The sequence below is a fragment of the Puma concolor genome, chromosome D2 (genome assembly GCF_028749965.1).
Source record: "Puma concolor isolate L17-30 chromosome D2, mPumCon1.1.hap2, whole genome shotgun sequence".
In the NCBI taxonomy this organism is placed as follows: domain Eukaryota; kingdom Metazoa; phylum Chordata; class Mammalia; order Carnivora; family Felidae; genus Puma; species Puma concolor.
This window is the reverse complement of record NC_141677.1, coordinates 53,813,724-53,957,902: the sequence shown is the minus strand read 5'-3', so window position 1 is coordinate 53,957,902 and position 144,179 is coordinate 53,813,724. Positions and strand designations below refer to the sequence as shown.

Below are 144,179 nucleotides of genomic sequence, written 5' to 3'. Positions count from 1 at the left end.
AAAATAGAGCTGACAGTTACATTTGGAAATCCAAGAGACAGAGGCTCCCCTCGCCCTCCACCATTTTATAAAACTTTGTATTTGAGGATAATTTTAGATTTAAGAAAAATTACGAAGTCAGAGTTCCCACCCCAAGAAATGAAATGACCAGAGGAACTGCTTTTGTAACCTTATTGAAACTTCCAAAAGTATAAACATACAATTCCACTTTCTATTTAGTCCATTAGCAAAAAAAAAAAAAGGGGGGGGGGGTGAAGGCTGGGTTTAAAGTGCAGAATCTTGTGCTAAATTTATTCAAAATTTGTTTTGGGGCGCCTGGGTGGCGCAGTCGGTTAAGCGTCCGAATTCAGCCAGGTCACGATCTCGCGGTCCGTGAGTTCGAGCCCCGCGTCGGGCTCTGGGCTGATGGCTCAGAGCCTGGAGCCTGTTTCCGATTCTGTGTCTCCCTCTCTCTCTCTGCCCCTCCCCTGTTCATGCTCTGTCTCTCTCTGTCCCAAAAATAAATAAACGTTGAAAAAAAAAAAATTTGTTTTGAAATAGTCACCAAGTGGTTACTTCCCCATACTTATCTCCATATAGTATCTTATATTGAAAATAAAGCCAAAGGAAGGAAAAGACTATTAGTAATTATGACAAGGGCAGTTCGTTCATTACCTTCATTCATTTGACAAGATTTCCACAGCTTTTGATATGCCTCAAGCATATTAAGGTAGAGGGCATAGAGTGATGTGTAAGATAAGCACCATCCTTACTCTAACGGAGCTTCTAGTTTAATGAAGACAGGCCAAAGATACAAAGGTCTAGGGTACACATGAAAGGAACACAAATTTGTGACATAGAATGACTGGGTAGGACCTGAGACAAACCAAAAAAATGTACTAAATAAAGTTCTTCAAGTTTAATTTTAAGAAAAGCAAAAAATATCTATGTGGGCCATGGAATACATCTGTAGGTACATTAGGCTCACACACCATTTGAAACATTAAATGAATTGCAAAAATAATTATGTAAGTGGAAGTAAAGACTATCTTTTTGGTCTATGATGCCGTGAGGAAGTGCAGTAATGGCCTTCCTGAAGGCCTGAAGGTCTCCTGAAGGAGACCTGACCAATTCCTGAAGAAATTACCTTTTCTCAGAGATGTAAAAGATTAGTAGAAGTTAGGCAGTAAGGATTGGGGAAAGAAGATTTAAGATAAATGTAACAGTAGAGGGGATAGGATATTTGAAGTTTTGATATGATTGAAGGCCAGAGAATAAGGGGAAAAAGTCAAGAGATGAGCTGAAGAAGTTTCAGGGACCAGATAATGACAGATTGCATAGGCTGTATTGAGAATTTCCAACTTTACTCTAAAACTAATGAATATTCATTAAAGGATTATAAACAAGGGAGTGATGTGTTCTTGCATGTATAGTTACAAGACTACTCTGGTTGGAATGTCTGCTTGGAATTGATTGGAGAGAGAGGTCAAGATTGGATGTGGTTGGAACAGTCAGGATGCTAATGCAGCAGTTCAGGCGAGATGTGTTGGACTTGAACCAAGGGGTTAATGGTCAAAATGGAGAGATTTTTTTTTTTTAATGTTTATCTATTTCTGAGACAGAGAGAGACAGAGCATGAGTGGGAGAGGGGCAGAGAGAGAGGGAGACACAGAATCCAAAGCAGACTCCAGGCTCTGAGCTGTCAGCACAGAGCCCGATGTGGGGCTCGAACCCACAAATTGTGAGATCATGACCTGAGCTGAAGTCGGTCACTCAACTGACTGAGCCACCCAGGCGCCCCGGAGAGATTTTTTTTTTTAAATGTTTATTTATTTATTTTTGAGAGACAGAGAGACATACAGCCAGCAGAGGAGGGGCAGAGAGAGAGGGAGACAGAATCCCAAGCAGGCACCCCACCATCAGTGCAGAGCCCCACATGGGGCTCAAACTCACAAACTGTGAGACCATGACCTGAGCCGAAAGCCAGAGTTGGATGCTCAACCAACTGAGTCACCCAGGCACCCCAAAAAGGAGAGACATTTTATCATTTGGGATTAGGAATAGCTGGGACAGAAAACTCCAAATTACAATGGCTTGGACAGACAGATGTTTATGTCCGTCCGTCTGATATAACTGAAGTCTACACATAGTCAACCTAGAATTAGATTGGTGGCTCCACAATTTCCAAAGGACCAGATTCCCTCTATCTTGTTTCTCAACATGTGACTTCCACTGCCTAGTCCAAGATGGCTGCTCTGACTCCAATCATACTGTTTGCATTCCAGCCTACATGAATGAGAAAGGGAAAAAAAAAGGTATGTCCCCTCCCCTTAAGAGCATTTTTAGAAATGAAGCATGACACTTTTAGTTACAATTCATTGGAAAGAACTCACATGGGCCCCATCTGGTTGCAAGGAGTGTTGGGAAATAAAATGGTTACTCTAGAGACTACAGATCCAGCTGAAAATCAAGAGTTCTATGACCCAGGATGAAAGGAACAACAAACATTTGGGAATAGACAACATCTTCTGAAATAGAAGTAGACGAAGTTGAGATATGTTTGAGAGATAAAATTAACAGGATTTAATGATCAATTTAACCCGGGGGGGTGGGTGAGAAAAAGAGAAGAAACAAACCTGATTTCCATTATTCTGTCATAATCAACTGGATAAGTGGTATTGCTTTTCTGGAAATGGAGAAATGAAAAAAGTAACAGATTTGAGACAAGGAATAAGAATTAACTGCTGGGAACATGTCCATCTAGCTGGCAAAATTATAAGGGAAACAACTTATCAGTGTTCTTGTATACCCTTTCAGGGATGTTGCATGCCCATAGATGTTCTATGCCATACAGGCATGTGTGTGTACATCTGTGACCTGGGTGTGTACACACACATGTGCACAACACACACACTTTTTTTTTTTTTTTTACAAAAATGATAGTTTTCAATTATACCATTACACACCTTGAATTTTTCACTATGTGTGCCAGCAACATAGATTTATCATATTTTGGGCATTCGTCTTTCAAATCATGCAAGAAATTAAAAGTAGAGTTACAAATTAAAATGCAATAATATTGGCTTTTTATTTACTTGTGTAATTACATTTACCCAAGATTTTTATTTCTTTGTATGGCCGAAAGTTGGACCTGAGAACTCCCTTTAACATTTCTTGTAGGGCAGGTCTATTCCTTTTTTTTTTTTTTTATGTTTATTTATTTTTGAGACAATGAGAGAGACAGAGTGCAAGCAGCGGAGGGGCAGACAGAGGGAGACACAGAATCTGAAGCGGACTCCAGGCTCTGAGCTGTCAGCACAGAGCCCGTCGCCGGCTCAACTCACAAACCACAAGATCATGACCTGAGCCGAAGTTGGATGCTCAACCGACTGAGCCACTCAGGTGCCCCAGGGCAGGTCTATTCTTAACAAACTCCCTCTGCTTTTATTTATCTGGTAATGTCTTAATTTCTCCTTCATTCTTGAAGGATAGTTTAGCCAGATATAGACTCTTGATTTTCCCCAGCACTTTAAATATTGCCTACTGCCTAAGAAATTGGCTGTTAGTGTTATTAAGAATCCCTTGAACATAATGAGTTTCTTTTACTGTTTTCCAAGATTCTGTCTTTGTTTCAACAGTTTAATTATAATGTGTCTCAGTATGAATTTCTTTGAGTTTACCATACTTGGAGTTTGTTGAGCTTCCTGGACATATAGAGTCATCAAACTGGAAAGTGTTTGGTCACTATTTAAGTAATCTCTCTGCCCCTTTCTCTGTCTCCTCCTTCTAGGACTCCCAAAACATATATGTTGGTTGGCTTGATTGTACCACAGGTACCTTGGGTTCTGTTCACTTTTCTTTTTTTTTTGTTCTTTCTGCTTCTCAGTATGTATAATTTCAATTATCCTATCATTAAGTTCGTTTGTTTCTTCTCTCTGCTCAATCTGCTACTGAATACCTCCAGTGAATTTTTTATTTCAGTTACTATACTTTTCAGCTCCAGAATTTCTATTTGGCTCCTCTTTATAGCTTGTATTTCTTTATTGGTATTTTCATTGTATTCATGCATTATTTTTCTGATTTCCTTTAGCTGTTTGAGCATATTTAAGACTGTTAATTTTGGGATGCCTGGGTGGCTCAGTCAGTTAAGCATCCAACTTCAGTTCAGGTCATGGTCTCATGGTTCATGAGTTTGAGCCCCACATCAGGCTCTCCATTGACAGCTCAGAGCCTGGAGACTGCTTCAGATTCTGTGTCTCCCTCTTTCTCTGTCCCTCCCCTACTCATGCTATCTCTCTCTCTTTCTCAAAAATAAATAAACATTAAATTTTTTAAAAACCCTTTGTCTAATAACTCTAATATCTGGTCTTCTGTCAATTTATTTTTATCTCTTAAGTAGACCATACTTTGCTGTATCTTTGTATAATTTTGTGATTTTTTTCATAGAACATTGTACATTTGAATATTATAATATGGTAATTCCAGAAATCAGCTTTTCCTCCTTCTCCAGTGTTTACTGTTCTAGATTGTTGAGGACCACTGCTGTCCATTTGTCTGTGATTTTTCCAAACTATTTTTGTAGAGACTGTATTCTTTATTGTATATGGTCACTGAAGTCTCTGTTCCTTACCTGCATTCAGCTAGTCCTTCAAAATAGATTTCCTTGGAGTGCCTGGGTAATTCAGTCAGTTAAGCCTCCAACTTAGGTTCAGGTCCTGATCTCATGATTTGTGGGTTCAAGTCCCACACTGACAGCTCAGAGCCTGGAGCCTGCTTCAGATTCTGTGCCTCCCTCTCTCTCTGCTCCTCCCTCCCAAATAAACATTAAAATTTTTTTTAAAAAAGAAAGGAAGAAAGAAAGATTTCCTTGATGCCAAGAGTTTAAAAACCAAACAAACAAAAAAATAAATATCTCTCGCATTCTTTGCAGATTGGCTATGTTGGGGCATTCTTTAATGCTTAGGCAGGCTACTTACAACACTGCCTTAGCCTTCACCTGCTACTTGCAACAAGCCTAAAGATCATCTAGAGTTGAAAGCTAGGGTCTTCCTGGGTCCTTTCTGAGGATGTGTCTTGTCTCGGGTATGCGCGTGGCTTTCTAAATTCCCCAGTATGTACACAGGCTTTTCTGAATAACCTAAGTTTCAAAAAAAAATCTCTCCCAGCTTACCTCCCAAGCCTTAGGTGGTCTATTGTATGTCTCAACTTTAATCTTTTTGCCCCCAAGAAGCTGCAGGGTGGTTGTTGTTGTTTTGATTTGTTTGTTTGTTTTTTATACCTTACAATGTCTGTGCTATGTCCACCATTTTTCTGTCCTGAGTAATCTCTGAGTTAGACAAAACACAGACATACCTTGTGTTAATTAGTCCTTCAGGTAGCCTTCAGAGTAGAGCAGACAAACACAATGACTAGCTAATAAGGTGTGCTCTGCTCTCTCTAGAACCAAGGCCAAGGTTCCACACTGGGAACTCAGGTTGCTATCTTCAAGACTGTCACTTTACTAGGGAGGTGTGAGGCAAGGGCAAGGGCAAGGGCAAGGGCAAGGAAAAATGCCACAGAGATTTCCTATCCCTTTTAGGTTCTTTTTCTTGATTCAACATTTGCTTCATTGCTCTAAGTTTTTTACTATTTTCCAGAGTTCTGACAAAGTTGGTTTTAACAGTTTCTGATTTTTTTTTTATGTTTCTGTGGAGGGATGGGCATTTGGAGTTGCCTACACCATGCCAATGATATCACCTTTTGGTAAGCTTTTTAATTCTGAGATAATTTCAGACTTAAATAAAAAAAGTTGCAAAAGTGGTAAAAAAAAAAGAATTCCTACACTGTTCCTATAGCTTTCCCAAATGTTAACATCTTTTATGACCAAAAAAAAAAAAAAAAAAAAATCAAAACCATGAAATTAGTATTGATACAATACTATTAGCAAGTAGGGGGTGCCTGGATGGCTCAGTAGGTTAAGGCTCTGACTCTTAATTTCTGCTCAGGTCATGATCTCACAGGTCATGGAACTGAGCCACACATCAGGCTCCAAGCTGATAGCATGGAGCCTGCTTAGGATTCTCTCTCTCCTTCTCTCTCTCTCTCTCTCTCTCTGTGCCCCTCCCCTGCTCATGCACATGGCGTGTGCTTGCTCTTTCTCTCAAAATAAATAAATAAACATTAATTTATTTAATAAATTATTCAAAAGTATTCAAATGCTTCCAATTATCTTACTAATGATCTTTTTTTGGGTCCAGGATGGAATCCAGATCATTCATTTCATGTAGTTTTCATGTCTCCTAAATTTCCCCAATTTGGAAGAATTCTTATCTTTCTTTGTCTTTCATGACCTTGACATTTTTTAAGGGCACCATCTAGTCATTTAAAGAATGTCTCTCAATCATATTTCCTAGTGGTTAAATTCAGGTGTATATTTTTAAAAAGAATACCACATAAGTAATACCGTACCCTTCTTGTTGCATCCTATCAGGAAGCATATGATGTTTATATTGCAGAGATAGTTTAGAGAGTTCTCAGCCTGTTTCCCCTAATGTCAACATCTTACATAAACATGGCATCTTCATTAAAACTACAAAATTAACATTGGTTATGAACAGTACTATTAACTATAGACATTACTTGGATCATCAGTTTTTCCACTGTCCTTTTTCCGTTACAGGACCCAATTCAGAACCTCACATTGCATTTAGAGGTAGCTCCTTTTTTATGTGATTACTCTCCCACTAACTCATAGCACAGAAGTCTCACCCCTTCCCTCTCTACATTAGAACCTCAATTCACTGATAATATGGTTACCAATGGCTACCAAGTTTCACTTCTCACATCTCCCCACCACAAGAGAGGAACTGCCCATATTGTCTGTGGTTCATATTAAAAAATCCTAAAGAAGGATTTTGATTGGATTGACTTGTGACAAATGGCTTCCACTAGAAAAATCAGATATGGCTGAGAAAGGAGTGCCTCATAATATAATATGGCTACTGAGGGCCTACGCTAAGGGAGTAAAGTTATTCCGGGAGAAGGGAAATCATTGTAAACTGGGCAGTGACCTCAGTTGATAGAAACCAATTAGCCCATTCACCTCATTTCACAGATGAAGAAACTGAAATCTGAAGAAATAAGTAACTTTCCAATGGCCCAGAGCTAGTCCTTAGCAAAATGAAGGCTAAACCTAGGCCTCCTAATTCCCAGTCCTAGACATTTGCCTCTATGTCCCTAGAACTACCATGATTGTGGAACTAATCCCAGGAATTAAAGAATCTGAAATTAGAAGCAACCTCAAAGTTTATCTAGCTTGTACTGATGTATGAATGTCCCAGTGTAACCAAGCTAACTTCAGAGTAATGGAAGCTATTCCTGTTTATTTTCCTCTAATATTGGGATTTCAAAAATAAATTCACATTCAGCAGTTAGGATGCAAACTGTTGGGTGAGGCAGGAGTGGGGAGGAGAAGGATACCCTCAGCAGGTTTGTTAAACAACCTAGACTAAAATCATATAACACAACACCACACAGAATGTAAAAGAGAATAAAGAGATCTGCATGTGTGTTGACACAGGGAGCTGTTTCACAAGTCCTAAGTGGAAAACCAAATCCAAGTAAAAGGTGTGACTAGTGTAAATGTATTTATGTAGGAGACACCACACTGTTAACAGTCTTTATCAATGGTAGGTGGGATTACAGAATATTTTTTATTTTCTTCATTATACTTTCCTATAATTTGAATTATTAAACAAGTATGAACTGAAGATATTATACTGAGTGAAAGAAGTCAGACACAAAAGATCACAGCTATATGAATCCATTTGTATGAAATGTCCAGAATAAGCAAGTCCATAGAGACAGAAAGCAGATCAGTGACTGTCAGGGGCTGGTGTGAGGGAGGAAGCGCAAATAAATTGCTTACCTTTGTTATGTCAGTTCATCTATAAAATAAAAAGAGTTGAAGCAGCTGGGTCTCTAAAATCTACTGAGGCTCTACCATTATGATTCTAGACACATTCAACTTTTATTCATTCTCTTGTAATTCAAGCTGACTGCATAAGCTATTTTTCTGACATCATATCACTGACTACTATTAAGAGGGAAGAAGAGGAGGGGCGCCTGGATGGCTCATCAGTTAAGTGTCCACCTCCTGATATCAGCTCACGTCCTGATCTTACAGTCATGAGATTGAGCCTCATGTCAGGCTCCCCACACTGAGCATGGAGTCTGCTTGGGAGTCTCTCTTCCTCTTTCTCTCTGCCCCTCCCCTGCTCACTCTCTCTCTCTCTCAAAATAAATAAATAAACATTAAAAAAAAAAAAGAGGAGGGGCGCCTGGGTGGCGCAGTCGGTTAAGCGTCCGGCTTCAGCCAGGTCACGATCTCGCGGTCCGTGAGTTCGAGCCCCGCGTCGGGCTCTGGGCGGATGGCTCAGAGCCTGGAGCCTGTTTCCGATTCTGTGTCTCCCTCTCTCTCTGCCCCTCCCCTGTTCATGCTCTGTCTCTCTCTGTCCCAAAAATAAATAAAAACGTTGAAAAAGAAAAAAAAAATTAAAAAAAAAAAAAAGAGGAAAGAAGAGGTAAACCACTACTTTCAAAGATCACAAATGTATAGATTCATCCAAGTCCAATAATGAATGTCAAATGATTACAGAAAGGAGCAAGAAAGTCAGAGGAGTAAAAGGTAATGGTCATAGGTAACATGTATTGAGTATCTTCCATGGGCCAGGCACTGTGCTAGATGCCTTATGAATTTTATTCATAGTTTCACAGGCAGTCCTTAGAAGAAAACTGAAACTCCAAAAGGGTAAGTAACTTTCCCAAGGATACACAACTAGTAACAGGCAAAGTGGTGTTGAAACTCAGGCCTATTAATACACCAAAGTCCGTGTTCCTTCCACTTACTCACGCTGTTTACCAAAAAGAAAAAGGACTCAAGGAAAATGAGCTGGTGCCAAAGGCAAGGAAATGCAAAAGCAAACGGGAAAGAAAATACAAAGAAAAATGAAAAGGGAATGATCAGTAAAAATCCAGGATTATCCCGATGCTTGAGAGTGGATCCTCTGTAGGCCAATATTCATGCTGATCCTCTGGGATACCTTCTGTATAATTATGATAAACTTTTCTTTTACCATAATCAGCTAAAAAAAAAAAAGCTTCAGTAAGTTTAAAGAATCTTGTAACATATTTCCATGAAGGAAAGTCTAAAAATCACTGGATTGAATATTATTGATTGGATATTATTTTGTCCTTTCCTTTTAACAAAGAAAGAGCTAAAGAGAAAAAGAAGTAGCTTCCAAAATAGATAAAGGAGGGGTAAATAAAAATAATCAGAATCAGTTGAAAGAATACGTAATATTTGGAGGAAAAATATTTAAAGTAAACAAATGTACAAATAACTAAGATAAAGAATCAAAGAGTTAGGTAAAATTACTATCAAGTAATTTTAAAGAAGTGAGGGAGAAGTAGAGACCAACTGTGGTTTTCCCAGCATGAGAAGCTGCTTGATAAAGGGCATTTAAAATCTGGGGAACAAGGGGCAAAGCGTGTCCCAGACTTTGATTTGCAAAGGACACCAGACCACTTGCTGGTAAAAGTCATTTAGCAAAAATCAGGGAACAGCCAGTGGACAAACTGGCTGATGAGTCTGCAGGGAATGATTATTTCATTATGGAACCAAAGAAGGAAATGGAAAAGAGAAGGTGGTCAACCCTCCAAGAATGGCAGATTTGACCACCAGCCAGAGGAAAAATACTTTAGAAATAAGGTACTTTCTCTGAGTGAACCAGTTTTCAAATTAAACTTATCAAGTAAGGAAGGAAGTCCTCAAATAAAGGAAAGAGAAAGAACAAATAGCATGCATAAAACCAAAGAGTCAGAAAAGACCACTACATGTGATTTCACTGCTTGAGGCAGCCCAATCAATGAACTACCAGATCTGAAATCTAAACCAAAGGACTGCTCATCAAGCTGGCTGCCTTTAGGACTACTCCTGGAGCCTTTCCATCCAGATTGGAAAGGAAGAAGTAAAATTATCTGTATCCACAAACAACATGATCACATATGTAGAAAAGACTGAGGAATCTACAAAAAAATCTAGTAAAACTAATAGCAAGGTCACAGGACACAAAGTCAACATACAAAAATCAATTATATTTCTAAACATTTTTTTGTTTTGTTTTTTAATTTGAGAAAGAGAGAGAGTGCAGGGGAGGGCAAAGAGAGAGGGAGAGAGAGAATCTTAAGCAGGTTTCACACTCAGCACAGAGCCCAACATGGGGCTTGATCCAGCAACCCTGGGATCACGACTTGAGCTGAAATCAAGAGTCGATGCTCAATCAACTAAGCCACCCAGGCACCCCCACTTATATTTTTATATACAAGCAACAAAAAACTGGAAATGAAATTTTTTTACATTCTATGTAAAAAAAGACTGTATGTATTGTACATACAGTCTATGTACAATAGCATGCAAAAACATAAAATGGGGATACATTTAAATAATAGCTGTGTAGGATTCTCTAAGGTTAAAAGTGAAAGTGAATACTTTTAGCCTAATAAGCACTCAGCTATCACAGTAACTATTGTGACACAGGGAACAGGATTAAAAGGGAAGAAGAGGGGACTGACTTTTGTTTGAATTTTCATTTTGGGGTTGTCAAGTTGAGAAATTAGAACAGATCAAGGCAGAAGGATAAAGATGAGCTAAGTGATTCTGGAACTCAGCCTTCCATGTCCATAACCTCAGTTTAATAAAAATCAAGAGTTTTGGTATCCAGAACATACCATTTGGTACCCATTGAGACTCTGGGAGTAGAAAAGGTGAACCAGAGGACGTATCTTAGTCCAATTAAAATATAATTTTCTTGGGGCACCTGAGTGGCTCAGTCAGTTGAGGTCCGACTTAGGCTCAGGTCATGATCTCCTGGTTCGTGAGTTTGAGCCCTGCATCAGGCTCGCTGCTGTCAGTGTAGAGCCCACTTCGGATCCTCTGTCACCCTGTCCCTTTGCCTCTCCCCTGCTCATGCGCACACGCACGCTCTCTCTCTCTCTCTCTCTCTCTCTAAAAACTGAATAAGCATTTTTTTAAGTTTGTTTATTTTGAGAGACAGGAGGAGAACACAAGCAGGGAAGGGGCAGAGAAAGGAGAGACAGAATCCCAAGCAGGTTCTGCTGTCAGCACACAGCCCAATGTGGGGCTCGAACCCACAAACTGTATGATCATGACCTGAACCAAAATCAAGAGTCAGATGCTTAACCAACTGAGCCACTCAGGTGCCCCAAAGATTTATTTTTAAAAGAAGGTAATTTTCATGTCACAAAGATGTAATTAAGATCAGATTTCTCTTTCCTCTGAGACCACTGACTTACAAGAAATAACCAAAGCAAAAATAAGCTATAACTACTACTTCCCATTGTCTCTCTGCCCAGTAGGGAGAAGAGGGAGGTCCCTACTCCAAAAGTAGTGAAGGAGGTTGTAGCTTCCCATCCCTTCAGTCAGAACTCAGCACCCATTTAAAAGGGTAGGTATTGTTATAGCCACCTGTGGGCCCCTCATCCCCTCTGGAGAGGTCCAGAAATTCTGCCAGAAGATCCCAACTGGCCTAACAGTGGCTTCACAGACCAGGTGAAGTCCAACCACTTCTTGCTGCCCAGAGGAGAAAGCCATGCACTATTCTGCTTTGGGGGTTTAAGCAGGATATTATGACTTACTGAGAGTGGCCAGATATTATGGAGCTGGTCTGCCCATGCTCAAGTCATACACTGATCCTTTAAAGATTCACCATTCAAAGCCAAAGATAATCTTGTATTTCAGGTATTGAGCACTCAGGTATTTAGGTATTCAGAATTTGTGCCTACATTCAAATTGTTGCGCTATAATCAAATTGCATCTGCCTGATTCAACTAATTCAGGAGACGGCAAGGAGACTAATCTCATTAAAAATGGCAGATGTTGGGGCACCAGGGGGGCTCAGTCATTAAGCGTCTGACTTCCAGTCAGGTCATGATCTCACAGGTGGTGAATTCGAGCCCACTGGGCTCTGCCCTGCTGGTGCAGAACCTGCTTGGGATTCTCTCTCTGTTCCCCTCTCTGCCCTTCCTCCACTTGCATGCACACACTTTCTCTCTCTCTCAAAATAAATAAATATATTCTTTTTAATGACAGATGCATGGGTATCATAGCCTGAAAAGGGGCATGCGACTCAATCCCGGCCAGTGGGACCTGGGTAGGGGCAGATATCTGCAGGCAAGCTAGTTGGAAGTTTTCCTTAATGATCAAAAACGAAGCTTGAGAATTGGGGATAGGAGAGCCTTTTTTGGACCTGTGGAGGTAGCTGTCTATAATGTGATGACCAGAAGTATGGCAGCCATTTTGAAACCACAAAAGCACAAGCCGAGTAAAACATAGCAGCAAAAGTATCTGCACCCAAGACTGCTAAGCCACTGCCCAACTCGGGAATACCTTATCTTTTTTTTTTTTTATTTTTTTTTTCAACTTTTTTTTTATATATTTTTGGGACAGAGAGAGACAGAGCATGAATGGGGGAGGGGCAGAGAGAGAGGGAGACACAGAATATGAAACAGGCTCCAGGCTCTGAGCCATCAGCCCAGAGCCTGACGCGGGGCTCGAACCCACGGACCGCGAGATCGTGACCTGGCTGAAGTCGGACGCTTAACCGACTGCGCCACCCAGGCGCCCCAGGAATACCTTATCTTTAGATATCATATTCTAGAATAATAAACAATAAATACAAGTCATCTTTTAGTAAGCATTCTGAAAACATCCTAACTGCTGCACAGATCAATAAGAAAAAGACAACTCATTGGGTCACCTGGGTGGCTCAGTCGGTTGAACATCTGACTTCCGCTCAGGTCATGATCTCACGGTTCGTGGGTTCGAGCCCCACCATCGGGCTCTGTGCTGACAGCTCAGAACCTGGAGCCTGTTTCAGATTCTGTGTCTCCCTCTCTCTCTGCCCCTCCCCCACTCGTGCTCTGTCTCCGTCTCAAAAATAAACAAACATTAAAAAAAGAAAAAGACAACTCAACAGAAAATTGGATAAAGGATACAAACAGAAAACTCTCATAAGAGGAAATATGGATAGTCAAAAAAACATTCTAAAAGATGTCCAACATTGCTAATAATAAAAGCAACACCAATGAACAAGTTTTTTGCCCAGTAGACTTACAAAATTTAGTAATACTAGAGTTGGTAAGTATTTGAGGAAACAGGGCTTCTCGGATTTCTTAGCAGATCGCAAACTGGTACACCGATACACAATTTAACATAGTTAATTAAAATTTGAAATGTGCATCCCCTTCAACCCAACAATTCTACAGAAATACTCACACATGCACTCAAAGATGTTTGTACAAGGATGTTCAGTATTGCACTGCTTGTTAAGCCAAAGAAAAAAATCTTAAATAGTGCAAGGTCCATGAGTAAGGAATCGAGTAAATAATTTATAGTCCATTCTACTGTGGAATAGCCACAGTCATACAAAATAATGGAGTAAATTTGTGTATGCTGGTATTTCAATCTATTCAAGATATACTGTTAAGGAAAACACACAAATTACAGAAGAGTAGGTATGCATCCCATTCTCATTTTTTTGTGTGTGAAGTAAAGAATGCTTTTATATGCACTGAAATAAATCTGAGACAGTATATAACAAAGAATTATCACTAGGAGGTTAATATGAAGCCCTTCAATTTTAAATTTTACATATTTCTGTGTTTAGGAGCTTGTGTGTGTGTGTGTGTGTGTGTGTGTGTGTGTGTGTGTGTGTGCACGCATGTGTGTATGCATGTATTGCTTTTGCAATTAGAAAAAAATGTATTTTAATCAAATCAATCAAAAGAAAGACCTGGTTTTCCACTAGCATTCACTACTGTTCCAAGAGAGTTGTAGCCAAATGTCTCAAGTCTTCCCAGAGCCCAAGGTGCTAGATTCCAGCCTGGGAATCTGTCTCTTGTGCAGAGCTTGAGGGTGACATGAGACTGGCCCTCTGGTCACGAACGGGAGCTCCAAGAGACAGCATCCAAGGACAAGAGCTAAAGAGATAGCCAAAGAGCTCACCCCATGGGGCCAGGCAGAGAGGCAAAATCCAGTGGATGAGAACCTCTGACACCAAGCCAAAGCCAGCTGGCACTGAATGGAAGGTGTTTGTGGCTCTGAAGTGATCTGAACAGCTGAGGTGGAGTGTGGCTCACAGGGCATCTGCCACCTCAGAAGCCGGAAGGGAGGAAACCATCAAGGTAGGGAGCCATCAGTGAATAACCAGAGTATAAAAAAGTAATAAAGCATTATGCTTGTTTCAATTTCCTATTTAGAATGGTTTCAGACTTTCAAAAAGGAAAAGAAAAAACATTTACCTTCTTAAATTATAAAGTTTTTTAGGTGTAATTTAATTTCTTTCCAGTCATAGGTCTGTGAAAATTTGCATACTGCCATGATGCAAATAATTTTTTTTTTTTTTTCAGAGCACCTCATTATACTCCACTGGCTTGGAAGGATTTTATAAAATCAAGCCTATCCCTCTTCCTTTCACATATGATTTTGGTAAATGATCATCATATCAGACAGTTGCTGCAAGATGGTACCCCCAACTCCCAAAACATTCGTCTGGGAGGAAGAAGTTCCCTTCCCCATTTCTATCCCCCGAAAGCTGTTTGTCTGAGCCCTCTAGGGCAGGCAGCCATCGCCCAGCGCAGCAGAGCAGGGTGAGAAGTCCTTTTTAGGCAAGATATTAAAAGGAGTTGGCTGAGCAGATCTAAAACCCTTGGTCAACAGGGCGGGGCCAGCCCCGGGGCAGAAGTATTACTTCACAGTTGCATCGGCTTCCTGTGGCTGCCAATAGAGGCGGCATCTGGCAGCCAGCCCACCGCAGAGAAGAGGGAACTCCGCAGAGAAGAAACTAGCAACGAGGCCCCAAAGGTGGAAGTGCAGCCTGAGAAACTTGAGCCAGCCCGGGACTGTGCCGGCCTTGCCACTCACTCTGCAGGGTGTGGCGTGCAGGACCCCTCCGGCTTCACAAGACTGATATGCCTCCTGTGGTGAGCACATTCCATATGCACTTTTCACACACTATTTCATCCCTATCATTTATTCCATATCATAAGGCTATTAGGCAGGTGCTGTAATTTTTCCATTTTTCAGACAGAGAAACGGAAGCCCAAGGAGGTGAAATAACTTGCCCCGGGACGCACAAGCAGGAAACAGAGGAGCCAGGATTCAAACCCCCTGTGTGGCCATCCCTGGAGCCCAGACTCTGACCGCAGCAACTTCAGCTTTCAAGTGAAAATCAAGATGATGAGGTAAAGGTTAGTGCTCCCTCCAACTGACACTGGGGATTGGAGCAATCTTGTCTCCTCCCTTGTAGGTAATATTTTGGGTTTCCTTCCTTGCACACAACCAGGCAAATGACTGCAATTCTAAAACGAGATAAATATAAAAACAAGAAGTGAAACACTACAGACACCTGAAACCCGACCATTTCTGCAAGCTCGAGCTAGCAGAGTCGCCTCGCAACAGAAATAGTTCTGTCCTGTTTAGATAGGCTTTGTTTTGCTACATGGCTGCATATGCAGTGAAGTGATATCAAGTCCTGAGGGTCCACTCCTTTGATGAGTTAAACACACAAAGGCCTACATTTTGATGTAATCTGATAGCATGTAGTTAAGTCCTAGACAAAGTGCAACTGTGAGGAAGTGATAAACCCAACTTCCTGCACAAAGCCGCCTGAGATAACACTTTCCATGGACTGGAGAAAAAAAGAGAGAGAGAGAGAGAGAGAGAGAGATGATTGCTACAGAATTTTAAAAGAACTATTCCATTCTTAACAAATAAACCCTTCTCCATGGGGCTCCAGCAACAGCTAAATAAAACTGACTGCAGTCAGGTGACTATGTAGTATTTCCACATATGACTTAATTCTCACTTTTATTCATAGACAGTGTCAATCACTGGAGATTCACTTGATTTTTTTCTCTTAAGAGTACTTTAGTTCAAACTCGAAATCTCAGGTATCTTCTTGGCCAGAACATCCCTGCAGTTGACCAAGAACTCGAATTGAGGGAATTGAGTTTGCATTAACTGGCTTAATGGTGTTCCCACTGAGTCATTAAAGAGGTTGAATCAGTCTGAATAAACACACATTGGAAGAGTTGTCAGATTATGGAAGGACCAATAACTATTTCCACAATGCCAAAACAAGGTCAGTCATGGTTTCACTAAGGGTTCTCAAGAATCATGTCCTATCTAAACAACCAATAAGGGCTGACTGTGCTGGGAATTTTCTGTGAATACATTTACTCCTTTACTAATATCGCAAATACTGTAGAGATTTTTATCTCACAATAGTCCCCAAAGAGCACCTACTATGTGCTAGGAAATACAATAGCAAACACAGAAAGAAACAGCCCCTTCCCTCGAAGACTAGTTAGGAAGATGAATAAAGTAAACATAGAAATATGTGTAAATCACAAATTTTCTTGAGTGCTTTGACGAGAAAGGACAGGGTGGCCTGATTTCGGTTTTGGATGAGGTGATCACTTCCCTGATGATGTGATATTTAGGCCTGAATCATTCAAGCAGACCAAGAGGGAGGGAAGACAGTTTCGGCAGAGAAAACAGGCCATATCAAGGCCTTGAGTTGGCAAACAGCATGGTGCCTTCAGAAGCTAAAGGAAGGCCATATGTCCAGAATAAATTAAATAAGGAGAGAGAGAGTCTGATATAATCCTGGAAAGCACAGAGGAGCCAGATCAGGCAAGGGCCTTGCAGGCCATGTAAAGAAGTTTGGCTTTATCGTGAGCATACTGGGGATTATTCCAGAAAACACTGCTGAACCTCTAATAGTGTTTTGTTTGTACATTGTTTACTAGGCAAGGCTCTCAGAGAAATGAAGCAGCCCTAACATTCTTTGGGGAATATTGTGAGATAAAAATCTCTACAAGTAATCTGGAGCATTAAAGGTATTCCCCTCAGTTCAGCCAGTTCAGCCAAGCCACAAACTGGGAGGGGGGAAAAATCAGAATGATAAAAAAATTTAACGAACCACATGTCATTTTATTATTTTGATATGATTATAGAGTCACATGGTTGTACATATAGATACACTGGCCATATGGACAAATCCTCTTGTTTTACAAAAGAAACTAAGGCCCAGAAATAGACTTTGGAGATTCCTTTGCTGCAGTCATTGGGATGGGAAAGTGAATGTCCTGCTGCTGAGAATATCACAATGGATCTGAAAAACTGGGCTTCCAACATGTAAAACCAGTTTCAAGTTTTCTTTCATTAGGGCTTCTTAATGTGTTGGTTTTATTCCACAATCAAGTGATGCTTTAAATCTTTCAGGCACAGGTTAATAAAAGTCATTTTTTCCTCTTGTGTCTATTTCCAAGCCCTGACCCCAATGTTTCTGAGAACCTACTCTGCATAAACCCCACTGGCTACCTGGCCCTCAACTGATGGGTTTTGAAGCACTGAGTATGATTAGAGATTTGCTTTTGATTCTGAGGCTCGTGACAAGGGATCCTGGCCCTCCTTCAGGTGAAGCTAGGGAATTAGCTGGTTTGAGATTGAATCAAGTTCTTAAAAAAAAGGATTGACACTTCAGGGCCAACCAGACATTGCTTTTGCTATTCTGATGACTTTCCACTTGGGGCTGAGTGGATTCCTGCTAGTAGTAGCATTTTGACCTCAGTACAGTTTCATTTAGTTGACCTCAGAGAAAATCCTCTACCTCTCTGGGCCTCTACTTCTCTTCAAATGATGCCTAAGACACTTACATGTCCAACATTCTATATGTGGGCAAGACAAATAAAAAAAGTTTAGAATCTTGACAGAAAATGTCCTTAGCACCTCACTTCCTATAATAGAATGGAAGGAAGGAAGGAAGGAAGGAAGGAAGGAAGGAAGGAAGGAAGGAAGGAAGGAAGGAAGGAGGGAAGAAAGGAAGGAAGGAAGGACAGAAGAAGACTGGGGTTGGAGGAGAGAGAAGGAGGGAGGGAGAGAAGGTAAAAAGGAAGGAAAAGAAGGAAGAAGTCATTAGTGAACAAAACTAAGGAAGGAAAAAAGGCAAAAGCTGTGCTTTCCATACCACTCTGCAACCTTAATAGAAATAGATTGGGCTTGAGTTGTGAATAAGTTATTGTTTATTTAGCCATCAAAACACAGCCCAGTGGAGTATACCTAAGCATCCTTTGCAGATTAAGATTCTGGATACCTATGCGTCAGCAACTTCTGTTTAAGAAAACAAATGAAGTTTCAGGAAAAAAATTGTTAGAGAAGAGTTAAGCTTTTTTTTTTTTTTTTTTTTTTTTTTGAAATATTTCAGGGTTGCCTGGGTGGCTCAGCCTGTTAAGGACCGGACTTCAGTTCAGGTCATGATCTCACATGATCTCACTCATGATCTCATGAGTTCCAGCCCCGCATATGGCTCTCTGCTATCAGTGCGGAGCCCGCTTTGAATCCTCTGTCTCCCTCTCTCTCTGCTCCTCCCTTGCTCTCTCTCTCTCAAATAAACAAATATTTTTCTTAAAAAGAAAAATAACTAAATTTGAAATGCCTTATATTGCAAAGATTTTGTAAATCATTGACGTCTATGGAAATCACTTAGCCCAGAGGCTAGCACTTAGTAAGTACTCAGTAAATGTTATTTAATGCTATAATTCATACTACAGAGAACTAGAAAACTTGAAATCCAGACCTCTGAACGGATAGCTATGTGATTTAAGCAGGTGTCTCTGCCTCTCTAAGTCTGTTTTCCAAATCTGAAAGAAGAATGGATTGGATTCAATTGAATGAGGTGGCAGACAGAGCTTCTCCAGTTGCTATTCTCCAAGTCCATTTCAATTGTGTTAGGGCCCCCATGTTTGAATTGAACATTAATATTTTAATGAAAATAATTTCTTCCTCACACCATATTGTAAAGTACCTGCATAACTTTGCAGAGCATTTCTCTTTCCTTCCCTAAGCAGATTCTGGAGCACTAAAATTAAAGAGAAGTAAAGGGGATTAACATTTCCCTAAAAGGACCAATTGGAAGGGCAACTTCGGGGCACTAGTTAAAATGTCAGTCCCCTTAAGAAATGTCCAGTTAAGGAGTCTGGTCCTAGTACTGCATTGTAGTATTTGGAGGACTGTGAGAGTGGGGTCAAGCTCTGTTGGCTCTTAACTCCATCACAACATCTGCTCAAGACTCAGGACTTCCTAAAACTGGATTTTAAACACCCCTAAGAGACTGCCATTTCCCTGAGGGTTTCTCTTCAAGTAAAAATGTTTTTGCCTCCCAAATTGAGTCAACACATCTGTTCCTACCTATCTTAAAAGCTTCATCAATTCAATAATTGTCCAAAAGGAAGAGGGAAAAAAAAAAGCTATTGTGTGATGAAAACTTTTGGCAAATCTTATGAAAACACATTCTTAAAACATCTCTCATTTCTGAGAAACAAAGTAAAATGTATGAATTGTGTTTTGTTTCATGACGAACAAAATGATTCATTGCTACAATGAGGTATTTTGACCATATCTACATAAAACAAGTATGAACATTCAATTGAAAAAATAAAAATAACTCAATTAGAAAAATAAACTTTGAGTACCTCCTCTCTAAACGGCACTGAACTTGGCCTCAAAAAACTAGGCAGGTTGGGGGCGCCTGGGTGGCGCAGTCGGTTAAGCGTCCGACTTCAGCCAGGTCACGATCTCGCGGTCCGTGAGTTCGAGCCCCGCGTCGGGCTCTGGGCTGATGGCTCAGAGCCTGGAGCCTGTTTCCGATTCTGTGTCTCCCTCTCTCTCTGCCCCTCCCCCGTTCATGCTCTGTCTCTCTCTGTCCCAAAAATAAATAAAAAATTAAAAAAAAAAAAAAAAAAACTAGGCAGGTTGTCATGCTCAAGTTTAAGTTATTTAGGTGTTAGCTGTAGCTTCTATGCACTGAGAAGTTTCTTTACAGCTACTTCTCTGTGCTAACACAGTAGCCTCCAGCCACATGTGGCTACTGAGTGCTTGAAATGTGGCTGGTTAAATTGAGATGTTTTATAAGAGTAAAATACACACTAGATTTAGAAGATTTAGGGCAAAAAGAGAATGTAAAATGTCTCATTAATAATTTTACATCAATTATATATTAAAATGACACTATTTTGAATATGTTGGATTAAAAATATTTTATTCACTTAGGGGCCCCTGGGTAACTCAGTGGGTTAAGCATCTGACTTTGACTCAGGTTATGATCTCACAATTTGTGTGTTCAAGCCCCACGTCGGGCTCTGTGCTGGTGGTGCAGCGCCTGCTGGGATTCTCTCTCTCTCTCTCTCTCTCTCTCTCTCTCTCTCTCTCTCTCTGCCCTTTCCCACTTTCATTCTCTCTTCTTCTCAAAATAAATAAACTTAATAAAATATATGTACATACATACATATATGTATAATTGTGTGTGTATATGTATATATATGTATGTGTATATGTGTGTGTATATATATATATATACACACACATATACACATACATATATATACATATATATACATACATATATATACATACATATATATACATGTATATATATATATATATATACACACATATACACATACATATATATACATATACATACACACACACAATTCACTTAAATTCATCTGTTTCTTTTCACCTTTTTAACATACCTATTAGAAAAATCTAAAATCTCAGGCACCTGGGTGGCTCAGTCAGTTAAACATCCAACTCTTGATTTCAGCTGACATCATGATCTCTCGGTTCATGAGTTCAAATCCCACATCCCTCCGTGCTGACAGCACAGAGCCTGCTTGGGATTCTCTTTCTCTCCTTCTCTCTCTCTCTCTCTCTCTCTCTCTCTCTCTCTCTCTCTCTCTGCTGCTCCCCAGCTCACACGCACGTGGGCACTCCCTCTCAAAATAAATAAATGAACTTTAAAAACATGAAAACAATTCTTAAAGTATATAATGAAAAAATACCCTCACTTATAATTAAAGAAATATAATTAAGACAAAGTAAGGCAAGTATTTAAAAGTTTCATAATACCTACTGTTGATGTGGATAAAGGGAAACAGCATTTTCATATGCTATTTGTGAGAGTATAAATTGGTACAAGCTCTTTAAAGGGCAACTCAGCAATAGCTATCAAAATTTACAGTGTACATACCCTTTTTTCCATTTCAGGAATTTTACCCTCAGTCATACTGATACATTGATGCAAATCTTGTGATAGCGAAAGACTACAAATGATCTAAAGGTCCATAAATAGGAAACTGGCTAAATGTTTTGGTATATTCATATACTGGAATACTCTATTGCCAGTAAAAAATGATGATGGTCTCGATATTATTAGTAGTAGTATTAAGAATTATAATATTAAGAAATATTAAATGTAAAAGCACAGTGCAGGAATTCGTTATTTACTCAGAATTATTTGAGACTATATTTTCTGCCAACAAAATGGAAGTTTAAAATAATCATTAAATTGAATTATAGAAAAAAGTTATATTTTTTCTTCATCAGCTGAACTGGGGAGACTAAACATTTATAATTACTACATTTGTGTTTATAGAGGTCTTTCTGGAATCAGGACAGATTGAAGAGGACTAGGACCAGAAGATATCTTATGTAAGGGCAGGGCACATGGTAGACACTCAATAAATGCTTGTTGTCATTATTAGTCATAATAACTCAAGCTAAAAGAGATGCAAACTATACAAAGCTAGTGATGGCAGAAAAAAAAAAGAGGAGAGAACCATGTGATAGCTAGAGAAAAAGTAGAGCTGGTGACTGATAGTGGGTAGGAGCTAGTAAACTGGAGCAAGCCTTCAGGATAATATCCAAAGTGGCTGGAGGAGCCAGGTGGTTGATGGAGCCCATCTCTGAGTCAAGACATTTAGGAGAATGTGCAGCTTTGAGGAAAAGATAAATTCACTTTGGGACTTATAAATTTAGACAGCCTTGTGAATCTCCAAATATATCCGCTGGGTAATTGGATCCATCTCTCCAGGATTCAGTGGGAGAGGATTAAGTTAGAGTATCTATCTTCTATGATGAAAATGGAAATAAGAGATGAAGATGAAACAGAGATGAGAGATGGGTTGAAGATGAAAGATGGTGATGGAGAGGAGAGAGGAGAGATGAGAGCTAGGGATGAAGAAGAAGGATGGGGATGAAGATGAATGTGAAAGGAGAGATGAGAGATGGAGACCAAGATGAGAGGCGGAGATGGAGATGAGAGTTGGAGGTGGAGATGAGAAATGGAGATGAGAGATGAGAGATGGAGATGAGAGATGGAGGTGGAGATGAGAGATGGAGAAGTAGGAGGCTGGGGAAGGCAAAAGGGGAGATAGAGATATTGGAGATGGACATAGAAATGAGGAGACAGAGACACAGAAGGACAGAGAATCCCAGCAGCTCATACATTGTGTGAATGGCCAGGCAACTTCCCAAAATGGCCCAACCACTTGTTGGCGGGACACCGCAGACTACAGTTAACTTGAGTGAAGCCTCAAATGGCCATTCCATAGTGTGGGTGCTTGCCTTAGTGGCACTATTTCTCAGGGCTAGTAAATTCAAGTTTGGAAGAGAGAATAATCATTCTTTTCACAAATCTTTACTAAGCAACCCCCCCCCCCCCACCCAGACACACTGTACTAGGTGCTGAAGTTAATAGTGGTTGTAGTGATTTCAAATTATACCTACAAATTGTTTTACAATTATCTCCTCAAATGATAGAGCTATGAATGTGGGCCTCTTCCCTTGAATATGGGCCAAATTTAGTGACTTGATTTTAACAAACAAAATGTTACACTATGACTTCTGAGACTAGGTCATAAAAGGCAATGTGGCTTCCTCCTTGATCTCTCTTGGATCACTCATTCTTGGGAAAACCAGCCACCAAGTCATGAGGACACTGGAGCGGCCCTATGGAAAGGTCCATGTGGTGAGGAACTGAAGCCTTCCACCATCAGCCATGTAAGGGAACCAACCTGGAAGGGGATCCTCCAGTTTCAGTAAAGCCTTTAGATGACTGCAACCGCAGAAACATTTTGACTGCAACTTCATAAGAGATCCCAAGCCACAGCCACCTAGTCAAGCTGCTCCCAAATTCCTGATCACAGAATCTGTAAGATAATAAATACCTATTGTTGCTTTAAGCCAGGAAGTTTTGGGGTAATTTGTTACCTAGCAATAGAAAAAGTGGTAGACAAGACAAAACATGGTCCCTTCCCTCATTCTGGGAGCTGGTAATAACCTATTATTGCACAATGTAGAAACAACGTGAGTCAAATCATGCCAGCAAACCTGTACAAATGTTATAATGTTCCATCAACATGGAATGTGAAAAGGAGATTTGTTATATTGTTATATTAGTGTGACCAGGATATCAATTTGGAGTCTGCTTTGTCACCCAAAGGGACAGCATGTCTTCATGACATGATCATTGTAGAGATGGTGGCAAATGATGGTGGGCTCTGGGGCTGTTAGATCTAGTGGATTCAGGTCAGAGAAAGTGCAATGGCAAACCAACCCCCATGCAAACCATGGTAAATGGAGAGCAGAGGCCAAGAGCCTCACTGAGAAAACTGGTCTACATCACCCCAGCCTCCTACTAGGTCTTCCTGCCTCTAGTATCAATACTCTCCAGTGCACCTCACATGGGAAACCAGAAGATTCTTCTTCAATCACTGCTTCATTACGTAGCCTTCTCCTCTACACACACACAAATCTTAGCTAGGTTCCCACTCCTACAGGTAAAGTATCTCAGCCTGGCATTTACGGCTCTCCTCAGTCTGGCTCCAGCTCACCTTTTCATGATTCCCCTATTTATACCCCATCTTTAGATAAACTGAAAATCCTGAAGTTCTCCCAATGTGTCTTGATTTTCAGGCTTCAAACCTTTTGTCAAGTCATTCTCTCAACCTGGAAGCCCATTCCACCCCTCATCCACCTCACTGTATGCTAGCTATCCAACAAAGATGTTCTTAAATGCTTCTCCATGAAATAGTCTCTGATCCCTTTAGCTCGTAGAGTATTTCCCTCTTCTGGATGCATCATTAATGGCATTGGTAGGATATAAGTCCTTTTCTGTCTACACTATAATCACACACATATATATTACACACATATATGTATAGCTCTTCACCTCTACCAAGCTTCTTATAAGCTTCATCTTTGTATCAACTTGGTCCTAAGCTTCCTTTTTTCACCCTCTCCTCTCTCCTTAAATGATCCATGACATATAACTTCATCCATCATCTATATACTAGATATCTCCAGCCCTGACCTCTTGTCTGTGTTACAGACCTCTACTTATACCTGCTATGTAACATACTCTCATGGGTGTCTCAAGGCTCTTCACAGTCAACATGATCAGTGGAAACTCATAGTGCCCCCACCCAACTCAGGACTCCTCTATGTCTCCTTTCTCAGTAAATGCCATCCAACACCCAACCAGCCATCCAATTCTGCAAGCCAGAATCTAGGGGTCCTCTTTGAACTCTCCCAACTGTCAACCTCTGTGTCTAATCCATCACTAGGTCTCATTGATCTTACCTTCTAAATAGTATTCAAATCCCAAACTTTCCTCCATCTCCACTGCCACCCCCTGAATCCAAGCTATCATCAGTCCTCACCTTGTCCACCATCTACTATCTGGTATCCTAACCAGCCTCCCCACATCAACTGTAGCCTCACAACTCCAATCCATTCTAGGTCATATGAATAGAATGGCATTTGGGTTTTAAAACTCAAATCTGTCCAGGTCATTGCTAAAGGTTTAAAACCTTCAATGACTTTCCATTGTTCTTAAGACAAACATCCAAATCCTTAATATAAACTAACCACAGGGCCCTCCATCATCTGGCCCATTTACCTCTCCAGCCTAATTTTGTGTTCAGTATTTCTGTCACAGGGGACTACTTTCAGTTCCTCAAAAGTGCTCCGCTCTCTACAGCCTTTACACATGCTGTTTCTTCTCATTCCATCTACCACTTTTGCCTAATAAAACTCCTGTTCATCCTTCTTTTTTATTATTATTGTTTTTATTTTGGAAAGAGAAAGAGAGCACACAAACGGGGAGAGGGGCAGAGAAAAAGAGAGAGAGAATCTTTAAGCAGGCTCCACACTCAGCTCAGTGCAGAGCTGGACTCAGGGCTCAGCCACACAACCATGAGATCAAGACCTGAGACGAAATCGAGTCGGACGTTCAACCACCTGAGCCACCCAGGTGCCCCACCTGTTCATCCTTCTAATCTTAGCTCAGACCTCAGCTCCTCAGAGAAACCTCCCCAGCCAGATCTGGTCCCTCATTTACATGTTCTCATTGTTCCCTGTATTTCCTTTATTGTATTTATATTGTTTATAATTACATATTTTTTTTATTATTTGAGGGCAGAAATCATACTTGTTTTATTCTTTTACATTTTATCTCCAGTACATAAAGAGTATAGGAGCTACTCAACCAAATTTGCTTTAAAAACATTAAAGGAAGGGGTGCCTGGGTGGCTCAGTCAGTTAAGCGTCCGACTTCAGCTCAGGTCACGATCTCGCAGTCCGTGAGTTCGAGCCCCGCGTCCAGCTCTGGGCTGATGGCTCAGAGCCTGGAGCCTGCTTCCGATTCTGTGTCTCCCTCTCTCTCTGCCCTTCCCCCATTCATGCTCTGTCTCTCTCTGTCTCAAAAATAAATAAATGTTAAAAAAAAAATTTGTTTTAAATAAAAAATTTTAAAAAATACAAACATTAAAGGAAGAAATGAAGGAAGGAAGTAAAAAATTCAAGTAATCACTGACAAAATCTAGATAGACCAAAGTTCATCAAAATATATCTATGGACATATGTATTTCATTGTCAATATCTTGAATATACATTAAGTTTTCTTGAAACCTAAATTTTCATATTTTTCTCTATTTTATATTTGTATCAATTAGCATTTTACATGGCTGAAAATAACTGACCGCAGTTAAACAAACAGAGTTTTCATTTTTCTCTCCTAATAGAAGGTTTGAAGTAGGGCTAAAACAAATGGTAAAAGTCGTCAGCAAGGGCGCCTGAGTAGCTCAGTCAGTTAAGCATCCAACTTTGGCTAGGTCATGATCTCACGGTTGGTGGGTTTGAGCCCGACAGCTCAGAGCAGCCTGGAACCACCTTTGGATTCTGTGTCTCCCTCTCTGTCTGCCCATCTCCCGCTTGCTCTCTCTCTCTCTCTCTCTCTCAAAAATAAAAAATAAAAATAAAAAGAAGTCATCAGAATCACAGGCTCTTCTAACTTCTTTCTCTGCCACTCTTAGAGCCCAACTTTCTTCCTCAGCATTAAAAGCTAGGCTGTTGCCCCTCCAATATGCTATTCATACTCCAGGCAGAAAAAGGGGAAAGATAAAGGGCAAAATGTGTGTGTCAACTGGACTCATCTCCCTTTATCAAGAAAACAAAAAATGGCTTTCCTGGAAGCCCCACACAGGAAACTTTTACCTATATCTCAACCCCAGACTGGGGTTGTGGCCACTCTAGCTACAAATGAGTTGGGGAAGGTATATGTTCTTAAACAGACATACTGTCTGCCACACAACTGTAAGTATAATAATGAGGAATAAGGGGACACTGGAGATAGGAAGGCCACCCAAGAGTGTCTGTCACACTACTGCCACAAACAATCAGACTAACTGGATTCCAAGGCTTGGACTCAATCTCAGAAGCCTAGACGAAAGTGATCTTTTTCAAGTTGAAATTTTGAGAAAAGAAATTCAGGCTCTGCATATATGCTGCTAAGCTTGTATGGATGAAAAATGAAAAATTCTATCAAATACGTAGTTGTTTTATCTATGTAATACTGAATCTATCTGCTTAACCAAACACCTAGAATAATCTTTCCTCCTTAAAATGTTATTCTTACCACTGTATATTCTTTTTTTGAGAGAGACACAGCATGCACAAGTGGGAGAGGGAGAAAGAGAATTGCCCTTGTATTGTTCTTAATTAAAAAATTAACTTTGAAGAAGTTAAGTCACTATCAAAACTTAAGCCTGCAATTAAAGCCTGCTGCCATTATGCAGTTTCATTCACACCTTTCATGCGGATATTTAGGTTCTGAGGGAGCAAATGAGACTCTCCACACATCCATTAAATGAAAAATGTAGAATAAGCATGTAGCCAATTCAGCTGTAGTTAAAACCTAGGAAATCAGAAGGCTAAGTAAGAAGAATGAAGAATGCAAGGGATTTATAGGGGCACCTGGGTGGCTCAGTTGGCGAAGCATCCAACTCTTGATCTCGGCTCAGGTCATGGTCTCATGGTTCATGAGACTGAGCTCTGCATCAGGCTCTGCGCTGACAGTGTGGAGCCTGCTTGGGATTCTCTCTCTCCCTCTCTCTTTGCCCCTCCCCCACTTGCATGTGCACAGTCTCTCTCAAAATAAATAAATAAATTTTAAAAAGAAAGAATGCAAGGGATTTATAGAGTGATTGAGCCCATTCTAGACAGAGTTTAGAATGAGGAAAGCAGAGTGATCTGTGGGGAGAGGTTTCCTCAACAGGGAAATGATATGTTTGGTAACTCAGAGGCAAGGACAGATGAAGTATGGAACATAAGCAACAAGAATATGACAAACAGGATATGTTTACTATGTGAAGGAATCTCTTTTTCAGTTAGTATCACTGCCTTTAATTAGTTCAATTCAACAAACATTTATTAACCATCACCTACGTGCCAGAAATTCTGGGAAAGGCTGGTATTCTTCCCTGCCCTGCTGGGCAAGAAAAAAAATATTATTGCTAGATGGAATTTTGGAGGGCACATATTTCTAATTTCCCACTTTAAAGATAAGAATATTGGGACACCTGGGTGGCTCAGTCAGTCGAGCGTCAGACTCAACTGTGGCTCAGGTCATGATCTCACTGGTTAGGAGATCAAGCCCTGAGTCGGGCCCAAAAGTGACGGCATGGAGCCTGCTTGGGATTCTTTCTCCCTCTCTCTCCATCCCGCCCTTGCTTGCATATGTACATGCACATGCTCTCTCTCTCAAAATAAATAGATAAATAAGGTTTTTTTAAATAATCAAAATTAAATTAAATTAAATTAAATTAAATTAAATTAAATTAAATTAAATTACCAAATGGGGCTCCTGGATGGTTCAGTCAGTTGAGTGTCCAACTTTGGCTCAGGTCATGATCTCATGGTTCATGAGTTCAAGCCCCATATGGGGCTCGCTGCTGTCAGCACATAGCCTGCTTTGGATCCTCTGTCCCCCTCTCTCTCTGCCCTTCCCCTGCTCATGCTCTCTCTCAAAAATAAATAAACATTAAAAATATAAAATAAAATAAAATAAAATAAAATAAAATAAAATAAAATAAAATAAAATAAAATAAAATAAAATAAAATAAAATAAAATATAAAATAAAATAAAATAAAATAAAATAAAATAAAATAAAACAAATATAAGAATACTAAAGTCCAGGGGCAGCTGGGTGCCTCACCCTACTTCAGCTCATGCTGTCGAAGATCATTGGTTCAAGCCGTGCGTCGGGCTCTGTGCTTTCTGCGCAGAGCCCACTTCGGATCCTCTGTCTCCCTCTCTCTCTGCAACTCCCTCACTAGCTCTCTCTCTCAAAAATAAATAAACATTAAAAAAAAGAATATGAGGGTCCAGAAAAATTAAATGACTCCCCATCATCACCATTTAGTCAACAGAAAGCCACGGCTAAATCTAGGGTCTTCAGAGTCTCACCCAAACAAAATCCTTAAGACCTAGAGAGAGGCAATCTTCATGTCAGGGCAACTTCTCACTTTCAGAGACAATGCGGTTTTGTTGTTGCTACTGTTTTCTTTCTTTCTTACAAATAATTTACCACTTTCAAAGGCATGCCATTCAAAACTTCTCCCTCATTCTCAAAGTTGCCAGGCTATTTTTCTTCATCGTCATCAAGCATATTCAGCAAGCTTGGGTGAACCTACCCAATGCTGACCACACTTCTCTCCCCCCTTCCTTCTCTCCCACACCACTTCCTCTGTCTTCCCTCCCTACCCTTCAGCACCTCCATGCACACCCGTTAGGTTGATCTACACTTGTTAATTAGCGGTTTCAAGATGCTCTGATGTTATATCAGAGGCTATGTCTCCCAACTACTTTTGAGAGCTCCAGAAAAACAAACTCAAGGTTTGGAATGAGAAGAACCTGGATTACAACTGGAGCTCTGCCATTTACTGTGTAGCCTTTGGTAAACTGTTTAACATCATTAAGCCTCAGGCTCTTTGTGTGTTTAATGAGGAAAACCATACCTAATTCATAAGGATGATGCAAGTATTTCATGAGATAATGCCCCACAAGCACTGAATGGTATGAAGCTACACACTGGTATAAAATCAGGGCTCAATACATGTTAGCACTTTTTTATTTGTTCCCACCCTCCCCTCTCTCCAAGGCATGCCTAACCTGTGTCATTGGTCAGACTTAGGTTCAAATCTTAGCTCTCTCACTGACCAGCTATACAACAGTGAGTGATTCTCATGACCTCTCTGAGCCTCCTAGAACAAAGTCTGGCTTGGTGGGCCATATCCAATATTTTCTGACTGAATAAGCTACAGATTCCTTATAAATAACACAGAGATAATAAGCCTCACCTCACATGATTGTTGGATGAGCTAAATGAGATCATGTAAAGCAAAGTATCTGCCATGTTCCCTTCTTCAGCTTAATTGATGAACTGATTACCTTGGAAGGGGATGGATTCATTGGATGCTAGATCAAGAGTCTTTAATTCACACGATCTATTATTATTTACCTATATTTCTTTATTTGTTTCCCTCAATAGTTCTTGGGGGAGGGTATGGTAAGGACACATAATACCTCTCTTCATCTGAATTGTAGGTCAACTGAGAAATAAGACAAAGGACAATCAGATAAGGTTCAAAGTATCCCCTCTATGAAGCCGATATGGAAACTGGATTTATGTGAAGCAAGAGGCCCTCTCGCACTGAACCTGTTAGGCTGCCTTACCTACTCAGGAGCACTGGACCACCATGGGCCTCCCCACCCTCACCCCATAGTGGAGACCTGCTCCTGGAGGAGTAGATCAAAGTATATAGTCTCTACAGGCAGATTGCAACCCAAAGAAAGAATGAGAGAAAGAAGATATGCCCTCGCAGGCTCCTTTCCTCTCCCATTCAAGTAACTCACTCCATCTCCCCAGGGGAGGAGTGAAAGTGGGGCAGAGGCCAAGAGTATTTGGGGAAAACCTCTTGTCCTGGAAATAAAAAGTCAGCAAGAAGCATTCCAGGCATCTGCCACCTAACAAAGTCTATATGCAAAATGGGCTGCATAGGCCTCCTCAGTCCCTCTGCCCTACCGCAAGAATTCGAGGGTACCTGGAATAGAGGTGAAGAGCCCAGCCTGGAGGCAGGCTACCTAGTTTTGAATCCAGGCTCTGTCACTTACTAGTTCTGTTTCCTCTAGCAAGTTATGTACTCTTCCTGGGCCTCCATCTGGTCATGTATAAAGTGCAGGAATTGACAGGATGGCTGTGAGGATTAGATGAAAGGTCTATGAAGCGCCCCAAACACGAAGGGATAAGAGCAGAACAAGTGAAGTTATTATTACTGGTGAGTTTCTTATAAAAGCTGTAGGCTCCTTAGAGTAAAAGGTGAAATAAAATACCATGCCGCTCAAGAATTGCAAGCCAACTATCGAATAAATCTCCCACCAACCCAAAGCAAAAAATAATTATAGTCAACTCCCGATCATACTTGTGATCTTAGGACCATGAAAACCATCTCCCAGTGACATTACCTCCTGCCCCAACTTCCCTCTTCATTGTGTTAAACCAAATCTCTTTGATTTGGGTTTGATTTGGGATCTCTTTGATCCCTTCCAAATTGAATTAGACACAACTTTCTTGTCTTAGTCCTTCTAAATTACAGTCCTCCCTTATGGACATCTGTGAGGAGACTGTCAAAGAGAAAAATCCTATGAGATTTTGTATATTCTTAGGTCAGAGTTCTGGCTGAGGTTGGCAGAGATAAAAGGTGTTGGTTTGGGGTTTGTGACGTAAGTGTGAGTCGTAGTTGCACTAAAAAAGAGTGGTCAGTTAGCTGCACTAGCCAAGAAGGATTCCTGGGAATCAGTTATACATGATGAGGGCAGTGGGTATTCAAGGAAGGAAAGCTGAGAAAGATTCTAAATTGGAAGAGACTGGAAATATTTTACAGAAGTCTGAAATTTGTGTGCTGGGTGCTCTGGTCAGGATAAAGACCACAAAGCTGACTGAATAGACCTCTTCTCCTAAAACAGAAAAGCATACGATGGTGGTTATATGTGTAGTTTTGGAGTCAAACAGACCAGGGTTTAAGCCCCATTTTTACCCACTTCTTTGTTACATGACCTTGAATAACTAACTCAAATATCAGTGTCCCTATGTATAAAACTGAGATAATAGCACCCACCTTAGGAGACTATGAAGAGAATTAAATAAAAGCAACGTGTATAAAATTCTCAGTACAGGGCCCTGCACATATCTGTGTCCACTAAAGTTGTTAATACTATCATACACAATAGAAAAAAACAGATAAGGGGCTAATATCCAAAATATATAAAGAACTCCTACAACTCAATAACAAAGAGACAATCAATTTAAAAATAGGCAGGGGAACTAAATAAGCTTTTTTCCCAAAGAAGACATCCAAATGCCCAATAACTGCTTGAAAAATGCTCACCATCACTAATATTCAGGGAAATGTAAATCAAAACCAGCATGAGAGATCACGTCATGCCTGTTAGAAAGGTTATCATCAAGGAGACAAGAGATAACGAGTGTTGGCGAGGATGTGGAGAAAAGGAAGCCTTGTGCATGGTTTGTGGGAACGTAACTTGGTAACAGCCACTGTGGAAAACAGGATGGAGGGTCCTCAAAAAATTAAAAATAGAACTACTATGTGATCTAGCAATTCCACTTCTGGGTGTATAGCCAAAGGAAACAAAAATGGTATTGAAGAGTTACACGCAGTGCTATTCACAATAGCCAACGTATGGAAATAGCCCAAGTATCTGCCAGAAGATGAATGGATAAAGAAGATGTGGTGTCTATACACAATGGAATATTATTCAGCCATGAGAAAGAAGGAACTCCTGCCATTTGTGACAATATGGCTGCACCTTGAGGACACTGTGAGGTAAGTCAGAAATACTGTATGGTATCACACGTCTGTGGAATTTAAACGAGCGACGCTCATAAAAACAGAGTATGGAGTGGTTGTGACCAGGGCCTGAGGGATGGGGAAACAGTTAAGATGTTGTTTAAGGGTACAAACCTGCAGCTAGTAAATTAGTCCTGGAGATCTAATGTACAGTACGGTGATTATAGAGAACAGTAGTGTATTAGAAGTATCACACTTGCTAAGAGACTAGATCTTTTTTAAAAGTTTATTTTTTTGTTTATTTATTTTGAGAGAGAGAGAGAGAGAGAGAGTGTGTGTGTGTGTGTGTGTGCGTGTGTGTGTGTGTATGTGTATGCAAGTGAGCAAGGAAGGGGCAGAGAGAGAGACAGAATCCCAAGCAGGCTTCCCATTGTCAGCATGGAGCCCCACATGGCCTGATCCCAGGAACCGTGAGATCATGACCCGAGCTGAAATCAAGAGTCAGGTGCTTAACCGACTGAGTCACCCAGGTGCCCTCCTAAGAGACTGGATCTTAATTATTCTCACCACAAAAAAAAATAATAATTGTATGATATCATAGAGGTTTTAGCTAACACTACAATGGCAAATATATTGCAATATATAAATATATCAGATTAATGTGTATATCTTAAATTTATACAATGTTACATACATATCAATTAAATCTCAAGTTTTTAAATGGAAAACCTCTGGGTTAATTCATAGACAGTTTTGTAATTATTATTTTCTCCATCATTATGATGAGATTATCCACTTAACTTTATAAATTAAATATAAGAGGGGAGTCTGGGTGGCTCAGTCAGTTAAGCATCTGACTTCAGCTCAGGTCATGATCTCATGGTTTGTGGGTTCAAGCCCCACATCGGGCTCTGTGCTAACAGCCCAGAGCCTGGAGCCTGCTTCAGATTCTGTGTCTCCCTCTCTCTCTGCCCCACCCCCACTTGCACTCTGTCTCTCTCTGTCTCAAAAATGAATAAACATTTAAAAAATTAAAAAGAAAGGAAGGAAGGAAGGAAGGAAGGAAGGAAGGAAGGAAGGAAGGAAGGAAGGAAGTGTAAGAAATGAACCAAGGGGCTCCTGGGTGGCTCAGTCAGTTGAGTCTTGATTTCAGGCCAGGTCATGATGCCAGGGTGTGAGATCGAGCCCTGCATCCATCTCCATGCTGAGCATGAACCCTGCTTAAGATTCTCTCTCTCTCCTTCTGCCCCTCTCCTTTGCTCAAGCGCTCTGTCTCTTGCTCTAAAATTAAAAATTAAAAGAAAAAGAAATGAACCAATAATTGAAACTATTACCAATTCTTTCCATTATTTCCAGTTACATGCTGGCAGGAAGCTTCTTGTTTTCTTTTTTGCAAGTAATCTCTACCTCTGACATGGGGCTCAAACTCGGGACCCTGAGACCCAGAATCACATGCTCTACTGACTGAGCCAGCCAGGCATCCCTGGCAGGAAGTTTCTTAAATCACAACATATACCCTATAAATCTTATGCTTTTAACCACTATGCATTTTTCCTATATTAAACCAATACTTGCATTCTTACTGCCATCAAAACTTCAACGCCTTTGGGTGATAATCGTATGTCAATGGAGGTTCATCAATTCTAACAAATGGACCACTCGGGTGGGGGATGTTGATACTGAGGGAAACCATGCGTGTGTGGGGGCAGAAGGTATACATATGGGAAGTCTCTGTACCTTCAGTTCAATTTTGCTGTGAACCTAAAACTGCTCTAAGAAGTAATGTCTATTCAAAAACAAAAAAAAAGGGGGCACCTGGGTAGCTCAGTCGGTTAAGTGATGACTCTTGATTTCAGCTCAGGTCATGATCTCACAGTTGGTGGGTTCGAGCCCTGAGCCAGTCCGGCTCTGTTCTGATAGCATGGAGCCTGCCTGGGATTCTCTCCCTCTCTCTCTCTGCCCCTCCTTGGCTCACAAGTGTGTGCTTGCTCTCTCTCTCACTCTCTCTCTCTAAATAAGTATTTTTTAAAAATAAAAACAAGAACAAAAACCTGAAGTTGTTTCAAATTCCATCAAGTGAGTCAGTGGGAGACATGCCCAGGACAAATCTCCTGAAATCTCCTGAAACTTCGATCTGACACAACAGTTTTAACTCTCCCTTCCCATTCTTTTCTCAGCTCTACCCACAGGGCCACCTTGGGCTTATGTGATGCCTCTGTGGGTCAGCAGTGGGAAGGATGGGAGAAGAAGAAGGCACCCTTCTTTAGGGATGTATAGACTCAGGCCAGAGTCTCATCTTGGCAAGTGGGGCTCGGGCTGGATTCAGCTCCAACTGGCCTCCTCAACCAAGTGTCTTTGTGCAGGACACTAACTGCATAACAGTACACAGCAGCCCTATTTAGCCATTGGAATAATTTTGAATTCTGTATCTTATCCTTCCTCTGCCCAATCAGAAATGAAAGCAGTATTTCTTCGGGTAGTCATGAGCAGAGGGAAAGAAAAAAGTAAATGAGGGTCCGGCAGAAAAGACTGAACAGTGCCATTAACTCTTGCAAACCCTTAGCATCAAGATGCTTCATCTTAATGTTGGAGGACCTGGACTTGACTCTGCTCCACAAAAGCAAAGGAAGAACAGTAATTTTTTTTTCTCACTATTATTTTCCCAGCCCTCAAAACAGTGCTTGGTAAATAAAAAAGGATTCAATAAATATTTATTGGCTGAGTTGATGTTTTTATAGGGATACGATAAAGCCAACTGCTGTGTTCCTTTCACAGACATGAGAATAATTCCCTTACAGCTTAGGCACAATAAAAATGCTTCAAACATTTTAAAAGTCTGTAGGAATCAAGAAGGAAGGCAGGTGGGACAGACGTATACTTGATGAAGCCTGCAGCAAGCAGTTTACTAGTTGAGAATCTGGGCTTTGGAGTCAGAGACTGGATTCTAACCCCAGCTTTTCCATCCATTGAGTTGGGGACACTGCACAAAGTGATCTTAACTGCCTCAGTTTCCTCATCTCTAAAATGGGGATAATAATGCTCAGTTAGCAGGATTGTTAAGAGGATTAAATAATACTACACATTAGAAACATCTAATACAGTTACCAGCACATAGTAAACACTCAGTAAATGACAGGTATCATTAATGTGTCTACATCTTCAGAAGGCTACAAAAAAAGTAAAGTAAAAGAGGGTAAAACTGTGCAAACATGGCAAAACCTTGACAGCTGGTGAATCTAGGTGATGCGTAAAGGGGTTCGATGCATTGGTGCTACTTTTATGTACATTTGAGATTTTCTACAAATTTCTTAAAGTTAAAAAGCAGAAAATACACAAAGACACAACTGCTTCCCACTAACCAAATATTCAGTCAAGACAGCATTTATTCCCTCAGTAAATCAAACACCATGTGCAGGATATCCCATCCCATGTGTGTGGGATGCTGGAGTCCCTGCCCACAGAGAGCTTAGAGTCTAGTTGGAGACAGACATTAAGCACATAGTCACATAAATAAATACATAACCACAAGTTAAGAAAATGCTTCACAGGAAATGATGGGGCTGTGGAGAGGTTATAGACGGACGAAGTTGACAGAAGGAAGTCAGGAAGGCCCCTCTGAGGAAGTAATATGTAAACAAAGACCTGAGTTGCTTAGCTGGATAAAGGAAGGAGTTAGCACTCAGGTGGTGATGCCACCATGGGCATAGGTCCCAAGGAGGAAAGGCCAGTGTGGCTGGAGCACAATGCAAGGAAAAATGTGGTTCGAGGTGGGGACTAGACAACTGGACAGGGCTTTGGAGGCCCTGTTGGAGCTTTGGGTCTTGGTCCTCTGTGTATTAGGAAACCTCAAAAGGGACTGACAGAGAGCCGTCCAGTCACTCAGTAGCACTTGCTGCCTCTGGGGACGGGAACTGGGAGATTAGATAAGAGACACTGAAGAGAGGGGCGCCTGGGTGGCTCAGTCGGTCGAGCTTCCGACTTCGCCTCAGGTCACGATCTCATGGTCTGTGAGTTCGAGCCCCGCATTGGGCTCTGTGCGGACAGCTCGGAGCCTGGAGCCTGTTTCAGATTCTGTGTCTCCCTCTCTCTCTGACCCTCCCCTGTTCATGCTCTGTCTCTCTCTGCCTCAAAAATAAATAAACGTTAAAAAAAATTTTTTTTTAAAAAAAGACATTGAAGAGAAACAATGTCCACTATATATGCTCTTCTGTACTGTTGATGGTTTTCTATTAAAAACAAATCAAGCCATCAACTTAAGAGGAAAAATATCCCCCACCCTCAAAGGAGAAAGTATCTAAATCACACATGAACACACACAACATTAGGTTACACAGCAACAGAGGCGAAGACAGGCCACAGGCCGACAACAGATTTCAGCCCGCACAAAAGCTTTCCCAATGATTGTTTGATTTCAGGTTTCCGCGCATTTTCCAGTGGTGCAGCCCTTCAGAAGCCCCAGGCATGGTGGTTCCCAGACAGAACCCTGTAGTTTTGAGAGCCCTTTAAGGCTGTGGCTCACGGAGCACTACCCAGGAGAGAGTACCAGGAGAGCGTATTCAGGCAGGCACAGCATGGTTGACTGGCTCCTGGGTGGTTTTCAAAAGCCCTTGAGAGTCCTTGCTCCAGGCTCAGGGAGGGCGTTTAGAGCAAAGTAGAGATGATACTTATGGTCAGTGGTCAAAGAGGGGCCTCCTGGTGCCCTGTCTATAGGAACTGACATGCCGCTCTTTGCAAAACGTAGGAGCTTGTTAAAGCAGTCAGACAGCAGCTGATACACGGTTCATTTTGTGAACGCTGGCCTTCACCGTGGCCTCTCCTTTCCTCCCTCCTTCTCACCCTGTCCAACCAATCATCTGATTACAGTTCTCTTGAAGATAGTCTTTGTGACCTGCAAGAGTATGGTTCACAATTTACAAACAGTGGATTTTGCTACGCAGTGGCATTGCCAGTTATATTTTTCTTTCTTGTTTTTAATTTTTCTCCAATAAACATGCTTACTTTTATAGTACACAAGGGCATGTGGAAACCTCCTCTGATGTTTGCACCAAGTCACTGGAAACTACTGCTACCTCCTGGTGCTTTTGTATTAGAAATACAAAATGAACAAAAACAGGGTTTTTAGGACAGGTCCAGGGATAGGTCCTGCCAAGGCTCTGGGCTGATGTCCATACTTTTTTTTTTCCCTCCCACATTCCTCAAGGATCAAAGGTTCAACGTATTTCTCGATTCCCCAGCCCTACATTCCCCACACCCACCCTATTCTCCTAACACCTGCAAGCTGGGGCACCCTCTTGAACCATATTCTTCACTTCAGCTGCCTTTATAAATGAACTTTCTAAACTTAGGAAAGCAATACTCCACACCGCTAAGCAGAGGCAGTTTCACTAAGACAGATGGAAACAAAGAAATGGGACCACACTCACTTGAAGATTTGCATAGGCCCAGACACTGAAAGCTGGGGCCTCTAGAATTCAGCCAAGTTGTTCTTACGACTCCTGAAAAGTCACCTCTCCTCTTGGTCCACAGCCCCATTCAGTGATCCTCTACCCATTTAGGACGGAAGCTGAATGAATAAGGGCTAAGTGCCCACCCCAGGGTCAGATTGCCTGGGTTCAAATCCACATGCGACCAGTTCAGCTCTGGAGACCAGAACAAATCACTTCACTAAACTTCTATTTCCTCATCTGTAAAATGTGGGTGACATCTGAATTAAATAAGATAATGGGTGTGATGCCGAGCAAGCATTGAATAGATGTGAGCTTTTTTCTTTCACTATATTCGCTGTGTTGTACTTTTCATCTCCATGACTGATTTATTTTATAACTGGAAGGTTGTATCTCTTAACATCCTTTATCTATTTCACCCATGTCTCCAGTCACCTCCCCTCTGGCAACCACCAGTTAGTATTTAAGAGTCTATTTGGTTTTTTTGTCTGTTTATTCATTTGTTTTGTTTTTTAGATTTCACATATAAATGAAATCATATAGTATTTTTCTTTCTCGGGTTGATTTATTTCATTTATTCATTTATTATCCTCTAAGTCCATCCATGTTGTTACAAACGGCAAGATCTCATTTTTTACTACTAATATTCCATTGTATATGTATGCCACATCCTTTTTGCCCATTCATCCTTGGATGGATGCTTGGGTTGCTTCCATATCATGGCTATTATGAATTATGCTACATAAATATAGAGGTGCATATATCTTTTCAAATTAGTGTTTTCATTTTCTTTGAGTAAATACACAGTAGTGAAATGGATCACATGTTATTGCTATTTTTTTTTTTTTGAGGAAACTCCATACTATTCTCCACAGTGGTTGTACCAGTTTGCACTCCCACTGACAGTGCACAAGGGGCTCCCTTTTCTCCACATCCTCGCCAAAACTTATTATTTCTTGGGGCGTCTGGGGGACTCAGTCGGTTGAGCATTCGACTTTGGCTCAGGTCATGATTTGCGGTTTGTGAGTCTGAGCCCCACATCAGGCTTTGTGCTGACACCTCAGAGCCTGGAGCCTGCTTCGGATTCTGTGTCTCCTTCTCTGCCCCTTCCCTGCTCATGCTCTGTGTCTCTCTCTCTCAAAAAATAAAATAAAACGTTAATAAAATGAATTAAAAAAGTACTTATTTCTTATCTTTTTAGTACTAGCCATTCTGACAGGTGTGAGGTGATATCACCGTGTGGTTTTGATTTATATTTCCCTGATGATGAGTGATGTTGAGCATCTTTTCATGTGTCTCCTGGCCATCTGTATGTCTTCTCTGCATCTATTAGGGTCCTCTGTCCATGGACGTGAGCTCCTTTAAATTTCAGCAATTCTGCCACTTCTTCCTGCTGCCTCCCACCCCATTTAAATTGCTATTATTTAGACACTTTTTAAAAATATTTATTTATTTATTTATTTTGAGAGAGAAAGAGGGTGACTGGGGGAGGGGCAGAGAGAGAGGGAGAGAATCCCAAGCAGGCTCCAGACTCAGCACGGAGCCCAACACAGGGCTCTATCTCATGACCTCACAATCACGACCTGAGCCAATATCAAGAGTTGGATGCTTAACCAACTGAGCCACCCAGGCGCACCTAGACATTTATTTTAAATTAAAGAACATTCATTTGGGGTGCCTGGGTGGCTCAGTCAGTTAAGCATCCGACTTCCACTCAGGTCATGATCCCGTAGTTTGTGGGTTCAAGCCCTGCATCGGGCTCTGTGCTGACAGCTCGGAGCCTGGAGCCTGCTTCAGATTCTGTGTCTCCCTCTCTCTCTGCCCCTCCCCTGCTCATGCTCTGTCTCTCTCTGTCTCTCAAAAATAAATAAATGTAAAAAAAAATTTTTTAAGAACATTCATTTTTATTTCTGAATAATTTGAGGACTTTTGTCTAGACTGCCTCTGAGGTGTCACAAATCTAAGGGAGAAAGAATTCCCTTTAGCAAGCTGTTATCAATCAATTGTTCAGTACAGTGTTCTGTGTGTGGAAGAAGGAAGAGCAGGAGAAGAAGACAGTGTGGACTGAAGGTCTCTACATAGAAAGATCAGAGGAAGGAGCCATCCAGGTGAGAAAGGGCCCTTTGGAAGAACTAAAGGTTTTGCTTTGTCTTCAATAATATAGAGTGGAGTCGGGGAGCCCGGGTGGCTCAGTTGGTTAACCAACTGACTTCAGCTCAGGTCATGATCTCACAGTTTGTGAGTTTGAGTCCCACATCAGGCTCTGTGCTGACAGCCCAGAGCCTGGAGCCTGCTTCGGATTCTGTGTCTCCCCTCTCTCTACACCTCCCCTGCTCACGCTCTGTGTCTCTCTGTCTCTCAATAATAAATAAACATTAAAAAAAAAAACTATAGAAAAATAATAATATGGAGTGGTGTCAGCAGAGTCATAATAGGTTATTTGAGATTTCAGAACTATACATCTAGAATAGTAGTTCTCAAATGAGGGCAATTTTGCCCCCCAGGAAACACCGGGCAATGTCTGAAGATCTTGTTGGTTGCCGCAAAAGGGATCAGGGACGGCTACTGGCATCTACTAGGTAGAGGCTACACATCCTACAATACACGGGACAGCTCCCTGAAATAAACAATTATCTAATTCAAAACATCAGTAGTGCCAAGGTTGAGAAACCTGGATCTAAATCTCCACTTTTTTGAGAGAAAGGCATACTTACCTTTCTTTTCCTTTAAAAGATAAGTCCTCATTGAAGTCATTATCAGTGTTTTCAAATATTTTTATCCCTGACAATATGACAATGTCTTTGGTTCAGCTAATAACAGCACCTGCCTTTCCTCTCACTGCTTCCGGGGCTCATCCTCCTTTACTTTATGCCCTCACTCTATAAACACTTCCTTCATTTTAAGAAAGGAATCAAACTGCAGGAAAGCACTAGCCACATATGTTAATGATTACGTGATATCACAATAAAATTCCAGGCCTGGTAGCCTTCTCATCAATGCGTCTTTAGATTAAGTCAAGACACTTCAGCAGATTGGGCTGCTGTCCAAGCAGATTAAATTAGAAGAGCTTGTAACACACTACAAACACACACACACACAACTTATCAACATGATTAATCAGAAAGAGTTTTACCGGCTGTTTGTTAATGCGTTTCACCAAACAACTGAGGAATGTGACTGCTGGCTGTTGACCCTGGGAACCCAACACCACTATGCTGTGTTAAATTGATAAATTAGTTTAAAAGAATGTTTACCTCCCTTTACTGTATGACTCTCTGCTTGGCGTCCTTTTATGAGAGGATGAACCTGGCTTCTAGGAGTCTAGTGTCTTCGCCTTAATCTACTACGGCAAAGAAGGGCTCACACAAAGAAACTGAGCTTACTATGAATGTACTACCCAATACTCTGGAGGACCTGGCCACTCCAAAGCCCCTTCAGAGCTAAAGGCCGTATCCCTTCTCAGAAGCTCCCCCCCCTACACGTATCAACAAAGGGAGAAAAACAAAGGTCTCTTCAGGAAGCCATGAGCCTCTCCGGTGGGAACATTAGGACATGCCCTCCAATCACATTGTTTTTCCAAACTACTTGACTTTGGTAGCTAACTCAGATTTGAGATGTACCATGCAAACACAAATGGCATTCCAGACAATCAACCATCACTGACCAGGAATTTAAGTAAAACAATCACTTACTGGCATTGGCAAGAGCCAGTGAATGCAGGCAGCAAGGGCAAAGGGGGTGACTTAAGAGCGGAGTGTTTGAAAGGAGCTGGCACTGGGGTCAGACCTAATGTCTTAATGGCCAAGAACAATTGCTACTGCTTATTGAGGTCTTATTATGGCCATTGTGCAAGGCACTCTCTCTCCATTGGATCATTTAATCCTTGCCAGTGTTTTTATACTTCCTTGATTTGCAGATGAGGAAATGAAGTCTCTGAAAGACTGCACTGTCAGCCTTCCTTGAAAGTATTTGGAGGCAGGGCTTAGGAGAATTTGCTTCTGTGCAGACTTGAACGAGTGACGGGTTAGGTAAGGTACAGGGCCCAAATGACTTGTGCAAGAGCCCTGGAGAGAATGTAAGACACCCAAAAGTAACAAAGGAGGGGATACCTTGGGCATTCGAGGGAAAGCCAGGATAGAATCAGGTAGTCTGATTAGACCATCTGCAAGGGTCCAGAGCTCCAAAGTGTGGAATACAACTACTTGTGATATAAGGAATTGCAATAGGCATTAAATAACAATAAGTCACACAAAAAGAAGGATGTTAGCTTTTTCAGTTCAAGATTGGTTGTGTGGATTTAAATCAAAGGGGGAACAATCTGATTGTGTTACTAATATGTTTTTAAGTGGCTACTTCCTTTAAAAAAAAAAAAAAGAGGGGTACCTGGGTGGCTCAGTCGGTTAAGCATCTGACTTCAGCTCAGGTCATGATCTCGCATTTCATGAGTTCAAGCCCCACATCGGGCTCTGTGCTGATAGCTCAGAGCCTGGAGCCTGCTTCAGATTCTGTGTCTCCCCCCTCTCTGCCCCTCGCCTGCTTGCGCTCTCTCTCTGTCTCTCAAAAAATGAATAAATGTTAAAGAAAAAAATTTTTTAAAAAAAGACAAAAACAGGGGCTCCTGGATGGCTCAGTTGGTAGAGTGTACCACTCTTGATCTTGGGGTTGTGAATTCAAACTCCATGTTGGGTGTAGAGATTACTTAAAAAAATTAAATCTTAAAAGAGAGAGAGAGAGAACAGGTCTTAGACTGAGATTCTTTTTTTTTTTTTTTTTTTTTTGAGGAGGGGAACAGAGAAAGTAGGAGAGAGACAGAGAGACAGAGAGAGAGAGAGAGAGAGAGAGAGAGAGAGAGAGAATCCCAAGCAGGCTCCACTCTGTCAGCGCAGAGCCCAACATGTGGCTGGAACTCACAAACTGTGAGATCATGACCTGAGCCAAAATCAAGAGTCAGACACATAACCAACTGAGCCACCCAGGCATCCCTGTATTATATTTATTTTTATAGTTACTTTCCATTTAGGTCAAGTGGTACTGGTTTCCTACTTATGGTAATAAGTTAAAGTTCTCTCTGACAATGATTTTATTTTAGAAGTGACTTGATGTAAAGAAAAGAAAAAAGAAAAGAAAGAAACTGGTTAAATGATAGGAAGGGTGACACACAGGTGTGACAAAAAGGTAAGAGACTGGTCTGGGAATGACTGAGTTTTAGGTAACACTGCAGATACACAAGATATATTTCATGTTTGGTGTAGAATTAAGACCAAGGAAATCAAAGAAGTCATCTGGAGGACTGAAGGAAGAAGAGAGAGATTGAGCATCAGATTAGACATTCACAGGGGAGGAAAGAAACAAAAGAAAGTCCCACTTAGAATTTGTGTTTGTTTACATAATATTCTGAAAAGCAATTTAGCAAAAAGTTCGCTTTGTCTAAGGCTATACAATGACTAGTTAAAAAGGGGGAACTTGGGGCGCCTGGGTGGCTCAGTCAGTTAAGCCTGGGACTTCAGCTCAGGTCATGATCTCGTGGTTTGTGAGTTTCAGCCCCGCATTGGGCTCTATGCTGACAGCTCAGACCCTGGAGCCTGCTTTGGACTCTGTGTCTCCCTCTCTCTCTGCCCCTTGCCTGCTCTCCCTCTCTCAAAAAGAAATAAACATTAAAAAAAAAAAAAAAAAGGGAAAACTCTCCCAATAAACTGGTTATTTTGTTTACTTAAAGGCAACTAATTAACAGCAGCAGGCACACAGGCATGCACATATGCACGCATGCACGTATGCACGCATGCACCTAGGTGCCTGAGGTGAGTAGCTATTTGGGCATCAGTTTGAATTACTCTGTGCAGGAACAGAATACCATAACATGGAGACAAAATTGATCTTTTCCCTGCAGCCAGGGAGCAGCTTTGCACGTGGTGGAGTTTGAGAGGTAGCATGCAACCTGCATCCTCCAACAGAACGTCCGCAGCAGCCTCCCCATTCACAGGCTCAGATCTGATACACATGCTATTTGGTTTATAAGTAGAAGCAGGAATTGAAATTAATCACCATCAGCTGTTCACACCTCAGATCAAACCAGTCCATGATGAGACCAGGACCCCTGGAAAAATGAGTCAAGTCCTTGAAGAAGAGAGGCCTTGGATCACTGACGAACTTGAGAGGGAGTATAGATCTCAAAGGGGAGAAGAGGTGCTATCACACAGCGGGAGGGCCACTGAAGGCCATTTTGCCAGCTTCCCTATTTTGATCAGGGTCATGCCATCTGGGATTAACATGAACCAATCATATTGGCATTTGCAAATGACAGTTTAGTTTGTTATTGTTGTTAAATATTTCAAAAGTACAGGAAACTGAAGGAATATTCTGGCAGCCATTTCTTTATTCATCACCCAGATTGAATACATATGAACATTTTTTAGCCTAATTCCATGAGCCATCTTTGTAAAAAGTGTTCGAAGTGTGTTTCCTCAAGGGGCTCTGGGGTAAATCATGTAGTGGACAAGACCTCAGATATCGTCCTGGGCAATCCCATTCTACAAATGAGGCGGGGGGGGGGGGGGTGGGGAAGGCCAGGAGTGGTCCAGTGACTCACCCAAAGTCTGGTATCTGTACACAGCCAAGCCCTCCCCAGCACTCCCCACTCCATCAGCTGCCCACAGGTCTCCAGCGGTATACGTGCACCTCCCTCTGCCTCTTCAGAATCCCTAGACCCTTCCCAAAAGCTAGCTACTGTTTCTTTTTTCTTTTATTTCCTTTTTTTTTTAAGTCTGATGAAGATATACTGGCCTCCTCCTAGAAAGACTCTTTAGAATAGGACTAGCTCCTAATACACGGATAGAAGAGCCATCACACTTCTTTAGAAGTCATACCAATGACAATAATGACAATAACTAATATTTACTCAATGCTCACTCTGTGCTGAGCCTCTACCAAATGCTCTGTGGGCACTGTCTATTTAATCGTCACATGAATATGCTGGGGTCATCACCATGATTCCCACTTTCGAGATGAGATAACCAAGACTTTGAAATGTTAAGACTCATCCATAGACACTGCTGGAAAGATGTGGGACACCACATACTGCTGAGTCCACTGGGGCATGGCAGAGCTGATGTGCTTCACCAACTAGACCTCTCTAACATCCTCTGTCTCCCCATGACCTGAACCAACGGGATCCCCAAGCCTGGCTGTGCACAAGAAGTCCCTATGGAGTTTGTCAAAAATAAGATGCTCAGGGCCAGTGTTCACCTACTGAATCAGAGTGTTCTAGTCTACAGCCCACGAATCTGTCTTAAAACAACCTCCTTGGGGGGCGCCTGGGTGGCGCAGTCGGTTAAGCGTCCGACTTCAGCCAGGTCATGATCTCGCAGTCCGTGAGTTCAAGCCCCGCGTCGGGCTCTGGGCTGATGGCTCAGAGCCTGGAACCTGTTTCCGATTCTGTGTCTCCCTCTCTCTCTGCCCCTCGCCCGTTCATGCTCTGTCTCTCTCTGTCCCAAAAATAAATAAACGTTGAAAAAAAATTTAAAAAAAAAAAAAAAAAAAACAACCTCCTTGGGTGCTGTTCATGGATACTGGGCCTGGGAACCCCTGTTTAAGGCTGTTGACTTTTTCGGGTGGCTAGAGCCAAAGAGTCTAAGCTTTGAGACCTCTTGCCCTTCTCTTGCCTTCCAAGTGGGCTGCTTCTGTAGTTCTATGAGAGCAAGGGTGCTGTGTCGGGGCTAGAGTCTTAGAAGATGCCTGGTTGCTTAAGAAAATTCAGACTTCTGGGGCACCTGGGTGGCCCAGTCGGTTAAACATCTGACTCTTGATTTTGGCTCAGATCATGATCCCACAGGTTAGTGGAATCGAGCCCCGCATCAGGCTATGTGCTGACAGCGTGGAGCCTGCTTGGGATTCTTACCCTCTCTCTCTACTCCTCCCCCCCCCCTCAAAATAAATAAATAAATGTTAAAAAAATGAAAGAAAGAAAAGAAAAGAAAAGAAAAGAAAAGAAAAGAAAAGAAAAGAAAAGAAAAGAAAAGAAAAGAAAAGAAAAGAAAAGAAAAGAAGAAAATTCAGACTTCTTGGCCCTCCTGCCCAGAGGGAGAGTTGTTGTATACAAGTAGAGGCCAGGTGGTCAGGAGACAGGGGAAGACACAGCTATTGCCAGCTGCCCCAGCCTCTCCTTTCTGAGAAGTCACTCAGACCCCTGTCAGGCAGCTGTCCTCCTGCCAGGAGAGAGACATTCTTCCATGTGTGGCCATCAATGATTCTAGTCAGTTGGTGAGTCAAGTCCCCAACAGCTTGGTCAATATTATTGAACTGACTTCACAGCATCCCAGGGAAGGCAGAGCCAAGGAAGGTGAGCCAGAGGAGGGGCTGAGAGTCTGCCTGGTCATTTGATAGATGTGAAACTGAGGCCCAGAAGGGGAGAGAGAAGTATCTGTATTTTGACCCCTATTTATCTATAAGAAAATTCAGGCTCAAAGAGATGTTGAGAGGCTTACCCTGAATCAAATAGTGTTAAATAGGCAAGTAGGTTATTTAGTTAGAATGGCCTTCAGGTTTACCGAATGAGCTTTCTGTACTACGTGAACATCTCATTCTCTCTCTGTTTCTCTGGTACCTAATCAGTATGATTAGGTAGCTCTGGAAAATATGACACCTGTGTCAGTGGGTACAGAATTATTTGGGAAGTCATTCTCACCAAGCATTACACATATTGCCTACACTTCATCTTTACATATCCACGTCCAGAACTGGGACTGAAGAACACACTGCTGGGTCCAAGCACATGTTGAATCCGGGGCTTGCCAAAGCCTGGGTTTCTGAATCATTTCTCTTTCCATAATCATATCCAATTGATCATTATTAAATGGCTCTTCAGCTTTGTCAGTTCCACCATTACTCAATCCACCCCCTTTTTCAAAATATTTTTTTTTAATTTTTTTAAGAGAGAGAGAGCACGAGCAGGGGAGAGGGGCAGAGGGAGAGGGAAAGAAAGAGAGAGACAGACAGACAGACAGACAGACAGACAGACAGAGAATCTTAAGCAGGCTCCATGTTTAGCACGAAGCGCAAGACAGGGCTTGATCCCACGCCCCTGGGATCATGACCTAAGCCAAAATCAAGAGTCAGATGCTCAACTGACTGAGCCACCCAGGTGGCCCTTAAAATATATTTTAAAATTATAGACAAATCAAGTGCCACATAGTTTCTTGCCTATGTTGTAAAATCTCCAGTTTTCAGGAAAATAACAGCCAATATTCATCGAGCATTTCCTATATACCAGGCACTATTCCAAGCATTATACGTGCCTTCTATTACTGAACTTTTGCAACAACCTTTTGACGTAGGTACTATTATTATCCCTAGTTTATACAGCAAGGAATCTGAAACTCAGAGAAGGTCTGTAACTTACCTAGGGTCCTACAGCTGGGATTCAAATCTGGGCAGACTTCCTCTAGGACCTGCCCCTTTCACTGTAGTGTCTCTCATACTTCTGGAAATAAGATTTGAGATATTGAGAACCATCTACCTTATTAAAATGTCAATGAACATTTATTGAGTGCCTTTGGTAAGGAAAGTCCTATATAGTATTTACAAAGGTGATTTAAGAGATAGCCCTTCCCCTTACAGTGAGTCAAGCAGGTATTAAGTTAATATAATAAAAGGCAGACTGTCCTAAAGACTACACTGGAGGCAGAGATAAAGCATGATAAAAACACATGAAAAGGATAGTCAATAAGCAGGCAATCAACAAGGACTTCCTGGAGGAGGTGGCCTAAGTAATTTCCTTAAATGACAAATAAGGCACTACTAGTAGAGATGGGGGAGTACAGTCCCCATCTGCCAGGCAGTGTGGTATAATGAGTGGGCTCCAATCCAGATGTCATCACTTACTAGCTATGCAGCTTCATCTGTGAGCCCTGGGCTCCTCATTTGTAGTCACATGGACCCTTCAGAGCCATGCTGATTGTGGTGGGCATAATGCATATGAAAATCTAGAACATCATACGGGAGGGGCTCACTGATGTGCTGTTCCCTTTTAAGTTCACTGAGTCATTTCAGAACGCAGTGCTCTGGGGCCGCCGTCCAACAAAGCCTGGTCTGTGTTCCTCTGAGAAAGCACTCTCGTCAAAGCTGTGCTTCAGTCAAATATTCAAAAGCAGACCACTTCAACTCACAACAGGGTTTGTAAAGGAAATGAGCATGGAGGCTTAACTCCAGTGGTGTGGCTAGGAGCTACTGTAATAGAACAAATGGATTGTTTATCAGCTTTCTATCTGCCCCTAACAAAACCATGTGAAATGAGGCATTAAACTCCGGGTTTTTTAAAAAGATGACAAACACTGGCTAATTTACTGGAGTAGAACATAGGGAGTCAAATGTTTAGTTTTGCATTAAATCTATATCTAGCATTTTCATTAAAAGGGGCAAAATGTAGACTTTATTGATGCTTCAGTGCCCATTTCAGATTAATGCCTAACATTTAAAACTGTGCATGAAATTGCAAATGTATCAGCAAACACACAAGAAGGACCAGACTAAGTGCTGTGTGCTTATTCATAGCCAGCCATTTCTGTGGCGGCCCATGTGTTATTGCAGGAGTTATTTGCCCACACTTGCCTAGGCTGTGAATAGTTAATATCCCTGATTGCTTAGTTAAATATCTTTTTAGACTGAGAGAGAGGACAGGGAAGGAATAGGGATCATATAATTTTTGTGTAATGAACAATTAAGTCATGATACCCTTCTTGATTTATAGTTGATATTTCCAGGGTAATTAGAGTTGTATCCTTCTGGAAAAAAAAAGCTGTTAGCTTCCTTAATCGTCATTCATGGCCACACTTTAGCTGAAGTAGCTAAGGAATAAAAAGGACTAAAGACCTTAGATTAAAAATAATTATTTTTCAAACAGAATCTAATTTATGCCACCACCAAAACAATAAGATGAAATTCTCCCCCATTATGAGATGAGAACATTTTTTAATAATAAGTCTTGACTCAGATATGTCTTAAATGAGGTTATCCAAATGGCTGGGGAGAAACTCTGTAATAGAAGTTATCTTCTATATCTTCACTACATAGAGTAATAAGAGATAAATGCTATATAAATGAAAAGTGATACAGTTCAGAATTAGGAAACAGGCTGGTGTGATTTTTATGGAAGGAGGCTTTGGAGTCAGACTCCTTGGCTTCGAATCCCAGATCTGGTCCTTGCTAGCAATTACTAATCGGCAGACCCCACCTGAATATGCAGTGGAGGGGGGTTAAGTTCTTCAAAGGGAGGGAGGTGGTGTCCCAAGATGAGAAACAAAAAGGATACGAGGAGATGGAAACAACAGATGTCTAGGCTACTTCAAAGAATGATAATGTAACTGAGGGTTGGAGGGCAGGGACCAAAGGCCCACTCTCAAATCCACAGGACAGACAAGGGCTCAGAAGCTAAAGAATTTAAAGTAGAAGCTGAGGATTCACTTCAAACTTACATGAGGTGATGGTCCACAGAACAGGCTCACATCCAGCCTTACTATACAACAGCAGCACCTTCCTGGGGATGTTCCCCAAGCACCTCAGACAGTGACGACTAGCCATGAGAGCAAGCTATATATACACAGTGTCCAGGACGAGATTTACGATTGGTTTCAGACAAAGAGGTGGGATGGGCCAGAGCAGAGAACCCATGGAATGATCTACGGACTTCCAAACACTTTATTTTGACCTTGTGTTTAATCTTGTGTCTCATTCATTCAGGTATTCTCATAGCATACAAGATTAGACACTAACTACTGAGTGCCTCAGTACCACCCAGCACCCCCAACCAATCTGCAGGAGGATTTGCTTCTAGGAATACACACAGGGATTCTGATACTATCTCAAGGGATCTCTGCTTTCTGTTTGGGTTCCAGGTTCCCAGAGAATAAACCATCAATATCTAGGCCTCTATTTTCCAAACAGAATTCAAAGAATAGTAATTCTGGTGGAAATAATGGGTGCTACACAAGAGGGGTTCTATGATCAAACACATTTTTCAAGCGATTTCTACACCCAACATGAGGCTCAAACTCACAACGTCGAGATCAAGAGTCGGGTGCTCTACAGACTGAGCCAGCCAGTGCCCCTAAACAAATTTTAAAGACACCCTCTTAAAGTTACATTTATGTCTCTATTCTGCAAGACTTCTCAGAGCCTTTAAGAGGATAATGTTCCAGGGTGTCTGGGTGGCTCAGTCAGTTAAGCATTTGACTCTTGATTTCAGCTCAGGTGGTGGTCTCATGGTTCATGGGTTCAAGCCCCACATCAAACTCTGTGCTGACAGTGCACAGCCTGCTTGGGATTCTCTCTCTGCCCTACCCCCGCTTGTGCGCGCACCCTCGCTTGGGCACTCTCTCTCTCGCACTCAAAATAAGTAAATAAACTTAAGAAAGAAAGAAAAAAAGAAAGAAAGAAAGCAAGCAAGCCTCAAGGGAATGCTGCTCCCACACTAATAACAAGAAAAAATATGGATAATCTACAAAACTCTCACTTTGTTGAGCCCATCAGAGAACTGAGCTGTAAAGCAACCAGAGAATTGAATTCTAAATGATGATAAGCCCTTCTGAGCCGAGACACAAGACACACCAACTATTTCTCTTCTGGCAAAGAATAAGAAGAATAGGCAATCACCACAGAACTGGGTAAGAAGAAAAATTCTTAAAGGCTGAATATAAGCTAGCATAACAGCTTAAAAGCCCTAAGCACACCAGACACAAGACGGATCCCTAGCTGCTTGCCATCTCTTCTCCATTGGCCTCTCCTGGGTACCCATGAGAAAGACTGTAAGCAGGCAGTAGACGTGAGAGATCTTTTCTCTTGGGGATACAGTCCCGCAGCACCTGCCACGGTTTGAGTGTAGAGCCTCAACTGGAGAAGCCCTTTCGTACCCTGAGTCCTATATGAGGACAAGATGGGGAGGGGTGTCTGCCCCTGATACTGGGGCAAGAGACATACTTGTGCCTGGGATCCAGCTCTGACACAAAGCAGAGGTCTGCTGCTGCTGGGTGAGGGACAGAAAACTCTGGTGGGCCCAAGAGCCCCCACCAATTCAAAGCAAAGTTGAGTTTAGCTGGGGAAAGATAACAGGAAATCACAGTGGTTATTAGGGTGGGTAATGAAATCAGACAGACCTGGCTTGGGATTCAGGATCCACCACCTAATAGCTATGTGACCTGAAGTACATTATCCAAAGTCAGTCAGCCTTAGTTTTCTTATGTAAAATAAGCAGGAGAGTAACATATCTTCCCCAGAAAATTGCTAGGAAAACTGGAGTCATGTAAGACACAGCACAGTCCCTGGCACATAGGAAGCAATCGATAAAGGGTGGTTGTCGCTTTAGTCACAGCAGTTATTAGAAACTGATAAACAGCAGTTAAGAATTAGTCTGCTAAGACTGCCATAACAAAATATCATATAGCCTGGATGGCCTAAACAACAAAAATGTATTTTCTTTCAATTCTGGAGGCCAAAAGTCTGAGATGAGGGTGCCAGCATGGTTGGGTTCCAGTGAGAGCTATGTTCCTGATCTACAGATGACCGACCACCTTCTCACCGAGTCCTCACATGGCTGAGAGGGCAGACAGACAGAGACGTCTGACGGCCCTTCTTACCGGGTCAGTAATCCATCATGGGGGTCCTACTCTCAAGGCCTAATCTAAACCTAATTATCTCCCAAAGGTCCCCAGCTCAGAATACCATTAGTGGTAAGGGCTTCAAAATACAAATTTGAGGAAGGGACACAATTCTGTCCCTAGCAAGTTACAAAGAGCACTTTCCCAATTTAGTAAAAATTAGTTGTTTTTACCTGACAACTTTTTGGTTCCCCTTTTTTCCTGTTAATATTTGCCTAGTTTTCTTCTAGGAATTCACTTACCCACTTTCAATTCATGTGTGTTTCAGGTGGGGCTGACTCCTCCCATCCCTACCTTTAGGGGTGGGGACACGAGCAAGGCCTGGCCAACAATCATATTCCACATCTAGGCTAAAGTAATCAGTTCAGAGATAAACGCGTGTCAGCCAAGACAGTTCAATGAGAGAAAGTCCTGGAACTTTTTAATGTAACTACTGGGAAAGAGAAACTCTTCTAGCTCCTGAAGCTGCTAAGGCCGGAGTTGCTAACTGCGAAGAGAGACCCTGCCTGAGATGGAAACCTCTGCGTTCTGAGGAAGGAAGACCTGAGAGATGGTGATGGGGTCCTAAAGACATTGTCTGAGTGCTGGACCATCAAGTAATTTAACTGAACTAACATCTCTATAACATTAAGTGAACCTAAGATGCCTGGGTGGCTAGTCAGTTAAGCATCTAACTTTGGCTCAGATTCATGATCTCACTGTTCGTGAGTTTGAGCCCCACATCCAGCTCTCTGCTGTCAACATGGAGCTTGCATCAGATCCTCTGTCTCCCTCTCTCTGCATCCTCCCGTGCCTCTCAAAATAAGTAGACATTTTAATAAATAAATGAACCCAAGCATTTTTCTCTCAAACCAGCTTGCTGTTTGACCAAACTCAATGTTTATTGTTTCAAAATTACATCAAGAGAAAAATCTTTGTCACCTTGTAATAGGCAGAGTTCTTAGATACAACATCTAAAGCATGAGCCATTAAAGAAAAAAATTGATAAGTTGGACTTCATCAAAATTTTTAAGTTCTGTTCTATGAAAAACACTGTTAAGAGAATAAAAAGACAAGCTACAGACTCGGAGAAAATATTTGCAAATCACAGATCTGACAAAGGATTTATATCTAGACTATATAAAGAACTTCCAAAACTCAATAAAAAAAACTAAAAAAATGGAGGAAAGATTTGAACAGACACTTTACTAAAGAAGATATACAGATGGCCAACAAGTACATGAAAAGATTTTCAACGTTATTAGTCATTACAGAAATGCATATTCAAGCCACAATGAGACACCATCTCACACCTATTAGTATGGCTTTAAAAAAAAAACACACAAAACCTGACAATTGGGGCACCTGGGTGGCTCAGTCTGTTGAGCATCCGACTCTTGAATTCAGCTCAGATCATGATCACAGGGTTGTGGGATCAAGCACTGTGCTGGGCTTCATGTTAAACATGGAGCCTGCTTAAGATTCTCTCTCTCTATCCCTCTGCCCCTCTCCCCTGCTTGCATGTGTGCTCTCTCTCGCTCTCTCGCTCTAAAATACCTTTAAAAAACTGATAATAATAAGCGCTGATAAGAATCGGGAGCAACTGGGGAGGTGCCTGTGAAGCTCAGTTGGTTAAGCATCCAACTCTTGATTTCAACTCAGGTCATGATCTCACAGTTCTGAGATTGAACCCTGCTATAGGGCTCTGTGCTGACAGTATGAACCCCCTTGAGATCCTCTCTCCCTCTCTCTCTGCCCCTCCCCTGCTCACGTTCTCTATCTCTAAATAAATAAATAAACATTAAAAACAAACTGGAGCAACTGGAACTGTCATATACTGCAGGTGGGACTGTAATATGGTACAGCCACTGCAGTGGATTAAGTGAGTGTCCCCCCCCCCCCAATTCATGTCCACTCTGAACCTCATTATGTGACCTTATTTGGAACTAGGGTCTTTGCAGATATAATTAATTAAGATAAGGTCAGTTGGTTAGGGAGGGCCCTAAATCCAGTGACTGGTGTCCTCAAAAGAAGAGGAAGGACACAAAGAGACACATGAGAGATGATGTGAAGACTGAGACAGAGATTGAAGTAATGCAGCTGCAAGCCAAGGAATGCCAAGGCTGGCTAGGAGCCGTCAAGGTAAGAAGAGGCAAAGAAGGGTTCTCCCCTAGAGCCTTCAAAGAGACCATAATCCTTGGGGCACCTGGGTGCCTCAGTTGGCTAAGCGTCCAACTTCAGCTCAAGTCATGATCTTGTAGTTCATGAGTTCGAGCCTCAAGTTGGGCTCTGTGCTGACAGCTCAGAGCCTGGAGCCTGCTTCAGATTCTGTGTCTCCCCCTCTCTCTCTGCCCCTCCCCTGCTTGTGCTCTGCCTCTCTTTCTCTCAAAAATAAATAAACATTAAAAATAAAGAGAGCATAACCCTGTCAACACCTTGACTCCAGACTTCTAGCCTCCACACTGTGAGGGAATAGACTGCTATTATTTTAAGCCATCAAGTTTGTGTTAATTTGTGACTGTCGCTCTAAGAAACCGAAAAACAGGTTGGCAGTTTCTCAAAATTAAACCTGCCTTTGTCCTGTAACTCAGAAATCCCACTCCTAGAATATCTACCCAAGAGAAACAAAAACTTATATCCATAAAAGCTTTTACAGGAATTGTTTACAGCAGCTTTATTTGTAATCACCAAAAACCGGAAATAATCCAAATGTCCTTCAAACGGTGAATGGGTAAATACACAGGCACAGGCATACTACAGAACGCCATTCAGCAATAAAAGAACTATCTCTAAACATAAGAACACGGATAAATCTCAAATGTATTATACGAAGTAAAAAAAGCCACGCTCAGAAGGCCTACACTCTATGACTATTTATAGGACATTCTAGAAAATACAAAACTATAGGGTCTGAGAGCAAATTGGTTATCAGGGTTTGGGGGTCAAAAGAGGGGCTGCCTACAGGGGGCAGCATGAAGAGGGAGTTTGAGTGACAGAAATGTTCTTTATCCCGAGGGTGATGATGGTTATACACCTCTATGCATTCGTTAAACCCATAGAAGTTTACACAGCAAAGAGTGAATTTCACTGAATGTAATATATAAAAATAAACAAACAAATAAAACTACATTAAAGATATAGGAGCAGCTTGCCAATATAATACGTTTGTGTCTTTGCTTTTTAAAGTCATGCATGGGGCGCCTGGGTGGCTCAGTCGGTTGAGCTTCCGACTTCGGCTCAGGTCATGATCTCATGGTCTGTAAGTTCGAGCCCCGTGTCGGGCTCTGTGCTGACAGCTCAGAGCCTGGAGCCTGCTTCAGACTCTGTGTCTCCCTGTCTCTCTGACCCTCCGCTGTTCATGCTCTGTCTCTCTCTGCCTCAAAAATAAATAAACGTTAAAAAAATTATTTAAATAAATAAATAAATAAATAAAGTCATGCATGCTTATGACGGCAAGATCTTCATTTGCATAATTATTTGATACACCTAAGGTCACTGAAATTTCTTTCAACAATTTAGTTGAAAACATTATCAAGCATCACCCATACATACTCAGTAGCTTCCTGTCCGCTGAAGGAAACTAATAGGAGTTCACAGGATTGACAACGTGGAGGGCTTCAACAGGAACCACTTTTGAACTGTTGTGATAATAAATCAGATTTGTGTAATTTTCTCAAAATAGAAAATAACCTCAAAACATCCATCTGAAAAAATATGATCACAAAAAGAGGAAGGTAGAGGAGGATGCAAAACTGTCTGAACAGTAACAAACCTTAGAAAAATTAAGTACTAAATGTGAAAGGAAAAAATGGGTTTCAGTATATCTATTTACCAGATCAACCCGACCGTGGGTTACCAATTGAGAAATGTTCACGAGTATGGATTTCTAACCTTTTACCTAAAAGAAAACAATGTTATTAAGCCCCAGTGGTCCCTCATCTTTGACAGAGACAGTGTATATAATTCTTAAGAAAGCAGGCTCTGGGGTTAGATAACTTTAGTTTTAATCTTAGATCTACTACCAGATTTGTAACCTTAGCCAAATCACTTAACCTGTAAAACGAGACTATTCATATCTATATTACAGAGTTGTCACATGAATCATATAACATAATGTGTGCTGAAGTTTATAGCAGTATCTGGAAGGTAATAACCCCTCAGCCAAAACAATCTTGAAAAAGAAGAACAAAGTTGGAAGACTCACATGTTGTAATTTCAAAACTTACCACAAAGCTACCGTAACCAAAACAGTATGGTATTAGCATAAGGATCAACATCTAGACCAATGGAATAGAATTGAGAGTCCAGAAACGAACCCATACATCTATGGCCAAGTGTTCTTCGACAGGAGTGCCAAGATCATTAGGTAGGGAAAGAAGAATCTCTTCAACAAATGGTGCTGAGACAATAGGATATCTGCCTGCAAAAGAATGATGCTGAACCCCTACCTCATACCATATACAAAAATTAACTCAAAATGTATCAGCAATCCAGATATAAGAGCTAAAATCATAAAATTCTTAGAAGAAAACACAGGGGGTAAATCTTTATGACCATGGATTTGGCAGTGGGTTCTTAGATATGACACCACAAGCCTGAGCAACAACAATAAAAAAAAAAAAAAATAGATAGGCTGAACTTCATCAAAATTTAAAACTTTTGTGTGTTCAAGGACATCATCAAGAAAGTGAAAAGACAACCTACAGTATGGAAAAAATAACTGCAAATCATATATCTGATAAGGGTCAAGTAAATTATATTATTAGCTTATCCAGAATATGTAAAGAACTCTGACAACTCAACAACAACCCAATTTAAGACAAACAACCCAATTTAAGAATGGACAAAAAGACCTGAATAGACATTTCTCCAAAGAAGATATACAAATTGCAAATAAGGACATGGAAACAATGTTCGACATCATTAGCCACTAGAGAAATGCAAATCAAAACCACAATGAAATAGCACTCACATTGTCAAAGATGACTATAATCAAACACACACACACACACACACACACACACACACACACACACACACACAAAACCCCCCCCAAAAATGTAAAATAACAAGGGTTGGCAAGGATGGAGAAATTAGAATCCTCATACTTTGCTGGTGGGAATGTAAAATGGTGCAGCTGCTATGAAAAACAGTTTGGCAGTTTCTCAAGTTATTAAATACAGAATTACTATATGATCCAGCAATTCCACTCCTAGACACACACCAAAAAGAATTGAAGACAGGTACTCAAATACTTATACACACACGTTCATAGCAGCACTATTCACAATAGCCAAAAGGTGGAACCGATCCAAGTATCTATTAACTGACAGATGAAGAAACAAATTGTATATACATACCATGGAACATTATTCAGCCACAAAAAGGAATGATGTACTGATACATGCTACAACATGGATGAGCCTCAAAAACATTCAGCTAATGTTTTAGAAGCTAGACAAAAAAAAAAAAAAAAAAGACCACACTTTGTATTATTCCATTTATGTGAAATATCTAGAATAGGTAAACCCATAGAGACAGGAAGCAAATTGGTGGTTTTCAGGAACTGATCAAAAGAGGGAATGGGAAGTGCCTGCTTAACAGGTTCAGGATTTTATTTTGGAAAAACAAAAATGCTTAGAAACAGAATAAAGTGCCTGCTTAACAGGTTCAGGATTTTATTTTGGAAAAAACAAAAATGCTTAGAAACAGAATAAAGGTGGTGGTTACACCACTGTGATTGCACTAAATGCTACTGAATTGTTTATTTTTAAATGGCTAACTTTAGGGGCACCCGGGTTGGCTCAGTTGGTTAAGCATTCATCTCTTGGTTTCAGCTCAGGATTCGTGGGATTGAGCCCTGCATCCGGCTCTGTGCTAACAGCACAGAGCTTGCTTGGGATTCTCTCTCTCTCCCTCTCTCTCTGCCCCTCCCCCACCCAGGCTTTCTCTCTCAAAATAAATAATAAAATAAAACTTAAAAAAATTAAAATGGTTATTAACTTTATGCTATATGAATTTCACCTCAATAAATAAAAATTTTGTTGAGTATAAATTATACCTAGAAAATATTTACTTTTTCTGTGAACGTCAATAAAGATTTGAAAAAATGGAAAAACATAAGCCTCCAATAAATTCTCTATTGTTTTAATCTAAGATTTTGCCTAATACATACACTGAACTAGTATAATGTAAAATATAGATGGACTGGAGGGCAGGGCACACGCTCCTCCGTGTCAGATGATTCAGACAGCAAAACACTTAGAGCTTCTTAAATTGCTTCTCAGATTGGGTACTTTGTACATTCTGAGCCCTTTCATCTGTGGCACAAAAGTCATGAATGGGAAAACCCAGATACGGTAGAATCTAATGTGAAAGCTAGCTCTTTATTTTATTTTATTTTTATTTTAGAGAAAGAGCACGTGGGGGAAAAGGGCAGAAGCAGACAGAGAATCTTAAGCAGGCTCTAAGCTCAGTGCGGAGAGCCTGATACACAGTTGGATCCCAAAACCCTGAGATGATGACCTGAGCCGAAATGAAGAGTCAGACACTCAACCGACTGAGCCACCAGGCTCCCGATGGCCCCGTTCTCTATTCACAAAGCTAGCCCACACCTCAGAAGGAGAGAGTTGATTATCTGTAAGGATGAGCAGGAGCTCTCATCCTTGTGCTGCTGAAAGCAAACTCTAGTCCTCAAACTCAGCTACAGATATATGAAATACAAAAACCAAACTGTAAGAACATTATACTTTATCCAAAAACCAACATATTTTTAGACATTTAATATAGTAAAAGGGCCAAAAACGATTACTGAACAAATGGGATACTTGGTTAGATATTTCACAGGAAAATTTTATTTGGTTCTTCACTTCATACTGTGGGGAAAAAGAAATTAAGAGTTAAATGTAGAGAGAAGGAGCATCGGGGAGAAGGGAGAGTCTTAGGAAGAGTTTTCTTAAGTCAGGTAAATGCTCATTGCTCTCTCAATGAGGAAAGACTTTCTAAGCTTAAGAGAAATAAAGGAAATCATCGCTACATTTGACTACATAAAATTTCTCACATAAAAATTATAAGCACCTTTTTTAGAAACTAAGAAATATTTCTGTAATAAATAAAACAAAAAGTCATGTCCTCCAACATAAAGAATTCAAATAAATCCATATGAAAAGGACTGAGGCATGAAATGTAATATGCTAAAGAAGGAAAAGAAATAGATAAAATAATTCAATTTTTGATTAAAAAAATTAAACATAAAATATATCATTCCGCTCCTAGACCATTAAGAAAGATTAGATAGATAAGCTGCCTCACTGGTGAAGGTCGGGTGAAATGAGCCTTGTTCTCTCCTGACATAAACTAGTAGAACTTTCCCAGGAAATAATTTTACAATAGTGATCAATAATATTCATCCTTTTGGCTCAATGAATCGTTTTCTGTGAATGTACTCTAGAAGGAATGAAACTGAAATGGAGGTAAACTGTGCTCATTTTAGAAAAGTTACAACAACAAAACAATGTCATACAAGCCAACGATAAAAGAATTAAGCAATTATGGCGTCATTACATAAGAATACATTATGTAATCATTAACATGATATTTATAAAAGAAAGTATTTATTCATATGAAATGTTTTAAGGGGCGCCTGGCTGGCTCAGTTGGTAGAGCATGCAACTCTTGATCTCGGGGTCATCAGTTCAAGCCCACATTGGGCATAGAGCTCAATAAAAACCCAAATAAATAATTTTAAACACAGATAACAAAATTGCATGTTCAATATACTCTTAATTATGATAAACCATAGGGAGTGAATTCGCCATATCTATCTAGGTACATACCACTTGATCCAGCAATTCCAATTCCAGGAATTTGTCCTAGATATGCTAGAGCAGAAATGACGTGTATACATGATATTTATCAAAGCATTGTTTGTAATACCAAAAGGCTGCAAACAACCTAAATGTACATTAAATGAGTTAGGATTCAGACATAAAAGGGAATACAATCCAGCAGGGTGGGGGAGGAGGAAGAGGAGGAGAGGAAGGAAGGAAAGAAAGAGGGGGAGGGGAGGGGAGGGGAGGGGAGGGGAGGGGAGGGGAGGGGAGGGGAGGGGAGGAGAAGCAAGGTGGAAGAGGAGTTCTATCCATACTGATATGGGAAGGCCTTCTAAATCTGGGGTGCTGGGGCGCCTTGGTGGCTCAGCTGGTTGAAGGTCCAACTTTGGTTCAGGTCATGATCTCATGGTTTTAGCCCCACATCGGACTCCATGCTGTTGTGTGGAGGCTGCATGGGATTCTCACTCTCTCTAATCTCTCTGACCCTGTTTGTACTTTCTCTCTCTCTCAAAACAAATTTGTTTAAGTTTTTTTTAATTAACCCATCATTGTTTAAAAAAAAAAATCCATTGCTAAGTGAAAAAGGCAAGATAGAGAAAAGAATGTGTAGTACATTATGATTTGTATTGAAGCAAAAGAGAAGGAGATAATTATAAATGTCCTGGCATATATGTAGATCATCACTGGAAGACTACCAAGGAAATCACTAAGAGATTGCCTCTAATGGTGAACTATATGGCTGAGGTAGGGAGAGAAGGATAGGAGGGACACATATTTTTTACTCTATTACCCTCTGTACTATTTATATTTTTAACTATTCAAAAATAATTTTAAGATGGAAAAAGTCATAATTTAAAATTATTATACATATAAACATGTGGAGAAAACAAAACAGGAAATATCCTAAGCTTTCTATACAATTTAATCCCTATATTGGTGGGATTATAGGCGATTACTGTTTTCTTCTATAGACATAATTTTTCAAATATTTCACACTGAGGATATATGGCTTTCATAACCAAGACAGATAGATAAACAGACTCATACAAAAAGATCAGGTCCCAGTGCAGTCCACCTATTTAATCTGTAGGTAAACTGAAACAGCCCTTATCTACAAGGCAGATAATAGAAAACTAACCGTTGTAATTGTAGTAATGAAAACAGAAAACAAAGTTGAATAACCACTACTCTTAGATGATGGTAAAAGAGGTCTGTGAAGATTCCAAGGCACTTTTGGGTACCTTCCCTAATTTTCACTTCAAGAATGATCATTTTTCTTTTCCTTTAAGAGGCATTTTCAATGATCTAATCATACACTCAACTTTACTTGGAGGACTTTTTTTAGCTCCAAATAAAACAAAACAAAGAGAAAAAGGAGTGGGAGAAGGAACAGCAGGGTCGAAGGAGCAAGAGGAGGAAGGAAGACAGCTGGCCAACCACAGACCTGCATAAGGTGGGCAGAATGACCCCAATGAAACCAGGTGAGATGGACACAGGCACAGCCCAGGAAAGGGAGAGATGGCAGCTCTGGGTATGGGATGCTAGATAACTTCATTTGCTTGGGATACGTTATTTTTTTTAATGTTTATTTATTTATTTATGTATTTTTTTTTTAATGTTTATTTATTTTTGAGAGAGTGAACGTGAACGAGAGAGGGGTAAAGACAGGGGGACAGATGACCCAAAGCAGGCCCTGTGCTAACAGTGGAGAGCCCAGTGTGGGGCTCAAGCTCACAAACCGTGAGATCATGACCTGAGCCCAACTTGGATGCTTAACTGAGCCACCCATGCACCCCCCAGACACTTTGATTATTGTTCTTTTTTTTTTTTTTAGTTTTTATTTCTTTATTTTGAAAAAGACAGAGACAGCACAACAGGGGGAGGGGCAAAGAGAGAAGGAGGAAGAGGGAGGTTCTTAAGCAGACTCCTTGCTGTCAGTGCAGAGCTAGACATGGGCTCGAACTCACAAAACTGTGAGATCATGACCTCTGCTGAAACCAAGAGTCCGACACTTAACCAACTGAGCCACCCAAGCGCCCCTGATTATTGTTCTAACCACACTATGTTGTGGGGTGAAGTGGGCACAAGAGGCCAAAGATGAAAACGAGGAAAGAAGAGGCCATTCATTGGTGGGGCAATTCTAAAATCAGGGCTGCCTTAGCTGGTTATTTATAACTTTGGAATGTCCATGTGTCATTAAATATTTTGCTGTGGACTGTTTGGTTAAGAGCTTTTATAAAGCCTAACTCAGGAACTGAAATGGAATGGAGCCATCATATAGCAAAAAAAAAATCATACTTGTACTCGCAATAGAAATAGGTTTCTCTTTATTTTTTTTAATTTTTAAATATTTATTTATTTATTTTTGAGACAGAGAGAGTACACATACAAGCAGGGGAGGGACAGAAGAGTGAGGGAGAGGGAGAATCCCAAGCAGGCTCCATACTCAGCACAGAGCCCTACCTGGGGTTTGATCTCACTACCATGAGATCATGACCCAAGCCCAGATGTAAGAGTCACATGCTCAACTGACTGAGCCACCCAGGCACCCCTAGGTTTGTCTTTAAATATTGGAAATCCGGGGCGCGTGGGTGGCTCAGTCAGTTGGACGTCCGACTTCGGCTCAGGTCATGATCTCACCGTCCATAAGTTCAAGCCCTGCGTCGGGCTCTGTGCTGACAGCTCAGAGCCTGGAGCCCGTTTCAGATTCTGTGTCTCCCTCTCTCTCTGCCCCTCCCCTGTTCATGCTCTGTCTCTCTCTGTCTCCAAAGTAAATAAACGTTAAAAAAAATTTTTTTTTTAAATAAATATTGGAAATCCAAAGTACGTTTTTGACTCTGATCTTTAAAGTCATGCTACTGTGTCTTATTCAAATTTATATCCCCTGTGCCTCTCATAGTCCCTGGCACATAGTAGGTACTCAATAAATGTTTGTTGAGTGAATGGCTGAATTAATTTAATAATTTGATGGAAGAATTGTAATCAACATTTGAGTTCATTTAAATACTCTATTATTTGGATGGACAGCCTGGGTATTACTAGGAATGCTTTACCTGAGAACACTTCCCTGGGGTGAGCTGTTACAAGCTTTAATAGAGACTGGGCCTTGACTCAACCCTAGAACTGACAGCAAGTAGAAAGGCTCAGGAATTTGCCAGAGGGCCCACAAAATGAGAGATCCCTTCTACCCCTCATCACCTCAAATGCATAATCACTGAAATTTAGGAGATTAATATGTTCTTTAGAAAGATACAGAACAGGTATGCCTAGGTGACTGAGTAGGTTGAGCGTTGGACTCTTGATTTTGGCTCAGGTCATGATCTCACTGTCAAGAGTTGGAGCCCAGGGTTGCAGTGTGGAGCCTGCTTAAGATTCTCTCTCGCCCTCTCCTTCTGCCCCTCCCCCACTCACACAAGCTAAACATGGCTGAGCCACCCAGGTGCCCCTAGAATAATTTTTTAAAATTTAATCTTCCTGAATGTAAAAATTAGGTAGTAGCTTAGCTACTAATATTCCCAGTTCTCCTGATATGTGATGGGCTATAGTCACTTGTTTCTTGACAATGCGCCCTGGTCTTTCTGCCTTTTCTCCTTCTGTGCACCTACGAGTTGCACTGTTGCAATTCTTTGAATTACATATGGATCATGCCTTTTGAACAGTAAGTGCCTGGTTATAATATGTGAACAGTGATATTGTTTTTAAATGTGTAAATTTTGTGAAACAGTTTTTATGTTCAGACGGATTATTTAAAGTAGCATGAAAATTCATACAATGAACTACGACACAGCAGTTGGAATGAACAAATGACATCACACAATAACATGGATGAATTTTACCAACAAAAAAGTAAACTAAAGAAGCCAGAGACAGAAGAGAGCACAACGGTAGGATTTTATTTATATAAAGTTCAAAAACCAGCGAATGAATCTATGCTGTTTAGAATCAGGGGCACCTGGGTGGTTCAGTCGGTTAAGCACCTGACTTCAGCTCAGGTCATGATCTTGCGGTTTGTGAGTTCGAGCCCTGAGTTGGGCTCACCGCTGTCAGCACAGAGCCCACTTCAGAGTCTCTCTCTCTCTCTCTCTCTCTCTCTCTCTCCAAAATAAATAAACATAAAAAAATAAAAAAAGAATCAGCATGGTGGTTTTCCCTGGAGCAGCCATGGGGACAGTGACCCAGTGACTGGAGATCCAGTAGGTCTGTTCCATGCTATCATATGGATTCCAGTTACATGAAGTATTCATTTTTTGGCCATACACCCATGATTGTGAACTTTGTTTTATGTAATTATAGTTTAACAAGAAGCTTCCTTAAAAATAAAAATAAGAATAAAATGACACCATTTTAAAAAACAATTTCATTTGTTAAAAATACATATTTTATAAACATGACACTTCAAAAAACTTTCTGGAAAGGAAACACCACACAAATGTAGATAGGTTTTAGTGTCTCATGTTCCGACAGGACGGATAATACTGAATAATGGCTAAGATTCGGGACAATATATTCAAGAAACTGCAGGCTTAAATTCCCTGGTTACCACTAGCATTGTGCTTTTCTTAATGCCTGAAATGACATCTAAACAAGGGGCAGCCGCCTCGGGCAAAATGGCATTTGGGTGATTTCAAAGACCTTAATGATGTCAGGTAATTGCCTGAGGAAGCTAAAAATTTTACCTTCAATTAACTAATCAACAGCACCATACATCATCATGACTATCTCACTGCCTTCCACCTACATACTATCAGGTCAATATATAGGAGGCAGGTGTCTAAGAAACCACTTCCTCTAGACGTCTGAACCTGCACTCAGGGGCCATTTTTTAAACATTTATTGAATTAGTCTGGTCTAATTTACAATTAATGGAAAGTCTGTAGTAATGCAGATTCCATAAGCAGCTAAGGAAGGCTAAAACTTTGAACCAGAGTGTGAAGCAAACATGTTTTATGTTCCTTCTACAATTGTTTCTTTGCAATTCATGGAATAGTTTAAGAGATCACTGAAAACATTTGGGTTTTCCTGCTTCCATTTGCTAAGTGGATGGTGTCAATAAAAACAGTAGTAATAACCACAAATGGTGTCATTTTTCAGTAAAATGGGTATATTTTAAATAAAACTCTTGATTGAAATTGAGAAGTGTGAATTTGAAATTGAACAAAATTGCCAAATCTGAAGGGAAAAAGAACCAATATAAACCCACAAAAGCACTTCCTCTTAATATTCATGTCAGTAAGAAGAGGGGAAGAACATCTTCTTTTAGTGCTTGTAGCCTTAAATAGACCTCCTGTCCCCTGCCCCCACCCCACCCTTACCCAAGCCCAGCAGACTCTTCCTCACTTGCAGCCCCTACTATGCTTTCTGCTGTGCTCCTGGAACCATCCAGGAAAAGCTGCGTTTCCGTGGCCAACGAATAGGAAATATAACAAGAGTTATATGATACATGGTTTTCGCTCTCATTCCATAGTAAAACATTTATTAAAAGCTTACCACATGTCCAACATAGTGCTGGATGCAACAGACACCATATAAGCCGCTGCACTGCTTATATATTCAGAAGCTTGTGGAACATTCATCAGTGACTCAGAGAAGAATAAATGTAATGATACTAAACATTGCATATAATAGGAACACCAAACAACATGGACCAGTGGCAGCCTCTTTTTTAACACCTTGAAAAGTATAAAGCATATTTTATAATGCTCATTTCCTCAGAAAACTGGAGTAGTGCTCCAGCTTATTGGTTTCCTAGTGTAACAGAATAATATACCACACAGACAGAAACTGCCTATCTCCTATACTGTATGGTAACCCCTTCCGAATATAATGCTAGACTTAAATTAAGGCAAAAAGATTACATAAAATGAACAGAAAACCCCAATGCTACTCTTATAGCTAGAATTATACCCTGCTTGACACATTCTCAAGAGCACAAGAGATTAAACAAGGAAGTTCCCATTACCACATTGACTAGTAGAGTAATTGAGGTTTGGGACTTAACTTTTTAGTGACAGTTTCCTTATCTGGAAAATGGGCAAATAACAGTATCTACCTCACAGAATTTTTGTGAGGATTAAATGATAAAAATTATGTGAAGGACTTATATAATGTTAAAATGTTAATACATAGGAAATGTTCAATATGTGTTCATTCGTTCATTTAATGTATTACTTGTGGAGTATGTATGATGTGTCAGGCTGGAGATATATATGTAGCAGTAGACAAAACACAAATATTCCTACCCTCATGGCATTAACATTTCAATGAGGAGAAATAAATAATAAATAAGAAGATTACATTCAATTATAATAGGTGAAATAGAGAAAAGCAAATTGTGGGAGGGGAATAGGGAAGACGGGTTGTGATTTTAAATAGAATGGCTAGGGAAGTCCCAGCCTAGCGAGGTGAGGAAGACTGCCATGAGGATGGCTGTCTGGGAGAAGAGAATTCTAGAGAGAGGAAACTGCAAACCTAAAAGCGAAGAGCTCTATGTGACTGTAGGGAGAGAATACCAGTCCATAATCCCTTCTCCAAAATTCTGGAAACAAAACCCTCTGAAGATTCTAGTCATACTTATTCCCCGCCTTCTTTCACCTCCACGTCAACCAACATGACCATGTCTCTCCCTGGAAACAGCATTCCATCTCCTTTTCTCTGCCAGGAGCCCCTGGAGGGTTCTGCCATGACACTTTGTGCCTGTACCTCATAGCAGTCACCTCCACCACACCCCAGTGCTATTAAGTGCTTGACTCCTACAGGGACAACTATTATTACTCTTCTATTATTGCTTATCCTGGTCCAACAAAAATGAAAAAAAAAAAAAAGCTAAAGAACTGTCCTTAGAGGGATGAGGGCAGGATATTAAGACTCCAACAATAACATCTTCCTCAAAGGTAGGATCTCCACCTGAAAGCTGAGCATTTCTATATGTTTGAAGAAAATCTTGTCTGTAATTGTGACATATAAAGAATTTTTATTCTTTTTTTTAATGTTTTTTAAATTTACTTTGAGAGAGAGAGACATACAGAGCACAAGCGGGGGAGGGGCAGAGAGAGAGGGGGAGACAGAAGACAGAATCAGAAGCAGGCTCCAGGCTCTAAGCTGTCAGTAGAGCCTGATGCTGGGCTCGAACCCGTGAACTACAAGATCATGACCTGAGCCAAAGTCGGATGCTCAACCAACTGAGCCACCCAGGCCCCCAAGAATATTTTATTCTTAATGGGGAAATAAAATGAATAAGGAAGTAAAATCCTGGGGGGCAGGCGGGTAGATGGAGTGGAGAAGGGAAAGGAATAAACAGAGAGGGAAGGAAGGATGAAGGGCATAATTAAACTATAAAAGAAAAATATAAACAAGTTTCACAGAGACAAACTCAATAGGTATTTCTCTTCCTGTAAGTACTTTGGGGAGTGCAGGGTACCGTGAACTTTTTCCTGTAGTTGTATTTGGAAAGTGTGTTTTAAATATTTAAGATTTTGAATGATACCAAACTTCCCTTTCAAATTAGAAAAAAAAATCTAATGGTTAGAAAATATGCCTTAAAAAATTGTTTTTAACGAGAAGCTGTCTCATTGGCTTTCATCTGGAAAATCGTTTGAAATTGGCAGTGACTTTTTCTTTTTTTTTTTTTTTTTTTTTTAGTAGCTACACGTTAAAGTGTTCAGTCACCTCAAAAACCTCGAGGCAACTGCCGGATGTTCCAAAGTCAAGATCCTCCACAGACAGGAAATGCCTCTGCCAGCTCCAAGGTCTCCTCCCGGCAGCCCTCTCCATTGTCTGCACAGATTTGTGTACATCCAACTGAAAAGGTTTACCGCCTGCTGGAGCCAATCAAAGAGCCACCTTAAAAGAAGGGAGTCAGTAAGGGCTTTCTAGTTTTTCTAGCTAACACTTAGTGCCCATTCTGTACCACGTATAACGCTCCCTCTCAGGTGAGCTGCCCACCACTCTAGGAACTGGGGCTGAGAATTCACATTTCCCAAGGTCCCCAACCAGCAAGAGACATAGGAGACTTGTCAGCCATACTTGCAGCTCTGCTCTTATCCACCATGGTATAATTTCTGCAATAGGCGTCTCCACAGCCAGATCTGAAGGGGTAGCTGCTGTTCGGAGGACCTTGGATCGATTTTGGTGGGTGGTAGGAATCTCCAAAGTGCTTGTCATTTGGATTCAACAACAATACCAAAAAATGTATCAAGGGACTGAAATTCGATTAGACAAGTACAGAGTCCAGCTGGAATCTCATGAAACCCCAAGCGACGAAAAGGAAATGTTGGTATAATATCTGATTATTTTTACGAGATACCAAACTCCTAACCATTTAGAAGCATCCTGGGTAACTGTTTGGTTCTCCACCTTCTGTCCCGTGTTAGGAGTCACAAAAGCCTCACCTCTAATCACAGATTTAAAGGATCATTGATATTCGATTTTAAAGAAAAATCGAAAGAGTGAGCTTCTGAGTTCACGTCATCTTCCACAAGGCAGTATAACTGGAATGGGAATTTTGGTAAAGACAGTCTGTCCCCAACAAAATGCACTTCCCCCAAGTCTGAATACATTTTCTTGAATCTCTACCCTGTCTCCATTAAGTAAAATGAATATTCACAGCAATGAAACCACCACCAAAAAAAAAAAAAAGTTGTCAGAAATGTTGAAAGAGAATAGGTACTTTCACTATCAGAGATGGTTTCCTCTTTTCCCACAAGATGTTTTATCAGCTTTCACCCTGAGAAAACCATAAAAAGTAAGAAAAAGTAACCTTATGCAATAGTTCTCTAAATAAAATACTACACAGCAGGCTAGTCATCCCTAAAAGGGATGTTGTTTGAAGAGTCAAAGTACATCATCCAACAAAATCAATATCCTATTAAGTTAGAAAGGGTTCTGAATATCAAAGACCGACGAACTGAATAACTTAAAGTATAAGTACATGACCCAGGGGATTAATCACACACTGTCATGGTGAAATTAGGGCAATTCTTCCAATCATTAACGTTTTGCTTACAAAAATGTGCTTTTCTGTTTGTCTTTCTGCTAAATGATAACCGTTTTCAAGTTGAATCTCCTGATAAAAAGAGTTAAAAACAAGACAGGAGTTGTGCTGTAAAGGTCATACATGCTGCTTCAACATGAAATAGCCAAAAGACAAACAAATGAAAAATGCCTGGATTGTAGGAAGAATTTGTAAATATTCATTGGCAATCTTCAATGGGGCATTTTGAAAACACGTAATGCCAACCTGTGTCCTGAGAACACTGTATTTCTCCCAGTGAACATGCTCTTGATTCTTAAGAATATGTCTAGATTCAGGAGCACCTGGGTGGCTCAGTCAGTTAAGCGTTCAACTTTAGGTCAGGTCATGATCTCACAGTTCATGGGTTTGGCCCCCATATCAGGCTCTCTGCTGGCAGCACGGAGCCTGCTTAGGATTCTCTCTCTCTCTCTCTCTCTCTCTCTCTCTCTCTCTCTCAAAAAGAAGAATTTTTTTAAAAAGAATATGTTTAGATTCAGAACATGAGTAACTTGATGAGGGTTGGGAATAGCTTTAAACTGGAAAACACCCTGGTTTCAAGAACTGTCTACTTTAAAACAAGACTTCACCCTTCAACTTTTCTAGTGCCAATCAATACATAAGCCTGTATTTCTCTGCTTGACCATCATGATACAGTTATTCCCAAAAATAAACATTAACCACAGGTTATCTCCGGGAGTGAAACACACACCAACTGATTTCAGGATTGCTTTAATACCATATTAGGCCCACAAGCCTCCCATTTTCCAAAACTCTGATACTGACAGTCCCTTTTTCAAATGAGACTGATTATAATCCTTGAACCTGACATGTAACCTGTCAGGCAGGGTCTGGGAGTTGGGAGCCTGCAGCTGATGGGAAGGGAGACCCTCCAATTGGAGGTCAACTGTGGGCCCCAACATTGAGAAGACACAGAGAACAGGGGGAACAATAAAGAGCTTGAAGTGAGTTGGTAACTGGGGGGTTGGAAAGGATCACGTGGATCAATTAGACCATCTTCATTCCACAGATGAGAGAACTGAGTACAAGAACTAAAATTCCAACCCAAATTATTAAATTTCCAGGCCAATTCACACCTCTCTGCTTAAAGAACTGGTACTAATTTTCTCAGAAATGTAAATTCACAGGCAATTCCAGGAGCCTTCCTGAAATCTAAGGAGGGAGAATGTGACAACTCGCTAAAAGCAATGACCTTTTCACTCTGTCTTCACCTGAGTGCTCATGTCTAGGGAACCAGAGCCCTGGTCAGCCATGCCAGGGGTGAAGTCATTCCTTCAGGAGCCCTCAGGAGGCACCCAACTCCACAAACAACTAGAGGCCTCCATGAAGGCCCAGGCTAGAAGGAAGAGGTTTCTGGGCCTCTCCCCCAACAGGCCTCTCATCGTTTTCCTGGAATGTCAGAGACCTGATGGCTCAGGTAGGCAAGCAACTGTATGCAATCCCCGGGCTAGTCAGAAACCTCAGGCCACCGTTCCTCTCAGCCCCACACCCACCCTTACCTGGGTGCTTCCATTCCCCCATCTCACAATACCCATTCCTCGGCCCTTTGGCCTCCCCTCAGCCATTAGACTCTTGCTCCCACCGGCCTAGACAAGGCCCTTCTTTCTCCTTCCTCCCTCTCAGCCATCCCCACCTCCTGCTCTCACACCTACAGAAGTTACTGGAAGGGAAGCAAGTGAGAAAGGAGTGAGGGGGTATAGGTATTAGGGCCCCACCTGCTTCTACACCTTGGAACAGTGGTTCTCAAAACTCAGGCGCTCCGACCAACAGCTTTGACACCACCTGAGCCCTTGTTGAAGTGCAAATCCCGCTCCCACCCAGACCTGCCAAATTATAAACTCTGTCGACGGGCGGCAATGAGTATCAAGAAGTCTGCAGGTGCTTCTGAAGCTCGCTGAAGCTTGAGACCCGAAGTCTCGGGCGCAAACTACCTCCCTGCTCTTGCCCGCCAGGCCCTCCCTCCCCCTCCGCGGACCCCCCTTACCCTGGCTCGGCCGCCTCGGGATGACGCAGTGTTGACTCACGCGGGTCAAGGACGGTGGCCCGGGCCAGGCTGGGAGCCGAGGCGAATCAATGGGGTTCGGCGGCCCCGCGCTCAGCCGCGCGGCCGACCTCGGCCCTCCTCTTCCCGCCACCCGGCACGCCGGGGTTTCCCACCTGCAGCGCTCGGGGGTCCGCGGGCGGGAGCCTCCCCCTGCGGCGACGCACGCACACCGAGCCCCTCCCCCCGCCCTCCCCCTTCCTTGGGGAAAGGCCCAAATCTGTTTCCAGGAGCCCACCCACCCGCTGCCTCGCGCAGCCCCGCGCCCAGCCCCGCGCCCAGCCCCGCGAGGCGCTTGCGTTTGTTTCCCTGGAAGTAAGAGAGGTCCGACTAGATCAGTCGTCCCACCGATGGGTTTATTTTATACACAAGTTACTCATTTAAAAAAACAACAACAACACCACCACCACCACCGTTTTGGCCTTTTTTTTTTACAGCGAAAAAATTATATATACACACATTATAAACAGTTTGATATAAAACACAATATCTACAGTCTACTTACAGTTAATCAACTTGCTACTTCTAGTTCGTCTGTGATTAATTTTAGTCACCGACGAGTCAGTTTGTCTGCTTGATTTGTACTGTACCATTCCTTTAACACCTTGGTCATATAGGTACTTAGTGACAGTGCAAAACAAGCATTTAAGATTCTTATCAATTACTTCTCTTTGACAAAAAGAACACACACATCCCCGAGACAGAAGCTCTGAGATCACTTTGGATTTAAGGCAGCAGTATAAGAATGTAATATAAAAGTAAAGAACATTTCCTTTAAAAATATTCCAAGGCTGCCTGAAATGTGGGCCCCTTTTCCAAGGCATACCTCTGGATCTGGGATACCCTTCTGCTTTTCCATTAAGTAGGATGTAGATACAGATTGTAGAAACGTCATTCAAGAAGATCTTACTAAAATCTTTAAAGTTATAACTTAAAAATTTAACAAAAAATTCAAAAATTACTTTTTATAAATAGAAAAAACAATTTCCTTTTTAAAAAGGGGGTGAATCTAAGCAGTGAAGAGTCCCTTCATCATTCAACCTAAAATCAGTACATAAACCATTTAAGTCAAAATTAAGGTTTCAGTGTAAGTTTGCTGTTTAGCCAGTGCACCAAATATTTTAGGTTTCCAGAATACCAGAAAATTGATTCCCTTTCTCAGAGTTTTCCAGTATCGCCTATGGAGATTCTCTGTAGCAAATGTTATTCCCAAATCCAGTTTTCCGAACATGCCAATGTCTACGGTCATCATCCAGCATTAAAATAGCCTTTATCGCCCTCAATGTCCACTTCCTGATCAGAATCCTCTGAAATCTCTGACTCAAGGTCTTCCTGGGAGGCAGGGGAGGGCGAACACTGAGAGCTATCTAGAACACCTTTATTCTGCTCACTGGTCAAGTCTTGCCTTTGGTCACAAGGATTGTCCAAACTTTCCAGTTCTTCTTTTTTATTGCTTTGAGGGTTTTCCTGGATGAAAGGAATGAAAGTGAAATTGGTAGGCTCGTGAAATATGGAGGCATAAGAGACGTAGATCAGAATGTGTTTTCATTCTTTATCGTCTTTAAAATGTTTAGTTTATCTATTGCTTTCAGCTATAATCTTTTTATTCAGAAAACACATATTTGTGCTTCTGTCTCACTTTAGAATAAAAGTGCCTGTCACATCAGAGAAAGATCATGCTCTTGTGAGAAAAGAACAAGCAGTCACAAATATAACTAAATGGGTTGTGTCAAATGAACACTTAGCTCCAGCCCAGACTCATGGTCTCAAGGTTCTAAGAGTTTAAGGGAGAAGGGAAATCAGATTACTACAGATACACACTATCTTCATTCTTCAAGTATTTTTAAACCTTGCCAATTAACAGGGTCTCTCAGCCATTTAAAAACTATGAATGCTATGTAGTGAATTCAGGAGAAAGTTTCAAAATCATTAGATTGAATCCTTTTTCCTCCATTTTCTGGACTAAATTTATAAACTTATAAATGATACGGAGCAACTTACAAAACCATGGCAAAGGTAAAAATGCAAAACTGAAAGAATGTTGCCAACTGCAAAGGGAGACAATTCACTGCAATTTACTTAAAACCTGGAGAAAATTTCTGGAATATATATTCCCACACATTACATAGGAACCACTATTTTAAAAATTCCTGGTAAACTGCAGTCAAATCTTTGACCAAGAACCAAATAAGTGAGTGAATTCTTAATCCTGTTTGTCTAAAATAGACATAAACACTACAAAGAAATATTATGATATATTGCTATGGTTTTTTTAAGCAAGACTACAGAATAATATATTCACCAGGCTTGCAACTAAGTAACAAATAGATGCACAGGGTCAGAGATTGAGAAGGAATCTGCAAATTTTTAAATCATGTTAGAATAATGAAATTATGGGATATTTTCTGTTTCAAAGTGTTGTGACACCATCTGATTTTTAATGAAAAAGTTATGATTGCTAAATTTAAAAATGCACACTGCTTTCAATTTCCCCACTCGTATTACTGTTTCAAAAATATTTTATTTATTCTAAACTGTACATACACTGACAAATGAACAATACAGCAATTGTCAGATAACTATGGAGAAGACCTGCAGATTAGAACATCAAAAACAAATCTTTAGCTTTAAGTCAATAGAGGTTTTTCAAAAACTGAATTAGCCTTTACTTTTTATCGCATATTGCGTAACAAGGTCATTGGAAAAAAAAGACTGTTAGTAAGTTTCAGCTTGTATATTCTCTTACATGTCTTATATTCATTTTAAGAGCTGGCATTAGGTGGGAAATAATTTTAAACTCTTTGATATTTAATTCTTCTAAAAACAGTGCAAACAAGACTGAAAGGTGTTTATTTCCTTATATTTACCCTTGAGCTCTGCCTGGTTTTATTATGGCTGTGTAAATAAAAGAAACAATTTTCTCCCAAAGATAACTGCTTAAGTCATTTACTGTCAATTACTTTATCTTTCCTGCGTTAATTAGATAAACAACATATGGGGTTTATAAAACAATTAGCCCGGAGTTTTACTAGCCAGTGTGTGAAAACCCAAGCATAATTGATATAGGAACTGCATTAGGTGCTTTTAGCATTACTGCCACCTGAGCAACTCATCCTGAATTTCAGCAAGACTATTTGCCTTTTTAATCAAGGTGAAGAGGTTAAATAGTCTCTCAAATGACTTTTGCATACAACCCATAACAGGCTTCGCATTGAGATAACATGATAAAAATATTTATTTCCATAGAAACACAACCATGTCGATACCTGTTTTAGTCTTCTCCATTTAGCGCGACGATTCTGGAACCAGGTTTTCACCTACAGGAAAGACAGAAAGAAAACTTGCCACGAACCCAAGGCGCCTGGGGGGGTAATGGGAGAAGCTGATCCGCGGCTGTAGCGGTCGAGCAGATCAGCGCTCCTGGCGTTAGATAGCGCGATGAGACCCGCCAGAGCGCAAGGTGGCTCCAAGTCTGTCTTCCGCCCGCGACCCCGGCCCAGGAATGGCCCCGAGCCCACAGGCGCGCTCACCTGTCTCTCGCTGAGCTGCAGCATCTTGGCCAGACGCTTCCTCTCCGGCGGAGAGAGGTATTTCTGGGTCTCAAACTTCTTCTCCAACTCGATGGTCTGGTCGTTGGAGAACCTCACCTGGCCACCTTTCCTTTTATGCAGAGGCCTCTGCAAGAAAGGGCTCCAGAGCAGAGGTTTGCCTAGGGGAAGCGAGAGAGCAAGAGAGCCTAGGGTTAGTGGGTGACAGCCCTGGAGTGGCCAGGCCCTGGGAGTGACAAAGGGGAGTAGGGGACGCAGGAGGACACTCAACCAGACATGTTCACATATGCCCACCCACACAAGGACCCATCAAGACACATACATACCCAGAGACAGAAACACGCAAAGTCACACACACATACACGCTGCATATGCATACAGACGACCCTTGTACACTCACAGACACAAACGGCCATCACACCCATAGCTGGATTCAAGCGCAAATCTTTTGACCCCCAAAAGAACACCCACTATAAATTGAGCTTAAAAATAAACCCTCTTGAACGAGTCGCTCTCGAATTTATACACAACTCTTCTCACTTCTAGGCCCTCTCACTTGGTGAGCCGCACTTTCCAAATACCCAGAGTCTGTCTGTGTTGGGAAGGAACCGGGCTGTTACACTACCCAAGGCGTTCCAGCCCGGGGCCGCGGGCAGGAGCCTGCTTGGGAAGCCCTCGGGCCAGGCGCCGACTCTAGGCCTTTCCTGGAGCTTCCAATCCTAGCTCCAGGGAGCAGCGGCCTCCTCTGATTTCACACCCGGCGGCGGGGGCGGCCAGTTAAAGCTACCCCGTGGGCTATGGCAACATTTCCGTCAATGTGTTTCCTGTTGGTCTATCTCGAAAAACCCTTTGCTTCCTCCTGCGCGGTCCCAGCAGTAACCCAAGGAAACCCAGGGCGCGCTCTGTGAAAACGTTCACCCCAGGCCGTGCCCGGCTGAGGGTCCCGCTCTGGCCCCAGCAGGCGAAGACAGTCACGCCGGGGGTCACCGCCCGCACCAAACCCTCGAGGCTGGAATCAAAAATACAGTAAAATATTTTTTTAAATAAAGAACTAAAATATAATCCCCTCCAAATCTGTCTAACGATGAGAAAGGGGGGTGGAGAGCTGTGCTAGATGCCGCTTCATAAACATGAGGTCATTAAAATGTTAATTAATGAAAATGCTAGTCTGTCTCTAGGGTCCCTACAGAAGCTGCCAATAGCTGAGAGAAAATTTAAAACCCTGGTGGCCCAAGGCAAGGACCCCCCCCCCCCCTCTTTCTTTATTTCCCCCTGGGCTTCAGATGCCAAAGACGCCAAAGGCCACCCGGAGTGCGGCTCACCGTTGGCTTATTTCTTAGGCCGCGCACTGAGGGGGACAAGCCCCGAAAATACCATAGGCCCTAGGTGTCCTCACTGCCTTTCCTACTCCAAAGACCTGTCAGTCAGTCCGTCCGTCCGTCCGTGGGTCTGCAGGCCTGCCCCCAAACACTGAAAGCTGGCATTGTTGGTTTGGTTTTGTGTTTTTTTTTTTTTTTTTCCAGATTTTGCTTACGTCAGGCTTCAGACTAGTGCAAAACAGCCTCGGGGAAAAAAAAAAAGGAAGCAACTGGTTATTTTAGCTGCCATAAAGTCACATCCCACACAGAGGAAATGAACAATATCAGAAAAACGGATCCCGGCTATCAGAAGTCGAGTGTTTCCTGAATTTGTCTGTATTGAGGATGTCGATAAAATAATCAGCAGCGTGCACTACTCCGGGGGAAGGGTCTGCTTCATGCAGCCAGGAAAACACTTAACAGCTTCTGAAACCAGATTTACTCCTATCGAGAACTCAAGATTTCCTGTATGAACGGAAAGGGTCAGGCTCTTTCACTGCACAAGCTTGTTGAACCAGGTCCAGCCTCGTAACCACCCGGGCCCGGCAGCTATCCCTGCCCCATAGGGCCCGCCCGGGGCGCCTTGGCACTCCCTTCCCGGTCCCTCCAGCTAAGGGGACCCCACCCCGAGCGACACACGCGCCCCAAGACTGCCTTCGGCCACAAGCCCCCGTGGCAGCGCCAGAGGTCTCGCCCGGGCCCGCGCGCCCCGACGCCTGCAAGGTGCAGGAAAACCAATCTGAGTCATGGTGCGGTCAGCCCGGCCGCGCGCCACTGGGGCCCGCGCCTCCTGTCCCCGCGCGCGCCCGAGAGCCGCTTTTCGATCGCTTTTGCCACAACTTTCTATTGCCTCCCACTCCGCCCCCGCCGCCTCCTGGACGCTGCCACCTGCCGGGTGGCGCCTTCCTCGCCGCCGCCGCGGCTCGGCCCCGCCATGACCCGGGCCGCCTTACCCAGGGGGTCGTGGCGGAACAGGGCGTGAGTGTAGTCGTTCACCGTCCGCGGGAAGGGGTACAGAGGGCCCCCGAAGCCGCTGGATCCGTAGGCGGCGGCCAGCGCGGCAGCGGAGTGGTGCGAGAAGGCGGGGTGGATCGGCGTGGGCTCGTACACCGGGGTCCGGTAGGAGGACACGAGGCTGGTGAAGGAGGAGTTGGGGGACGGCAGCGTGGGGGCGGGGGTGGGCGCGGCGGGCCCGCGGCCCAGGATGTCCTCGATGTAGAACGGCGTCGGGTGCGCCGGCTGCAGCAGCGGCGTGGGCGCGTACAGCGGCACCCCCACGGCACCCGCCGCCGCCGGCCCGGGGTGTGGGTACTGCATGGCTCCGCTGCGCTCCGGCCCCTCGGAGAGCTGGCGGCCCGCGCCGCGGCGCTACATTTATCCGCGCTCCGCGCTCCCGGCGATAGGCTCTGCCGCCCACGGGGTGGGGCCGCGCTCTCTGGCCCCTTCCTGCCGCCCGGCCCTGCGGCCAATGGCGCGGAGCCCCGGGAGCCGCCTCCCGCCCCCACCCTTGGCCCGCCCCCGCCGGCCGAGCTCCCCGCCCCCCGGGACGCGCTCGCTTGCAGCCTTTTAGGACCCTGCGCCCCGGTGCCCGGCTGGCCGCCGCCGTCGCTCGGGGTTCCAGGCACCCTGGTCCGGGAAGCCCTCGAAGGAAGCCCAGGGCCATGTCCGTCGTGGGAAGACACGAGGAAAATAGCGCCTGGAACACACGGACCCAAGTGGTCCCAGCCCCTGTCGGGAGGCAATTCTGCCGAAACTCGGGGGGCACTGGTCCAGGACCGGGCCCAGGGTGACAGGGGCCTGTCCCAGGCACGGAGCAGCTGGACTCGAGCCTGGCAGGCGTAGAGGCCGCTGGCAGAGCCGCGCCTTCGCAGGCCTGAGAGTACTGTCCCCGTCGGCGCGCTCGCTGGAGTAACGGTGGCACTGGCTGTTGCCCGGGGCGTCTCCGGAGCACGTATTGGGAGAGTGCCCTGAATTCCTGGGGCAGCCCCAAGGACAGAAATCCAGCCCTTAGCTGCGTCCTACTTGGGGTAAGGACGACTAGACTTCAGGGGCTCCGGGCTCGTGGCGGCTCCAGCCCCTTTCATTTGTGGGCCCCCGCACTCAGCCACTTCCGTGAGGACGCTCGCAGAAGCCGCTTCGGGGAGGAATCAAGGGAAGGCCTGGGTCTTACGGCGCCAGGTAGAATTTGTGCAGTCTTCTCCGATCCAGTGGGGTTGCTCTGTGTCCCCTATCCCCGGGTCCTGGGGTCGCAGCTGCGCGCAGCACTGCTTTCCAGTTTTGCACGTGTTTTCTATTGAATCCGTGGCTCTACCCCTTGTGGCCTCGGCTCTGTGCAGCTCCACTCGCCTGCGGGGCAAGGGGGCATTTTCTTGATTGACGCCCTCCTGCGGTCGTCACACCTCGCGGTGAGCAGTTTCTGCTAAGGTCCTCCGTTAATCGTGGAGATGCAGATTGCCCAGCTTTTTCTGTTGAGATTTTTTATTTACATCTTGGAACTATTTTCCGACTACAGCGGGGTGGCAGACGAAGGAAGAGTGGATTGGCGTCTGGTTGAGCCGAGTTCGAGTTTCACTGCGCACATTTCTGTTGAGCAATTAGTGTGTGTCAGCAGTGAACAAGACAGATGTATTTTCTGTCCTGTAGTTTCGCCTGTCTGACGGAGGCGAGAAACAAACTTTAATGCAATGGCTTATGTGTGTGCTAGGAAGGAGAAGTACATAGTGATCTGAAACTTTACAACCGAGGGACATCACCTAGTTGGGGGAGGGGGTTTGTTAAGGGAAGGAGAGTGTTCTCCAAGGAAGTGATGTTTGCAAAGTGAGTAGTTGTCAAAGAACCTAGGGAGGGACGAATATTCCAAGTTGTAGGAGTAGCGTGTGAGTGTGGTCAATGAAACTTTGGTCAAGTCATTTTCCCTGAGCTTTTCTGAAACATTTGGAACTTAGCCTAAAGGCTCCTAATCTTTTGGGGGTGGAGTCATAGGCAACTTTGAGAATCTGATGACAGGCAAAAGCTACAAGCACAGACAGACCCAGTGAGCGTAACATGCTATCATTTGAGTTAAAACATTAGGAGAGGGCAAGGATATTTATCTGTGCCTTTGCTCTAGTATGTGAACTATCTCTGGGAGAATACACAAAAAGCTAGTAACATCAGCTGTCTAGGAAGAGAGAGGTGGATTTGAAGGAAGAACATGCTATATACTTGGAATATTGGGAGAACTGAACCATGTGGATGTGTGACCTATTCACAGAATAAGTAGATCCTTGAAGAAATGGCTGATTCTAGGTCTGGGGCAGAAAAAGTACAAGGTAAGCCCAAGGCACCTTGTGCTAGAAACCACAGAAAGGAGACAGACCGCCTTGATGAGTCTCCCATTGGCCAAATTTGGGGTGGTTTAAGCATCAAAAACACATTTTGGATTATAACACATTGAATATAACAGTTCAAAGTATCACTCTCTGTAGTGATTCTCAGAGAGAGAGGGATGGTGAATGGTAAAGCTGAAAGGATGCCAGCTAATAAATGTAAAACAAAAAGCTTGATAAAATCAAACATGTAATCATTCATTCAAGAAAGAATCATCTTCAGGGATGCCTGGGTGGCCCAGTGGGTTAGATCCACTGTGGATTTCAGCTCAGGTCACAACCTCACAGTTGCTGGGGATCAAGCCCACCTTGAGCTCTAAGCTTGGTGCTGACAGTGTGGCGCCTGCTTGGGACTCTCTCTCTCCCTCTCTGTCTCTCCCCCACTCATATGCATGCTTGCTCTCTCTCAAATAAACAAAACTTAAAAAAAAAAAGAAGTATCATCTCTCAAAGTAAATAAATAAAACTAAAAGAAAGAAATATCATCTTTGGACCAGAGCCATGGAGTGAAACATCATGGAGAATGAGGATTTTTACATCTCAGGGTATCACACCAATTGATTGGATTCTAGATTAAAGGGGGAAAAAAGCTATAAAAGACATTTTGGGAGCAATAGGGAAAAAGCGAAAATGAATTGTACACTAGATGACATTAGTAAATTAATGTTTATTGTGTTATGTGTGATATTGGTATTGTGGGTAAAATATCCTTATTCTTGGGAGGGGCAGGCTAAAGTATTTAGGTGTGAAGGGTCATGACATCTGCAACTTTCAAGTAGTTCAATACACCCAAAACATACATGCACATACACACACGTATAGATAAACAGGGTGATAAAGCAAAGTAGAAAGTTCTTCATTGGTGAGTTTAGTTGAAGCTTATACTAATGTCCATTGAACTAGTTTCAGCTTCTCTGTAGATTTGAAAGTTTCCAATATAAAACTTTTTAAAGTATGATTTCAGATGTTAAAAAATGAAAGCAGTCTAATTTTTTGAAGGTAAAAATTATTTAAATTGTTTGTTAAGTCTGCATACAAGTTGCCCCTGGAAACTATGCATGGAGGGCTATTTGAGAATCATTGGTCCCTCTGTGGTCCGTTAGGATGTTGTGCCCATTCCCCCAGTTATTATTCTCACCGCATGGCTTGATGAAGAATTCAGGCAAGTGTGCTTTTCTGTGTACCAAGGACAGAGACAGGATTTGGGGACAAAGAAAGGACAATTATTAGCTGAAGCTCAAGGGTGCCTTCAAAAGTTATGTTTGGGTCTTCAAAGATTGGGACCCCAAAGAACTAACCAGGTAACTGATTATTGTCTACTCATAACATATTTCTCCCTTGTCTTTGTTTTTCTTTTCCTGCCCCTTCCACCCAGCAAGCAATTGAGATGATTACTCTAATTTATGCAATGCCTTTACAGTAAATCACTAGCCAGCCGTCATTCTCCATCTTCAAAAATTGTATGAGTTTATAGTTTATTCTGTGCGTGACTTAGCAGCCAGCCAAAACAATGTAAATCTACAAACCTTCCAAAAATAAATACTAACATGCTAGGAAAATAATCACTGCTATAGGAAGAGGAAGCATCATCCCTTTCTTTGATTTAGCCACAGACCCTGTGAGGTAGATGGAGATCTTAAAAGGCATTGATATAACATTCCAACTCCGCTACATAATGCTCACCAGCAAATTGAAGCACTTAATTCTGTTAAGCTATATAACACTACCTCTTCTAAATCCAGTCGTCAGATCCATGTTCATTTTGCTATGGTTAAAAAAAAAAAAAATTACAACCACATTTGTGAATGTCACATTTATTGAACTACATAATTTTTAATATCACTTGTGTAGGTTTTATAGTTTGTTTTATTGTTTTAAAAGTCATTTGGGGCTCTAAAAGAACTAGATTTTTCCGAAGTTGTCCTTATAATTTTTTTTTCACACAGTCAGAACTAATAAAACAAAACTGTTATAGCTATTTAATTCAAAATCTCTTGGAGTTTCAATATTTTTTCTCTGCTGGATACTAAAACCAATAAAGCTACATGAGATTTTAATTATATTCTGAATTAAACAAGACCCTCTCCAAAAATTTGGCACCATTTATTTTAGTCACTGCTATTATAAAAGAGACCAAACTTTGTAGGAAGGGAAGGTGGGTCTCACCTCTAATTTATCTAGTAAAAACTTAGGTAATTCTTTTTTCCAACTTCTTTTGTTTTTAACAGATATTTAGTAAGTGAATTAAGAGAAATAAACTTTACAAATAAGCAAGTGCAACTTATTTTCAATAATTACATATAGAGGTCAAACTTCAAATTAGCTACAGCTTGAAAGCATCTATGGATTTTATGATAGCAATTTGGTCCCCTTTTTAAGTTTGTTTATTTATTTGGGGGTGGGGGGGAAGAACTGAGAGAGAGGGAGTGAGAGGATCTCGAGCAGATTCCCTGCTATCAGCATGGAACCCAACCATGGGGCTTGATCCCATGAACTGTGAGATTATGACCTGAGCTGAAATCAAGAGTCAGATGCATAACTGACTGAGCCACAATTTGGTTCTATTTTTACTTACACTGAAAGTTTTATTACCTTCAAGTGCTGGGATGACTAAATCATTTATTAAATCACATATCAAATCATTGTATTATTACATTTAATTAAAACTTGACAAAATCTAATTACTTAGTGTTTTAAGGCTTTACTAACTTGCAGAATACTAATGTTATTAGATACAAATGTCTCATCTGCATCATGGATGGGATCAGAGCTCTGGAACACATGGGCAGTAATCACCATGATGTCGACCCAGTGATGTCTATATTTCACATATTATACCGTACTTAGCACTGTAATGTGGATGTACTGATCAAGAACGGTTTGATGAAGCTTATGCTGTTTATTTGCTCAGTTAAAAAAAGTGATGAAACACTCAATAATAAAATAATAAAAAGATAACCCCGTTTTTTTAAATGCAAAAGATCTGAATAGACATTTCTCCAAAGAAGATCTACAAATGGCCAATAAGCACATGAAAAACTATTCTATGTCACTACTTATCAGGGATATACACATCAAAACCACAATAAGGTGCTACTTCATACCCACCAGGGTAGCTATAATAATTTTTTTTTAATCAAAAAATAGCAAATGTTGGCAAGGTTGTGGAGATGCAGAATCCTCAGACATTGCTAGTGGCAATGTAAAATGAAGCAGCTGCTTTGGAAAACAATCTGACAGTGTCTGAAAAGTTTATATATCTTTTATTATTTCTTCTTTTGTGAGAGAGAGAGAGGGAGAATCCTAAGCAGGCTCCATGCTCAGTGCAGAGCTCCATGTAATGCTCAATCCCAGGACCCTGGTATCACAACCTGAGCTGAAACCAAGAGCCACCCAAAAAAAAAGTTTAAAAATAAAGTTACCGTATGATCCAGTGATTCCACTCCTAGACACATACCCAAGAAATGAAAATATATGTCTGCACAAAAACTTGTACACAAATGTTCATAGCGGGATTATAATACCCAAAAAGTGGAAACAACCCAAATGTCCATCAACCTACGAATGGGTAAATAAAACATGGTGCATCCTAGCAATGGAATAATATTTGGCAACAAAAATGAATGAAGTACTAGTGATACATGGCTGCAACACGGATGACCTTTGTAAACACTTTCCCTGTCATGCGACTTTATTAACTGATATTTTTACCAGTGTTATTGAGAAACGGTTGACATACATCGATTGTATAAGTTTAAGACATACAGCATGATGATTTGATAAACAAATATTGTGAAATGGTTACCACAATAGGTTCAGGGAACATCAATCTTCTCACATAGGTACAATAAAAAGAAAAGAAGAAAATATTCCCCTTGTGATGAAAACTCTTAAGATTTACCCCCTTAACGACTTGCTATATCATACAGTATTGTTAGCTATAGTCATCATGATGTACATTGCATTCCTAGCACCTATTTATTTTATTTTTTAATTTACATCCAAGTTGGTTAGCATATAGTGCAATAATGATTTCAGGAGTAGAATCCAGTGATTCATCCCCTACATATAATACCCAGTGCTCATCGCATCAAGTGCCCTCCTTAATGCCCCTCGCCCACTGAGCTAATCCCCCCACCGAAAACCCCTCCAGCAATCCTCCGTTTGTTCTCTGTATTTAAGTCTCTTATGTTTTGTCCCCCTCCCTTGTTTTATATTATTTTTGCTTCCCTTCCCTTATGTTCATCTGTTTTGTATCTTAAATTCCTCATATGAGGGAAGCCATATGATATTTGTCTTTCTCTGACTAATTTCTCTTAGCATTATACACTCTAGTTCCAGCGAGTACTTATTTATCTTATAACTAGGATTTTGTACCTTTTAAACATCTTCCTCCAATTCCCTCTCCCCCCACCCCCTACGTCTGATAGACACAAGTCTGATCTCTTTCTCTTAGAGTTGTTTTTGGGGTTTTTTGTTTAGATTCAACATGTAAGTGGGATCATGCAATATTTCTCTTTCCTTGTCAGACTTATTTCACTTAGCATAATGCCTCCAAGGTCCACTCATCTTGTCACAAAACTACGATTTCCTTTTTTTTTTTTTTTAACATTTGTTTATTTTTGAGAGACAGAGAGAGAGCACAAGCAGGGGAGGGGCAGAGAGAGAGGGAGACACATAATCTGAAGCAGGCTCCAGGCTCTGAACTGTCAGCACAGAGCCTGATGCAGGGCTCGAACCCATGAACTGCGAGATCATGACCTGAGCCAAAGTCGGAGGCTTAATCGACTGAGCCACTCAGGCGCCTCTCGATTTCCTTATTTTTTTGGTAGCTGCATAATATTCCATATATTTATATATTCATCCATTTATGGACACTTAAGTTGTTTCCATGTCTTGGCTATTGTAAATAATGCTGCTAGGAACATCATGAGGGTGCAGACATCTTTTTCAGTTAGGGTTTTTGTTATCTTTGGATATATCCCAGAAGTGGAATTGCTGGATCATATGGTAGTTCTATTTTAAATTTTTTAAGGATCCTTCATACTGTTTTCCATAGTAGCTGCACCAATCTGCATTCCCACCAACAGTACACAAGGGTTCCCTTTTCTCCATATTTATGCCAACATTTGTTGTCTCTTCTCTTTTTTATGATGGTCATTCTAACAGGCGTGAGGTGATAATCCCACTGTGGTTTTAATTTGCATTCTCCTAATGACTAATGATGTTGAGCACCTTTTCATGTACTGGTTTTTGAGGGTTTTTTTTAAGTTTATTTATTTATTTTGAGAGAGAGAGTGTGTGGAAGAGGGGTAGAGAGAGGGAGAGAATCTCAAACAGGTTACAGGCTGTCACAGCAGAGCTGGACTCAGGGCTTGAACTAATGATCTGCAAGATCATGACCTGAGCTGAAATCAAGAGTCAGACACTTACTGGGGTGTCTGGGGGGCTCAGTTGGTTAAGCATCTGACTTCAGCTCAGGTGATGATCTCATGGTTCATGGGCTCAAGCCCCACGTTGGGGGTCTGTGCTGAAAGTTCAGAGCCTGGAGCCTGATTTGGACTCTGTCTCCTCTCTCTCTGCCCCTCCCCTGCTCATGCTCTGTCTATCTCTCAAAAATAAAAAAACATTAAAAAAAAAAAAAGTCAAACACTTAACCAACTAAGCCACCCAGGCACCCCTCATGCACTGTTATCCTTTCATGTATCTTCTTTGTAGAAATGTCTTTTCAGGATCTCTGCTCATTTTTAAAGTGGGTTATTTGTTTTGTTATTGAATTGTATGAATTCTTTCTATGTTTTTGATATTAACCCTAATCAGATATATGATTTGCAAACATACTTTTCCCATTCCACAAAGTGTGCTTTCACTTTGTTAATAATTTATTTTGCTTTTTAGTTTGATGTAGTCCCACTTGTTTATTTTTTATTTTGTTTCTTTGCAAACACTTTGCTATGTGAAAGAAGCCAGACACAAACATCCCTGATGAACATAGATGCAAAAATCCTCAACAAAATACCAGCAAACCAAATTCAACAATACATTTAAAATATCATTCACCATGATCAAGTACAATTTATTGTAATATATTGCAAACATGGTTCAATATTCACATATCAACAGGATACATCACTTCAAAAAGAAAAAGGATAAGACTCATATGATCATTTCACTAGATGTAGAAAAAGCATTTGACAAAGAACAACATCCATTCATGACAAAAATTCTCAACAAAGTACGCTTAGAGGAAACATACCTCAACATAATAAAAGCCTTATATGAAAAACCCACAGCTAACATCATCCTCAATGGGGAAAAACTGAGAGCATTTCCCCTAAGATTAGGAACAAGACAAAGATGTTCACTCTCACCACTTTTATCCAATGTAGTAATGGAAGTCCTAGCCACAGCAATCAGACAAAAACAAAAATAAACTTTTGGGACTACAAAAGCTTCTGCACAGCAAAGGAAATAACAAAACTAAAAAGCAACTTATGGAATGGCTGAAGATATGTTTTTTAAATGTTTATTTATTTATTTTGAGAGTGCACACAGGTGTGTGAGAGCAGGGGGAGGAGGAGAGAAAAGGAGAGAGAGCATCACAAGCAAGCTCCATGCTGCCAGTACAGAGCCCAACATTGGGCTTGATGTCACAAACCATAAGATCATGACCTGAGCCAAAACCAAGAGTCAGGTGCGTAACAAACTGAGCCACCCAGGTGCCCCTGAGTGAAGATATTTGTAAAATGATGTATCCGGTAAAGATTTAGTATCCAAAATATATAAAGAACTTATAAAACTCAACACCCAAAAACTAAGTAATCCAATTTAAAAATGGGCAGAAGTCGGGGCATCTGAGTGGCTCAGTTGGTTGGGCATCTGACTCTGGCTTAGGTCATGATCTCATGGTTTATGAGTTTGAGCCCCACTTTGGGCTCTCTGCTGTCAGCACAGAGCCTGCTTTGGATTCTCTGTCCCCCTCTCTCTGCCCCTCCCCTGCTCAAACTCTATCTCAAAAACAAATACAACATTTTTTTTTAATTTTAATAAAAAAAAAAAGAAACCAAACAAATGAGCAAAGGGGAATAAAAAGAGAGAGATAAACCAAGAAATAGACTTTTTTGAAAAGAGAGAGAGAAAGCATGAACTGGGGAGGGGCCCAGGGAAAGGAAGAGAGAGAATCCTAAGCAGGCTCCACGTCCAGGGCCAAGCCCGATGTGGGGCTCTATCCCATGACCATGAGATCATGACCTAAGCAGAAATCGTGAGTCAGAGGCTCAACCGATTGAGCCACCCAAAGTGCCCCAAGAAACAGACTTTTAATTATAGAGAACAAACTGATGGTTACCAGAGGGGAGGTGGGGGGGGGGGGTGATGAGGATTAAAGAGTACACTTATGATGAGCACAGAGTAATGAATAGAATTGTTGAATCACTATATTGTACACCTGAAACTAATATAGCACTGTATGTTAACTATACTGGAATTAAAATTAAAAACTTTAAAAAATTAAAAAAATAGAAAACAAGGAAAAAATTTTCAGAGGGAATGAGGATAAGAGCAGGAATCATAGCAATTGCTATGGAGTTTCTGTGGTGGCAGTAGCTGTGAAATGACGGGAGTCAGAATGAAAAGCAGCATCTTCTATGCACGGTGGCTCGTGGCACTGAGCCATAGTTTGGCACCCTTCTCTTTCATGGTCTTGGGAGCAATGATTGTGGAAAAGAAGCAGAAGAGTGTCACACGTGGAGGTGATAGAAGGCCAGCCACAAAATGAGTATCCTCTCATTGTTTTCTACCTTATTATACCTCCAAGGCTGAAAGTCTAGAACGCTTTTGCTACATTTTGATAGTCCAGCAGATAGATAATAACTCCATTTTATAGATGAGAAGTAGGCTTAGAGAAAGTAAACAATTTGTACAAAGGCACAGAGCTAATAAACAAAGCAAGTATTTAATCTCAGTTATGATTCTTTTTTTTTATTTTTTATAATTTTTTTTAATGTTTATTTATTTTTGAGACAGAGAGAGACAGAGCATGAATGGGGGAGGGTCAGAGAGAGAGGGAGACACAGAATCCGAAGCAGGCTCCAGGCTCTGAGCTGTCAGCACAGAGCCCGACGCGGGGCTCGAACTCACGGACCGTGAGATCATGACCTGAGCCAAAGTTGGATGCCCAACCGACTGAGCCACCCAGGCGCACTGATTCTTTTTTTTTTAATGATTATTTATTTTGATAGAGAGAGAGAACAAGCAGGGGAGGGGCAGAGAGGGAGGGAAAGAGAACTCCAAGCAGGCTCTGCCCTGTCAGCACAGAGCCTGACGTGGAGCTCCATCTCACATGAGATCATGACCTAAGGTGAAATCAAGAGTTGGAGGCTTAACGGACTGAGCCACCTAGGCACCCCTCAGATATGATTCTTTCTTTTTTGTTTTTTTTTTTTTAAGTTGATTTACTTATTTTGAGAGAGAAAGAGAGACAGACAGAGCAAGTGCTGAAGAGGCAGAGAGAGAGGGAGAGAGAATCCTAAGCAGGCTCTGCACCATCAGTTCGGAGCCCAATGTGGGGCTCAAACTGATGAACCATGAGATCATGATCTGAGCTGAATTCAGACACTTAACTGACTGAGCCACCCAGGTGCCCCCCCTCAGATATGATTCTTAAACAAGAATTTTCTGTGATAAACAATGATAATGTAGGGGCGCCTGGGTGGCGCAGTCGGTTAAGCGTCCGACTTCAGCCAGGTCACGATCTCGCGGTCCGTGAGTTCGAGCCCCGCGTCGGGCTCTGGGCTGATGGCTCAGAGCCTGGAGCCTGTTTCCGATTCTGTGTCTCCCTCTCTCTCTGCCCCTCCCCCGTTCATGCTCTGTCTCTCTCTGTCCCAAAAATAAATAAACGTTGAAAAAAAAAAAAACAATGATAATGTATACAAGTACTGTTTTTTTTTTTTTTTTAAGTTTATTTATTTGAGTGGGGGACAAAGAGAGAGGAGAGAGAATCTCAAGCAGGCTCTGGGCTGTCAGCACTGAGTCTCATGTGGAGCTCGATCTCACGAACTCTGAGATCATGACCTGAGCCAAAATCAAAAATCAGATGCTTAACCAGCTGAGCCACCCAGGCGCCCCAATAATTGCACTGTTATTTCAAGCTCCATATATTTCAAATACTTCAATTATAGTTTAATTATCCAATGTTTTATTTTAAAATAAGTCACAGGCACTTAAATAGGCCTATTATTTGTCGTTACCAAAAATTCAGGAAAAGATTATTAGGCTTATCGATTCTATTCCATTGATAAAAAGAAAAATCAGAGTGATTCTAAAAGGGTAGCTTGATTTTGTTTTCACTATCCTAGTTTTGAGTTATCCAACCAAGTGATATATAATTCAGTGAGAAAATAACAAAAGACATTTAAAAATTTTCTTTAATGTTTATTCTTGAGAAGAGACAGAGTGTGAACAGGGGAGGGGCAAAGAGAGAGGGAGACAAAATCTGAAGTAGGTTCCAGCCTCTGAGCTGTCAGCACAGAGCCCGACGTGGGGCTCGAACCCATGAACTGTGAGATCGTGACCTGAGCGGAAGTCGAATGCTTAACCGACTGAGCCACTCACGCGCCCCAACAAAAAACATTTAAAATAATATTTTTAATAGAATGTCTATGAAGTGTTTTCATGTTTTTCTCTTCTTTCTCTTCCTTCTTTGGGAGAAAATGTCCCAAGGGACATCTGCTACTGATACTCCTGCTGACCAAAAGTCACTTACTTCATCAGACAGTATGCCAAGCCTAGGTATGGCAACAAGGTTTTAAATTTCCTTCAAAACAAAAGCTTTTGAATAAGGGGGTCAGATTAAACCTAAGGAGATATCAGATTAAATTCTTATTTTCCTCGGTCTCTTCAGGTTCACATTGGGGAAGTATCTTGAAGGCATAGAAGGTGACCAGAAAGACTAGAAAAGACTTTTGGCTGCCAAGGGGCAAAAAGAAATGGTAAGTAAACATACAACAATTTTGTTTAATAAGAATAGAATAGGAACAAAATAAGCACACATTTGAAAAGGAGATCTCGGGGCACCTGGGTGGCTCAGTCGGTTAAGTGGCTGACTTCGGCTCGGGTCATGATTTCGCGGTCTGCGAGTTCGAGCCCCGCGTCGGGCTCTGTGCTGACAGCTCAGAGCCTGGAGCCTGTTTCGGATTCTGTGTCTCCCTCTCTCTGACACTCCCCCGTTCGTGCTCTGTCTCTCTCTGTCTCAAAAATAAATAAACGTTAAAAAAAATTTTTTTTTAAAAGGAAATCTCTCTTGAACTCAGTCCACTATTTGTCTGACACGTTGGACAATGTCAATGCGAGATTACACAGATTCTGCTCCCACCTAAGACATAGAAATCTGTCAGAGAAAAAATGAGATAAACTACACAACTTTTCTTGAGCACATCAGAGAGCTAAGGTCTCAGGGCAGCTGAGTTCTCTCAGGAAAGACAGGACTTCCTAAGGAGAGACAAGGATGAGCAGTAGCTGACCTTTGGTAGAGCCTGTGAGAAGGAGACACCAGATACCATGTAAACATGTAAGAAGAAGTCAGCTAAAATTTTAAACAAATTGCCAAAGGCTTAATATGAGCCAACAAGAAAGTATAGAATCTCTAGGAAGTGCAGACACAGTGGGAATTTGCACCCACTAGCCGGGTCTTCACAGACTTTACCAGGTGCTCAAGAGAGTCTGGAGGCTGGGCAGAAGACCAGAGACAGCCTACATCCATGATGCAGGCCCTGGGAGGAGAGGAGCCTTCACTACTCGAGAGGCATGGAGCCCAGACCCTTCTTCCTTATAGACAAAAGCCACAGGGAGAAGGGCAGCACCATCCTGGCTCCTAGGGAACAGGTAAAGACCACTGTGATTGAGATAAAGGTGAAAACAAACACAAACAGAAAACATCCACCCCTCGGGGTGAGGCACGACACTCTTCCCTGCAAAGAAAGGGCCAAAGATATGGTCAGAGTTTGGCGACCCCAGGGAGGGACGGGATCACTGAGAAAGCCCAACTCCCCTAAGACATGGGACACAGGGTACCTGCTTAGAAGTAAGGCTGGACCTGCCCAACAGAAAACCCTCCTCAACCTCCACGCCAGCCAACAAACCCCAGGAATCAAGGCATAGCATCCTTCCCAAGGCAGAAGGGCAAAAATGTGCTTAGAGACTCTTCCATGGCTCAGGCACACAGGGAAGGCTGAAAGTGGAGAATAGAGCAGAAATATTGAGGAAAGCCCTCCAGCAACTTAGCTTCCTGCCCTCCCCCCATTACAAGTACTGAAAGCCAAAATTCTAGAGAAAATTTTGAAGGCATCCAGAGAAAGAAGACATTAAATGCAGAAAAGCAAAAATAGGAATTACCTACCAGCCCTCTTGTTAGAAACTACAACCAGAAGACAACAGAGTGACATCTTTAAAGCGCTGAAAGAAAATAACTATCAACCCAGAAATCTATACCCAATGAAATATCTTTCAAAAATGACAAAACAGAGAATTATTTAGAAACCAAAAACTGACAGAATTCATCACCAGCAGTCCTGTACTATAAGAAATGTTCAAGGAATTTCTTTAAGCAAGAGGAATATATTTGGCATTGTAAACAAATAAATGGATTTACAAAAACAAGTGATCTCTGGAAATGGCTAAAATGAAAATAAATAGGAAGAACATTCTTTCTCTTATTTTTTATCTAAAAGATAAATGACACTCATTTAAAATTTTTTTTTCAACGTTTTTATTTATTTTTGGGACAGAGAGAGACAGAGCATGAACGGGGGAGGGGCAGAGAGAGAGGGAGACACAGAATCAGAAACAGGCTCCAGGCTCTGAGCCATCAGCCCAGAGCCTGACGCAGGGCTCGAACTCACGGACCGCGAGATCGTGACCTGGCTGAAGCCGGACGCTTAACCGACTGCGCCACCCAGGCGCCCCTGTCATTTAAAAAAATATAGTAGTAATGCGTTGTAGTTCTATTGCAAATACAAAAATAAAATGGAAACAACCAGAAAAGATGAGACATAATTAAAAGTATGCTGTTGTTTGGTTCTTAAACTATACTTGCATCAGTATAATGTTTTTGAAAGTAAACTGATTAATTCAAGATGTATATTGCAAACCTTTGGACAACAACTAAACAGAAGTTTAATGGCAATAAAATAGATTCATAACAACATTTAATTAATTCTAAAAGAGGCAGAAAAAGAGGAAAAAGGAACAAAGAACAGAGGAAACAAACAAAACAACCAGCAAGATTATATATTTAAGACCAATAATAAAATTAAATGTAAGCATTCTAAATAAGCTAATTAAAAGACAGATTGTCAAGGGCATCTGCATGGCTCAGTTGGTGGAGTATCCGACTCTTGATTTAGGTTCAGGTCATGATCCCAGGGTAATGGATGTGAGCCCCACATCGGGCTCCCCACTTTCTTTTTTTTTTTTTTTTTTTAATTTTTTTTTTTCAACGTTTTTATTTATTTTTGGGACAGAGAGAGACAGCATGAACAGGGGAGGGGCAGAGAGAGAGGGAGACACAGAATCGGAAACAGGCTCCAGGCTCTGAGCCATCAGCCCAGAGCCCGACGCGGGGCTCGAACTCACGGACCGCGAGATCGTGACCTGGCTGAAGTCGGACGCTTAACCGACTGCGCCACCCAGGCGCCCCCTCCCCACTTTCTTAAGGTGGAAGATCACTAACTCAGACAGGTGCAATGTTAACTATGGTTGCTGCTTATTTTCAACAAATGCCCCCAGGAAAAAGGCTATATTCACTGAGCAAGGTCAGAGTCAGGTCAAATAAGACAAGTCCTGTGAATAGGGGGGGTCTCCAGAGAATTGCCAGATAGGTCAAATAAGGACAGTTATTTGAGAATGGTGTTTTCAGGAAGCTCCAAACCTATTCTATGCCAGTCAGTGGCTGCTAGGCTACTGGTTTTCACTATGATCGTGGGACTGTTGGTTTTCAAGGCTAATAAGAAGCTGGGGAGAGTGATGAGAATAGGTCAAGTTAAAATCCCACAAAGCTCATCATTCTAACCAAAATATAGCCTTTAAAAAAATAAAAAATAAATGTTCCTTGGATTATTCCAAGCCTTTGGTTTATTACAAGAATTCTAAAAAATTTTTCTCTTGACAAATTTTCTCAGTGTCTCCTTGCTTTTATGGAGGACTGTTTTCAGAGGACCTTACTCTACCATTCCCACTGACTTGACTTATTCATTACTTTGAAGCTATCATTCCATTGTCTGCTTCCTTTCTTTCTACTGCAAAGTCAGCTGTCAGCCTAATTGTTTTTCCTAGTAATATCTTGTTTTTTTCTAGTTAGTTATAAGACTTTTTCTTTATTGTTGGCTTTTAGCTGTTTGACTATGGTGTACCTAGGTGTGACTTTATATTCATCCTGCTTGAGATTTACAGAGCCTGAGTCATTCTCTCTTCTTCCTTTGGAGGCTCTAATTACATGTATGTTAGATCTTTTCACCATACCATTTCTTTTGTTTCTGTGCTTTTGTCTTGTTATGTCTAGTGTAGCTATTTTCTTCTAACCCATCATCCACTTTTAAAAACTCCCTTTAGGGGCACCTGTGTGGCTCAGTTGGTTAAGCATCTGACTCTTGGTTTCAGCTCAGGTCATGATCTCACGGTTCATGAGTTCAAGCCCCACACTGGGCTTCTCACTGGCAATGCAGAGCCTGCTTGGGATTCTTTCTCTCTCTCCTCTCTCTGCCCATCCCTTCCTCACTCGTGCATGCGCTCTCACTTTCTCTCTCTCTCTCTCTCTCTCTCTCTCTCTCAAAATAAACTTTAAAAAAATCACAAACAGAGGCACCTGGGTGGCTTATTCAGTTAAGCTTCCGACTTTGGCTCAGGTCATGATTTTGTGGTTCACAAGTTCAAGCCCTGCATTGGGCTCTGTGCTGACAGCTGAGCCTGGAACCTGCTTCAGGTTCTGTCTTCCTCTGTCTCTGCCCCTCCCCCACTCATGTTCTGTCTGTCCCTCAAAAATAAACATTAAAAAACTGAAACTCGGCAATCAAAAAGAATGAAATCTTGCCATTTTCAACTATGTGGATGGAACTGGAGGGTATTATGTTAAGCGAAATTAGTCAGCAAAAGACAAATATCATATGACTTCACTCATATGAGGACTTGTAAGATACAAAACAGATGAGCATAAGGGAAGGGAAGCAAAAATAATATAAAAACAGGGAGGGGGACAAAACATAAAAGACTCTTAAATATAGAGAACAGAGAGTTCTCTTAAATATAGAGAACAGGAGGGCTTGTGGGAGGAGGGATAGTCTAAATGAGTAAGGGGCATTAAGGAATCTACTCCTGAAATCATTGTTGCACCATATGCTAACTAACTTGTATGTAAATTAAACAATAAGGGGCGCCTTGGTGGCTTAGTCAGTTGAGCATCTGACTTCAGCTCAGGTCATGATCTCACAGTCTGTGAGTTCAAGCCCTGCGTCGGGCTGTGTGCTGACAGCTCGGAGCCTGGAGCCTGCTTCAGATTCTGTGTCTCCCTCTCTCTCTGCCCCTCCCCTGCTCATGCTCTCTCTCTCAAAAATAAATGATAACATTAAAAAAAATAATAAATTAAAAAAAAATTTTTTAAAAACAATAAATAAAATTACTTAAAAAAAAGTACGTATTGTATAACAAAAAAATTAAAACAAAATTAAAATAGATTGTAACATTTAAGAATTTTTTTCCCATCTGCTAATTAATTCTACCTACAATATTAATGCCACTATGATTCAATTACCTCTTCTATTTTGAATGGATTTTTAGGCCAAAATCATATACAATGAATCATTTTAAGACTTACTGTTATCATTTCTCAACATATACAAATATTGAATAATTATATTGAACTATTATATGCCAATTATGTCTCATTAAAAAATAAAAAATTTTAAATAAAGTACATAACTCAGTAGCATTTAATATGTTCACAATATTACACAACATCACGTCTATCTAGTTCCCGTATATTTTCAATATCCCAAAAGAAATCTACATACTTATTAGTCACTCCCATTTCCCCTCTCAATCAGCCTTGGCAATCACCAGTATGTTTCTATGAACTTACCTGTTCTGGATATTTTGCAGAAAAGGAATCATAATCACACAATATATGAACTTCTGCATCTGACTTCTTTCACTATATTTTCAAGGTTTATTCACACAGTATCATGTACCAGTATTTCATTCATTTCTATGGCCAAGTAGTAATCCATTGTATGTATATACCACATTTTGTTTATCCATTCATATGTTGATGGGACACATAGGTTGTTTATAACATTTGACTATTGTGATAGTGGTGATATGAACATATATGTACAAGTATTTTAAGTGGATGATTTTTTGATTTTCTCTTGGATAGGTACCTAGAAAGGGAATTATGGGTCATACAGTAATTTTATGTTTAACTTTTCTAGATACCATCAAATTATTTTTCTACAATGACTGAACCATTTTACATTCCCACAAGCAATATATGAAGGTTCCCGTGGAACATCTTCACCAATACTTGTTATTTTTTGTTTTTACTATAGCTATCCTTTTGGATGTAAAGTGGCATCTCTCTGTGGTTTTGATTTGCATTTCCTTGAAGATGACATGCACTTTGATACTTTCAAGATTCTGTATTCAGCTTTAGATAGTTTGAATATATAATGTCTCTCGTTGTGAATCTCTTTGAGTTTCTCCTGTTTGAATTTGTTAAGCTTCCTGGATGTACAGATTCAAGTGTTGCAACGAATTTGGGAAGTTTTCAGCCATTATTTCAAGTATTCCTGCCCATTCCCCTCCTCTCCTTCTGGTACTCCCTTTTTGCAAATGTTGGTATGATTCATTGCACTCCACAGGTCTCTTAAGCTTTATTTAGTTTTTCCTTCATTCTTTTTTCTTTCTGCATTTTGGATTAGACAAATTTCAATTAACCTGGGTTCGAGTTCACTGGTTCGTCCTACTGCCTCCTCACATCTGCTATTGGAATCCTCCAGTGTTTTGTGTATGTGTATTTTCATTCCAGTTTTAGTACTTTTCTGCTAAAAATTTGTGTGGCTCTTTTTTTTAGTTTCTTTACTAATATTCTCCATTTGTTGGGACATTGTCCTCCTGAATTCCTTTAACTCTATGAGTGTATTTGAGACAGTTCATTTAAAGTCCAATGTTTGTGTTTCATAAGGGATGGTCTGTATTCCTTTCTTCTGTAAATGGGCCATACTTTGTTTCTTTGCATACTTCTTAGCTTTCTGTTAAAAATTTTTTGGTATTATAATGTGGTTCTCTGGAAATGGGATTCTTCTTGCCTCAGGGTTTTTGTTTGTTGCCTGCCGTGGCTGTAACCGTTTGTTACTTACCTAAACTATTTTCGAGTATCGATTCTTTGACTTCTGTAGTCTCCGAGGTCTCTTTTTGCTTGCATAGTAAGCTGACAGATTTCCTTGAATACCAGTAACCAAGAAACAATGGGGCGCCTGGGTGGCGCAGTCGGTTGGGCATCCGACTTCAGCCAGGTCACGATCTCGCGGTCCGTGAGTTCGGGCCCCGCGTCGGGCTCTGGGCTGGTGGCTCGGAGCCTGGAGCCTGTTTCCGATTCTGTGTCTCCCTCTCTCTCTGCCCCTCCCCCGTTCATGCTCTGTCTCTCTCTGTCCCAAAAATAAATAAAAACGTTGAAAAAAAAAATTTAAAAAAAAAAAAAAGAAAAGAAAGAAATAAAACAAGAAGTAAAAAAAAATTAAGGAAAAGAAAAAAAATCCTTCGAGTCTTTACAGATTGACTGTGTTGGAACACACCTTCAGTGCTTAGCTAGGCCATTTAAAATCTGCCTTAGTTTTCACTATCTGCTTGTGCTGAGCCTGGAGATCAGCCAGCAGTGAAAGCTTAGGGTCTTCTCTAAGCATGTAAGTTGGCCTGGACATGAGTGGCTTTCTCAACTCCCCAGTATACGTAGGCTTTGAAGGCCTAATTTCCCTAAGAAACTCTCCTTTTTTTCCCTCTCAGGCTTTACGCTCTTTTATTTACCTCAGCTGTCATTTTTTGCCCCAGGTAGCAGCAGGGCATTCATTGGCCTTAATTTATTTTTGAGACAGAGAGAGACAGAGCATGAACAGGGGAGGGGCAGAGAGAGAGGGAGACACAGAATCTGAAATCAGGCTCCAGGCTCTGTCTGAGCTGTCAGCACAGAGCCCGACGCGGGGCTTGAACCCACGGACCGTGAGATCATGACCTGAGCCGAAGTCCGACGCTCAACCGACCAAGCCACCCAGGCGCCCCTCATTGGCCTTATATTTTTGAGAAATGCCTGCCACTTTTCCACCCTGAGTTGTGAATTAGATGAAACAAAGGCAAGTGCCTTGCTTCAGTCCTCCAGATTGCCCCAGGCAGAACCGTTTTTTGAGAACAAGAGGTCCTCTACTCCTTCAGGACCAGTGAACGGGGTCCCCACTCGGAGAATGTGTGTTTGCCGTCTGTCTTCACCAGGGAGCTGGGAAGGGGAATGGAGCAAGAGCAAGTAAAATAACAAAGATTTCCTAGTTTTAGGTTTGCCTTTTCTTGATTCAGCATTTGCTTTGTTGCTATAAACCTAGTTCTGACAAAGTTGTTTCTGAATGGTTTTGCCTCAGGAGGAATGAGTCCTTGAAGCTGCCTATTCTGTTTTTGCTGATAGGTTTTGTTGTTTTGTTTTGTTTTGAGTGCTTGATATTGTATATGAAAAACTGTAAAGCTGATTTAAGGCTTGGGATGTTAAAATTCTCTGGTGATCTGGGCGCACTTGGCTAGCTCAGTCAGTGGAGCATGTTACTCTTGATCTCAGGGGTTGTGAGTTAGAGCCCTACGTTGGGTGTGGAGCCTACTTACAGTAAAAATTTTTTTTAATTTTTAAAACATTTTTTTAAGCTGAGTCATACATTGGGTGGCTCAGTTGGTTAAGCATCCAACTTCAGCTCAGGTCATGATCTCACAGTTCTTGGTTTCGAGCCCCACGTCGGGCTCTGTGCTGACACCTCGGACCCTGGAGCCTGCTTCAGATTCTGTCTCCGTTTCTTTGCCCCTCCCCTACTTGCGCTCTCTCTAAAGTAAAATAAAACATAAAAAAGTTCTCTAGTGATTTATTTTTGCTTGTCAGTTGCATTAGCATTCCTAGGTAACTTTAAAATGTCAGAGAACGGAGGACTTAAAGCTGGACTTCAGGCCCTGTGAGGGCCACTCTGTTTCTCATTAATCCCTTAGAGTACAACTGAAAGCCTGGAATGTTTACCAAGGCCCTTCTTCCTTGGTGGTGCCTGTGTGGAAGTGTATTTTAGGAATTTTAGAACTTGCTGAACTCTGTAAATATAATACATATTAGCTACACTCTATTTTCAAAGTTCTCTGGGTTATAGGCAAGAAATTAAGTGTGGAAAAGACTCAGCACAAATTGGAGCCAACAATTTGTCAAGTAGAAATGAATGCCTTCTTCATCTTATCATCAATGGAAGGAGTAAGGTGAAAGAAATAAGGCAATAAATAATAGGGCAAGCAAGTTAATGTAGAAACCAAATTTATTGATGGATTTACTGAGGGCAGATTATTTTCTTACATATTATCCACAGGTTATGTTGACATCTGATTTTGCAGAGAAATTGTATCATTATTTTTATTAAGATAATTAACACTTCTGAAGGTAAATTTAGTTCCTTGAAGTAGCACGTTTTCTAATCTCTAATAGGGCTTGGCTTTACTTAGCTATCACAATCAAATCTCTCTAAAGTTATGCACTTAAGTTGATGTGGTCACCAAATGTTTTCTTTGTGTATATTCCTTCTTCTAGTGTGCTGATTCTTCATGTTGAAAAATGTCAACTTCCAGAAATTTGGCTGCTAGATCAAAACTGTCAGGACCCATCTAAGGGTTAAGATTTCAGTAAAGAAAAATATACATATACATATTTTATTATATACAAAGAACAAAGTTTCAGATGAAGGTAAACAAGAGGATAGAAATTATCATCATAATTAATAGCTTCAAAAAGCCCTTTTAAATCACTGGGACCTCTGCCCAAGATACAGGCCACATAGCCATTAATCAGAGCTCTTGGTAGTTCTCCCATAAAAGTAATCTATATTCTGGAGAAGGTGGCTTCTTACAAACTCTGTGGGGGCTAATGTGTTAAGGCCTCATAAAGAAAGGAGTGCTTCTTCATCTAGGGGGAAACAGACTAAAAATATTGAAGGAAGGAATGCTTCTAGGGTTATGTTTATTGTTGATAGTAATTTTAGGCAGAACCACAGAAAAGTGTTAAAGACTTCTAGATAAAATTCAGGCTATCTCATAATAAGAATAGATACCATTTTGTAGCTCTACAGATGGTTTGGTCGCAAATGAAAAAGGAGAAAATGAGCTGAGAATGCAGACTGGAAAAGTCTAGGGAAGGAAGCAAGCAGATACAGACATAATTCAATCGTATCAAGAAAAGAACGGAGATGGTCCTTCCCAAGAGCAAGTTGGCGGTATTCACCTACATAAATTCAAGCCTAGAAGAACACGCAACTTTTATATATGTGCTGCCTAGTGATATACCAGAAAGGGCTATTTTATATCAAAAGCTAAAAATACACATTTACTGAATGCAAGTCTCAAATAAAACCCAACTTAATGTACAGTGAACTACAAGAATGACAGAAAAATGGGCAGACATATTAAAGTCAACTAAATTTACAGTATTGCCTTGATATTTTCCATTCGTTTTTCATCTATACATAAGGCTCAAGTTCTGGAGTTATAGGTTCTATTTTTCATTTTTCTTAAAAATAAAATTAGCAATCCTCAAGTTAACTAAAGATTTATCTGGGCTCGTAGAGGTAATCTGCTCCTTGTAACAGAATGCTCTGTAGTTTCTTCCACTTTAGACCTCTCCACTGAATTAATGCCCCTGTTTTCTTTGTCTTTTCCATGTGATTTTTTATGCTGTGAATATTAAGGGAAGAAATTAAGTCAATAAAGTAGCATTTTACTTTACATATTACAGCTATGTGTTATTACATAACATAATACATATTAGTTACACTCTATTTTCAAAGTTCTCTGGGTTATAGGCTAGAAATTAAGTGTGGAAAAGACTCAGGACAAATTGGAGCCAACAATTTGTTTGTCAAGTAGAAGCGAATGCCTTTTTCATCTTACCATCAATGGAAGGAGTGAGGTGAAAGAAATATTAATTTTCTGCATGATTTTCCAAGACAAAATTACAGATTTTACTATAGGGCAGTGGTTCTCATCGGGGAGCAATTTGACTCCCCAGAGTACATTTAGTAATATCTGGAGACATTTCTGGTTGTTAAAACTGTAAGGTGCTACTGGCTTCTAGTGCGGAGAAGCCAGGGATGCTGTGAAACGTCCTGTAATAACAAGACAGTCCACCACGACAAAGGATTATCCAGCTCAAAATGTCAACAGAGCTGCTATTGATAAATCCTGCTCTAGGAAAATGAAGATTTGATATCATGCAACAACAGGCAATTCTATTTTAAGCAGAGAATCTGATATATGGCTACCTTGAGGTGTTTTTTTAAGCTGTATTTTACCTTTTCTTTTAAACATTTCATATTTCTCACTTGGGAATTGTATTTCATTGGAATTCTCATACTTGCCCATAGAGAGCTTTAAGAGACCAATGACATCCATTGCAGACCCAGTCATCCATGCTGAGACAAATCATACATCAACTTTAGAATTTCAAACCCAGAAAATTTCCCCACATGAGACTGCTATCAGGGAAAACATAATTTTCAGACTTCAGCTGAAGGTCTAAAATCCAACCCCAAATCTTTTCTGGTACTGTAGGGACTTCCCTGCCACAGCTGAACCACTGAGCCTCGCTTTCAAAATATCATGAACGGTAGTAATGAAAGGATTTCCAACCAGAGATTAAGTAGTCACTAAGGTTCTCTTTTCTTAAGTTTCCTTCTTTCCTTAACTTTATAAGACAGAAGAGAGGGCTGAAAAATGGAAAGAAATATATTTAGAGTTCTCTAACAATAAAGCAAAAGGTAGGAAGGATTTGGGGATAAAATTACCTTGAGGCAGACATAGAGGACCTGAACAGAATCTAAGTTAGAAGTTTTAACCAGCTTACATGGGGGATGGAGAATTTTTAGACCTTGGTGGGAAGACCCCTGCAAGTCTATTAGATACAAGCACATACATTTATCACAAGCAGCATTTCAACTGTAAAATGTAGACATCAATGTCTTATGTGGGAAAATCCCTCCTTTACAGACTGCGTCTACGCTCATGTCTTCAAAACAAAGGGAAAGGTACAGGGCAGTTTATAGTGCCATGCTCCCAACAGTGTTGAAAAGGGGTTAGAAAAGGTTACAGGACTTAAGTGAGCAAGATCAAGGCAGGTGAGGGGCTCAGAAAACATGGGGGAATCCTTAACAAGAGAAAAGCCTCAGGTAGGAGAACTAAAATAACGTGAGAGGCCTTTAGTCTCTCAGTCTCTTAAACCTCTTGGCCTTCAGAGTCTGAGTATGGGCAGAGATAGGCTCCAGGACGTCCATGTCAAAGGTGGAGGGAAGAGAGAAATGACTGCTCTTCATATCCATCTGAGAATGTAGGAAGTGGAAAGGGGATAAATACAATAGCTAAAGAGTACTATCTGGGGATGGAATGAAGTCAAACTTTGCCTTCATTTATCCCATAGAAAAACCCTGACCAATTATCAGATTTGTGTAAATAATTTAAATCAGAAAAGTTAACAAGCTATCCCAAAGGAATGACAAAATATTTTTCAGTTTCACCCACCAAGAGTAGCACTTTCCTTCACACTGTATAGCCACTGACTTATATCAGATGTGGAAGGATTATCTGACAGGATATAATCAGGTACCTGGAAAAACGGAATCCCACCACTTGATGAACAATCCACACTAGCATCTATAGATGGCTCTTGACTTGGAGGTTCTTCTATTGAGTGCCCTAGAACTGACTTTTCTTCATCCAAGTCCTAAAATAAGAAGGTAGATTAGTGATTAAGTCCAAGGACTTAAAAATCTTCACAAAAGTAAATGCAGTTTTCTTCTTTGAAAATAACACAACATCCATTGCATAAAAGTTAAACCTCAACAAAATTCGTAGAAAGTCTAAAAAATAATGAAAATAATCCCAAATGTTTTCTCACAGAGAAGTACTTATAATGTGTTAAAAGTAGTAATCTCAGAATAATGGGATTACAGTTTAATTGTTAGTTTTTATGTTACTTTATGACTTCCCAACTTGTCTATAATTACTATAGTTAAGGGGTGCCTAGGTGGCTCAGTGGGTTAAGCGTCCAACTCTTTTTTTTTTTTTTTTTTAAGCTATTTATTTATTTGAGAGAGACTGTACAAGTAGGGGAAGGCAGAGACATGGGGGAAAGAGAGAGAGAATCTCAAGCAGGATCTGCACCCTCAGCACAGAGCCCGATGCAGGGCTCCAACCCATGGGCCCTGAGATCATGACCTCAGCTGACACCAAGAATCAGATGCTTAACCAACTTGACCCACCCAGGCACCCCTTGAGCACGGAGCCTGCTTAAGATTCTCTCTCTCCTTCTCCCTCTGTCCCTCCCCTGCTGACTCACGAGCATGCTCTCTCTCAAAAAAAAAATTAATAACAATAATTACTAGAGTTAAGAGCACAGATTGTGGAGCTCTTCTAGGTTCTAATTCCAACTCCACACTGACATAGGACAAGATACTTCTTAAGTTTCCTCACCTATAAAATGTGGATAGTACTAGCATCTATTTCAAAGGACTACTTAGAGAATTAACTGAGTATATATATTTATGTAAAGTGCTTAGAACAGGCTGTCACATAATAAGCACAAATATTGGTTGTTATTATTATTATGACTTTAATAATTTTAAAATGCCCAGATTAAAAGAAACAGACTGAAGGGTCAGACGACTACCATTAATGAGACAGGGTAGGATTTAAGGGCAAAGAATAAAATTCTTCACATGAAGTTGATGACAAAAGGAGTTTATGCGAGAGATCTAATATTAGGAATGCTTTAAATTTTACCTGACTGATCTCTTCCTTGTTGTTTTCTGAACAGTTTAGCATCATTAACAGCTCAGGTTGCCTCCTTTTCAACTGATCAAGGAGCTGTTCACGTGGTTCAGTTCTCACCAGGGTTGATGGGTATAAGTAATTTTTCCTCTGTGGTGTCATACCTTTAGCGGATTATATAAACGGGAAAAGAATTGAAGTGTGGGATTTGAAGAAGATTTTTTTAATGCTAAAATGTATACTTCCAAATGAGTCTTGTCTTCCAAAGATATAGCCACTACCCTACATGGGATGGCCGTGTGGGTGTGTGTGTGTATGTGTATGTATACATGTATATAATACTTCAAAGTATGTTATGCATATAGCTTTGAAGTATAATTTCATACCATAAAACCTACTCAATGATTTTTAATAAATTGACAGGGTCCACAACCCTCAATGCAATGCAAATAATGACTCAATTCTCATACTATTAAATAGTCTGTTATACTTTCTTCCCTAAATCATGATAGCCTACACTGATCTTTGCCATCTGACCTCTCAAAATGGTGATTCCTAAATGCGAAAAGTCCATGACAAAATAAGAGGTACACATAAGAAAATGCACAACGTGGTATGGTTTTTCCACTAAACTAAATTTATTTAATTTCATTCCTCAATTTTTGGTATTAAAATGCCCTGATACAAAACAGTGCTAGATAGATGGTTGCTGGTTTTCATTTGCTTTTAAAATGTCTTCTCTTAACAAAGCCAGTTCCCTAAATGTTTGTAAAATTTTATTGAATTGGGATGCCCAAATTTCTACAAGTACATGTCACTTGTATCGTGACACCTAATCTTGATTAAAGCTATTTTAGGGTCCCAGTTTTTCCATTTGAGTTGACTACAGCGAGATGGTAAAATCCTATCAGACAACAGCAGGACCTGCTTCTTATGAACATCTGGCACACTACAAGGTTGACTTCAACTTTAAAAATTTGAGGGGCGCCTGGGTGGCGCAGTCGGTTAAGCGTCCGACTTCAGCCAGGTTACGATCTCGCGGTCCGTGAGTTCGAGCCCCGCGTCGGGCTCTGGGCTGATGGCTCAGAGCCTGGAGCCTGTTTCCGATTCTGTGTCTCCCTCTCTCTCTGCCCCTCCCCCGTTCATGCTCTGTCTCTCTCTGTCCCAAAAATAAATAAACGTTGAAAAAAAAAAAAAAAAAATTTGAACCATTCTATTTCCCTTTGAAATTACCTGTTGGGATATCCAATTTCAGATCCTGTTGTAGAAAGCAATTAAGCTTAGTCAAACCAATTTTTATGGTTTCATTAAATTCTAGACTTTGTGCCATTAATTTTTCTTCATCAGTAGTTATCTGATCAAAAAACATATTATGCTGGTTCTCATTAGCTGCTTTATGTTCATTTAATTTTTCAGTAATCTCTGAACTTGAAGCCTCACAACCTTGGTTTACAACCTGTAAATGATGCAAATGAGCTTTCATTATTAAAATTGAAGTTGTCAAATATTTTATTCAATATATTATTTCCTGTTACTTTGAAATTTTCCACAGTAAAGTTTTAAAAACACATGCAAAAATAGAGAAAATAGTATAATTAACCCCTTTGTATTGACTACCCAATCTCAGTGTTTATCCATACATGGGGTATAGCTCAAACAAGATTAACCACTTCCTCTTCATCTTCCCATAGAATTATTCTAAAGCAAATCCTGTATCATTTCATCCATTTACTTCAGCATACATCTCTAAGAGTTCAGAGTTTTTTAAGACCACTCTCATATCTAAAAAATTTAACATTGATTTCTTTATATCAAATGTCTAGTCAGCGTGCAAATTTCACAAATTGTCTGAAATGATTTTCACAATTCATTTGTTTGAATCAGAATTTATCATTAGATTTGGTTGATATGCCTTTAAGTAGGTGACATATAATTTATCACCCAAACTGAGATGCTCTTCAGAGTGAAAAGGGCTACTCTTAGTTATAATTACATCCAAACAACTGATGTCAACAAGGACTATTCCAGGCAAACTAGGACTTAAGATCTTTTAGTCTTAATTCTCTTTTGATATAGGAGATCTTTCTTCATACTTTTCCCTTTGAAAAGTTTTTCTTCTTCAAAAAACTAGGTCTTTGCTCTGCTATCTCAAATTCTGGATCTGGTCAATTGCCATCTCTACACTGTATTTTCATATGTTTATCTATACTCTGTATTTTCTACAAAGTAGTGAGATCCAAAGGTTTGATGTAAATCAGGTTTAATTGTTTGGCAAGAATATTTTGTTGGTGGTGCTGAAAGCACATAATGCCTAGTTGTGTCTCTCATGTGAAGATTAATCAGTTGAGGTACCTGGCTGGCTTAGGTAGTAGAACATGTGGCTCTTGATCTCGGGGTCATGAATTCAAGCCCCACAGTGGGAATAGAGTTAACTTAAAAAAAATAGGGGCGCCTGGGTGGCGCAGTCGGTTAAGCGTCCGACTTCAGCCAGGTCACGATCTCGCGGTCCGTGAGTTCGAGCCCCGCGTCGGGCTCTGGGCTGATGGCTCAGAGCCTGGAGCCTGTTTCCGATTCTGTGTCTCCCTCTCTCTCTGCCCCTCCCCCGTTCATGCTCTGTCTCTCTCTGTCCCAAAAATAAATAAAAAACGTTGAAAAAAAAAAAAATTTAAAAAAAAATAAATAAATAAATAAATAAATTCTAGGGGCACCTGGGTGGCTCAGTTGGTTAAGTGTCCGACTTCGGCTCAGGTCATGATCTCGCAGTTTGTGAGTTCGAGCCCTGCATTGAGCTCTGTGCTGACAGCTCGGAGCCTGGAGCCTACTTCGGATTCTGTGTCTCCTTCTCTCTCTGCCCCTCCCCCACTTGTGTTCTGTCTCTATCAAAAATAAGTAAATGTAAAAAAAAAAATTTGGCGGGGGGGGGCGCCTGGGTGGCTCAGTCGGTTGAGCGTCTGACTTTGGCTCAGGTCATGATCTCGTGGTTTGCGAGTTCAAGCCCCGCATCAGACTATGTGCTGACAGCTCAGAGCCTAGAGCCTGCTTCAGATTCTGTGTCTCCCTCTCTCTCTGCCCCTCCCCTGCTCATGCTCTGTCTCTCTCTGTCTCAAAAATAAATAAAATATTAAAAATAAATAAATAAAAATTAAAAAATTTTTTAATAAAATAAAATAAAAAAATAAATTCTAAGAAAAGATTAACCGAGGGGCGCCTTGATGGCTCATCTGGCTAAGCATCCGACTTTGGCTCAGGTCAAGATCTCATGGTTCGTGGGTTTGAGTCCTGCACTGGGCTCTGTGCTGACAGCTTGGAGTCTAGGGCCTGCTTCAGATTCTGTGTCTCCCTCTGTTTCTGCCCCTCCCCTACTTGTTCTCTCTCTCTCTATCTATCTATCTATCTATCTATCTCTCTCTCAAAAATAAATAAACATAAAAAGAAAGATTAATTGGTTAAAAAAAAAGATTTATCCGTGAGTTTGAATGTGGTCACCCTATTAATTATAAAGTTCTCCTGGGGCTCCTGGGTGGCTCAGTCGGTTAAGTGTCCAACTTCGGCTCAGGTCATGATCTCGCAGTTTGTGGGTTCAAGCTCTGCATCAGGCTCCGTGCTGAAAGCTCAGAGCCTGGAGCCTGCTTTAGATTCTATCTCTCCCTCACCCTCTGCCTCTTCCTGACTCGTGCTCTGTCTCTCTCTCTCTCAAAAATAAACATTAAAAAAATAAAGTTCTCCTCTCCATCAGTTTGCATCAAAAGGTATAAGCAGTCATTAATGTCCACAAGGGTTATCTCACTAGAATTACAAAATGGTGATTTTCCAATTCTGTCATTTCTTCTGCATTTTATTAGCTGGGATTCTTCTATGAAACCCTTTTCTTCATCCACTACCCTGCTAAACCAAGATAGAATTCTTTTGGGAAAGAGAGATGGATGCTCAACTCTTTCCCTTTATTTACCAGTTTTCAAAATAATGCACTGCTTCCCTAGCATGATCCAAAGGAGACCCAAGAAATTTGTATGAATTCATAAGCCTTAATATATTTAATGTATTTTAATCTATTATAGCAATTATTCTTTTTGATACACAAATTGTACCATCTTTACACAAAGAAGTGTCATCAGGTAGACTCCTATGTCTTTTTGATACAACCCCACTAATCTTGAATAGCTCTCTTATTTTCTAGTATGACAGGATCTCTGGGCTTATCTGGTATATTTCTGGTTTCAAATCTGAACTCACCTATTTCTCCATTAGCCCTGATTCCTCTTGGTAAAAATAGCTTATAAAGCTTAAAATACTTACATCCTTTTACCCAGTTTCTGAGAATATTAGTAAAATCCTTTTATGACACAGAAAGAAACACCAAGCCACAAAGGGCTCATGTAAGTATTAGGATCAAGCAAACACACAAACCTATCAAGTATCCTTTGAGCAATCAAAACAGTATCTTAAAGCAATAACAGGTTTGAATTACATATCCAAAGAGTGCCCTTAACTGAAGGAACCAATAAGTCAAAAACCAAGGATAGATACAAGACAGATCAGATACATGTTAAATAATTTCAAGCTCTGGGGGACATGATACTAGATCTTGTATAAGCATACCAACTATTTATGCTTAAAATTTTAATTCATTATTTTAATTTTTTTTAATGTTTTTATTTATTTTTTGAGGAGTGGGGGGAAGGGCAGAGAGAGGGGGCGGGGAGAGAAGATTCGAAACCGGCTCTGTGCTGACAGCAGAGAGCCCAGTGTGGGGCTTGAACTCACAAGCCGTGAGATCATGACCTGAGCCGAAGTCAGATTCTTAACTTATGAGCCACCCAGGCACCCTAACCATTCATTATTTTAAAATATCATCTGGGGGAGCCTGGGTGGCTCAGTTGGTTAAATACCCAACTCTTGGTTTCGACTCAGGTCATTATCTCACAGTTTGTGGGTTTGAGCCCCACATCGGGCTATGCACTACCGGTGCAGGGACTGTTTGGGGTTCTCTCTCTCTCTCCCTCTCTGTCCCTCCCCCGTGCACACCCTCTCTCAAAATAAACCTTAAAAAAATAAAAATAATTGTTTTCAATCCAATTCTTATCCAAGAGTATTTAATTTCCTGATTATCACTATTCTCTCCAAAGTAAGTTCCAATTACAAAGTTATTACCTCCAGTAAGTTCTGAAGTTCTTCTTCCCTTATATTTAAGCAAGATACCCACTGTTCAGAAAAAGAAAGTGTGCTTTTGTTCAGAGCCTCACATCTCTGTTCAGTCTCTTGAGATACTAGTTCCAGGCTGCTATTAAGTTTATCACAGTGTTTCACAGACTCTTCAACCAGTTTTGTACCTTCTTGGTTAAAATGTCTGAGTTCCTGTGATAAGCCATCACAATCAGCACAAAATTGTGTATTATATGAGGTTGTTTTGCTGATTATATCCTTAGATTTCCTATAGAAAAAGAGAATAACATTGTTTAAAATGGAAAATTAAGACTCAAAAGATATATAACTAACCCAAGATCACACAGTTCAAAAATGGCATATCTGAACCCAGGCAGTCTGGCTCCAGAGCCCATGTTCTTAATTAATTTTCTATATTGAAAATGGATGCTTTAGGGGCGCCTGGGTGGCTCAGTCGGTTAAGCGTCCGACTTCAGCTCAGGTCACGATCTCGCGGTATGTGAGTTCGAGCCCCGCATCGGGCTCTGTGCTGACTGCTCAGAGCCTGGAGCGTGTTTCAGATCCTGCGTCTCCCTCTCTCTCTGACCCTCCCCCGTTCATGCTCTGTCTCTCTCTGTCTCAAAAATAAATAAATGTTTAAAAAAAAAAAATTAAAAAAAAAGAAAATGGATGCTTTAGCTGGTGTCTTTTCATAGCAGATTGATGTATCTGCCATTAAGTGACCTTTGGAAATGTCTCTTTTCTCATAAAACCCTTCCCAGCTCTCCTCCAGATATAATGCTTTACTTTGTACCTCTTAGAGTGATGACTATACTAAAAATAAAATCTATCTATGTGTTTCATTCCTCCTAATAGATTATGTTACCTAAGGGCATCACCTACAGACTCTAGTCTAATCCCTAAAGTGTCCACAATCAGTCTAGCACTCTGTTCTTAAGCAGTTTTGCCTTGCCTATGACATTAAATACATCATAAAAATTATAAATGTTACAAAACAAAGTCAACGATAAGGCTTTTAATAATTAAGAAGATTATATGGGGATGTGACAAACTATACACCTGGCACACACAGTACACTGCAACATAACCTTGGTGTAAAACTAAAGTCCTCTTACAGGACTACAGAGTTAAACTTTGGTGAATGAAAGTTACCCTCTATTACCACTAGGTGGTACACCATGTAAGGAAACCAAATGAGGGAGTAACTATTTTGAAAACCAAAGTTCAACTATAGGTTAAATGGAAATGATTGAAAAAGGAAACGAAATTCAAGTAAGAGACTGGAGACCATCAACACAAATCTAGTCCTTCAAGCAATCACAACCTGGTAGGAAGATGAAATTTATTCATAAGTGACCATAATCCATGATAAATACCAAAGGCACTGAGTGGGTCTCAAACTTCAGGATACATAAACCTCACCTAGATTCCTGGGCCCTACTCCTGGCTGATTCTTTTACATGGTTCCTGGACCACACTTTGAAAAACATTTTGAATAAATGTCAGGAAGACAGGAAAAATGGCTTGCATAGGCCTTAAAGAGTATATCATAGTTTCCTTCCCATTTCAATCCTACTCTAGTATTCCCTTCAGAGCTATGGAAGAAGCCAGAAGTCCTGAAGTTTAGAGACTAGGAATTAAAAGTAGGGAAACTTTCTAGATCTAGAATCTAGAAAGAAGAATTCAGAATGGGACATGATATAAGGAATAGGATCATCAACAGAACTGGAAGACACATGACAGGAGTTAGGTAGTAAAACAGGTGATAGCTAGATTCTAGAACAGCACTGTTCAACAGAATATAATGTGAGCCACATAAGTAACATAATGTTGCCACATTAAAAAAGAAAATAGGGAACTGGGGAACGCGTAGGTGGCTCAGTTGGTTAAGCACCAACTCTTGATCTCAGCTCGGGTCTTGATCTCAGGGTAGTGAGTTCAAGCCCTACACTGGGCTCCATGCTGTGTGTATAGCCTACTTAAAAAAAAAAAAAAAAAAGATAAAGCAATCAGCATAACAGTGTACAGGGTGTATATAGCATATACAGAAGCAAAATATATGAAAACAATGAATATGAGATGAGGAGAAATTGGGAATGTATCCTATAAGGTCCTTTGATTACACCTGAAACAGTAAATTATATGAAGATGGATTAACATTACTTAAAAATGTGTATTATTCATCTTAGAAAAACTAATTAAAAAGGTAATTTTAGGGGCGCCTGGGTGGCGCAGTCGGTTAAGCGTCCGGCTTCAGCCAGGTCACGATCTCGCGGTCTGTGAGTTCGAGCCCCGCGTCAGGCTCTGGGCTGATGGCTCAGAGCCTGGAGCCTGTTTCCGATTCTATGTCTCCCTCTCTCTCTACCCCTCCCCCATTCATGCTCTGTCTCTCTCTGTCCCAAAAATAAATAAACGTTGAAAAAAAAAATTAAAAAAAAAAAAAAGGTAATTTTAAAAGTATAAATGACAAGTCAATGGAAGAGATACAATGAAAATGTAAAAATCCTCAACTTAAATTTGGAAAGGAATAAAAGGAAACAAAGCACAAATGACGCAACAAAAAGAAACCAGCAATATGGCAGATTTTAATTCAACTATATCAATACTTCAAATGAGAATGGCCTAAACACACCAGTTAAAGGTGATACATTATTAAATGTGATGAAAAAGCAATACCCAATTATGCGTTATCTCCAAGAAATCCACTTTAAATCTAAAGACTTAGCCCAAAAGTAAAGGGATTAGAGATACATTATATGCAAATAGCAATAAAAGGAAAGCTAAGTACTAATATGTTTCAGACAAAGTAGACTTCAGAACAAGGAAGATGATCAGGGATAAAAGGGGATATTATATAATGATAAAGTGGTCAATTCTCCAAGACATATCAACCTTAAATGTGTATGCAACTAACAACAGAACATCACATATGTGCAGCAAAAACTGATAAAACTGATGAGAAATAGACAAATCTAAAATTGTAGTCAGATTTCAACACCCTCTCTTAGCAATTGATAGAATAGGCAGAAACTCAGTAAGGATACGGATGACTCAAAAAATACTATCAATCAACTTGACCTAACTGACCTGTATAGAACACTTCATCCATCAAAAGCAGAACAAATTGTTCTCATATGGGTAGCACCAAATGAAGCATTATCAGAGTAACACTGCAAGAACTCCAAAAATAAAATTGTCATTGGAACCAGAGCTCACAAAAATGGGCCAGGACCTTCACACTAAACCTAAACAGAGTAAATGCCTGCTAAAGAAGATGGCTTAAATAGGATTCTGAATCTCCTAACATAAACCAAAAATGTTCAAGATACAATCAAAACCATTCTGGAAAATCACAACTTGAATGAGAAAAGACAACAGGTGCCAACACTGAGATATGAGATAATTCAGATGTTGGAATAATCTGTTAAGGATTTTACAGCAGCCTTACAAAAATGTTTCAATGAGCAACTAAAACACTTTTGGAGAAAAAAAAAGAATTAAAATCTAGGCAAAGAAAAGAAGAGATTAAAAAAGAAGCAAATGAAAATTTTAAAACTGAAAACTCTAATAACTGAAATGAAACACTTCACTGAATGGGTTCAACAATAGGTTAAAGATGACAGAGGAACATGAAGACAGTTCATAAAATTTACTCAATCTGAACAACAAAGAAAATATCTATAGCCTCGGAGACCTATGAGACCATAATAAAAGATCTAACATGTGTGTCACCAAACTCCTAGAAGCAGAGGAGAAAGAATATGGAGCTGAAAACGTTCAAATAAAGGATAAAAATTTCCACAATTGATGAAAGGCATAAGGGTATACAGATTTAAGAAGCTGAGAAAATCCAGACAGGATAAACTCAAAGAAATATATAATCAAACTTCCAAAGACTAAAGATAAGGAAAACTATCTTGAAAACAACTACGAGGAAATCACAACTGTGTTGTTCTTGACAACTACAACTAGTCCTGAAGGCCAATCTCAACTGAGGGACACCGTACTAGACAAATATTCTACCCTGTTGAAAAAAGGTTATAGACAAAGACTAAGGAACTACTCAGACTAAAGGAAATATGACAATCAAATGCAATGTGTGATCCTAGATTAAATCCTGGAGCAGAAGGAAAATCTTTTTCTTTTCCTACAGAGAACATCAGTGAGACAATTGGCAGAATTTGAATTAGGTCTGTATATTAGGTAATAGGAATTACTGATATTAATTTTCTGCTTAAAAAAATTGTGTTACGATTATGTAAGAGAATGTCCTTATTTTTAGGAATACAGACTGAAGTATTTAGGGGACAGTGAGCATCATGGCTGCAAACTATGCATAGCTAGTTCAGAAATGATCTCTCTATATACAATATCACAGGGAGGTGGGGAAGTGAGAGAGGGAATGAGAATGAGAAAGCAAACAATAAAATGTTAGAAATGAGAAACTGGGTTGATAAGATCTGTACTGTTTGAAGCCTTCTATACTGAAATAATTTTAGGCAGAGAAGAGATAAAAAGAATTAAAAACTGCTTACTGTTCTGTATTTTCTTGGACACTACTGAGTGGTTTCTGGATGTTTTCACACTTTTCCTCCAAGGCACAGAATCTCTCTGCCCAAAGACTGATTAGCTGGTCAAGTTCCTGTAAGAAAGGTGTGGGAAAGGAAGAGGTTGAAGTTACGACACCTGAACTTTTCTTCCATACTACATGGAAGTATTTTTCCCATAGATGAGAATTATACAAATTCCTGACAAGAGATCTTTAATTCCATCTCTCACCCATAGAGGAAAACAGCAGAAGTGATATTAAAAGGATAATATTAAAGGGATTTTTCAAAAAGTAAATAATTAGCAAACTTTGCTATTTTAACTATTAATTCGTAGCAAGTTACCTTCAGTGTACCTCAGAACTAAGCAAACACACCAAGATGTCACATTATGTTATGAGAAGCACTTTGACAGATATACAGTACCCAGTTGCTTCTAAACTGGTAACACTACTAGAAGGGAAAAGTAATGCTGATCATCTAATGGATCAAGCAGTCCAAAAATAGTGTTAATTACTGAAGCTTAAATATTTTACAGAATCTGGCCGGATCATATTCATAAAGTGTAATTTTAACTTTTCTCATACCTGACATCTTTAAAAGCAAGCTCTTATAAGGCACACAACATGACAGGGACTTAAATATACAATATGAAGAAGCTACACTAAAGACCCAGAAAGAGCTGAACATGCGCCCAGCAATCTTATTCACTGTTCGGTCCATTAGTTGGCCAACATCTCTAAATAACACATCAGCTGACAGCACATACCCAATACTGATTATGAATGAAGTCTGTCAGTATTTGTATTAGTCTCAAAGTAGAGGAAAATGCAGATATATCAGAATTATCTGCATGTAAATAGGTGTTCAGAGTTTTACATAATTGTTGTTAGTGCTAACCTCAAGTTCTAGAATACCTGAGAAATAGCTCACTTAGTAAATTTAACTTCCTTAAAGCCAGAGAAGTGAAACCATTCATGCTAAAATACTTTTTGGATCATAGGTATTTTGTTTCTGTTTAAACCATTGCATATTAATTTTAAACATTTCAAAACAGCTAATATATAAAAAGCTGATGTACCTTAGAACACAAGCCTAAAAAGTTAGACAAGTTGATGCAGACATAATGAGAAACTGCTACAATTTCAAATTGCAAGACTGTGTTCTAGAAACACACAGAAGAGCCACTCAAAAGTGGATGCCTTTCAGGGGCACCTGGGTGGCTCAGCTGGTTAAGCAGCTGACTCTTGATTTTGGCTCAGGTCATGATCTCACAGTTCATGCGTTTGAGCCCGGTGTTGGGTTCTGCTCTGACAGTGTGGAGCCTGCTTGGGATTCTCTCTCCCACTCTCTCTCCGTCCCTACCCACTCACGTTCTGTCAAAATAAATAAACTTAAAAAAGAAAAAAAAAAGGTAGATGCCTTTCAGGTACTACAATCACCACTACCACTATCAGAGGACCTAAATACTTTTCATGCTTTCAAGCCCTTGGTTTCCTCATTAGAAAACTAGACTAATAACAGAACCTGTATCTGTACTGAATAAACACATAGTGAGTGGCTCAATAAATGTTAACTATTACTTTCACTAATTTCTGACGTTAATCCTTTCTCCAAAAAGTTTCATGTTTATCAATCAGGGAAACGAATAATCTTACTTTGAAGTTGCTTTAACTCTTGCCTAAAAATCTTGGATGTGTTTCTTTTCTCCTTTTGGGTGACATGGATATGAATTTCCTCTCCCTCACTTTCCAAAGAAAAGGAAACCATTACTACTCACTAAGTCATATCAATAGTTTTATTGACCAAAGAGTTCTGTCTTGTAATAACTGGCCTCATTTAATAAAACTTCACACACTCATTACTCAGGCCTCAGGAATATCAGGAGTTGTTTTCCCTGTATCTCATCTTCAGAGATTATGACTTCCTTGGTTTGGAGGTTTGCTTTTGGTTTAAAACCTCATGCACTGAAGAACAATTTACATGGAAGAAGGTTAAGTCATGAATTATATTTATAATTAATCAATAAAAAGAACTGTATTAATTTACAATTCAAATGTCTGACATCAATGAGACAGAAATAGCAAGATACAGCACAGCATAATTTATGAAAAAGAATAACCATCCATGTTACCATAGAAAAAAACAATTTATCAGGTTTGCTACAGATACATGTTCACTGCAAATATTGTAACCATTTCCTTCTAATTGTACCCCCAAATGTATGTTTCTATAGTTTCATCTTTCATCTTGGTGTGATAAAAGGATTATCTTATTTGTTTTACTGTGCTTTAGTATAGGGTTCTAAATGTAGCAAATCCTGAAATACTAACTGATCAAGAAAAGTATTCTTAATTATTTTGTATTAACTATTGTTATAAGGAAGAGCGGCTATGGTATTTTCAAATTTCTTAAATTAGTTCTACAGCATTCAGATTACATAACAAGGATTATCAAGTTAAAGATTATAAAACTTCCTTTTTATGCTCCCCAAATCACCTAAATGAGATACCTGTGAATGGATTTTTTTTATTGTCTTCAGGTCTTCAGTTAAGTTTTCACATAGCTTCTGTGATTCAGCCAAGGATGAAATCGTATTTTCTTGTAGTTCATGTAGACTGTTACACAGCATACTGAGAAAGCCATCCATTTCCTTTTTCTGATCTTCTATCTTTGAAGGAAAAAGTTAGTTTCTTTTAATTAAAATTTTTTTTGTTTTAGTTTGTCTTTTTTGGAACACATTCGAAATAGAAAAGGTAGAAAACAGTATGCAGAGAGAAGTCTTTCCTCTCTAGCCCCTGGAACCTCAATGCCACTCTTACCTCCAAGAGATGACTGCTAAACACTTTCAGCGGTATTTTATGCATATTTAGGCATAGGCATGTATACATGAATATGCATGTCTTCTTTACCCACCCATGATAGCATGCTATACATGCTACTATGTAAACAAATACTTATCCTGAAGATCATTCTCTCTCATTTTTTTTAGCCATGATTCTGCTGATCACATCAATGGCAGCGAGCATCCTATCTCTTCTCTCCTCCAGATTCCAACTCACAACCCATGGCTTTTGCATTGTAGACAAGTGTGGTCACACACACATGGAATTTCTTTCTTAAACAACAATTTGATTTTGAGAAATTAAGAACATAACATTTGCTACCTTACTAGCCACTGTCAATGAAGTCTTGAAAATATGCTTCAGTTGACTGTTGATTTTCAGTATAGACACCACAGTGGGGGATAAAGTTGTTTCCAGTGAACTTAGAAGGTCAGTCTTAAGTACATCCTGGTTTTAAAAATAAACAAGTCTTTTAAAAAAATATTTTCACTTTCATAAACCTGAATGGTTAATGATAGTATCTTAAATACTTTGTTAACACATGCAGAATAAAATTCTAACTTTCCATTGTCTAATCTTTATAGCCTACAGAGCCTATTTGTTTCTAGAGTTTATATTCATCATAAGTTACTTATTCCTACCTATAGTAATTAAGAAAATAGTCATGTAGCATACAATAGATTCTTAACAGTCTAACACAACAGAGGTCCAAAGAATTCAGAAGAGGGGAAAATGACCATCCTTTTCTAAGGATTTCAGCATTGCAAATAAAGAATTTAAAAAAAAAAAAAAAAGCAAATACATTTTAACAAAATAAATTTCAAATAAGCTTAGGTTACTAGTCAAAAACGCAGAGACCGGGGCGCCTGGGTGGCGCAGTCGGTTAAGCGTCCGACTTCAGCCAGGTCACGATCTCGCGGTCCGTGAGTTCGAGCCCCGCGTCGGGCTCTGGGCTGATGGCTCAGAGACTGGAGCCTGTTTCCGATTCTGTGTCTCCTTCTCTCTCTGCCCCTCCCCCGTTCATGCTCTATTTCTCTCTGTCCCAAAAATAAATAAAACGTTGATGGGGCGCCTGGGTGGCGCAGTCGGTTAAGCGTCCGACTTCAGCCAGGTCACGATCTCGCGGTCCGGGAGTTCGAGCCCCGCGTCGGGCTCTGGGCTGATGGCTCAGAGCCTGGAGCCTGTTTCCGATTCTGTGTCTCCCTCTCTCTCTGCCCCTCCCCCGTTCATGCTCTGTCTCTCTCTGTCCCAAAAATAAATAAACGTTGAAAAAAAAAAATAAAAAAAAAAAATAAAAAAAAAAAAAAACGTTGAAAAAAAAAAAAAAAGAAAAAACGCAGAGACCAAATAGCCTTCAAAGGCAGACTTTCAGCTGGAGGTATTTAATTAACTTTGAAGACTTGGTGACTTACATGCTATCATATCTGAAGAACTCATTAAAGTTTTTGTTCTTGTCAAGGTATATGGAAAGTTGAGAATATACCATAGACTGAGGATTTTTACAAAAAGGAAAAAAAATCCCCTTTTACAAAAAGGAACCTAAGTTCCCTTCACTTGGGCAGGGTGAGGAGCTATAATAGAAATAATCAGTGAATGCTTAAAAAAAAAAAAAAAGGCTACTGGTATTTTTTTGGAAAGAAAAGCTATGACACTCATTCCAACTCATTCTGCAGGAGCAGCCGTCATCTCTGCTGACTCAAGCAATGCTTACAAAGTCATATATAACGTGGTAGGAAGACATCAATACACAGTCTTAGCATTTAGTTCATGAATCAATTTCCCAAAAGTTAGTACCAACTGAGCATCTATTAACTTTGTCAAATTGGGTGAATGAAGAAATATATCAAATAGTGTCATATAAGCACTGAATCTAGGCAGAGTGTCAGCTAACATTTGTAGTTATTTACTTGGAAAATGTTCAACAAATATGGTTAGACTCCATTTAATAAATTAATAATGAAGAGAAAGCTATCATCACTACATTGTAAATTATATAATAAGTCTTAGGTGATTTATTTAGTAGCTTAAACACCTAGGAAATTCACTAATTGGCAGCAATTGGAAATGCAGATTAATTGCATTCTCCATCCCACATCTGAAATAAAAGGAGAATGTCAAGAGTAGATTAATTCTGGTTTCCTTTTGAATATCATATTTTAATTTCGTTTATGTTTCTTTAATCGTTTTAGTACTGCTTAAATTTGGAAGATGTTGATTAAAGCATTTCCTCTGATTTAAAATAATAATAACAATAATAATAAGGTTAGACTCTAAAAGGGAGGCAGAGAGCCTGCACCAAGAAGAAAACCAAGCAAGTGATATGGCCAAGAACTTCATACGTAAATCACACAATTACAAAATAAAGAGTATTATTCAAATCAGCTATGAATGGGGCGCCTGGGTGGCGCAGTCGGTTAAGCGCCCGACTTCAGCCAGGTCACGATCTCGCGGTCCGTGAGTTCGAGCCCCGCGTCAGGCTCTGGGCTGATGGCTCAGAGCCTGGAGCCTGTTTCCGATTCTGTGTCTCCCTCTCTCTCTGCCCCTCCCCCGTTCATGCTCTGTCTCTCTCTGTCCCAAAAATAAATAAAAACGTTGAAAAAAAAATTAAAAAAAAAAAAAATCAGCTATGAAAGAGGTAATACTAAGTGTAATTAGATGAGTGGCTTCTATAGAACTACAAAAAAGAGTCTTACAGTTAAGGCCCAGAAGGGCTTGATCACACAGATCTGATCCCATAAATTGTCATATATGTTCCTAGAATTCTAGGGGTTGTTTTTCTTGCACTTTTCTGTATTAGTGTAGTTTTAAATTAACCATCTTCTATCCCCTCTGGTTGGGTCAGTTGTAACATCAGCACGACCACTGCAGAACCCTTGAGGAAAGGATGACTTACCAATTTCTGAGCCAACTAACAACCCATGGGTCCCTTGAATTCATCGGGTGCTAAACCTGCCCTCTCTAGCTATTGGGCATATTAACTCCTGCTCTTAATGTTACAAGATATAAGTGAAAAAAGTCTTAAAGGTTGGTTATATACATTTGGAAATTAATCTTCCTGGGAGAAAAAAAAAACGGTCTTTATATTGTCTTTAAAAATATAAACCTACTCTTAAAGTGCTATGTTTATCACCATTTCTGATAAAGCTTAAAATGAAAGAGCAGTTAACATTGTTTTTGAAGACTTTGCAAAGCAACCCTTCAAAAATAATTTAAGAGATTTACTAACAATCAATGTTTGAAGTACAGTTTTACTTTCTGCTGCTAATGATTGTTCTTTTAATATCATATTAGAAATCTGAGAAACACGTGTAGACACATTTTCTGGAACAGATGTGAGCGATCCCAGTGCTGTTGTAGTAATTGTGTCTAATGCAGAGACACTGGAAGACAGCAGGTTACCTATACCAAAAAGAAAAAAGATACAAACTTTGACATAAATATATTTATACAGTTAGAACCACTTCAAAGAGGTTTCTAAACTTATATACTTGCTGTGGAAATTTGTAATAGCAAATAAGCTTAAAATAAATGGTTCACTACCTAAGCTAGGAAATCTAATCAAATAGAAATTATATATGTTCTACAGTACTCTGCAAGCACTCGATATGCTTGTCAGTGTAGCAGAGCCATCACTATAGTTCACAGTAAGCCAAGAATTATTCTGATCTCTAGCTATAGGTAATCATAGTACTACAGTAAGTGGAAGAGGTTATGAAAGAGAAACTACAAATCAATAAGCCAAACTTAGAGTGGTTGGCTTAGAGTGACTAGACTCTAAGTGATTTTTACAAATTTTTACATTTCTGTATCTCACGAATTTTCTATAGCGAAGATAATATTTTCATATAAAATAAACTAATACTTAGGAGTTTTTTCCTAAATAAAGATAGCAACAATGGGTATGGTTAAAACTTACTTTATAAAAAATAGACAAAAACAACTAAGACTTGTTTTAATTCAAAGGCGGGAAAAGCACTGTTCCCTAGTTTGAGCAGCCAGTGTGTGCACCGGAGGGACTACTGACATGGTCACCCCAGTTTCTTATGATAGTAAATGATCAGTTTTACTCAGTTTATTTACTCAAAAGTAAATAAACATTTTTTAAAAACATTTTAAAAAAACGCTTAAACTTACCAAACAAAGTCTTGTGAACTTCTAGCATGACCTTTTGTTTTGAGCTGCTATCCTTAATTAATTCTTCCATCCTGTTAAACAGACCATTCAGGTTTTTGCCAAAAACATCCTGAGCTTCTGCATTGTGCTGATCAATTGCCTTCTTACGATCCAGTTTTGAATGGAGACCAGATACATCTTTTGTAGTTTCTTCAACTGTGGTAAGCAACTACATATGATTTTTAAAAATAAATGTTGATTAAGATGGGTATCACAAAAGCAGACTAATGAAAATATCTGTGCTACATACGGATTTCTCCTGACAAGAACTAGTAAATTTTGAGGCGTGTGGGTGGCTCAGTCAGTTAAGCATCCAACTCTTGATTTCAGCTCAGGTCATGATCCCATGGTTAGTGGGAACGAGACCTGTGTCGGGCTCCACACTGACAGCAAAGAGCCTGCTTGGGATTCTCTCTTTCTCTCTCTCTCTCTTTCTCTCTGCCCTTCCCCAGGTGGTACTCTCTCTCTCTCAAAATAAATAAACTTTAAAAAAAAAAAAAAAAAGAACTCAGTAAGTTTTAGACATTTGTATCAGAATACATTTTTTTTTAATTTTTTTTTTCAACGTTTATTTATTTTTGCGACAGAGAGAGACAGAGCATGAACGGGGGAGGGGCAGAGAGAGAGGGAGACACAGAATCGGAAACAGGCTCCAGGCTCCGAGCCATCAGCCCAGAGCCCGACGCGGGGCTCGAACTCACGGACCGCGAGATCGTGACCTGGCTGAAGTCGGACGCTTAACCGACTGCGCCACCCAGGCGCCCCTCAGAATACATTTTCAATTCACACTAATTTATCCAGTTGCCCAAGAATTTCCCCTCACATAGCAACCTAGGCAAGGAAAAGGGATTTTGCCAACCTAATACAGTAATTATGCTCCCTCACAATTTTTTTTCTATTATGTGTTACTATTTCCTCTAACGTGCACCTAATAAAAAATTAAATACTTTCAACATCTCCCATCATTAGAAGGTGCTAAATTCTTTATGACTGATTAGTTTCAATCATGACTAAAGGGAAAAGTATCACCTCATTATTCTAAATGTCTTCAAAGTATATTAAAATCATTCTCTATTTGCAAAACTTCAGGAATGTTTTTTGTTAAGTCAGCAACTCTAGTGAGGAAAATTCAGATGAAATAATAAAACAGTGTTCTTTAAATTGACAGAAATGTCACTTGGAGTGAATAAATAGAACTTCATAATTAATGCTTAAGCAAACAAAGTCACTTCTACCCATTCTCTAATTTCTTGAACACAAGTATAAATCAAAACAAAGGACAAACCCTGCTGGCAGCATCATGAAGTTTCTCCTCAGTACTTTCCAAAGCTGATGTAATATACTCTTCTTCAACAAGTTGTAATTTCGTTTCTTGTAAATGTTTTTGAGTGGTTTCAAGTTCCTGTGTCTTATTTTGCAGGTCAGATTTACATTGGTCAAGTTCATTTTTATTATCCATAAACAACTCCGTAACCTAAATAGAACATATTAAACATTTTTTTAAGAATTACACAATGCTCAACTGGTTGGTGAGATACCTGGCTAGTTCGTAATATAATGTAAGAAGAACTAAACAAATTATTTCCATGCCAAGTTGTGACAAGTTGTAACAAGCTAACAGGTAGGTTAACACATTTTATATCTTGTTTCTGCCTGTAAAGTCATTAAAAACCATGAGATGAAATAATAGGTCTAGTGTAGTGGTGTTAGTTCTTCAGGTTCCTTCCAGCACTGACAGTGTGAGGTGTGGCACAGAATGGTCAGGTCTGTCCACCTTAGTTATTCAACATCTAGTTTCTTCTAGTATCTGCATCCCTCATCTGATAAACACAGTAATGAAAATGTCTCCGTCTTCACTATTTACCTCTTATTATAAAACCTCACAATTCAGTTAATTTCTTATAATGCTGCATTAACATAAGTGGCAAACAGCTTCTTCATCATTGATGACAGTAAAATGACGATACAACTGACAAAGAGTCAGCAAGAAAAAAAAATATCTTAAAGAATAAAGACGAGGGGGTACCTGGCTGGCTCAGCAGGTAGGGTATGTGACTCTTGATCTCAGGGTCATGAGGTCAAGCCCAACACTGGGCATGTAGCCTACTTAAAAAAAAAAAAGAAAGAGGGCACCTGGGTAGCTGTTGGTTGGGCATCCAACTCCTGATTTTGGCTCAGGTCATGAATCTCACAGTCATGGGATCGAGCCCACATCACTTAGTGTGGAGCCTGTTTGGGATTCTCTCTCTCCTTCTCTCTGCCCCTCCACTGCGCACACATCTCCTCTCTCTCTCTCTCTCTTTCTCTCTCTCTCTCTCAAAATAATTAACTAGTTAAAGAAAAAAAAGAAAGAAAAAATGTGGCTTGTCTCAACTGAGATATACAGATGAAGCACACAAAGGATTTCAAAGACAGTACAAATTTAAAGAATGTAAAGAAAAAAAGGGGAGTGGGCATCTGGCTGTCTCTGTCAGTAAAGCATGTGACTCTTGATCTTGGGGTTTCAGGGTTGTTAAGTTCAAGCCCCACATTGGGTGAAGAGATTACTTAAAGACAAAAAACCTTGGCGGGGGGGGGGGGTGTCTCAGTCAGTTAAGCATCTGCCTCTTGATTTTGGCTCAGGTCATGGTCTCATGGTTCATGGGTTTGAGCCCCTCAGCAGGACGAAGTCCACTTGGGATTCTCTGTCTCCCTCTCTCTGCCCCTCCTCCGCTCACATGCACTCTCTCACTCAAAAATAAATAAGTAAACACTAAAAAAGTAAAAATAAAAAATCTTGGGGCACCTGGGTAGCTCAGTCAGGTGAACATCTGACTCTTTCTTGACTCTTGATCTTGGCTCAGGTCACGATCCCAGGGTCATGGGATTGAGCCCCCATTGGGCTCTGCGCTGGGCATGGAGCCTGCTTGAGATCCTCTCTTTCTCCCTCTCCCTCTGTCCCTCCCCTACTTGTGCACACATGCACTCTTTCAAAAAAAAATCTTAAAAAAAGAAAGAAAAAAGTAAAAATATCAGGTCCTTCACATTCTGAAATTTTAATATGTGCTTCCCATGTAACATTCAATACCGTTTTAAATGCTTACCCTACTTAGCTCCTCCTCAACGGCACCAATTTTTTCAATCAATTCTACAATCTGTTCTTCTTGAACAGTTAGTTTTCCACTCATGGCTCTAAAATAAAGTTTAATATAAGTTTAGCAATTAATATTTTTTCTTAATCCCTTTAAAATGTATTTTAACACAATTGTGGCAGTTCTACATCATCTCTACCATTTATCATTATGATAACGATGCCTAAGTGTCAATAAGCAATAAATATAAATTACAATACACAAATGGATTCCTTGTCCTTGTTTCATAAAAGGGCTGTTCTTCTTGTGATCTCCATTTTGAAAATGAGAATCCCTACCTATGAGGGAAAAAAGCATGTGTATATATAAAATTTGAGATGCTACAAAGCTGACAAAGGACTATAACTCACATAAAGTACAGGTGGGGGCAGGGGGATACAACATAAGTGGCTGCTATCAGGAACATGGCGTATAAATAGGACCCACAGAATCCAAGAAAGGCTTGGGGCTTGAAGGCATCAGGTGTCACCGGAGGAAGGGCTGAGATAAGGGGCAAAAACTGGAGAAGTGAATTAAAGTATATATACAGAACAATTATACCTTTTGCCTCTTGCACACAAACCCCAGTATACACCCCAACACCCACCACCATCACACCACCACATAAATCTTCATGAGATGGAAGGGTTATCCTCTAGAACACAGATCCCCCGCCTCAGCACTATTGACATTTTGAATCAGATGATTCTGGTTCACTTTAATGGGTCTCTGATTTCTTCAGCATTAGCAAGTTTCGGAAGTGAATGCTATCTTTTGTAGCCTCGTTCCTTCATAACTACCAATGATTTTCTATTCCACACTGTGCTTAAGTGACAAAGATACTTTTGTGAATGTGAATTTCCTCACATTATTAGCTAACGATATTGGTGATTAAAGAAAAAGCTAGAACTGACATATAAGAGGAGAGTTAATTCTGACAGTCTTTCCATTAACTATGTTAGTTCTTTATTGGAAATAGCTCTTTAATGTGAATGAGATATTTGAAATGCTTTCCTTATACTGAATGTACATGAGGTAATGCAACATTATTTCATGGATGATATAGTTTTGACATAGTGTTAAAAGATCCATTAAATAAAGCATTATCCTATTTTAAATGTTGGCTTCAGCTTTCATAATCCTCCTCTGACTTACAGTGTAGTAATTCCAAAAGCATTTTCAGAAGGAACATTGTTTCAGATTATGCCTCATGTTTATTGAGAGCAAATACTATCTTTTTAATCATGGGACTGACAAACTAAAAATTTATTTATTATTTATAATTTTATAACTAAAGTTATTTCTTAATCTAAAATACATCAAAGTGATGGTCAACAGAAGGTAAGCAAATTAGACAGTCTATAATGTCCAGTGTTTGACCACTAACAGCGGAAGATCCTACATGAGCAAATCATGACAAAACCACTTATTCACTGGTTGCCTACTAAGCACCCATCTCTAGCATCCACGTTTCCTTTGGGAAAGGACCCTCTCTTGACTGTGCAGCACCCAAGCTGTGTGGAGGGAATGTGACTCCATTCCCAGATCCAAGGACTAAGCCTGACTGGCTCAAGACAATCGGGGAAATTCAACTCCTTTGACAGCTGTTGGTTCAGATATGGATACAACTCAGAACTAATCTAATCAATAAGTGATGTTCCTCCAGTTTTGATGGTTATAGGCCAGGTAGCCTCTCACCCACACAAGACATGAATGAGAGCAGCAGCCGCTCTGCTGACCATCATCCTTGATGAAGAGCCAGGCTTAGGAGAAAGCCACCACTTAGGACAGGAGTGAGGACAGACAGAAAGGATCCTTGAGCTACTGGATTAAATAACCTTGAAGCTCATTCTACCCCTTGCTGTTTTAAGACAGTTTAAGCTGGGCTTTCTAACCAAAAGCACTGTGATGCCAACTTTAAAATATAAAAAGTGGTTACTGAATAAGAACTAATATGTAAAAAATATAAAGTGGTAGAGATAGAGACACCCATAAACAATTGAAAAATAAAATAGTATAGTACGTACAATAGAGAAGTATACCTGAAAACCAGATAAACAGGAAAAAAAAGAATAAAAAATACCAAATTTAAGAACTAAGTGTAAATTTGCAAAAGATTTTTGGAAAAATGTTTTGCCAAGTAGGTATAGGATATGAAAGAACCAAATAAGGGGCATCTGGGTGGCTCAGTCAGTTAAGCATCCGACTTCGGCTCAGGTCATGATCTCATGGCTCATGAATACAAGCTCTGCATCAGGGTCTGTGCTGACAGCTCAAAGCATAGAGCCTGCTTTGGATTCTGTGTCTCCCTCTCTCTTTGCTCCTCCATGGTTCGTGCACGTGCGCTCTCTCTCTCTCAACAAATAAACATTAAAAAAATGTTTTTTAATTAAAAATTAAAAATAAAAAAAGAACTACACAAAACGAAGGTAACATAGAAAGAATAAAAGAATACTGTTTGGGGCGCCTGGGTGGCGCAGTCGGTTAAGCGTCCGACTTCAGCCAGGTCACGATCTCGCGGTCCGTGAGTTCGAGCCCCGCGGCAGGCTCTGGGCTGATGGCTCAGAGCCTGGAGCCTGTTTCCGATTCTGTGTCTCCCTCTCTCTCTGCCCCTCCCCCGTTCATGCTCTGTCTCTCTCTGTCCCAAAAATAAATAAACGTTGAAAAAAAAAAAATTTGTTTAAAAGAATACTGTTTAATAGCCTGTGATATCCATACAATGCAAATTTGAGTATTCATAATGTATGAGCCAATCAAGAAGGCATAGTGCATTATGACAACTAAGAATACTATGGAAGAAAATGAGTTTAATTAAATGATTTATATGCTATCACAATGATCACATAATGTAACCATACATGTATTACCTGAAAAAAAAAAAAGTTGTGTAAAAGATTATACCAAGATGCTTTGCATTATTATCAATTAGCCCTAAATACCTTTTATCATTAATTTTTGAAAAATGCCCTGTGAGAGGCACCTGGGTGGCTCAGTTGGTTAATCGTCCAACTTCTGCTCAAGTCATGATCTTGTGGTTCACAAACTCGAGCCCCACGTCGGGCTCTGAGCTGACAGCTCACAGCCTGGAGCCTGCTTCAGATTCTGTGTCTCCCTCTCTCTCTCCCCTCCCCTGCTTGTTTCTCTCTCTCTCTCTCTCTCTAAAATAAAGAAACATTAAAAAAAGCTTTAAAAAAAACAATGCCCTGTGAAAACCACCCTCCTTAACACCTTCAAGGATACAAGCTATCAGGAATTTTCAACTTAAAATTCTTAGCATCCCACTTGCCTTCTGCTCCTTGTTTAACCTGTTGTTGTTATTGTTTCTAAATAAAGTTTCAGTAGATTTCCTTTGAACTATTCCAGGGCTTTAAAAACTGAACAGATTAGTGGTTGCCAGAGGTTATGGACTACTGGGGAAAAAGGATGGGTATGACTACAAAGAGGCAGCAAGAGGGAGATCTTTGTAATGGTGGGATATGCCGTATCTTAATTGCAGAACTACATGAATCCACAAATGAGCAAAATGGCATTGAATTAAACACGTACTTTGCACCAATGTCAATTTCCCAGTTTTGACATTTTACTAAAGGTAAGCAAGAGGTACTGAATGGGGGAAACGCAGTGAAAAATATATGGGACCTCTCTGTATTTTTCTTACCACTTCATGTGAATCTATAATTATTTAAAAATTAAAGTTATATAAAAAATGTTTAAACTTATTTGATAACTACTTGTTAATGTCAATAGAAAAAGAAGCATTTACAGGAGGCACTAGATTTAAAGATTTTAGTTAATGTCCCATAAGTGAATTTTACTTCAAACACATTGTTACCAGAAAATTATTACTCTTGGAAATTAATTTCTATAGCCAAGGCCTTACCTAAAATTTTCTTCAGAAATGTATACCCCATTTTTCTCACGGGCTGCAGCAAGATCTCGTTTCAGACGCTCTATCTCTTCTGTATATTCCTACACAAGAAGAATGTTGTAGGTGTCAATTTAGCATATAACTCTTTTCTCATTCAGTTTGGGGAGGATATATATATGTATATTTCATGTTTTACTTATATATATACAAATAAAACATGAAATTAGCCCTTTTATGTTCCTTTTTAAATGTTTATTATTTATTCTTTCTGTATTATTTCTCTCAATTATCTCAATAAAAACTTCAATAAAAAAAAAAACAACACTACTGGATCGCTTGGGTGGCTCAATTAAGTGTCCAGCTCTTGATTTTGGTCATGATCTCACCATTTGGGAATTGGAGCCCCTAGGTGGGGCTCTGCAGTGACAGCACAGAGCCTGCTTGGGATTCTCTTTCTCCGCCCCTTTCCCCCTCAAAAATAAAGAAGTAAACTTAAAAATAATAAACAAATACATACGTACATACTACCAGGAAAAGGAACACAAGCCAAAGTGGGAGGAAATATTTAAAAATCATCTCAAAAAGGGCTTGTATCTAAAAGATATGAACTTCTCTTTACCACTTAATAAGAAGAACACCAACTAAATATTGGGCAAAGAATATGGATAGACTTTTCATAAAAAAGATATACAGATGGATAATAAAGTTGTGAAAAGATACTCATTATCATTATTCATTAGGGAAATGCTAATCAAAACCACACTGAGGTACAATTATACAGTTATTAGAATGGCTAACATTAAGAAGATGGACTATAACAAAGTGTTGGAGAGGATGTGGAGAAACTGCAACCCTCATAGATTGGCTGCTGGGGAAATTGAAAGTGGTACAGCCACTTTGGAAAACAGTTTCTTGGAAGAGTTAAAAATAAATTTACTGTGCAACGCAGAAATTAAACTGCTAGGTATCTACTTAAGAGGACTGAAAACACATCAACACAAAGACTTGTACACTAACGTTCATAGCAGCTTTACTGGAAATAATCCAAATGTCCACTGGCTGGTGAATGGATAAACAAAATGTGTTGTTATCCACTTAATGGAATACTATTCAGCAGTAGAAAGACTCTATTGACACACGCTACAACACAGATAAAGCCCAAATGTTATGGCAAGTGAAAGAAGCCAGATACAAAAGACCAAATATTGTATGATTCCATTTAGAAAAATGTCTGGAAAGAGCAAATCTATAGACAAAAAGTAGATCAGTGGTTGACTGTTTGCAAAGGGGCAAAGGGGAACTTTATAGTGATAGAAATTTCCTAAAACTAGATTGTAGTGATGTTGCACAACTCTATAAGTGTACTAAAAATCACCGAATTGTAAGCTTACAATGGAGGAGTACTATGGAAAATTATACCCCAATATCTGGTAATTATATCACATTAATGTATGGTGATTATACCCTAAAGCTATAAATAAATAAATTTCATAAATGTACATAATTGCAAATTTTGCTGACTTGATAGAGGTGGAAAAGTCAATATATTAGCATTGGAAAAAACATATTAGGTAGTTCATTAAAATCATTAGATGAAAAGCCTTACCATAGGCAATTTAACAAATCTTTTAACAATCATCTATTTCAAGTCCTTATTTTCACATTTGCCAAATAAGATTACATTACTCCACAAAAATCACAATTACCTTAATAAGAGCTCTTTTGGTGAGTTTCTGGTTAACTTCAGGCTTATTTAGTATGTTCTTTGCTCTATGAGCATATTCCAATGTACTCAGAGTTTCCTGTGAAGAAAAGAAAGTACCAACTACTAAAGATATTATGAGAATAATGTAGTTCTGTTATCTAAAATGTACTATAACTTACAAGAAATAATTTACGGGTATATCTAATCTAAACATCTATCCACTAGAACCACTATACCCAATCTTTACAAAGAAGTTGTTCAAAACATCTTTTTTCCCCTTTTTTCCAATTTTCAGGGTCTTCAACTTTAAAATAATTTGACCTAATAATTTTTTTTATTTTTTTTCTAATGTTTATTTATTTTTGAGAGAGACAGAGTGTGAGCAGGAGAGGGACAGAGAGAGAGGGAGACACAGAATCTGAAGCAGGTCCCAGGCTTTGAGCTGTCAGCACAGAACCCAATGCGGGGCTTGAACTCACAAACTGTGAGATCATGACCTGAGCTGAAGTTGGATGCTTAACTGACAGAGCCACCCAGGCACCCCTGACCTATTCATTTTTTATGTTAGTTTTCACACTCAATGAATTCCATCATCTGATGAATAAACAAAATGTCCTACATCCATACAATGGAATATTACTCATCTACAAAAAGGAATGAAGCATTGATACATGCTACCCACATGGATGAACACTGAAAACATTATGCTAAGTATAAGAAGCCAGTCACAAAAGAAAACTTAATGCATGATTCCTAAATGGAATGAAATGTCCAGACTAGGCAAATCTATAGATTAAAAAAGTAGGTTAGTACTGAGGTAGGGCTGGGAGTGAGAGCAAATGGGAAGTGATTACTAATGGATTACAAAGATTCTTTCTGGGATAATAAAAATGTTCTAAAATTGGAATGTGGTGATGACTGCAGGGTTCCGCAAACATATTAAAGTCACTGAACTATATACTTTTAATGAGTGAATTGTATGGTATGTGAATTTTATCTCAGTAAAGAGGTTTATTTTTAAATGAAAAGGGAGGGGCACCTGGATGGCTCAGTCAGCTGAGTGTCTGACTTCCGCTCAGGTCATGATCTCACAGTTTGTGGGTTCAAGCACTGCATCGGGCTCTCTGCCATCATCGCAGAGCCTGCTTCAGATCCTCTGTCTCCTCTCTCTGTGCCCTCTTTCTCAAAAGTAAATCAATATTAAGATAAATAAATTAAAAATAAATAAAATGAAAGGGGAGTTAGAGACCTCTATAAGCTTTTCTAACTCCATTCAAAGGAAGTGGCCACAATATAAAATAAGAGATTTCACCATCTTTGTTGCTTCTCTTGGTTTTACCACCTATTCCCAGACACCCAACCCCATCTTTGCTGCCCTCTTAAGTAGCTTCTACAACACTAGCATTCACTTAACCCACTTTTAAGTCCTCAATTCAATCTCCATATCCCATGTAACCCATCTACTGCTAATGACCATAGCAATTTCTTTGAAGACTGTGTGAGAAAAGCCATTAAGCAATTGTTTTCTTTTTTAAGATTAAAAACTCTGCCAGGAGGGGTACCTGGGTGGCTGAGTCAGTTAAGTGTCCGACTTTGGCTTAGGTCATGATCTCGCAGTTCGTGAGTTTGAGCCCTGTGTTGGGCTCTGTGCTGACAGTTCAGAGCCTAGAGCCTGCTTCAGATTGTGTGTCTCCCTTTCTCTCTGCCCCTCCCCTCCATGTGATCTGTCTCTCTATCTCTCAAAAATAAATAAACATTAAAAAAAAAATTAAAAAAAAAAGAAACTATGCCAGAAAAGAGGAAGACAGTTTTTTCAGTGGCATCCTCCTCTATGTGCACATATGTGATACCCAGATTCTTTTTACTTTCGCATAGAATGAATGAAGCCAATTAATGAACTTTTAAACTATGTGATAGCTAAATAAGAATTACACTTACTACACTTACAGATACCTTTCAAAGGGCTTACCTCAAGATTGAGGGATGCAGGAGAAATCGTTGCAATTATAGATGTTCTTGTACGCCCCCCAAGGGAATCCTGGAGGATTCTAGTTAATTTAGATTCTCGATAAGGAACATGAGGTGTTCTTTCTACAAGAGCAGTAATAACCCTTCCCAAAGTCAACAGGGACTGATTGATATTTCCAGCTTCCCGAGCTCTCTTGTCAACTGCTCCAGAACGGCCAATGTTCTCACTTCCCGCAAGATCAACCTTGAATTTCAAAAATAAAAGTTGTCAGTTCCACTGGATTTGGACACAAAGACTTTCATTCTTATATATATTAAATAGCCAACAAAATATTTTTTCTATAATTAACAACCCACTACAAAACTAATAACCTAGTGACTACAAATATATTATCTAGAAATATAAAATTTCAAGCTGCTCTATGAGGTAGTCAAAAATGAAACAGTTCAAAAAAACTACCATATGATCCAGCAATGCCATTACTATGTATATTATCCAAAGGAAATGAAATCAGTATCTCAAAGAGATATCTGCACTCCCATGTTCAATGCATTATTCACAATAGTCAAGATATGAAAATAATCAGTGTCCATTGATGAATGGAGAAGATATGGTGTACATATATATATACACACACACAATGGAATATATTATTCAGTCATGAGAAAGACTGTGCAACAACATGTGCAACATGTGCAACAACATGGATTAACCTAGAGAACATAATACAAAGTGAAATAAGCCAGGGAAGGACAAAGACTGCATGATCGTATTTATATGTAGAATCCGGGAGAAAAAAAAGAAAGTTCACTGAAACAGAGAGTAGAATGATGGTTACCAGAGCAAGAAAGTGGGGGAGAAGGAGATGCTGGTCAAAGGGTACAAGCCTTAAGTCATAAGATGAATTCAAGTTCTGGGGATATGATGTACACTACGATGACTACAGTTAATAACATTATACTAGGGCACCTGGGTGGCTCAGTCAGTTAGGCATCCGACTTTGGCTAACGTCATGATCTCCCAGTTCTTGAGTTCGAGCCCCACATTAGGCTCTGTGCAGACAGCTCAGAGCCTGGAGCCTGCTTTGGATTCTGTGTCTCTCTCTCTCTCTGCCCTCCCCCACTTGCACTCCCTCTCTCTCAAAAATAAATAAACATTAAAATACAATTTAAATATAATAATAATACTATACTGAAATTTACTGAGAGTAGACCTAAGCATTCTCACCACCAAAAAAAAAAAAAAAAGTATGTGAGGTGAAGGATATGATAACCTGATTATGGTAATCATTTCACAAAGCATACATATATAAAATCATCACATTGTATACTTAAATATATAATCTTATTTGTCAATTATTCCTCAACAAAGCTGGAGAAAAAAAAAGAAAAGAAAGAAACAGCAGTGTTATTAAGGTAGATGCTTACCAAGTTCAACTTTCCAATTTTAACAAGCTCCTCTCCATCAATTGTAGTTTCTTTCATATGTATCGTAACAGAGAAAACTGAGTGGGAACGACTAGAAAACAAGATCAGGTTACCCAATCGTTATAATGTAAAATATTATTTGCTTTCTATAAAATACTGAAAACAGCAAAGAAAGACCAAAATCCACAAGATAGAGAAAGATAGTATCAGACAGGAGACATTAATAAGGTTTTGGAAGATGGAGAGGAGGGAGATAAAACAATGCTTCGGTTTTTGCCTTCTTGTACCTGCTGTCTGCAGAGGAGACGCCAATAAGAGACTACCTGTAAACACCCTAATAGACTCGGGAACTAGAATCCTCAGAGCTGGATATGGAGTAGGATTGAGATATTTGCCTGGGACGTCAGAGGAAAAGGCTTGCAATTAATCTTCCTATTTATAAGAACGTCTTGAAATATGTCATTACCATAAATTCAAACACCACCACACAAGCCATAGATTACTTGCTTTAAATTACTTGCCTGTTGTAAAAATACATTGCTCTGCTTTGAGACTGCCATCAGAAATAGTTAACACCCTCTCTTGAGAAGCAGAAATGGTAAATAGCAGTGATTACCAAAACACTACAAGATAATCATCAGTAGACCATAAACTGTTCCAATGTCTATCTTATGCTATGTACTCACATTCAGCTTATATCTGAAGGATACTAAAGTTATATAGACAACCTAGACATCTTTCCTTCTTGTATCAACGCCACTTGGTGAACATCATTATGTTTGTTTATGTCACTGATGGGTGGTAGGGAATATAGTAATTTTCAATTTTCTTATTTGTACTTTGCATGCTACTTGGAAAATTTTTAAGTATCATATTTTATTATTTAAAATTACAGAAAAGGGGAAGGACATGGAAAAAATATAAGCAAACTATAGATCTGAATTACAATATACATTTCACATTTTTCTACTATTATTTACCCATTCCTAATCCAAGAGTATGGAATTGATGCAATTAAGCATAGAAGTCAACTCTGATTCTAGAAAACTGAATTGTTTTCCTTCACTTTACCACATACATTCATAAAGAGATTTTTACTCCAGTCTACATACATAAAAAGGAGTCCTAAATTACACAAATTTATGAAAAATAGGAATTTATTTCAAAGAAAGGTATTTAGAGAAAAGAAATATTACCTAGTCTTAAACCCATTCCTCCAAATTCTATATAATTTTTTTAAATGGAAAGTTGTTATAGGAAAACTTAATTAAAATTATAAAATCAGGGACACCTGGCTGGCTCAGTCAGTAGAGCATGTGACTCTTGATCTTGGGGCTATAAGTTCGAGCCCCATGTGTGGTATAGAGATTACTTAAACATTTTTTTTTCTTTTTTTCTTGAGAGACAGTGCATGCGCGAGGAGGGCTGAAACTCGAACCATGAGATCGTGACCTGAGCCAAAGACAAAAACTCAACCAACTGCTCCACCCAGGCACCCCTAATACATACATTTTTGTAAGAGTTGTAGAAATTTCTAATTACAAGGGGAGCAAAGAAATAAGAGATCTAGTTGTTTTTTTTTTTTTAAGTTTTATTTATTTAAGTAATCTTTATACCCAATGTGGGGTTCGAACTCATGACTCTAAGATCAAGCACAGCACATTCTCCTGACTAAGCCAGCCAAGTGCCCTGAGATCTAGTTCTAATAATCATTTTGTAGGTCAGGGAAAGTGATAGTCAGATAAGTTCACTTATTTACCTGAAGTCACATGTTTGGTTAACTGCAGAACTAGACCTAAACACAAATATCTAACTCCCAATCCATAGCTCCTGTAATTACACTCTGATGCTTCCTTCAAAGACCAGCAGAAAAAGAAATCACCTGACTCAGTAAACTGCTTTTCTAGAATTTGGGATTTATCCTATAAGGGGTGCTATCAATATGCCCCTTTGTACCCCCAGAAAGCCAGCGTTAGTGACCACATGTTCCTACGTTAAAATGAAGTCATCTGAAAAAAGTTTAAATCATGTTGCACAATCTAAATATATATAATTTTTATCAATTATACTGCAATAAAGCTGGGGGAAAATTAAATGAAATTATCTTTCTTCTAATCCTTATTTAAACCAAGTGCTTTCATGGGGCACTTGGGTGGCTCAGCCAGGTAAGCATCCAACTTCAACTCAGGTCATGAGCTCATGGTTTGTGAGTTCAAGCCCCACGTCAGGCTCTGTTCTGACAGCTCAGAGCCTGGAGCCTGCTTCAGGCTCTGTGTCTCCCTCTCTCTCTGCCCCTCCCCTGGCTCATGCTCTTTCTCTCTCTCTCAAGAATAAAGAAACATTTAAAAATCACAAACAAACAAACAACAAAAAAAGCAGGTGCTTTCAAACTTTGTTCTAGGTATCCATTGGGGCCCCAGAAAAGTGCTCAGGGAAAACCTTCATGAGGCTAAGGAGGTAAGCCTCTAAGCATCCCACCCCCACATCAACTACAGGAGCCATATTATCAGCAGTTAATCAAGGCTCCCATGTATGATTTCATTCGAGAAAAAATAATCTAAAAAGTTTAAAACTTCTGCTCTAATATCAACTTCTCTTTGTTCTCCTTTCAACATTCTTCCAATATTGGTGTTCCCCTATAAATCTCAAGTCAATTACTAAAGCATGAAATCTAGCATATAATCTAGCTGTGTGACTCACATACCATGACTGACCCCAATTTGACTTCCCCCATGAAAAAGAAAACGGAGCACTGGGGGGAAGACAATGGTTTTCTTACCTAGAATATGCATTCATCAAAGTTGCTGCAGTTGTCCTTTTTGCTGCCCCCTTCTCCAAAATTTGATAGACTTCATCCTTGTTGTGCACTGTAATTTCTTCTAAACCTTTGATTATCACCCCCCTCTGACCAAAAATGAAAAGAGCATCCATCAGATTGGTAAAATATATATATATATTCTGGCTTCTCAAAGCATCACACATTAAAATCTGGATACATTCCATTCTCAAAGACTGAGTTACCTTGTTACGGGGATCATCAAACATCTGTAGTCTCTCAGAAACATCAGAAGATGGATTAAGGAGATCAAAAAGTTCTTCATTATAGATTTCCAACAGAGACACTTTGACTGAAAATTCAGTACCATTATCAGTAAGTTTCTCAAAAATTTGATGCAGAGTACGTGGAATTATACCAGCCAAGGGATCCTGAAACCATAATATTAATAAGGATTAAAATAAGGGAAGAATGCCATCCATTTACTATGGCGGTTAAAACACATATGGTAAGGGCCTCCTTCATGATATATTTAAACACAAATATGCTAAAACCAGTTTATTTATTTATATTTTTTATGTCAATCCCTTTCATCAAATTTTATTTTAATTTTTTTTTTTTCAACGTTTATTTATTTTTGGGACAGAGAGAGACAGAGCATGAACGGGGGAGGGGCAGAGAGAGAGGGAGACACAGAATCGGAAACAGGCTCCAGGCTCTGAGCCATCAGCCCAGAGCCTGACGTGGGGCTCGAACTCACGGACCGCGAGATCGTGACCTGGCTGAAGTCGGACGCTTAACCGACTGCGCCACCCAGGCGCCCCTCATCAAATTTTATTATAAATTGTTCATTAGTTGTATAATCTAAATTCCACTAAAACAAGTTTAAAAAAGAAACGAACTGAGTATTAGAGAAACAAAGTCATTTATAAGAATTTATTCAACAGTAACTATTCTTCTTCATACCTTCCACAAATCTGTCCTACCTATCAGCCAGTTCATGCCATAGAAACCAACCAAACTAAGCTACTTATAAAACCAAGTTTAGTAATTCTAACTTTTCTCATGAGAACATAATACTACCATCTTAACAGAAAAGTGGCCCATGTAACAGTGTATTCCCTAACTCTAACATAAACACGTTTTTAAAATATTTAAGCATCTTTTATAAAACTGTTATGAATCTCTAAATTTTGAAACTGTACTTTAAGCCTATTCCTTATTTCCTATGGTTACAATTCCATAACTTCATTATCCATGCTCCAAGTTAATGCCTCAACAGTGTAACCACTAGAAAAAAGGATCAACCTAAATGTTAATAATTTGGAAACTTAACTTAGTCATTAAACGCACTTAAACAAGGGCGCCTGGGTGGTTTAGTCGGTTAAGCGTCCAACTTCAGCTTAGGTCATGATCTCACGGTTTGTGAGTTCAAGGCCCATGTTGGGTCCTCTGCTGTCAGCATGGAGCCTGCTTTGGATCCTCTGTCCCTCTCTCCCTCTGCCCCTCCCCTGCTCTCTCGCTCTCTCTCAAAAATAAGTAAACATTAAAAAAAAACCTCACTTAAACACACTTGATGGATATCTTTGTGAAATGTACTATGTGCTTTTTACAGTATCCAAGAATACAGTGATCTTAATTTCTTGAACACTCAAGGTCATCATTGTTAAAGTACCATGCTGCCCCTTGCTATGCTATCTTGATGAGACTCATTCCCACACTGCAAAGTCTTCCCTTGCAAGCCCTACTCACATGCCGCTTTTCCACAATATTCTTTTTTTATTTAAAAAAATTTTTTCTTTAATGTTTATTTAGTTTTGAGAGAGGGACACAACACGAGCAGGGGAAGGGCAGAGAGAGAGGGAATCACAGAATCCAAAGCAGGATCCAGGCTTTGAGCTGTCAGCACAGAGCCTGATGCAGGGCTTGAACTCACAAGCTGTGAGATGATGACCTAAGCTGAAGTTGGATGCTCAACCAACTGAGCCACCCAGGCGCCCCTCCACAATATTCTGCTCCAACTATTCTGTCTTGTCACTTAACTGTGCCATATGTATTGATTCTTTCTCTCCCAATGAGACTATGTTTCTTAAACAAGAACCATACCATATAGTTTATCCTACATTCATGTTTGACATGGTACGCTGATCTTCTCTATTTCAAGAAAGAGGTCTTCACTCATGTTATATTAAGTTATATTTCAGCCATTTTAGAGATAGAAACCTGGTATAAACAGTAAATACCTCCTCCCAAGTGTACTCTTCATTAGGTGACCTCTCACCTTCCATTGTAAAGGTTTTTCCAGTGCCAGTTTGGCCGTATCTGTCAAAATTTTTAAAAGTGTTAAAAAAAAAACACAAAAAACAAATACATGCATCTAAACTTTTTCATCAATTTGAAAAATAGTGTTTCACTCACGCAAAAATAGTGCAATTGTAACCCATAATAACTTCATCCAGAATTGGACAAACAACACTTCGGTAAACATCAATTTGTTTAGTAGACGCTCCAAAAACCTATCCCCAAAAAAAAAAAAAAAAAAAAAAAAATCAGAGCAATCTTCAGGGAAAAAAATATGTCAAAATTACTCACTTTAAGAATTTTGTTTTTAATAGATTAACTCATTCAGCCCACTAGAAACCATTTGACAGCTCAAAGAGTAACTGAAACTTGGAATTGACACTAGAACCTAGAGGAAATAGTATACGAAGATAATTTTACATTGTAAATACAGGAGTTACAGCATTTAAAGAAGTAGGTACCATATCAAAAGTATATGTTTTCCTTGAGCTCTTGTCGGCCAATCCTCCAGTTCGTACACTAACTTCTTTTCGTACGTGATCACATTCCACTACAGAATGGGCGCTAGCTTTCCGCTCTGCCAAATTAAATGGTCTATAAAAAGAAATATACAAAGTTACTGAAAAAACTCTTAGTTTTCAGGTTACAAATGACATTGTCATTAATACCTTAGACAACAACAAAGTGAAGTTTTTTTTTGTTTTTTGTTTTATTTTTTTTTAACGTTTTATTTATTTTTGAGACAGGGAGAGACAGAGCATGAACAGGGGAGGGTCAGAGAGAGGGAGACACAGAATCTGAAACAGGCTCCAGGCTCTGAGCTGTCAGCACAGAGCCCGACGCGGGGCTTGAACTCACGGACCGCGAGATCATGACCTGAGCTGAAGTCGGCCGCCTAACTGACTGAGCCACCCAGGCGCCCCCAAATTGAAGTTTTCTGACTACACTGTTGGTAACAGGGATTACATGGGATACTACTGAATGATACTGCTAAAGCAGACGGCAGAATTTTAAGTCTTAACCCCCAGAAATAAAAAATCGTTTTTTTTAATTTTCAAAGTTATGTAAAACATTATAATCCTGACAGTTTTTGGAGTAGATGCTAACAGAATTAACTTGTAAAAAATGCCAAACTTATTTTTTAGAATTGTATTTCTACTATTCTTAGAATCTGAGAAAGTTAGGTTATAATGTAGTAGAGAGATTTGTGTTCAAATTACTAACCACATTTGTGTTTGAAATACTAACCTGAGAGTGAACAACTGGCATAAGATAAAAAGTAGATAAAAATAATGACTGGGGTGCCTGGGTGGCTCAGTCAGTTAAGCATCCGACTTCGGCTCAGGTCATGATCTCGGGGTATATAAGTTTGAACCCCATGTTGGGCTCTGTGTTGACAGCTCAAAGCCTGGAGCCTGCTTCAGATTCTGTGCCTCCCTCTCTCTCTGCCCCTCCCCTGCTCACGATCTGTCTCTCTCTGTCTCTCAATGATAAAAAACATTAAAAATTTTAAAAAATATAATAATGACTAATACATTGAGTAGTTACTATGTGCCAGGTACTCACTATTCTGTCTTTTTTTAATGTTTATTTTTGAGAGAGAGAGAGAGAGAGAGAGAGAGCATGAGCAGGGGAGGGGCAGAGATGCTTAAGTCAGATGCTTAACCAACAGAGCCACCCAGTTGCCTTGGTACTCACTATTCTAAATGCTTCACATGTGTTAACTCAGTTTGTCCTCACAACACTGTGAGGTCAAGGGGGGAATAGTAACAAAACAAATGGTTATAAAAGAGGTAATGTTTAGAAAGAATATGTAAAGGGTGCTGTCGGAACACAAAGCAAAAATTTAGTGTCTTGATTGGGACAGGGAGGGGTAGGGGAATCATACATAAGTGATAGGAAAGACGCCCAGAGGAAGAAACGTAAGTGAAATTCCTCCTTGGGCTTTCAATAGAGTAAGGATTCTTTTTTTTTTTTTTACATTATTATTATTTTTTTTTTAATTTAAATCCAAATTAGTTAGCATGTAGCGCAACAATGATTTCAGGTGTAGATTCCTTAATGCCCTTTACCCATTGACCCCATCCCCCGTCCCACAACCCCTCCAGTAACCCTCTGTTTGTTCTCCATATTTAAGAGTCTCTTATGTTTTGTCCCCTGTTTTTTTTTTTTTAAAGCTTATTTATTTTGACAGAGAGAGAGAGAGAGAGAGAGAGCGCGCGCACACGCGCGCATGAGTGGGGGAGGGGCAGAGAGAGGGAGACAGAATCTGAAGCAGGCTCCAGGCTTTGAGTTGTCAGCACAGAGCCCGATGCTGGGCTCGAACTCACGGACCGCAAGATCATGACCTGAGCCAAAGTGGGATGCTCAACCGACGGAGCTACCCAGGTGCCCCTGTCCCCCTCCCTCTTTTTATATTATTTTTGCTTCCCTTCCCTTATGGTCACCTGTTCTGTGTCTTAAAGTCCTCATATGAGTGACGTCATATATTTGCCTTTCTCTGACTAATTTCACTTAGTATAATACCCTCTAGTTCCATCCACGTACTTGCAAATGGCAAGATTTCATTCTTTTTGATTGCTGAGTAATACTCCACTGTATGTATGTATGTATGTATGTATGTATGTATGTGTATATATATATATATATATATATATATATATATACCACATCTTCTTTATTCATTTAGAGTAAGGATTCTTGATCTTGATTTGTATACAGTGTATACAAATTTCCCATTTGAAAAATGGGGCTGAGTAATAGTACCAAACTCACTGCACAGGAAAATAAATCCTGTTTAGTTTACCATTTCCCAGTGGCTACCACAATGCTTGGTACATAGCCGGCATTCTAATATCTGTTAAACTACACAGCTTAATAAATGTCACCCTAAGGGGAATAATGGAAGAGCTGAAAAGAACCATAATACATACAGAGGCATCCATCAGATATTTATATACTTAACACACATCTGGACCAAAGAGATGTACTCTTAACCTGAGTTCATTTTTCCCATTCAGTATCACATATTATGAAAGGAAATGCCAAATAGGAAATTATCTTTCCCTTCATCACTAGACAAACTATGTTGCTATTTATTTTAAAAAGGGTATCTCAACACCCTTTGGCATGCCCCATCCCTAGCATTTTTTGATGGTCATAAGATCAAATTTGTGATCCTGAGAAATTTAACTCAGCAACTCCCAGATAATATATAGTGATGCTATCAACTGTCAAATGTAATGAAACCTACACAATGCACATAACCCATGGCCTGCAGGATTATTAACAGTTCAACAAAACTTGGTCAAAACCAACTTTCTGGTAGGCCAAGAGTATCAACTAGAATGAATTGCTCTCATGTGGTTAAAGCTCTTTCAATGTCTACCATTCCTAGCATCTCTCAACTAATTTCTTTGCCTGGATGTGTAATTAAGTTAACCAAATGAATACCATTGAGATGTCACAACTGAGCAGTAGATATTCACACATATCACACATTCCTAAAAGTTATCAAAACTCCGAGCAGCTTTAGGGACTATTTGTACTATGATAAATAGTACTGCCAAGCCACCATATTCCTAACCAAACCTCTCTAACTAGAAATTGCTAGGTTCCTGCTGGTGATGCTAACAAACCCATCGATTTCTTGGCCTCACTACAGTTATATTACATTTATTCGTTCATTCCATAAATATTTATCAACTACTTACTATATGATAAAACTGAGGATAGAGAAGTGAACAAAACCAAGTTTCAAAAAAGCCCAAAACACTCAAGTTCTTATTCTCAGGGAGCTTTTATCTTAGTGTTATACATAGATAATTTAGATACTGATAAATTAGAAATGAAAAATAAATAAACCAGACTAAATGGGATTGGAAGTGATGATGGGGGGAAATAGGCAGTTGCTATTACTATTTTCGGATGGTCAGGGAAGGCTTCTCTGATATTTAATGATACTTAAGCAGAATCTAGAAAGTGAGGGAGTCTTACAGCTATTTTGATGGGAAAGCTTTCTAGGCAGAGTGAAATTGCAAAGTCCCTGAGGTAGAGCTTGGTGGATAGATGTTATTTTAAAAATGTAGAGGTGGGGGGCACCTGGGTGGCTCAGTTGGTTGAGTATGTGACTTTTGATTTTGACTTAGGTCATGATCTCCCGGTTTGTGGGATGAGTCCCATGTCGGGCTCCACACTGATAGGGTGGAGCCTGCTTGGGATTCTCTCTTTCTCCCTCTCTCTCTGCCCCTCCCCTGCTTGTGCATGCTCTCACTCTCTCTCTCTCAAGATAAATAAACTTTAAAAAAAAAACATATTTATATACTTTTATATATATGAATGATTCATATGGGTTCAGATCTAAATTACTAAAGCACTTGTCTAGATTAAAATGCAAGACTGACTTAAACCGTAAAACCTTTATATGACAGTCTTTTTTTTTTTTTTTTTTTTTTTTAAGTTTATTTTGAGAGAGACGAGAGTGTGAGCCGGGGGAGAGGCAGAGAGAGATGGGGAGAGAGAGGATGCCAAGCAGGCTCCTCGCTGTCAGTGCAGAGCCCACCTTGGAGGCTCAATCCCATGACTGTGAGATCATGACCTCAGCCAATATTGAGTCAGACGCTTAACTGATTGAGCCACCCGGGGCCCCTCTATTATGTTCTTAATAGAATTTATGCTAACCTGTACACTTATACAAGGGGAAAGAATGTTTTGCATGTGTGTTGTGTGTCTTTGTGTATACATATATCAAAGCCTATTTCCTTATTAAAATTTCTCTATATATGAACCATCAGTTCCTCAACTCCAGAAATTATAGCTTTCTCTTGAGCTGTGTATAGGTAGACTAAAAAATTTTCTTCCTGAAGTTATAATACAAGTAAAGAACATCACTGGGGAGCCTGGGTGGCTCAGTGGGTTAAGTGTCTGAATTCGTTTGGCTCAGGTTAGTTCAAGCCCCCACATTGGGCTCTCTGCTGTCAGCACAGAGCCTGCTTGGAATCCTCTGTCCCCTCTCTCTACCCCTCCCCCCTTACACAAGAGCACATGCACATGTGAGCCCTCTCTCAAAAATAAACATTAAAAATTTTTTTAAAAGCAAGTAAAGATCATAAAAGGTTATATTCATTGTAATAAAGTAATAAGCCACCTCTTGAAATCTCGCTGACCTCTTAGGTTACAATAAACTGTGCCAATTAAAAATGTAAAACTGAAAAACAAAACAAAACAAAAAATCAGGGAAGAATATGTGACCAGAGACTACATGTGGTTTGCAAAGCCTAAAATATTCACTATCTGAGCCCTTTACAGAAAAGGTTTAACAACGACAAGGGCCTCGTAAATTGTTTACTAAAGCTTAAGGACATATCTGCACTAGGAAAGATATTTGAAAAAGAAAGCATGAAAAGAAAAACATCCTCATACAAAAATTATTGTAAATAGTCACAACCAAAGCACTTTTCATTAGTGACAAAGTAAAAGAAACCTCTTTTTGGTAAGACTTGAAATGAATGGGGATAATAAATAATGTTTAATTCTTGGGACTGAGGAAGGGGGCTGGAAAGGGAAACAATGGGGCTCAAACTGTAATGATTGGTCTGTTTCTAATATGGGTGATGGATACACAGATGTTTGTTACTTTATTCTTCATAACTTTTATAGGTCTGACATATTTTGTAACTAACAATAAAAAAGAAAATTAAAGAAAATAAAGCCACGCAGAGAAAGCATTACTGTCGGGCCTTAATAAACGATCAACATAATCTAAAAACTTGCGTTTCTATTATGGGCTGTTAATTTTTTTTTTCAAATCTTCAAAACAAGTAACTATTAAGAGAAGCTCTCAAGTACAGCTGGTAATTGGCCGGACTTAAGGTTACCACCGAATTTCCTCTCTGACACCTAGTTTAGAAAGCCAGCTATTACGGTTGACTTCTACAATTCAAGTCACCAAAGCTGAGAAGGCAATAACTTAAGAAAGTTTGTTGCATACATTTAGAAAATCACCTTAAAAAAAAAGATTTAGAATACTTTTGGATTTACAGAAAAGTTGCTGACGGTAGAATTTTAAAAACAGCAACAAAAACAGACACACAAAACACACACATACAACAGTAAACTGTGGACGGCTTCTAAAAAGCTGAATAAATCAATCTCTAAGCAACAGTTTATATAACAAGCATGTTCTCTCTCTACTGGCTAATTTCAAAATTGGGAAGTTATTTGGAAATCAATCTGGGGAGAGTTGAACACCTCCACCCGCTCACCCTGAAAAAACTGTCTTCTTTGGTTTAGGGAAGACCAAGCTGCAGTACAATCAGAAAGCTATACTGGCTTAAGCTGTCTCCTTTTAAAAACAGAAACTCACTCTATAACAACCTTTAAATTTTAAATACAGTGGTGTTTCCTTATTTAGTAGGGATGAAGACAATAGCGCATCAAAAATAAAGAGAACAAGTGATCGGTTATGTTTTGAGAGATGATGGAGAGGCCGGTAATCTCAACATCAGGACCATCTGCAAAGTAGGTATACAGTCTTATTTCCAAACTGACAAACTACAAGAAGTGGAATATAAAAGTGACACCTAAATCTCTGCTGTCATTAGTTTTTTAAAAACAACATACTTTTCCATGAAGAACGGCGATCAAATTCTCCTGAATTGCAAATCAAACTATAACCTCCAATACGAATATCCTTTCTTCTGAAACAGACACTAATTTACTCCTCACAGCAATCTGGTGTCATTTTATGGAACAGCATTTAGAGGAACTATGAGACAGGCAGGTCTGCACCGCCCAGAAAATACGATCAAAATTCCACTCTCGGGACAGCACAGAAGAGAGCCCAGCAGCAAAGCCCGGCACTCCGAATCCTGCCGGGTTCGCCCTACCTGCATCTCACCACCACCTGGATGTTCTTCCCCTTTTCCTCTTTCTTCTTCGCGGAGGAATTCGGCTGGGACGCCATGACGATCACCGCGGGAAAGTCAAGACCTGGTCGCGTACTGGAGCGCCGTGGGGGCGCGGGAGGGTCCTGCGGGCCAGATGCCCACCTCCCCTGCCGGGTACTGGCGTGGCCCGGGGAACCCACGCAAGTAACTCGGCGTCCCCGCTCTCCACCAGGAGCTCTGACTCGCCGAGGCGTCTGTCCCGCACTAGCACTAGCGGGAGCCTCGGAAACAGCGATGTCGTCTCCGCCCGAAGCCTAGGAAACCAGGCAACGACTCGGCGCTCAATTTGAAAAAGGAGCCGAGACGCCGAACCAATAGCAGCGCGGGCGCGCAAGGCACCATGGGACGGGGAGTCGTCACCAGAGCCCCGCCCTTGGGGCGTGGCCCGCGGGAAAGTAAAAAGCTGGTCTGTCCGCGCCCTTCTGGAACTCGTGGTCCAGAGGGAGAGACACTCGAGTAAACAGTGTGACCCTTCAACGCGACCTTGCCCAAGTTACATAACGTCTCTATAAACCAAGATTTCCAAATCTTCATGGAAGCAATAGCGACCACCTTAGAAGGTAGTGTGAGAATTAATGAACTAGGGCGGGCAAATCCCTTAGACTAGAACATGTAGTATCAGGAAAGCTGGCCACGATTATAATTATTATTAGCGGATGGTAAGACAGTGCTGTGGAAGCACAGGGCAGAGGTCAAATGCGAGCCCTTTTCTCGGAGGCAGCGTCTAGAGTAGCCTTGAATAATTAGTAAGTGTTAAGAAATAAGGCTACATGGGTAGCCAAATGGCGATGAAAAGGGCGTTAAGTGTCATTTTCAGAACTCTGAATGTATCCTTTAACTGATGAGAAATGTCATTGTTAAGTGATTCCAAGCAAAAGGCAGTACGGTACTCGCCCTCTCAGACAACCCTTCCGGAAGGACTGACGCAGGCTCAGGGCGCGTTTCCCTCTACGTGGTGCCGCAGTCCGCGAGCGGCTCAAGGAGGCGCCCGCCGCGGTCAGCCTACAAATCCCAGCAGGCCGCGCTCGCTGGGCCCCGCCCCCGATCGGTAACCTGTGACTTTCGGTAGGCGTCCTACAAGCGTCCTTGCGGTGCTTGAGGAGACTCGACCGCTTCAGGTGTGGCATCCAGGCCCGGGAAAAACTGTCGTGGGCTTGTGCTATAGTCGGCTTAAGGAGCTGCGCTTGTGGGCCACACTTAGCCCACAGGAAACTGGGTATCGTTTTAGCTTTTTGAGTAAGGGCCAGATGGAAAACTCTCAGGCGCCTTTGTGTTCCTCCACTTATTAACCTCCTGCATTCCCCCAAGGAGACAATTGTATATACAGCTCGGATCTCTGGTCACCTTTATGCATAGCTCAGCATCTCAAAATGGACCTGCTGAAAACAGAACTCGTTATGCTCCTTAAAGCCACCCTAATCTTTCTCATCTGGACCCATGGCACTAACCAGATCTTTGATTCCTTCATATTCTACCTTGTCCAGTGGACTTCTGTTAGTTTTATCACCTCCGCCACCACTCCAGGCCAAGTCTCTTTTATCTCTAATCTGAACCACTGCCCTTTGACACGTCTCCCTACTTCTGAGGGAGTTGGTGAGATCAAGCCCCGCGTGGGGTTTTGCGCTGACACTGCAGAGCCTGCTTGGGATTCTATCTCTCCCTCTGTCTCTCTCTGACCACCACCACCCCCCCCCCCCCCACCATTGCATGCTGTCTCTCTCTCAAAATAAATAAATGTTTATATGTATATATATATATATATATATATATATATGTGTGTGTGTGTGTGTATATATATAATATGTATATATGTGTATATGTATATGCATATATGTAGGGGCTCGTGGGTGGCTCAGTCCACTAAGCATCCTACTTCAGCTCAGGTCATAATCTCATGGTTCATGATTTCAAGTCGTACATTCGGCGCTGTGCTGA

The 144,179-nt window shown here is 40.3% G+C and overlaps 2 protein-coding genes and 3 long non-coding RNA genes across 6 annotated transcripts; 3 read left to right on the top strand and 2 right to left on the bottom strand.

Annotated features, from left to right (window-relative positions):
• Positions 1-14,762: 14,762 nt before the first annotated feature.
• On the top strand, positions 14,763-18,549 carry LOC112854468 (uncharacterized). 2 transcript variants are annotated; one of them, XR_015241735.1, is made up of 3 exons: positions 14,763-15,018; positions 15,122-15,285; positions 17,078-18,549. It is a non-coding gene; the product is annotated as an uncharacterized LOC112854468 (long non-coding RNA). The 2 variants fall into 2 exon arrangements; XR_015241736.1 differs by having other exon boundaries at positions 14,764-15,018; positions 15,122-15,279; positions 17,078-17,356.
• Positions 18,550-70,395: 51,846 nt separating this feature from the next.
• HHEX (hematopoietically expressed homeobox) lies at positions 70,396-76,384 on the bottom strand. The gene is made up of 4 exons (XM_025917951.2): positions 75,916-76,384; positions 73,587-73,765; positions 73,323-73,373; positions 70,396-71,523 (listed from the first exon to the last, which is right to left on the bottom strand). The coding sequence occupies exons 1-4, from the start codon at positions 76,277-76,279 to the stop codon at positions 71,305-71,307; spliced, it is 813 nt and encodes a 270-aa protein (XP_025773736.1). The 5' UTR covers positions 76,280-76,384; the 3' UTR covers positions 70,396-71,304.
• Positions 76,385-76,515: 131 nt separating this feature from the next.
• LOC147576079 (uncharacterized) lies at positions 76,516-118,648 on the top strand. The gene is made up of 3 exons (XR_015241733.1): positions 76,516-85,024; positions 88,232-88,319; positions 118,185-118,648. It is a non-coding gene; the product is annotated as an uncharacterized LOC147576079 (long non-coding RNA).
• KIF11 (kinesin family member 11) lies at positions 96,903-142,528 on the bottom strand. The gene is made up of 22 exons (XM_025917997.2): positions 142,185-142,528; positions 135,759-135,891; positions 135,415-135,512; positions 135,240-135,318; positions 133,242-133,427; positions 133,000-133,124; positions 130,221-130,311; positions 128,794-129,036; positions 126,826-126,921; positions 125,132-125,220; positions 121,225-121,312; positions 119,427-119,615; positions 118,103-118,310; positions 117,195-117,367; positions 114,290-114,415; positions 113,635-113,793; positions 111,111-111,217; positions 106,564-106,843; positions 102,646-102,868; positions 101,425-101,576; positions 100,250-100,366; positions 96,903-98,325 (listed from the first exon to the last, which is right to left on the bottom strand). Exons 1-22 carry the CDS (start codon positions 142,259-142,261, stop codon positions 98,194-98,196), a joined length of 3,171 nt encoding a protein of 1,056 aa, XP_025773782.1. The 5' UTR covers positions 142,262-142,528; the 3' UTR covers positions 96,903-98,193.
• On the top strand, positions 106,819-109,717 carry LOC147576080 (uncharacterized). The gene is made up of 2 exons (XR_015241734.1): positions 106,819-108,781; positions 109,021-109,717. It is a non-coding gene; the product is annotated as an uncharacterized LOC147576080 (long non-coding RNA).
• Positions 142,529-144,179: the final 1,651 nt, after the last annotated feature.

Excerpts from the sequence above, each read along its gene's own strand:
- HHEX (XM_025917951.2), bottom strand. The coding sequence starts at position 76,279 with ATGCAGTACCCACACCCCGGGCCGGCGGCGGCGGGTGCCGTGGGGGTG. Across the intron at positions 73,374-73,586 it reads TGCAGCTCAGCGAGAGACAG|GTGAAAACCTGGTTCCAGAA; the intron begins GTGAGCGCGCCT and ends TCTTTCCTGTAG. Across the intron at positions 71,524-73,322 it reads AATGGAGAAGACTAAAACAG|GAAAACCCTCAAAGCAATAA; the intron begins GTATCGACATGG and ends CCTTTCATCCAG.
- KIF11 (XM_025917997.2), bottom strand. The coding sequence starts at position 142,261 with ATGGCGTCCCAGCCGAATTCCTCCGCGAAGAAGAAAGAGGAAAAGGGG. Across the intron at positions 118,311-119,426 it reads TTCATGATGCTGCCAGCAGG|TTGCTTACCACAGTTGAAGA; the intron begins GTTTGTCCTTTG and ends AATCATATGTAG. Across the intron at positions 111,218-113,634 it reads TAAAAAAAATCCATTCACAG|GAACTTGACCAGCTAATCAG; the intron begins GTATCTCATTTA and ends CCTTTCTTACAG.